Genomic DNA, 144,179 nt, shown 5'->3' on the forward strand with positions numbered 1-144,179 from the left:
TTGGATGATGTAGGTCTTTATACTCCTGAGGGGATTCCATGTAAACCTCTTTCTTTAAGTAACCATTGAGAAATGTATTTTTTACATCCATTTGATGGAATTCCAACCTTGAGCAATGATGGTTCTCACTGTTGCCATCTTTCAAATGGGTTAGAAGGTTTCTTCATAGTCTACTCCATAAGTTTGTGCATATCCTTTGGTAACAAGTCTTGCCTTGAATTTGCTTACACTTCCATCTGAGTTGTATTTGATCCTATAAACCAATTTGCATCCAATAACCTTCATGTCATCTTTGTATGGTGTGAGATCCCAAGTTTGATTCTGTTGAAGAGAACCAATCTCTTCATTCATAGCCACTTTTTTCTTATGGCTTTGTATAGCATCCTCAAACCTTTTTTATTCTTCCAATTTTGTCACGTGTCATATAACCATAAAAGAGTCATAGGAAGGTTATGTAATATCTTGTTGCTCCAATGCTTTGTGTTTGTGTTTGATTCCATAGATCTGTGTGTATAAGCTCCAAAGGCTTTTGATGAATATATTCTTCTTAATTGAAAGGATTTCTTGATGGCTTTGCTTTTTCACATAATCCAGACAACGATTGTGCTTTAAGAGTTGGCACTTTCTTTACGAAACCTTCGTAAAGCTATCTCTTTCAATCAAGAGATACTTATGTGACCAAGTCTCTTGTGCCAAAGCTCAACCTAGATGAGCTTCTTGTATATGCACATGCCTCTATTGACGCAGGCATAACATCCAAAATAAACATCCTTCTAACTTTTTTACCTCTTGCTAAAACCTTGAGTGTGTTATAATCTTGCACCACACCCCCATTTGGATTCATTGTTACTTGCAATTTTTGCTCCACAATCTGTCCAGCTAACACCAAGTTCTTTGTAATGCGTAAAACATAAAAAAACATTAATTAAATATTGAACTCCTCCTTCAAGAATCTACATACATTTGTTCTCTTAAGATTGGTTCTCTCTCTCGCAATTTGGTGTCTCTTATTCTTGTAGCATTTAAATAAATTTTTTGAAGAGCGTTGACGCCTTAAAGCACTTGAGAGTACCATAATTTCTACAAAACAACAATGCATACTTTTAACTATCAAAGTTTGATACTCTCTCTCTCTCTCTCTCTCTCTCTCTCTCTCTCTCTCTCTCTCTCTCTCTCTTACACATACAATGACATCAAAAGGATCATACTTTCTTTTGTTAAAGAGCAAAGATACAAAAGATAATATCACCATCAATAGAAAAAAATAATTACCGAAAGCATTTACATGTCTTATGGCTGTGCTGATACAAATAGGTAAGTAAACATAGCATTTACGTACACGTGTCTCTAGTGGACGATTCATTTTTATGATTACAGCCCCAAGTCTATTCAAAGGCACATTGAGACTTGTTATTTCTCTCCCTAGTTCCTCTACATGACCTTGTAACTTATCTTGCCTCTCTTTTATAATAGCAATTGTCTTATGACAACTAGTACTAAAAAGTCCCCCTTCCTCGATATAAACCAAATCATGTAGTTGTATACATGTCTTCAACAATCTCTTTGATGAGATGATTCTTGGTTATAATAGTAGCAAGTGAATCTCTCGTTGTACTACTTTCATCAGACAAGTGATTTTGCCGAGGTCACCTAGTATATAGATACACGAGAGTTCGTATTATTGTTGATCAAATGAACTAAGCTCTTTGAAGCTCCTTCATCATCTTTGCAATGCGCAAAATGCAATTTGTCAACCTTTTAACTTTTCTTACTCTTGAAAAAATGGTACATCTATATAGATGCACGCAAGATTGCTTGAGCATACAATGAATTCCTCTTACGATGCCTCATTCCATTACATTGAGACTTTGAAGCAATTCTACTAACATCCTTTACTTCTAAAGAACATTTGACAACACAATCCTCACTATGCATAATATTATAATAAGAACAATATTCTCCTATGTTTATTATTTTCAAAATATTCAAAAACTCTTAAAACTATTTTGTGTGTGTATGTAAAAGAACATTAAATTTATAAATAAGATATATAGAATATATATTTATACTTAAATGTATGAAATCTAATTATTTACTATAGAAGATTCATTTATAATAATGGATGCTCCTTGATTGAAAGCAAACCTTGAGCTCTACGAATAAAGTATTGGGGAAGAAGCTATGGCGAGCTTGTCCTCCAACGTGTCAACACCATCTCTGAGTTCCCAACCGTAGCCGCGGGGGTGAGGGGGAGGGGGGATTACTTTAAACTTAAACCACACAAGTGGACACACACACACACTCACACTTCATCTCTTTATCTCTCCGTATATATTTTAAATATTTTGATTTCCAAAAAAAATATTCTTATTCTTTCAAGTAAAAATGGAAATCAAAAGCAATGAAATCAATGGTTATATACCTCCCATGTTTTATCTTCTCCCAAATGTCCTATCCAACCCAATCTTCCTCTCTCACTCCTTCCTAGATGATAAGACCTCTTCAAACTTAGTTTTCAATGAAACCTTTCTAGTTTATGGTGCCCATTTTCTCTTTTTGCTAGGCTACTCCTTTAATATGTAAATCCATAGTTATTATCAAAGAGCTCTCTTCTCTAGAGATCTCCACCTCCTGGATTTTTTTCTTCTTCTCCATGTACCCTTTGCTACAATATCATTCAAGCCAATTCATCCTTGTTCTATTTGTGAACAAATCTCCCCTCTACATCCATCCTAGAAGCTAGAGAAGGTTTCTAACCCATCTCTCTCACATGATGTGGCACCCCCAATTCCATGCCTAGCAACGTAACATTCTAAATTGGATTGTGTTTCTAGATCTCACTTGACCCTTGTATCCTTGCCTCAAATCTCCTCTATCAACCCTTAAAAACTCCTAAGCTTCCACCGAAGCATGCTTAAAATTAAATGTGCAAGTTTCCTTAAAAGACTTCATAGGCATAAAGCATTAGACTGATATGCATTCTTTCAAGTAACAAATCGTTTACAAGAACCTCCCAAGATCTTTGTTTGATAAGGAATTTTTTTAAAAAAAAAAACATAGAAGAAAATTTCCTCTACTAAATGTTAAAACTCCCCAATAGCTTATTGTTTATTGTTTCTTACCCGTTCCTCCCTTCCCTCTGCTAATATATTAATGTTGAAGGTTTTATCCACGACGTGTAAAGAGAAGGTGAAACTAAACCTTATAAATATGACATCCTTAATAAGCTTAGCCTTCCTAATTTTAAAAAAGCGATAGCCTCCAAAAAAAAGGCCCTAGTATCCTTCAAAATGAAGCGGATGACCTTGATTTTACACTATAGAGATATCCATTGATGATTCCAAGGCTTGGAAATTTTAGTTAGTACAAGCATAGGCTATGTGCACATTACAAAAGGCAGTAGAGCTATGCCTTCTGTGACACTTTTGGTGTGTCATTCATGCCAAAAGATTACTATCTTGCCCAAGGACATCCACCTTATAGGAAGGATAAGCAATGAGAAAGATCATGTGCTATATGCACCATGGTCATGTGATCAACGGAGGAAATGGCTATCAAGAGATTCTTATGAATTACTAACAAATCTTGAGCAAGAAATCGTGGGACCTACGTGAACTAAAACTATCATAGAGGAGAAGGATACAGAATATTAGAATATTGTCTCACATAACATAATTTTTGTTGTTCTCTCTCTTCTCTGCCAGACAAAGAGATCAAACTCCATTAAGGAGCTTATTTTGAATAACATTGAAATCGGCAATTAAATAGTTGGTGCTCTGCAAATAATGGATGTAATAAGCAATCCTTATTGTCTACCTCAATCCTTGTATTGGCTCTGAAGAGAGTTGGCTCTGAAGAGAGTTTAAGGAAATAAAAGTTAAAATTCTTGTATATACCACAACTCCAAATCACTATTCTGTGATTTTATTTTATGACACCTAGTACAATTATTCATCTACCACCATGAGAGAGTAGCTTGTATGTTTCATTGTGTTCATAAGTATTCTCTCAATGGATAATTAAAATCTAATGACTACGTGGAGTCCGTTGACTGGACCACAAAGTACTATATTCTTTACCCAATATCTTATAAGTAAGATTGTTTGTTTTTAATTCTTGAATGCTCTCTCTTGGACTTATACAACTTATACAACTGAAGTCATTAACAAAGGGTGCATCTTTAGACACCTATAGTACCCCATGGGTGTGGGATCTGTCCAGCAAACAACTGATGGAATGAGTACTACAGAACGTGAGTGCTAGAGCTAAATTCATCAACTTCATCCTACTGGCCTTTCTATATTTCTTCCGCCCCTTATTAGATTTTAGGAAATGTCATTGGCTTAAATTATTAGCTCCTACTACAATTTTTTATGGAGCAACAAGGTGAATCACAAAGCTAGTCACTGGCTAGCTAGCCTTGGACAAGGTATGTCTCGCCAAGGCTTTTGGTGGTTTAGGAATTTTACAAATACAGATTCATGTTGAGGCAATTAGAGCTACTTTTCTTGTTAAGTGTATTCAACAAGACAAGGTTTTGGCTGAGATACTGATGGAATGCATTAAAGGGTGTGATACGCAGTCATGGTGAATGGCGTTGTCACTTTGGGGTTGACAAGATGGTTTCCACGACCCCAGTCGAACGTAGTCAAAATCATTGGCAACTCTCTACTCTCTGATCATGTTTAAGAATATACACCCCTCCTCTTGCATGTACTGACCTCAAAACAACTAGAAGGATCAACAACAAAGGGACTATTCACAACAACTAGAAGGATCAACAACAAAGGGACTATTCACTTAAGTGACCTATGGGATAGACCCTTACACGGTTCGAGCAAGATAAGCAACAAAGCAGCTGTCAGATTTGGTCTTAAACAGGTATCGCATAGAGTTTATTCATTGCTAAACTAGAGGAATTTAAGGTCGACACTGTTGTGACAGTGCAGGCATGGCCCAAAGACTGGTCTTGGCTAGGAACACGACCTTTCTTTAAACCCCAAACAAAGTCTATATACTAGGTATTGTTAAAAACAAATTTGAATGTGATTCACATAAACAAGAAATGGAACCTGAGTTGGTCTTCAGAGACTTATGGAAAAAGGTAGGCTGACAAATGGGAAATTACAGTATTAGAGAGGTGGTGTAAACTTTCTTATGAAAAGGTCATGGTGGGTGCTCTTCCCACTTCCCACAAATTGATAAAAAGAAACATGTCATCTGGGCAATGCTATAGATGCAGATCTACCACAAACAGGACTCTTGGCAATTATTTTGGATCTACCCTCCTAATGTGGAGTGACCTGGGGAGATTGGCCATCCATATCTTGGGTACCATAGTGACATGCACTAATTGGCTGTTTGGTGAATCACAAAACAGGCGATTGAGGAGAAAAATGTATTGCTAGAAATGTTAAGGTTCACTATAATATGAAGAATCTGGTGTTCTAAAAATGAGTTGATGTATACAAAGTTAGGTAGTCAATGTCTTATATTCTACAGATTAAAGTAAGATGTAAACTGAACTGTGAAATGGCCTATATATCCTAGTCGGTAGTCAATGTCTTATATTCTACAGATTAAAGTAAGATGTAAACTGAACTGTGAAATGGCCTATATATCCTAGTCGGTAACCATATCACAACCTCCACTGTAGAGTGCTAGCTTCCTCTTGAGCTAGGAAGCTAGCACTCTACAGTGGAGGTTGTGTTATGGTTACTCGCATTACATTGGGACGTGTGGTGTGCTGGTCATTCAGATCTGAGGAATTATACATACTATTAAAATAAATAGTTTGAGTTCATCTGGTTTGAGATATGGGACCATGTACCATACAGTTGGGTTCAATGGTTGTGTTTACTCATTTTCCACCATGGACCCTGATACATTAGTTCGAGACAGGGGCACATGTCATTGCACTTCATGTTGTGATCTGCAAATTTTTTGTGCAAGGTGATGAAGGGCCTTGATTTTTGCACGAGGTAATTCATAACTTGAAGATGTTGGTTATACATAATGATTTGGAGGATGGAGCTCTCTGCCTTGGAGCCAAAGGAGGGGAATGCCTTCATGTTTTGTAGGTCTAATGGCTATGGAGGGTATACAAGAAACAGTTTGAAAGCTCCAGGAAGAGAGTGGGAAGGACGAGGATTACACAGGAGGATGCAGAAGACAGTGAGTTAGAGGCAAGAACCACTAGCGTCCATGATAAAAGTAGCCAGCAAATTGGATAGTATCATGTCAAATGTGGTTACAAAGTGCCCCTATAATATGGTTATACTAAGGTTGGATTCTCGTTACGGTTACCTCACGAATTCTCAGTTTCACCACGTAAGGAGAAAACAATAGCTTTCTCCTCTCTCTCTCTCTCTCTCTCTCTCTCTCTCTCTGTAAGTGCGATTTGTTTGATTCTTCTTTGTGAATGAAGCTTTTTGGCTATGGCGGCAAAACCCAGGGGTTTGCACAGTGCACAGTGCACACTCATGACATGGCGTATGCGTATGTTCTCTTCTCGGTTTAGAGTAGAGTTGTAAAATACAAATTTATTTGTTTTTGTACCCTTCCATGTGCGTCTGCATGCATAGATCTTCTATTTAAAAAGATTTTATTTTATTAATTTAAGAAGAAGAAAAAAACAGGTGTGAGGCGAGGCGCTCATCAGAAATCATGCTCCAACAGCTCAAGCCTCTAGGAAAATGCATTTGGATATTATGTTCTTCTTCAAGACGCTGTAGATAATCTAGAAAAAGAACAACAAAAACATCGACACAAGCCACTGAGCTTCCGCATACCGTAATTAAAAGACAGCGTATCTTTCGACACCAAAATCGCTTAAGCTTCCAAAAATACAAGAGTGAAGCGACGACCGATTAATTATAGAGACTAGCGAATCGTCAAATAGACTGACTGTAAACAAGACGCAGAAGGACAACGTGGATAGAAAATAAAACACGAATCTAAAAATACAGGTTCAACAAAATATTCAAGATAATTCGCAGAATAAAGTTAAGCCCGAGCCCCACACCAATGTTTCAGCCGAAGAGACATCCGAAAAGTCCGAGAAGCCAACTCAAGCCATACCCAAGAAGCCAAGAAAAACCTCGATAATGTTTATGTACAATAAGCAATAAAATTTGTGCCTCTTTACATTCTCCAAATACATATGGAAATGCTGTCTTTGCCATGATTGAATCAATGTCCTTATATATGTACAAAAAAATTAAAATCCTCCACTCTAAATCTCAATGATATTATATATCATCTCTACTCAAGGCTCCTCCATTCCCCTTAGTTTCTCTTGTATGTGCAAAATCGGAATGATACATGAAGTCCTAATGTTTTAATAAAATCCTGAAAGTCCATGCTAAAGAGTGTTACTCTAGCTTTGATTGTTTCTACAACTATCTCAACAAACTTGATGTCCTAATCTGGACCAAGACGCTCATTGAGGAAGGATTTTGAGATTGATAAGCAAATGTACATGGTTGTTGCCTTCTTTACAATCACTGAAATAACACAATGAAAGGCAATGTCCATTGCACGTGTACTTTTTTTTTTTTTGATCCAAACGTCTTCATGTGCTGAAGCAAGCTAAATTAGATCTTCGTTCTATATGACTCTACTATTTGAGTATAAGTGCTTGTACCTCCATTCTTGGCTAGAGAAATTTGATAAACTTAGGAATTGAAGATGTCACCTCTCAGTGTTGTATAAAATTTGTTGTAAAAGTAGATACTCTTGCCTTTTGTTGTCTAATGATTGTAAATCTCTTCTCCAATCTCAGGCTATACTTTTAATATTCTTTTTATGCTTTATACAAGCTCTCATCACATACATACAAAGCAAAAGATATGTAAATTTAACTCAGCTTCATGTGAGAATTTGCCGCCATGGAAGTGAAATGAGCGCTAGACATCTTGAGGTACTTCTTCAATGAGAGAAATTAAAAATAATGAAAGATGAGAACAAATTGAGAGATTGTAACAATAAAAAATAATGTAGTAACTCACATTCAAAACTTACAGTTTATTGGAAATTTTTATTGGTGCAAACAACATTCTTGTTGCTCTAAACATGTAAAACTTTGACATATAGATTACTTGAGAAATATTCCATTTGCAATGAACACTTTGAATTTCCAACTATTGCTTTGATTTGAGTGCTTTTCCTTATTCAAACGATGCAATCCTTTTTGAGAAGGTACCTATTCAAACAATGCAATCCTTTTTGAGAAGGTAGCTTTTCAAGTCAAGATCATGTGTGTCAAATCATGTGTGTCATTGGTCCTTGCTTTCTGGATGTGCTAGCTCATCCATCGCATCATCACTACATTATCACATCGTGATGCTCCTCGATGTGGATGTGCTTGCTAGCTCATCCATCACATCATCACTACATTGTCACACCGTGATGCTCCTTTACCAATGAGGTGAAAGAAGAGCTCTTTTGGCCTAGATGGAAGCAAATCGAGAATTGTCTTTGTGGGAGAGTGTCAAGAACAGAGGAATAAATGAGCAAAAAGACGCTACCTCAAAAGAAAAACAGAGGAGGAAATAGTTTATGAATTACCAGAATGCTTAAAGACTACTACCGAGGACCGAAGATTGCTCAAAAGCATACCAAAGAAATGGAAATTGAGGGCAAGAACAAAAGGCATTCTGCATAAAAGGGGTAGCTAAAGAATAGAAGAAAGATGAAGGCAGGAAAAGCCCAAAGAAAAGACAAGTCAAATTAAAAAACCAACCCTAAAAAAGACAAATACGCTAGCTCATCCATCGCATCACCACTCCATTGTCACACCTGATGCTTGTTTACCAATGGGGTGAAGGAAGAGCTACTTTGGCATAGATGGAGGCAAATCGAGATTTGTCTTTATGGAGAGTGTCAAAAACGGAAGAATGAATGACCAGAGAAACCCTACCTCACAAGAAAACAAAGGGCCAACCCAGGAAATAGTTTATGAATTACCAGAATGCTTAAAGACTAGTGAGGACTGAAGATTGCTCAAAAGGGTAAGAAAGAAATGGAAAGACTTGGCACAACAAGGGCAAGAACAAAAGGTATTCAGCATAAAAGGGATAGCCCAAGAATAGAAGAAAGATGAAGGAAACGACAAGTCCAATTAAAAACCAACCTAGAAAAAGACGGGACAAAGGAGTCCCAAGAGGCCAGCCCAAAAAGAAGCAAAAACCAGGAACAAGAAAGATTGGGCCAAACAATCCCAGGACGTGCGAGACAGAAAGAGGACGACTAGCTATGAGTCCAGAAAAAGCGAGCAAAAAGCCAGGAGAAAAAATGCTGGTAGGAAAGCTAGGTCAGAAAGAGCAGGAGCCAAGAAAGCCCTTTGGAAGTAAAGGCTGGCACAAGAGCCAGAAAGAAGCCGGCAAGAGCCAAGAGAGCCCTGGAAGTAACGACTGGCAAAAGAAACAGGCAAGAAAGAGCAAGACCCAAGAGAGCCCTAGAATGGAAGGCTGGCGAAAGAGCCAGGAGAAAGAAGGCAACAGCCAAGAAAGCTTTGAAAATTGGAGAAAGAGCTAGAAGAAAGAGGAGGAGGGGAGCCAAGAAAGCCTTGCAAAAGAAGAGTGTTAGAGAGAGAGAGAGAGAGTGTGTGCGCGCGCGCGCGCGATAAAGAAGATCGGTGGCAGAGCCGGCCAAAAAAATGTAAATGTTGGTTCATAAAAATATGATCGCAAATACCTTCAATTTGAAGGCCTTGCCCTTGAATATATGTATATGTGTGTTTTCATCTCTAAAATTTAGAGAAATTCTAAAAAACAAGTGGCAAAAATCGTCAACACCAACCACAACACGGTTCCCTATTTTCACTCCCAAGAATCTCAAATTCAAGGAACAGTTGGTTCCAAAAATACACTCATTCATTTGAATTGGGTGTTTCGGCGAATACCTCAATCTCAAAATGCTCGCTCATATGACGTGACGTGTTGCCTTCAAAGGGAAAGTGGGTATTAATGAAGAAGGTAAAGTAAGAGAGCGAGAGGCCACAGCAACAGCAGCGTGCAGCAGCAGCAGGATCCGCCGACGATGATGGTAGCCGAGTTTCTGTTTCGAGTGAAAGGCCTGCAGCAGCAGCAGCAGCAACGTGGGGGGGTGTGTTGGTATTATAAAATTTTCAAATGCGTGGTGAAATAACTAACAGCCAGCTATTGGTCCTCTTACGCTTTTTGTTTGGAGGACAGTCTACCACAATAAATGGCGTTGTCCGGCACCGGTAGCTCTGTTTTGATGCTGTTTTCTGGGTTATACACGCGTATGTAAAGCTCCTGCCCTAGATACCAGTTGGGCAGCAGTTGGGAACGAAGGTTCCACATGCCCACGTTGTCAAGCTCTACAAGAACGGCTGTCCAAGAGTTGGGAAACACCTGTACCCACCACCACCACCACCACCACCACCTGCAATTCAACAAAATCAAAGCAGCAAGCACAAGCGCAGTTTAATGTGAATCGTGACGTCGTCTACCTGCGTTGTGGACCTTGCCACACCATCCACCCTGTTGTAAATCCCTCTTTCTGCTTCTGTCCACTCTCCTGAGCCAAAACTACCACCGCCACTACCACCACGGTCAGAAGCGTCACGAATTTTTGGTGCAGCAGAAGAAAGTAAGGAATAAGAGATTTTGTACCCAACGACAAAGAACGCGTAGCCATCCAAATGGTAGCTTTGGACAGCATCATTGTCATTCTGAAAGACGATCTCCATAAAACCTCGGTATCCTCCGCTAAGCACAGAGGTGAGATACGTAAGAGATGTGGAGCTGGCCGGGCCCGGCATGGTAGGGAAAGCGTCGAGGGTGTAGACTCCGGTTAGGCTGTAGTAGTCGGCAAGCTTGAGAGGAGTGGCAGGGGTGGCATACGACACCCCGTTGAGTCCATAGCGCAATCGTCCTTGGATATTCATGGGACCGTTCCCACGCAGCAGCAGCGACTGCGTTACATCGATCTGCCCGTAATGGAAAGACCCTTGAGGGTTGGGCCGGGCCGCACCTGCTGTCAAATTCCACCTGCACACGTACCCTCCCTCCTTATTAGTTGCACAATCCAAAAGAAAAGCCGCTACCCCCCTTAATTGCTGCCCTTCTTTACGTGCCGTGTGCGAGACTCACTAGCTTTTTAGCCGATCACGCTCTCCCTATTTATATCTAATCTATAATATAATGCTTACGTGATAAAAATGTTCTAACAAATGTAATGTTAATGCTAATTCATCTACACGTTTATAGAATATATATTTTTACTTATACTAGTATCAAATCCATAGCAAAAAAAACTATTTGTGTTTCAGCTCGGAAGGATTCAAGTCACCAGACTATCAGAGGAGGTCAGTTGTGCTATATAAGTGGAAGATCAGAAGTGTTGAATATCAAATCTGACTTGGGAGGACAGCTCTGGTCAGATTGGGGAGCGTTGAGGTGCCCCATTGTGTAGCTGAACCGTACCACCTTAAATAAAACCTTATCTATTTATATTTACCCTACCCGTTCAAACCTGTAAGCTTCTTTTTGAAAACAATTTTAGTCCTCCTCCAAAAATATAAGAAACATTCAATAATAAACCACCTTATTGTCAACTAACACTCCACACTAGCATGGAAAAGATGGTATATTACGTGTGTGACACGTGTCCTCGATAATTATTAGCGTAGCTCTCCAAATTTGCCAAAAGTTGTGTAAGCCCCAGTACTCACCTAGCCTCGTCTACTGCTAAGTGATATGCTCGAAAGAGAAAATCGAGAATCTTTACCAAGGTCGTGGTATGAACCGTTCCAAAAATAGAATAGAGGACAGTGTCTTACAGATTGCCATAAATGGGGTCCTCAATCAAAAGCCGCACAAGTGCTCCTTATGTGTTAAAATAAAGGGTCTTTTCTCGATATGGAACATAAACACCACAATCTCTTTTGGCCTGTGTCAATTATTAATGCAATGCATTTGGGACAGTAAAAGATTGCAGTCTTCTTGACTCGTTGAAAGACAGTCCACATAAGAAAATACAACTTGTGTGTTCACACAAATAACAAGATCTCCAACATGACAAAGAACTTAATGCAAAAGTGATAGAGAATGAATTGTTTACAAAGAACAGATGGAGCATTGAGTGTTCGAGTTTAGGATAAGGTTTGTGTGGATCCACCATGTGCCCAAAGACATACGCCTATGAGAGTGATCGAGCTAGGGACCAAAGAGCAACAAAGACTATTGTTAAACACAATTCGGTACTCTTGGATGCAAGGTGCTTGCGTTAGGGCATAATCAAAACAAAATCAGCTTGGAGCAAAAATGCAGCTTTAAAGCCGAGTATGGATATGTTTAGTGATTTTTATCATACTTTCTAATTGGGGGGGATGTTAGCTCCCAGAATGGAGCTGGACTCACACACACACACAATGCTCAAAGACAAGAACACAGAGGTGTGGAGTGTGAGAGAGATTGCCAAGCTCAAACGAGAGAGACGGAACTCTCTACAAGTACAAGAGAAAGTACAAATGAACAGCAACTGTAAACTCGGAATGAGGTTGCTCATATACTAGCTAACCCTAAGGTACCCGTTCACACTTGGATGGCCATGGAAAAAAACCCAGTGGGATAAAAGTATCCATGGCATAAGTACATGGCCTCAGTGTAGTATTACTATATACATATCAAAATCTCCTGAAGTACAAATGTGAGGTTTTACTGAGATTACACATCAGTCTCTGAAAGGAAAGTGACCCAAAGCTTTGCGGAATACCTCAAAATTTTCACGTGATAAGGCTTTAGTGGAAAGTGGTTAAAGATCCAATTAAGTACAACCTATTATGTTCTTTGTCATGGACAATGCATTTATCATCTGCAAATTCAACATTAAGACACCTCCGCTCTCTCCCCCTCCCCCCTTGCTAGAGTGGGCATAGGTAGCAGATTCTTTTGAATTCTTGAAACAAAAAGTACATTCTGAAGATAGATTCTCACCACTAACAATAGTGAGAACTATCTTACCAATATCTTTGACGGAGTAAGAGACATTGTTGGCACACGTAATAATGTGACCACCTTGCACAGTCTCCATATGTTTGACCAAACTTCTTTGAGAAGTTATGTGCTTGGAAGCATCACTTTCAAGAAACCAACTATCATAGACAGCTGCACTGAGACATGCATCCTATTCAAGATTATAACTGCAAACAACCAGTAGTGAGAAGTCTTCATGGACAATGACATTAACAAAGTCTTCTGTCTTAGAACTCTGACTGTCAGAAGCAGACTTGTTGGAACCCTTATTGGATTCCTTTTTCTTCTTTTCCTTGTTTTGAAGTTTGAAACAATTTTCAATTGCATGGCCGAGCTTCTTGCAATACCCGCAAGTCACCTTCTTTGGCTATTCGGAATCACCATTGGCCTCAAAAGTTTTGTTTAAATTAATCTTTCACTAAAATTTCTTACCCTTATTCTTGGCTACGAGAGCCTGATTACTACTAGAACTCTTAGAGGCATTCTTTCTGGACTGTTTCTTTTGTGACAGTAAGCTAACAAGCTCCTCGTAGGTAAAATAGGGGTTGCATTGCCTCTCAAAGAAAGTCGGAGAGAAGTATTCAAATCCAAATAAGATTCATGCAAGGAGTTGAGGGTGATGTTAACCATTTCCTTGTCAAGAATAATCTCATCAATGTTGAGAAGTTGTTCTCTTAAGTTCTGCAATTTGGTCAAGTATTTATTCATGGTTCCTTTCTCTTGCATTTTCTCATTATCAAGTTGTCTTTTGAGAAAAACAACTCGTGCATCATTTTTAGCTTGATACATAGTTTCTACAGTATTCCAAGAAGGCATGGATGTTTTAAAAGAGCAAATGTGCGGAACAATAGACCTTTTAAGTATCAAGTCAATCAATGCCAAAGCTCGAGTATCATGTGAATCTTATCTTCTTTGATCAATAGTAGTTTAAGAGACTTGAGATTGGGCCTATTGGCCCTGACCCCTTTAACGAGTAGCACGAGAAATTGTACCAGGACGAGGCTCATCAACACTGATATGACCCCATAAACCCTTAACAAACAAGAACATTTCTCACCATAAAATTCCATAGAGAGTAATTTGACCCATCTGATTTATTCTCTCTGGAAAGAATACCAACCAAATCATTTGGAGAGTTATTGTTCATACCTAATTGCTAGTGAATTTGAGAAGGTAAGATGTGAAAAGTAAGCTTGAAGTGAAGTCAACGGGATGATGTTGATCAATTAGAAAACTGCCGAAAATTAGTTGGAGTCTCGGATCGCTAATGGATCAGGAAATCCAACTTGGAAATCGAACAATCAAAGAAATAGAATCGGATGAGTGAAACCGGTCGATCAAAGAAGTGGAATCGGTTTATCAAAGAAAGTGGAATCGATCGATCTGAAAAGTGGAATCAGTCGATTTGAAAAACACAATCGGTCGAACCAAAAAAGTGAAATCGGTCGATTTGAAAAACGGAATCGGTCGACCCAAAAAAGTGGAATCGGACGATCATAGAAAGTCGAATCTACGAAGTAGGATCGCTTGTGACAATCCAACTTTTGAGATTGCTGATGACGATTACAAAACAGGAATCGATGATCTGAAAATGCTTGTTAAAGTGGGTGATTGCACCTAAAAACAATTGCTCATGAGAACGATTGGAGAATCGAGCAATTCAATCTGCCACGTGTCACCTGCTCGTGAACCGGTAGAGAAGTCAGATCGGATTCATTTGGAGGACTGTGGTGTAAAACGATTCAGCTATTGTAGACTGGGCTATCTACAACAACTGTTAGCTAAATCGTTTGTGAGCTACTACTGTTACAGTAGAGACCACTATTGATTGAAGAAGCAACAGCTTCCTTCACTATTGAGAGAGAAGCTGCGAAGGAAGCTGGAAGCTTTGAACAAGAAAGCTTCAAATAGCACCACAACGAAGAGTTGCAAACTGAGTTGTAACCGCCTAATGAAAACCAAAAAGCTAAGCTATGGAAAGCTTGAACATAGTAAAGATTAAACCAGAAAACAAGCTACGGAAAGCTTTGCTCTGCTTATACCACAGTTAGGTCATAGAATGGAGCTAGACTCACACACACACACACACACACACAATGCTCAAAGATAAGAACACAGAGGTGTAGAGTGAGAGAGAGATTGGCAAGCTCAAAGGAGAGGGATGAAGCTCTCTAAAAGTACAAAGAGGAAGTACAAATGAGCAACAACGATGAATGAGTTGCTTATATACTACCTAACCCTAAGGTGCCCGTTCATACCTAGATGGCCAAGGAGAAAAAACCCAATGTGATAAAAAGTGTCCACCCATGGCATAAGTACGTAACCTCACAATGTAGTACTACTATATATCTAACAAGAAACTTACATATAAATAAGCCCGAACACCTCATTCCTCATCACCTTCCACTTCAACACCCATAGCTAACAAGCTCAATCCTACAGTACCCTAATTGGAGGAAAACAGGTCGCCATCCCTTAGCAAAAAAAAAAAGGTGCAAAAAAGTGCAAAAAAGATACTTTTATTAAGAAATAACAAATACAAAATCAAAGCTGCAGAACCTGTGTAAGATAGCTGCAAACAATCGAGGGCATGGTGGTGCCAAGAAAGTGCAGTGGGAGTCAAGACAGAAGATAATGTGCCTTGCTTGTGCTAATGTAGACGAGCCCATGTGGCCATAAGAGTATGGGTATCTCCTCAATTAGTACAAATGCACTGGGTGTGCCCTCCAATCGCCTTTGTGGCTTAAGTTTCCAGATCTAGCAGGCGATGATGCTGGCCTTAATCTCCCAAGTGGTGTCAAGTCTCCCCAAGGGTGGTGTGTAGTGTGACCGAGGAATATCCTCAATCACCTTATAGGCAAATTGAGGAGACCCATTATCTAGATTACTTTGGCTCTATTGCATAGCATGCTTAGTCTAGACCACAAATTTCCTTTGAGGGCGGGGACCATGACACTGCCGTTATGATTGACACAGAATTGGCCTAGCATTGCACACCTCATCAACAGATTTCAGCCAACACAGTGTTGGAATTGAAGGAGAAGCGTTTGAGAAAGTCTCATGTTCCCAGTTTGTCAATGCACAGATATGACAAGGGAGGTAACTTTGCAAATTTCAACCACAACCATTTCTACTTGTCGTCCTACCAATAAAGCAAACACTCCACTTTGGAGAGTTCAATTTCAAGTTGTCTATGCAATCCAAACTTTGCTTTCATTGTGTTAATTAAATCAATTCTCGCAAGGCTTACTTGACATTGGTATTTTCATTGTTACCTCACATTAGTATCGTTAGCAAGGCTTAGACACTAGTTTTAAGCTTCAAAAATTTCTCCTACAAAGATTTTTTTCAAGTGTTTTGTGCAGCCTTTGTGTAGTCACGTTGCATTCTGAATATATACCTCGATGAATCCAGGAATATGCTCAAATTCACCTTTTAGGAACATGCATGTTATATACTCATGGTAATCAACCCACAAGACTATGTAACTATCAACTCCATTATGCATAGTATGGACTAGATACTACAACATCCCCACTAAGGTCATCAGTGCCCAATAGTGGGTGTAGAGCACTGTATCAAGATATGCTCTCACACACACACTCCACACGCGCGCGCGCACACACACACACACATAAGAGCATATATTCACACAAAGCCCTTCGTACTAAGTTTCTGTCAAACCTCCAGAGATGCAGGGCAGACTCAACCATAATGAAGCCTGGCACTAAGGGAAGTAGCAAATAGAAAGAATTAGTACAGCAAATTAGACTAGCACACTTTTAACATGAGAAGGCTCTCAGACTTCAGCCTTTGGAGATGGGCTGAGGGGGCCAAATTGCTTGACATCGAAACATGCCCACCATTCAAAACCCGATCCTGACGTTTACTCACAACCCAAGTAAATCTTAGATTATGCAAATGATGCAAGTCATGATGGCTCCACAAGTTTTCTACAAGGGAAGAGAATCTGCATGAATGTATGTAGCAGGGAGCCTGTATCTTGGAATACTTAACTATTAGCCTAATTAGACTCAAAATAAGCTTGAAAGATTATGCCACCAAACCACGAGACCATCAACACTATACTAGGGGCCAAAAATGGGTGACTCGCCAAATTTATCCAAATACAACGGATGACGATAAAAACAATGTAAACAAACCTTGCCAATGAAGATTTTCAGTTCCTGGATCAAGTAACCGTTCACCAGCAAGTGAATGATCATGAAAATCACAGGACTACTCTCAATTAAACATGACCACTCACACTCTCATAGTAGCGCCAGTCCACAAGCCCTCCTGTGCGTAAGGCACACAGCCCGCAGCGTTAGAGGGCCAGTTCTCTGCGTGTAAGCCTTCACAGGTGCCAAAAAAGGAAATTCTGGGCCACTAGTTTTTTCTGTTTGTAAGTCTTCATAGGAGACACCAAAAAGGAAATTCTGGGCCACTTGCTCAGCACCACCTAGCCGGTGAGAACTGCAAAAAGGTATGAATCATAACCGGTATGCAATGTCAGCTCCAACAGCAGATAAGAACTACCTGGGCAGTGCTGCAAACAGTCGTATGGTGTACGAACAGCTATTAAACAGCTTCCATGCAATCTGTACACTGCGTTGACAAGGAGTGCAGCAGCTAGGGCACTTCAACCAGTTGAAAAGGGTGCCAACCATATACAGATTGGAGTCATACAGGACTGTACGGAGTGGGAAGGAGTAAGAAGGTGGCCATATATGAGAGCTACCAACAGGCCATACAGGTGCATTGGAGGGAAAACAAAAAGAGCGAACGGCGAGCCCCACGGGAGCTGATCTATCCTTTCTTTCCTTTTCCCACCTACACACAAGGTGAAGCCAAGTGTATGGCACCCACCTGGCACTGGGCAGGGAGTGCCCATATACTTGGTGAGTGACCCATCAGGTGTTCAAACTTCACACCATCCTATTAATGAAGGGGCGGGTGTCCACACTCCATCCACCCTTATTATAAATTGTCTTCCCGTGGTTTGATGTAGTGTGTAGCTGGAGTATACACATAAGTAATTAACAAAAAAAATGGGTGTAGAATTATACGTACCACAAAATACGCCATGTCAGACCGAAACAAGTTCATGCACACGCGTCCATGGGGTTTTTAGGCATCCTGGCTTCCCTGACATATCAAATATCCCACGCCTATCAACATCTACGCTTTTCACCACATCAACCATCACAAAAGCCCTATTAAAGCTTCACAAAGGTAGAGCTAGAGATCACGAGGACCTGCGCACAGACCACATGGCACATGGATGGAGAGCCCTGACTTCTATCCTACCTCACCTCTTTAATAGGGCTCTTTGTGAAGGCCTCCCTCCCTAAAGTACCAGCCATACCATAGTCCCCTATTTACAATGTAGGGACCCCTCAGACTCCAATAACTACTAGAATATCATGATTGGTCACACATTGGCTAAACACGAGCAGTTTCGGAGGTGCAGGTTAGGTCATGGGCAGAGGGGCAAAGACTAGAGCCATAGGCCACACAGACTCCGTGAGGTATTTTACTTTACATTGAATCACATTTTCACCATTCCAGCAGTCATTGAGCAGGCAGGCAGCGGAGATTGAGTGTAGAGAACTTATATCTTTGTGGTTCGTGGAAAATAGCCATCTTTACACGAAACAGTTTGTACATAAAAGACTCTTGGCTACTATAATCAATAGAGATATAAAATGCTTTGTGAACTTCATGAAAGCCTTTGACTCTGTCCCACGGTCAAAGCTATTTACCCACCTACAGGAGTTGCACTAAGATGGTATGGGGAGTGATGGCATTATATAGGTTGGTGGTGAAACGTGTGAACATCTCGAGGCATGTCAGGTGAGATCTGCAGCACTATTGGGATCAAACAAGGCTTCCCACTCTCTCCTGGGCTATAGTATACGCATTGATGACATCTCAGATTTCATGAATCGTTTTGGAGGCACAAGGGTTGTGCCTTCCTCAAGCAACGATATCCATCCTTTTGTATGCAGATGATATCTTGCTTATATCAAGACTCAGCCGAGGGTTTACAGAGACAATTGAGTGAATGGGAGATTTTATTAGGGTTAGAGTTCATGTGGGAGACATACACAGAGAAACAAAGGAGAGAGAGAGAGAGAGTTGTGGGGACAAGTCAACTCATGATATGAGTGTGTGACTCCCCTATCACACATGTATATTGCACTAGTACACATAGTGCACTTAGTACATTAAAAGTACTAAGTGTACTATGTACTATAACTTATGGGCTTGTACACACCAAGGGTGGGCATAATGCCTTTACCCCAACAACCTCCCACTTAAAGGCAAAGTGCCCTTAAGTAAAGGAAAAGAAAAATCAGCATGTACATGATAATATACAAGGCCATATCAAGGCTGAAACTAGCCTCATCCAATGCCCATCAAGTGTCTGCAATGAGCAAACCGCTCCGGAGGCAAACTTTTTGTCAACAGATCAGCCGGGTTGTCATCCGTATGAATCTTAACAAGCTGAATTTGCTTGTTCTCTATCACCTCTCTGATGAAGTGATACTTCACATCCACATGCTTCGTCTTTGCATGAAAAACAGGGTTCTTTGCCAACTGGATGGCACTCTGACTGTCACAATGCAACAATGGAATATCCCCTGTATAGCCCAAATCAACCACTAACCGAGATAGCCATAATGCCTCCTTGCAAGCCTCTGTGGCTGCAATATACTCGGCCTCTGTAGTAGATAAGGCTGTGCACTTCTGCATCCTGGATATCCATGACACAGCACCTCCTGTGAATGTAAACACATAATCGGTAGTAGACTTCCGGTTATCAGGATGACCGGCATAATCCGAATCCGTGTAACCATGCACTAATGCATCCTGTTTGCCAAAGCATATGCACATATCCTGTGTGCCCTTCAGGTATCTCATGACACCTTGCACTGCTTCCCAATGCTTCTTGCCAGGGTTGGCCATGTATCTAGAAACCACTCCCATTGCAAATGCAATGTCCGGCCTAGTAGCAACCATGGCTGGCACGCTCCCAAAGAGCCTTGTCTGCCCTCTGTAAAGCCTCCTTATACCATGAGGGCTCCCCACAGTCAGTAAGCATTAAGTAGTCAACCCCTGGAACAAACCTGTCAGGGGCTTTGGAGGGTCTTGTGGACCTCCGTACCCAATGACCATCATTTGCAGGTTGCTGTCCAGCCTGCATATCACCCATTGGTGGCTCCTGTTCCATGCCATAAGGCTGAAATATCATGCCCGGTATTTCCTCTAACTGTGGCATATCCATAGGGATATTTTCTGCCATCTCTTGCTGTCCATTTGGACCATTTTCAGCACCATTTAAGGGCTGGTTTTGCTGCTGTAATGGCTGATTTACAGCCCTTGGTTGTTGTCCATGATGTCCATCATCATCAAAGATGACTCTGCCAGGCTCCTGCTGCCTTGCAGGCTCCTTATACATGCATGTTTCATCAAAAATGACATCATTGCTGTGTATGATCTTTCTATTCACGGGATCCCAAAGTCTATACTCATGTGTCCCAACCGGCTATGCCACATAGAGATTTCTGGCAGCTCGGTTGCATTTACATTAGCATGGTGACAAACACCAGCATGCATGAAGTAAAGAGTGTCCACCTTAGAGCCTCTGGCAACAACCAGTGAGCCCTTACTAATCTTCCACTTTCCACGACCAAATGTGGTAACATAATCAGCATCATCAAGCTGTCCAGTAGAAAGCAAGTTCTTCTTGATCTCACGCACATGCCTGACATCATGGAGCATAAGCTGTGAGCCATCTGAAAACACAAGCCTCACATCACCTCTGCCAAGAATCTTGCATGCATGGTTATCACCCAAATAAACTACTCCTTCATTGGCAGCAGTATACCTGACAAACAAGTCTCTGCAACCTGTGACATGAAAGGAGGCACCTGAATCAATGATCCATGAGTGCATACCATGACCATCTCCTGTAAGAAGTGAATGGGCATCAAGTGAAGACGTGAATAGGACCTCATCCTCACTGTCACCTGCATGTGACACATTGATTTCTTCAATCTTGACTCCACTTTTGTCCTTTGGCTTTACATCTTTGGCTTCATCTTTGTCTTTGTCTTTGCCTTTTCCCTTTTCCTTTTGATCATTTTTCCATTTGTAGCATTGCTTTTTGATGTGTCCCTTCTTGCCACAATAATGGCATTCCAAGTCCTTTTTGAAGCTGGGACTTGCTCCTTCCCCGTTCTTGGCTTTTACTCCTTTGCTGGGATCTCCCACGTGCATTTATTGCATTGGACTTTCCAACAGAATGGTTCTTCCTTTTCATCTCTTCTTGAAGAAGAGTACCCTCAACATCTGCATATGACAGCATAGCATTCGAATTGCTAGTGGCTGTCCTGAATGTGTCCCAACTCTCTGGCAAAGTGCATAAGAGAAAAGTGGCTTTGAACTCATCGTCCATTGCCAACTTTTGATTTATAACCTGGCTGACAATACCATTAAACTCATTTAGATGGGCTGCCATAGACGCCCCTTCCTTCATCTGAAGACCTATGAGTTTCTTCAACCAATACACTTTGCTTGAGGCACTTTGCTGGGCATACAAGTCCTGCAATCTTTGCCACATTCCCCAAGCTGTCTTCTCTTCACGAATGCTGAAAAGTAAAGTGTCTGACATAGACAACATGATGGTGGAACTTGCCAGCTCATCCATATCTTTCCACTCTTCAGCAGTAAGAGAAGCGGGCTTTACACCCCTTTCTTTGATAGGCTTGTGCTGCTTCTTCTGGAGCAACACATTATAGCACTGGGTTTGCCAAATATCATAGTTATGTGAGCCTTCAAGCTTCTTGATGTGAAGCAATGAAGAGCTCTCACCTGTGGTTGCCATAGCAATATGCAACCTGTCAATGCCTGACTCCCTGCAAAATGTGCAAACATTGCACCAAAAGCACACAAAGTGCTCACAGTTGTTCTCCCAAGCTTTATCTCCCACTGTGGAAGCACAAATGCAACTCTACTCCCACTGTATGTGATGAAATCACCAAAATCTGGTTGCTGCAGATTTAGGACAGCACCATTAATGTGCTCTGTTCCCCTTCCAAAGTACTGTACAATAGTACCAAGTGCTCACCAATGATGTACCAAACCTGTACCGGCAAGTACAGCAACTGAAATTGAGATTTTTGCTCACTCAAATCAATGTGCAGCCATGCCAAAACTTGTACAAAGCTGTACCAAATCTGTACCAGCAGGTACAGTAGCAATAAATGCTCTCCTGGCTGTCCAAATGAGTGAAAATCAGACTTTTACAGTCCCGAACACTGCATACAACAGTCCCAAACAGAAATTGGGCAAAAGCCCCTTGATTGCAAGCTGATTTCTGAGGATTCAAGGCATAAAAGTCTTGCCTGCTGCTTTGCCAAGCTTAACAAGCATAAAATCTTGAAAAGCCCCTTCATTTAAGATCAATTTTTGATCATACATGGTACATTAACGCACATGAAGGCATCCAGAGACTTCACAGTGCTTCCCCCTGGCCACATATACATGCAATACATGAAAGCCCCTTGATTTACAGGCACATTGAGTGCTTGTCAGGCATCAACACATTATCCACAGCATCAAATGCGATTGCCTGCATGCAAATCAATCCAATCGGCACAAAAGCCCCTTGATTTGCACTGCAATTTGCTGCAATTTTGCCCGAATGTGCGATTTCTCACATCATACAGCATGTATGAATGCTTAATTGCACAATTACATCAAAAGCCCCAAATTTTGACATCCAATTTTCTGCAAATTGATCCTGATTGTGACCAATGTCACCCAATTTTGCCAATTTTGCTCAAAAATTGAGCAATTCGGCACCTGACCTGCTCAGTTGATTGAATTGATAAGAAATTCCCAAAATTGAAGGCAAATATCTCTTAATTTTTGAATTTCTCTGAGATTTGCAGGCTGAATTTATTTGTTGTTGCAGGAGAAAGGGGGGGGGACACGTCTGATGCTGATGCGCCTGCTCGTTGCTGTGCGTGTACGGATGGCTGACTGCTGCTGCTTCTGTAGGCGCCTAAGATGCAGGCGCTTGGAGGTAGGCGCACGAAAGACAACCTGGATGAAGCCGACTGCAGAGGCGCCCGCACGTCGATCTCTATGCACGAAAAGCTCCACGCTCGCCTGCCTCCCCTTCGCACTACGGGTTTGCTTACGAGCTCGCCTTCACGGGGACACGTGTTCGTTCCACGCTCACGTATTGCTGCCCTCGCCGCCTCCGCCTAGTAGCACTACACGCCTTGTGGCCAGGCGTCTAACGCCTCGCTTATTCACGCGGACCACCACCACGTAGGCGTGTTCGATGGATGCCCGCCTGCCTTCGCCTAGTAGCGCTACGCTTTTTGGACCAACACCTCTTACTGTGCGATAGGCAAATCAGGATCCAACGTGCTGCGGGCGCTGCTGCTGCTGCTGCTGCTGTAGGACATGATTGGCAGGTACAGTAGCGCTTTAGGCTTGTACATCAGCAGAGATGCACAAAGAATGCGAGCAGAGTGTGCTGCACCGGAAAATGGCAAGCTCTAGGGCAAAGGGTGAGGATCAAGACAGCTACCTAAGCTCTGATACCAGTTGAATGGGAGATTTTATTAGGGTTAGAGTTCATGTGGGAGACATACACAGAGAAACAAGGGAGAGAGAGAGAGAGAGTTGTGGGGATAAGTCAACTCATGATATGAGTGTGTGACTCCCCTATCACACATGTATATTGCATTAGTACACATAGTGCACTTAGTACATTAAAAGTACTAAGTGTACTATGTACTATAACTTATGGGCTTGTACACACTACAAGGGTGGGCATAATGCCTTTACCCCAACATTGAGTGCACTCCAAACATTTTGCAAGGGGAGGGATCTCACGGTGAATCTTGTCAATTGGGTTTACAAAGACAATCGTGTGCACTCAAAACATTTCGCAAGGGGAGGGATCTCACAGTCTCATTATGCATCTAATTGTTATGCAGATCATGCTCTCGTTGCTAGCACACGCAATAATGAGGAACATATTTCCTTTGAGGAAGCAGAGGAAGATGATCAATGGATGCGTGCCATGCAAGATAAGTATGACTCAATTGTGGAGAATGACACTTGGTATTTGGTTGATTTGCCTCACGGCAAGAAAGCCATTGGTACATAGTAGGTTTACAAGCTCAAGTGTAAGGCAAATGGTGCATTGATCGCCACAAGGAGAGGCTTGTTGCAAGGGGTTATGCTCAACGGAAAGGGTATCGTTTATGATGAGACCTTTGCTCTCGCTTCTCTTATAATTGCCATGTAAGTACATCATGGTTGGAATGTGCATCAATTGGACATCAACACCGCCTTCTTGAATGGTGATTTGCACGAGAAGAGGTCTATTTGTCTCAGCCTCATGGTTTTGTTCAGTAGGGTCATGAAGCCAAAGTGTGCAAGTTAATGAAAGCCTTGCATGGCCTTAAGCAGGCACTCAAAGCATGGTACATGGAGATACATGCATACTTGGTTGCACATGGGTTTTGTAAAATGAACTAGACGTCTGTCATATCAAAGGCTAGTGCACTCACCCCATGAACTAGCCATCCAACAATCCTAAGTTCTCGACAACTATCCCATCAGAAGCTGAAACATTTGCCTCGATAGAACCTTGAAAACCCGCACACGTGATACATGAAGGCTAGGGTAAACACAAGCATGCAGCTACGGTAAGTGATAGGTTAAGGCCATGGCTAGAGAGAGAAAGAGAGAAAGAGAGAGAGAGAGAAGCGAACTGCAGAGAGACTCTCAGATTGCATGCCTCAAATCAGCTTTGATTAATGTCGTAAAACTTGAATCAAGTACATGCTTTTTGTAGGTTTAGAACCTTATCTTTTGACTCACACAAATCATATTTAACATGTAAATACATGACATGGCATACACTTATCTTATCTAGTTATAAGGGGTGTTCACACACACATACATGGATGAGGTTACACACACAGAGGGTGGACACACACACACTCCTCTAGTGTCCTAGAGTGATTATTCTTTACCTGGAGCTTGTGTTCCCATGCCAACCCATGGATAAAAAAACCCACACAATGTTGTGGCATCCATGTGTGCCACTCGGGACTGCAACCCTCTGAATCTCTATAAGGACATGTTCTTCATGTCCAAGTCCATAAACTTGGCCACTATATCAAACTCATCCTCCGCTTGGAGAAAATCATCTCGAAACACTATTTCGAACTCCACCCAAGTACTCCGTTTATTCCTGAGTTCTCTCCACCATGTCAAGGCTTTCCCCTTCAGGAGACCACTAATCATTTGAATCTTTTGGGCTTCCAGGAATGGGTGGAACTTGAAATGTACGCTCTAGCGGTTGAGCCAAGAGTCAACCACCTCTTAGATCCTCTCCTTTTTCTCACCTGCCAAAGCCTCGGGTGCAAAAGTCAACCACCTCCTCGGGTCCTCTCCCTTTTTCTCATAGTCCAACCTCCGCATCCTTTGTCTGGCTCCCTACCAAATGTTTGCGCAGCCACCTGCTGCGTCCCATGGATCGCCCTTCTACACACGCCTAGCAACAAGCAAGACAGCCCATGCTAGTCGCCCACATACACCATGAAAAAAATGCAACGCTGACAAATTAGAGAGAAACTAGGGTTTTCCTTCTTTCAAAACAAGGATTCCTGGGAGAATTCCACCCACACAAATGCATACAAATCTCCCTCTTCTCACATGAATCCTATCTTCTTGGAAAAACCTAAAAAAGCACCTAATTCTTGCATATCAAAACATAGAAATGGTGACTGAGAGATACCTGGCTTAGGTGACCTTCAAAAAACACAGATGACACTCAAACCTTGCTTTTTCTCGCCTCCGCGATTAGGTTAGCTCTGATACCAACTCCAAGGGACTCCTCCAAAGGATCACCTAATACACAAGCATAAACAAGATTAGTACAGACAAAGAAGGGTGCAAGTAAGCCCACCACCCAACCATAGGTTCGCGTCTCTGCACACCACCCCCAAACCAGGGGCTAAGGTTTCACTCCCAGGAGTCCATGCCAGTCAGCTATGGCGCCCCACCACTGCCTAGCCATACGGGCCCTCGGCAAGACTACCTGTTATCCATCATGTCCATGGCAGGAGTAAGCCTCTTCGTCCAGGTCCAATGAATCAATAATAACCCAAGACTCACTTATATAGCGCTTAGTGCTGCTATAAATAGCAATCTAGTCATAAATAGCCAATAACCTTGGATTTATTAAATCTGAACCTTAGCCACCTGAATCCACCTGCTTTTCATAATCCCGGACCTCCCCTAACCCTACTAGATTAGACCCTAACCCCAAGGGTTAGCATTAGATACGTAACAAGCGCTTTCAGATCTCTTGCACCATACGGCAAGGCTACCTCTGTTAGAAGTCATCTCCTGTCTATATTTATACACCAGGGCCTCTGTTGTGGGTGTGCCCGCCCTGTATAAGGTGTTTTATCATTTTTCCTCGCTCCCCGTATTTTTTCCCTATTTTTCCCATTTTTTCCATGGTGTGGATGGATGCCAGATGGTTGGCAGGAGCACCTAGTGGCTGGCCGACTGCATATTCAGCAATCGTGGAGGTACTGGTGGCTGGCCGACTTGCTCCTACAGTCGTGGAGGCCATTTACTGCTGGCCGACTGCTGTATGCAATCGTGGAGAGCTTTTACAGCAGGCCGACTGCATGCATGGGGCATATAAATAGGCCCCATGCCCCCCACCATTGTATCATTCAGTCATTTGAGGGATCTTGTGTATAGAGAAGAGTTTACACACCTATCTCTCTGTGTTTCTTGTGCTGTCTATTTTCTGCATTCTACTTGCTCGTCTACCCAAGTTTGGTTATCATTTCCACTGCATATTCTGACATGGTATCAGAGCCCTAGGCTCGTGATAGATCTTGGGAGTTTTCTGAGCAAGAGGGGGATCGTTAGGTTGCTGATTGGTGGACTGTTTTGGACGGTTTGGGAAGAGAAGGTGCAAGAGAAAGGCGGGCTAAGGTGCGGACAGCCACTTGCAGGTTTTACAGAATTTTTTTTTCTCACCCACCCACCCTTTCAGTTTACTCCCTGCGATGGCAGATTTACTAGAGATGGCTGAGAAGCACGTGAAGATTCCGACTCTCCCCACGTTCCCAGTGGACCGTCAGTTGGACGGGTCCAATTACGGCATTTGGAAGGTCATGATGGAGTCTATGTTGGAGTCATATGACCTTGCTGATTTCATCATCATCGGGGTATCACGGCCAGAAGCAAAGGAAGGGGACTTACTGTCGATGAGGAAGGACCGAGAGGCACAGGCACACGTGTGGGATCGTGTCAACGCCAGGGTCCGGTCATTTATTTTCCTCAATTGCACACCACAAGTGATCAATCATGTAAAGCACATGACGCTCGCAAGAGGCATATGGGAGCACTTGGCTTCTCTTTATAACAGGGTATCACCCATGAAACGGATCTCCTTGGAAGTGCAGATGCAGGTTATGAACCCTGCAAAGTCCTCGACGATGCGGGAACACATTAACAAGTTGCAGGCCCTTCAGCAGGAAGTCCTACAAGCTGGGAAAGAGATATCATCTGAAGACATGGCCATCACTTTGCCATCCCACTTGCCTGCTCAATATTCTGCTTTCTATTCCTCGTTGATTATGAGTGGCAGGCTCAGCACCATTACTTGGGAGGAGCTTGTGCCAATGGTCTTGGACCAGGAGGAACGTTTCACGAACCCTCCTCACAGCGGCGGTTCGAAGGCCTTAACTAGCCAACGGTCGAAAGACCGGAATAACGGCAAGGACAAAGGGAAGGCTTCACCGGAGAAGTCTTCTGAGAAGAAGCCTGACTTAAAACGAGAGAAGCTTAAGGCCGAAAGATTTTGCAATGATTGTGGCGAGAAAGGCCACTACTGGAGGAAGTGTCCTAGGCGGACAGGGAAGAGTGTTGATTCCTCAGCCTCAGCTGCAAAGACTTCGGCATTTGTGCACTTAGAGATGATGGGCTCCGACGCTTCATCATCTTCGAGCGAGGAGGTAGTTGGCTTCACCGCGAAGGATACCCGGGAATGGATTCTTGACAGTGGTGCTTCCAGGCACATGACTCCATCCCATGACTTCTTTCTGGATCTGAAACGGCAGTCAGGTCGCATCTTTATTGGCGACAACTCCACTATTCTGATACATAGTGAGGGCCGGATGGAGATTATTCCCGACGGCAAGGGGAGCAAGCATGCTTCCCGTGTTCTTTATGTCCCTGCTCTGGGTTTTCATCTTCTGTCAGTGCATGAAGTATGCAAGACTAGCTTTCGGGTGGAATTTGAGGAGCATTCAGTTGCTCTACGGGACCGTGAGACTGGCCAGGTTGTTTGGGAAGGCGGTGTGGAGAATGGTATCTACAAGCTCTCTGCACTCTCCTCGTTGACAGGTTCTCAGGTCGGAGATTTGTGGCACTTTCGTTTTGGCCACTTAAATGTGGATGCATTGAGGCGAGCTTTCCGAGACCAGATGGTGGTTGGCTTGCCAGATGTTGGTAGTAGGCAAGGGCGTTGCCGTTCTTGCATACGTGGTAAGCACCACAGGGAATCCTTTCCGAAGCACGCTTCCAGGCGGGCTTCGAAACCATTGGAGTTGATTCACACTGACTTGTGTGGACCTCAGCAGACACCATCTTTGGGAGGATCTCTCTACTTTATGCTGCTTGTTGATGATTGTACCAGATTCACGTGGGTCTACTTTCTTTCCCAGAAGGACCAAGCTTTTGCACGGTTCAAGGATTGGCACGTGATGGTGGAGAGAGAGTCTAGATTTCAGGTCAAGACTCTCAGAGCTGATAAAGGAGGTGAATTCTCCTCGACTCTATTTCTCAGATTTTGTGCAGATCATGGCATCAAAAGGGAACTGGCCAATATAGGATCGCCTTCGGAGAATGGAGTTGTCGAATGTAAGAACAAGACTGTGGTGGAGATGGCGAGGACCATGCTGGAGCATCGTGATCTTCCTCGTTCACTTTGGGGAGAGGCTGTGGCAACGGCTGTCCATACCCTCAACCGATCTCCGACGACTTCAGTACCCCATATGACTCCATTTGAGGCATACTTTGGCAGGAAACCTGATGTCTCGCACTTCCGTGTCTTTGGGAGTGACGCATATGTACATATCCCGAAGAAGCAGAGGGGGAAGCTTGACTCCAAGTCCCGCAAGCTTGTATTTGAGGGGTATAATTCTCTTTCCAAGGGATACAGATTGTATGATCCAGACAGGAACGAGATTGTAGTCAGCCGGGATGTGGTCTTTGACGAGCATGTTCCAGTATCCACTGTCGAGGATCCGCCACTTCTTGGAGATCCAGAGGAGTCTGATGATGATTCCCAGACCATCATTCTAGTTGATCAACCTCAGTCAGCACATGAGGTTGAGCCCGCAGCTGGAGTAGAGCCCCCGCGACCACACAGGAGGCTCCACGATCTGTTCGAGTACCTAGGTGGTTGTTAGACACCCTTCAGGAGTCAGGTGTCACGGAGCTACCCTCCGAGTGGACCACAGAGGACGGCCCTCGAAGATCACACAGAGTCCGAGATAAAAGCAATACAGCGGAGCTTCTTCAGGTGAACTATGCTTTGATGTCTCGTATTATGCAGGACAAAGAGCCCACTTCCGTAAAGGAAGCCCTTTCACAGGATACTTGGAGGAAAGCCATGCAGGTGAAACTTGATGCCATCGAGAAGAACAACACTTGGGAGTTGGTACCGAGGCCGTCGAAGCGGTCAGTCATTGGTGTCAAATGGGTCTTTAAGACCAAATATGCGTCTGATGGGTCGGTGGACAAACACAAAGCCAGACTTCTAGCTAAAGGTTATGCTCAGCGGCCAGGCATCGACTACGAGGATACCTTTGCACCGACAACACAGATGTCCACGATTCGGACCGTTCTTGCCCTTTTTCTTCTCAGAGGTGGCCTGTGTATCAAATGGATGTAAAATCTGCGTTCCTTAATGGTGACCTGCAAGAGGAGGTGTATGTTGAGCAACCTCCAGGCTTTATTGTTCCAGGATCTGAAGGGATGGTTTACAGGTTACGTAAGGCCTTGTATGGTCTTAAGCAGGCTCCCAGGGCTTGGAATCAGAAGATTGATTCCTTCTTTGTACGGATTGGATTTTAGGGATCGGTTGCAAATCCAAACCTGTATCTCTTTCGGGAACGCGGCATGGTCACGCTTATCATTCTTTATGTGGATGATCTCATTCTCACTGGCGGTCATGTGGAGCACATTAAAGTGACGAAGGCTGCCTTGTAAAAGGAGTTTGAGATGACCGACTTAGGCTTACTCCACTTCTTTTTGGGATTGGAGATCTAACAGACCCAAAGGGGATTTTTCGTCTCTCAGCAACGGTATGTTCATGAGCTGCTTGAGGCCTTTGGGATGGAGAACTGCAAGCCTATTACTTCGCCGATGGACCCGAACACAAAGTTAACCGTTACTGATCCTTGTGAGCCAGTTGATGCCTCGCAGTACCAGAAGTTGGTTGCTGAACACCAGATTGGGCTTGAGCTTCTCTGTGGGGCCATTGAGCTCTTTTATGCAGACGCCATTGAAGTCTCATTGGGAAGCAGGATTGAGGATCTTGCGGTATCTGCAGAGTACGAAGGCTCTAGGACTCTTTTACACAGGAGGGGATGGAGTCAGGCTCCACGGTTGGAGTGACTCAGATTGGGGAGGAGATCCAGACACGAGGAGATCTACTTCAGGATACAGTTTTACCCTCGGCTCAGGAGCAGTTTCTTGGAGCAGCAAGAGGCAGCCAACTATTGCCCTTTCTTCGATAGAGGCAAAGTACCGGGCTGCTTGTGGTGCTGCTTGTGAGGTTGTGTGGCTGTGGAGACTGCTAGGCGAGATTGGGTTTCCACAGCAGGAGCCCACAGTCATCCAGTGTGATAACCAGAGTTGTATAGCTATTGCTCAGAACCCGGTCTTCCATGCCCGAACCAAGCACATAGAGATACAGTATCACTTTGCACGTGAGAAGATCTTGGCTGGTGACATCTTGCTACTTTATTGTTCGACGGAGGACAATGCGGCGAACCTCTTCACGAGGTCTTTACCTCAGGCTACGCTCAGGCGACACTCCAGCTCCCTTGGGTTGATTTCAAGGCCAGGAGCTGAGAGGGGGTGTTAGAAGTCATCTCCTGTCTATATTTATACACCAGGGCCTCTGTTGTGGGTGTGCCCGCCCTGTATAAGGTGTTATATCATTTTTCCTCACTCCCTGTATTTTTTCCCTATTTTTTCCATTTTTTCCATGGTGTGGATGGATGCCAGATGGGCACCTAGTGGCTGGCCGACTGCATATTCAGCAGTCGTGGAGGTACTGGTGGCTGGCCGACTTGCTCCTACAATCGTGGAGGCCATTTACTGCTGGCTGACTGCTGTATGCAGTCGTGGTGTGACATGTGAGGGATGAGACCGTAGTAATCACAACCTTAGTCTGACTAAACTGCACTGCAGCTATATTAGATGAATGAATGATGTTACAATGATGATCCAAATGGATCTGTACTGCTGAATATGCTGCCTATATGCTGAATATGCGGGATGAACTGCTGTCCACTCTTTCCCTTGTCTCCTGGGAAGGAAACGATGAAGGGAGGCTTTGGAACAGAGGCTGAATGCTGATGGGATGATGAAACGCAGACCTGTTGGGCTGAACTGACTGCGTTTGCTGATGATGATGGCTGAACTGATGATGCGTTTGCTGATGTTGATGCGTTAACTGATGATGCTGCTGAGATGAGGGCTGATGCTGATGCGTTTGCTGTGACTGATGCTGATGATGATATGCTGAAACGCCAGATGGTCCAAAGGAGGATGCGCTTCACTGATGAGCTTGCTGATGACTGAATGCAGAGGCGCCTGAATATATAGGCCAACATGCTGCTGGTCGGCCAGCACTAATGCAGTCGGCCAGATGTCATGTCCACCACTTGCTGTCGGCTGCCCCATAAATGCCTGGAAAATGCCTATTAAATTGCATAAATGCCAGTAAAATACCTGATAATGTCTGATGATGCTAATGATGCCCTAGAATGATGCCATGTCACTGTACACCTAACTGGTGTGCACGTGACATTCCCCGCTGCTAAACTGTTGCTGGGTGGATACCTGGCAACCTTCGACTCTTCTGCGATCCTTCTCCTCCGAACCACTGTCCCCTTCTGTCTTCTGCTGGGACTGAGGCCGTCTGCAAGAGTGAAATCCTTTGAGCCAAGACTCTATGTACTGCGGGAACTGAATGGCAACTACCTAAGTCACCCCTGATCTGCCTGTGGAAACCTTTCACCTACCATCTCCGTCGTACCTGAAGCTCTGAACCTCCTGAGGCGATGTTGGAGCAAACTTCCGTCTTCTGTGGAAGAGAAACCCCTTGCTGCTGCCAGTTGAAGCCAAAACTTATGTGCTCCTTTGATGATGGATGTCCGCCAAAACTTATGTGCTCCTTTGATGATGGATGTCCTTCTTCCCTGAGAGTTCATGGGTAACATGTATGCAGGACTGACTGCTAAGATGACTGCTATGATGATGACTATGCAAGCCATGTGCAACCCTACATGCTGTGCAAGAATGCAGATGGATGGGTTACTGGTGCAGACCTAAGGGAAAATCCCTAAGGGTGGCTTGCAAAATTTTGAGAACTGGGTTTAACTGTGCGGAAGCGATAAAAATGATGACTGACTGAATGACTGATGAACTGAACATGTTCTAAGGCTGGTTACCGTGTAACGCTCTGATACCAATGTGACATGTGAGGGATGAGACCGTAGTAATCACAACCTTAGTCTGACTAAACTGCACTTAATGATGTTTAAGAGACAAACAGATATGTGTCAATGCAATGCAGCTATATTAGATGAATGAATGATGTTACAATGATGATCCAAATGGATCTGTACTGCTGAATATGCTGCCTATATGCTGAATATGCGGGATGAACTGCTGTCCACTCTTTCCCTTGTCTCCTGGGAAGGAAACGATGAAGGGAGGCTTTGGAACAGAGGCTGAATGCTGATGGGATGATGAAACGCAGACCTGTTGGGCTGAACTGACTGCGTTTGCTGATGATGATGGCTGAACTGATGATGCGTTTGCTGATGTTGATGCGTTAACTGATGATGCTGCTGAGATGAGGGCTGATGCTGATGCGTTTGCTGTGACTGATGCTGATGATGATATGCTGAAACGCCAGATGGTCCAAAGGAGGATGCGCTTCACTGATGAGCTTGCTGATGACTGAATGCAGAGGCGCTTGAATATATAGGCCAACATGCTGCTGGTCGGCCAGCACTAATGCAGTCGGCCAGATGTCATGTCCACCACTTGCTGTCGGCTGCCCCATAAATGCCTGGAAAATGCCTATTAAATTGCATAAATGCCAGTAAAATACCTGATAATGTCTGATGATGCTAATGATGCCCTAGAATGATGCCATGTCACTGTACACCTAACTAGTGTGCACGTGACACGTGGAGAGCTTTTACAACAGGCCGACTGCATATTTTTCCTCACTCCCTGTATTTTTTCCCTATTTTTCCCATTTTTTCCATGGTGTGGATGGATGCCAGATGGGCACCTAGTGGCTGGCCGACTGCATATTCAGCAGTCGTGGAGGTACTGGTGGCTGGCCGACTTGCTCCTACAGTCGTGGAGGCCATTTACTGCTGGCCGACTGCTGTATGCAGTCGTGGAGAGCTTTTACAGCAGGCCGACTGCATATTTTTCCTCACTCCCTGTATTTTTTCCCTATTTTTCCCATTTTTTCCATGGTGTGGATGGATGCCAGATGGGCACCTAGTGGCTGGCCGACTGCATATTCAGCAGTCGTGGAGGTACTGGTGGCTGGCCAACTTGCTCCTACAATCATGGAGGCCATTTACTGCTGGCCGACTGCTGTATGCAGTCGTGGAGAGCTTTTACAGCAGGCCGACTGCATGCATGGAGCATATAAATAGGCCCCATGCCCCCCACCATTGTATCATTCAGTCATTTGCGGGATCTTGTGTATAGAGAAGAGTTTACACACCTATCTCTCTGTGTTTCTTGTGCTGTCTATTTTCTGCATTCTACTTGCTCTTGTCTACCCAAGTTTGGTTATCATTTCCGCTGCATATTCTGACAACCTCTTAGCTCCCATGGTGTATCTCATTGTTGCAGAAACTATGAGTGTTTTGCTTCGTTCCAGACTCCACTGCAGTATCTGGATTGAGATTACCTTTGAGCGCACAGCAGGAGCTTCTCGACTTTGAGTCGGCGACGATATAGTGATGTTTCTTGAGGCATCCTACTCATTGTCTTTTCTAGTTTTGCATTGCCTTGGAAGAGTTTTGTCTAGCAACAGGGCTTTTATAAATTAGCATAAGTCTGTAGGCTTTAGGTAATAGGGTCACTAACTCCGAGAGGATTGATTGGGGCAGAGATGTTGGCTTCACATGGATTGAGAGAGGACACATTGCCATATATCTTGGATGCCACGTCAAGATAGACATTACACCCGGCCAACAGTTTTCCCTCTGCTCATAAGCGTAAAGAAAAAGCTCTTTCATTGGAGCTCTGATAAGCCTGATTTGGCATCTTGAGCCCTGGTGGTAAACCAAGTGTTGCTTTCCACAACTTGGTATGTCACTTCTTGCTCATGCTATGACCATGGATGCATCAGACACTTGCGCAGGGTGATCCGCAACTTCTTATTGTCTCATCACTTGATGGCACATCTGTTAGAAACATGGTGAGCTAGACTAAAGTTGGAAACTAAAGTGAGAGAAGACAAAGACACACTGAGATACTTCCATTGATGTGACCCCTTGAATATATAGGGGGAAAGTACAAGAGCTAAGCATGAGTGCATATGGGATAAATCCCTGAGTGCCACATGGCATACACTCAGATGACCAAGACTAAAAGTACTCCTAGTGAGCATTTAGTAAAAGTACTCCTAGTGAGCACTTAGTTCCAACACCCTCCTTAAGTGATACTAGGAGGACATGACTGACAAGATGACAGATGACAAAGATAGATAATAAGGCAAGATGAAGAGACTGATGACTGATGACTAGACAGACAGACAAGCCAAGATAAAATGACTAAGATTGAAAGACAGAAACATAAGACAAGATCCTAAGACACCCCTCCTCAAGTGATATCCTCATATGGGTCCACAAGGGTAGGGACAGAAATGGATCATAGACTTAGACATAGACAATCAGCCAGTAGATGAGGTCTCACAGACAAAGAGACTGTCAGATAGACATTAGAGAGTCTGGCAACTAGATGATAGATGGGGACATAGACAAAATGCCAAAGACATGTGGGTAACTAATCCACAAAAGATAGGCATATAGACAAGAGAATGACTGACTGTTGACAGACTGAGTGACAGACTAAGAGATGGACCTCAAAGATGGGCTCAAAGACAGATAGATCCACATGGCCTACATCATCGATGACGAGAGGTGGTTTTCAAAGACAGAGAGAGGACCATAAGATATGTGGTTGTTACATTAATGACTTGCTCAATATCTGAGCCATCTCCAGCACTATCTCCTGAAACCTTCTTTATGAAATCCCAAAGACCTTCTTTCATAAGATGATACTTGACTTTCATTTGCCAAGTATGAAAATTTTGCCCATTGAACTTATCAATGGATAGGAATGACTGAGTAGATGTAGCAGCCATTGGGAAGGTCTTACCACTCGTGAGATGTGGCAATGTCTAATCCCGTACAAAGATAGAGTGTAGACTGAAGAAGATAGATGAGAGGTTAACTTAGCATGAAAAGAGAGCATATGAATGACTGAGATAAAATGAAAGCATCATTCCTCCACTTTTGAAAACGCAGGTCTGCTGGACAGCATTTGGGGCCACTTCATTTTGCGACAGCCTTCCAAATGGTATGTCTAGCTAACCCGCAAGACTAATCGGCAAAATAGAATCGTAGTGAAGATTGAAGAGTTCTTTTACAGACCGGTTTGTAGAAGAACATTTCTTGTAGAGATCAATGTTCTCGCCCTCTTCGTTCTGCATCTCGAATCCATGTCAAAATCTCCGGCTCCTTCTCCACGATGGTGTTGCTTCGGGGGCTATGAGCTTGAGGCCGGGAGATCAAGAAGCGCATAGGGTTTCGATTAGATGGCTTTCTGCTGAAAAGATATGAATGCGGACACAAAATAGCAGAGATTAGGGTTTCTGCAGAAGAAAAAAGAGGTTGTCATGGTCTTGAGCCACGAATCGGATAAAGACCAGTGTAAAAGTGCTTGCGACCACAGCAAGGAATATCTTAGCCTTGGGCGGCTGTCGCTTGAACCAAAGAAAGTTGGCTCGTGGAAGCCACTCTGCCGCTTATTCAGGCTCGCGAGTCACAAGACGAAGGCGCTGCTGACAGATATGACGTAAGACGAAGGCGCTGCTGACTGATATGACGGCTGCAGAAGTAAAACGCTGGCACGCTGCTTGAGAGCTACGCAGAAGGGATGGAAGATGAGCTAGGGCTGAAAGGGAAGCTAGGTGGAGACCTGCTCTGATACCATGTTAGAAACATGGTGAGCTAGACTAAAGTGGGAAACTGAAGTGAGAGAAGACAAAGACACACTGAGATACTTCCATTGATGTGACCCCTTGAATATATAGGGGGAAAGTACAAGAGCTAAGCATGAGTGCATATGGGATAAATCCCTGAGTGCCACATGGCATACACTGAGATGACCAAGACTAAAAATACTCCTAGTGAGCATTTAGTAAAAGTACTCCTAGTGAGCACTTAGTTCCAACAACATCAAGTACCATGGCCAAACTATTATCCTTTTCTATATATATACACCTAGATGAATCCGCAAACATGCCCAAATTCACCTTTTAGGAACGTGCACGTTATATATACTCATGGTAGTCAACCCACAAGACTATATAACTATCAACTCCATTATGCATAGTATGGACTAGATACTACGACATCCCCACTAACGTCATCAATGCCCAATAGTGGGTGTAGAACGCTGAATCAAGATATGCTCTCACACACGCACTCCACACACACACGCGCGCGCACATAAGAGCATATATTCACACAAAGCCCTTCGTACTGAGTTTCTCTCAAACCTCCGGAGATGCACGACAAACTCAGCCATAATGAAGCCTAGCACTAAGGGAAGTAGCAAATAGAAAGAATTAGTACAGCAAATAAGTAGTTGATAGGGCAAATGCACCGCTAAAGATAGAAAGAATAAGCACAATATAAACTGGCCGTAACTCGGACGAAAACTTCACAATGTGAAATCTGCATGTCCGCTAATACGACTGAATTATATACCTAGATGAATCCAGGAACATGCCCAAATTCCTTTTCTAGCACAAAGGGGACAAACATCATTATTCCAAAGATCCAATGCAAAGCTCTACTTTGCAAGTTGGTGGTTAGAGTATTCCTTCCTGGTACTGAACCCTAGAAGGATTTCTTCATGTGCCATATTCTTAGATGCGTCCCTGAGAGTGGTGGTGATTGGAGTGGAGGCCACAATCACGAAAAATCGTGTTTCATCGTTTTGAAACTTACGAAACGTATCGAAGCAAAATGTTTCTAAGAAACCTCGAAACCTATTGGCCACGGAAGTTTTGGAAAAAAACAGATTTTTTAACTTTTGTATTTATTTGCCTTGAGTAGATCCTTTTGTAGTAGCAAATTGAGTGCCCATGGGTCCTCTCCTTCCTCCTTCCTCCTCTTCTTTTTCTTAGCCTTCTCTTCCTCCTCTTCTTCTTTTCTTTTCACCTCTTCTTCCTAATCCTAATTCCTATCTTCTTCGTCTCCTTAATCCCATAATTACCATCCCACACGCAACAAAAATAACAATACCTGGGATGTGTGGGATAACACCATATTCTCATGGTTTCTGAAAGACATATATATTATGGGTTGCCCACTAGTGGAGATCTATTTTTGGCAGCATGGACCCAACTCCATCCGAGACAATGTAATTATTGCTTATGGGAGTGTAGAGGATCTAGGTATTACTCGGGGAGCTATTGCATGGTTGACTCAATCTAGCCCATTGCTTTTTTTTGACGGCAGGGGAGCACTTCCTGTTGTACTTGTCCGTAGGGGCATAGCTTGAAGATATTTACTTCAGGATACACAATACACACCACCTTCATTGAATATGGCACCATCTGGGAGATTATATTGCTAGAATCCCCAGGTGGCATATCTAGAAGGCCAGGTGCTCAGAGGCCTTCAAAGGAATTCATGTTTATGACACCAAGTGTACTTGCAATACATGAAGTGACATTAGGCCCGCATATAAGGATCTTCTAGAGCTGTGCAGACAAAGTGTAGTAGATTTATGAAACAGTGGAACCATGGTATTTTCTTCTCCTCCACTCTTATGGGGCTTTTATGGTAGGATAGTGCCCCCAATTGGCTGAGATGTCCTTACCTTATAATCCTAAGGAACTCTCAAGGGCCATCTAAAATTTGAAGAGTTTTAAGAGCTCTTGTGAGTGAGTGAGTGAGTGAGTATGTGGGAGAAAGGAAGAGAGAGAGAGAGAGAGATTGATAAGTAAGGAAAATTAACGCTCATGTTTGGCAAAAGAAGCCTTACCTGATGGATTGAGCTTGATTGATAGACCACGATGGATCATACTGGTCATCCGGTGGAGGGGGGAGAAAGCCAGATGCAGGCCCCATGGAGTTACTATAGTGTAAAATAGCCACGCCAGTCACGTGAGACCAAATAGTCGTGTTCACAAATCGTGCACTTGCCACAATGTAATAGTCTGAGCTAGCATTTTGATCCATGGTGACCAAAAAAGAGTAGCTTTGCCCAACATGTATATCGAGGGAGCTATAGCTCTGCTGCGACACATAAGACCCTTCAGTTTCCACCAAAAGCAAATTGTGGTTTTGGATTCGAAAGTTGAGAGAAGTGGCCGTCCCTACGTTTGATACGCGGATTCTGTAAATTTTTCCTGGAAAAAAATAAGAGCAGCTAGATCACCCTGTTACTACGCAGGGGAAAAAAAAAACTTACATCCCTACGTACTTGCAAAGAAACTAAAACTTTTCTAAAATAGACAATGCCAGAACAGAGAGAATGAGACAATCGATTGGCTTTCCAAAGTTACAAGAAAAAATAGATAATCACCCTGCCTGTTTCCGCGCCTAAATTAAACCCAAGTGTGTCGGGTTTATTCGTCCTACTTAAATTAAATCCAAGTGTGTCGGGTTTAGCTTGGCCAAGTTCCTTATTTTCAAGGAAGCTTCGCCTGTGGTAGTTTTATGTCATGCACTTTTTGTGATTGCCTTTCTTTTTTGTGGAACTCGCACAACACGTATAGGAGCTCACAACTTCTAATGTTTGAATTTTAACTCGTGTGCCCACCATCTTACATCCAAAAAAAGCTGACATTTGCTTGCAGCATTCTTACGTTCTCACCACATTAACCTCCTATTTTAGAAGGGGAACTTGTTTCCATAAGGTTTGATTAAGAAAAAGCACCATCCTTGGTCAAAAAGCAAGAAAAACCAAAAAGTCAAACAAGGTTGACCGCAAGCCAAGGGCACCATTGGAAAGAGGAGACTAAAAGCTAAAAAGACCCTTTCTCAAAAAGCAAGTCTAAGGCCAAAAAGCAAGGCCTTAAAGCCAGAAAAGCAAAGTACCAAAAGTTGAGTAATATTTTATTAATAAAAGTACAAAGAGCAAAAGCAAAGGCAAAAAGGAAAAAGGCAGAGCAAAAGCATGGACAAGCTTTTGGCAAAAAGCAGAGCCCTTTTCAAGTATAGAAAGGCTTGAACCTCTCTTGTAGCATCATGGAGAGCTGCTTCTTCGCCATTAACACCTTCTCCAACTTGCTTTTCAGATTTACGATCAGCCCTATACTTGTATAGGCATATGCATGGGTGATACGAACGCATTTACGGAGCTGTCTGGACATGAACGGACAGAAATTTCAAAAACCCTAAAAATTGCTTTTTGGAGGTTTTTATCGCACAAAAACCGATAAAACATGTTTTATATCAGTTTTCTTGCCAGAAAGAGCTTTTCCATGGTTTTCTTCATCAACAAGATTGTAGGAGTTGGTGGAGATTACTCATGGGAACTTGGACTACTTAAACTTGGATTTGAACTTGGATATGAACTTGGACTTGGATATGAACTTGGACAAAGAACATAGAGCTTGGACATGGAGCATAGACATGGAGAACTTGGACATAGAGCTTGGGCATGGAACTTGGACATGAACATGGAACTAAGACATAAGCTTGGACATGGATCTGGACTTGGTTTTGGATTTGATTTGGACTTGGATTCATTGGATTTGGATTTGGTACTAGCCGAGTGAGAGATATTTGTGGATCATCCCCGTGGTGTGCTCGCAATCAGAGATCTTGTGCCTAGACATTGACATCGACTTGGATATCCTACATCGACATATCTATTTGTTTTGTATTCATTGATTATATTGATCCTGGCCAGTGTGCCCGTGGATTGTTTCTTAATAAATTCCTTAAAGGGGGCGAGGCCTATTCCCCGGCTCAATGTAGTGTACTGTGCAAGATCCCTATTCCCTCCTCTCTCTCCCCTCTCTCTATATCTATATCTCTTCGACACGTGGTTGAGTCTGTCACGGCACACCCTGCTGAGCTTACACCTGATGGATCTTACTCAAGTTTAGGACCATACGGCCACAGGAAGTGAAGTAGAGAGGGAAATTGAAGAGATGGACTATCAAGAAAAACCAACGGGCTAGCCTTAAGATTACCACCTCTCAAGCCAAAGAAGAGTCTTCCACCATCTATGGCCGCTCTGAAGAATGTGTGAGAATATGTGAATACAAAACGAAAGCAAGTAGATATCAAACAAGAGAAAGTAGACATCCAAAATTGATCCAACACTTGAGCCAAGAATTGAAATATTGAATGTATTAAATTGTATTCAATGAATTATGAGGGCACAATGGTCATGCTTATATACATCTCATGTAGAGCAATCAGTCAGCTAGTAGCATTGGAGGACAAATGTCCATGATACATAAAAATGCCTAAAATAGCCTAAGAAATATGGAAAGAATCCCTAAAATATCATATAAATATTTGGATAAAAAGGGGCGTAAAACGGAGTAAAAGAGCGTTGGAGATGACATGTCCAACACCTTCTCTTAGCTCCAGCACAGGGGTCCGACTCCCATACGGGTAAGGAGCTAATCAATAGTATCTCGAGGAAGAGGTTTAGTGAGAGAGAAGCAATGTTGTCCTGAGAAGGACCATAGTTGTCTTCGAAACTAGTCCCGCTTATGAGGTACGTAAAAAAACGGTACGGTATGAGACTATGCAAGCGAAACTATTGCGAAACTTTTGTTTTTTAAATGACCTTTTTTTTGTGACCTTTTTTATGTCCTTTTTTTCTTCGTGTTTTGTTTTACTGTTTTTTATGGCCGTTTGGACAATGGGGGCTTTCTACCTTGCCACCTTCTCTCAACTTTGCATCTCTAAATGTGTACAAATATCTATTTTTCAAGTGTTTTTTAAAGTCGACCGTACCTCTATCGAACTTATTTTTCCGAAATAAAAAGTCTCGTACTGGTATCGTTTTTTCGTACCTTCGTCTCATTTCGTATCTTCGTACCTGACAACTATAAGAAGGACAATACTCCATACTCCAATGTAATGATGCCTCGACGACCAGGTCACGAACAAAGTGAAAGAGGACCTTCATATGTTTGGTCCTACCATGGAAGGATGAAGTTTGAGCCAACGCCAAGGCACTCTGGCTGTCCGTAAAAATACGGATCGGAGAATCCGAGAGTACATCAAGATTGCTCAACATCTGGTACAACCATAACAGCTCACAACAAGTATCCAGATGAGCAGGGTACTCAGCCGCAATAGAAGATAATGAAACTGTATTCTGCTTCTTAGGTCTCCTCCAGGAATAAGACCGGAACCAAGAGTGAAGCAATAACCAGAAGTGGATCATTGAGTATCCTCATCACATACCCAATCAACATCAGAGTATCCAACAAGCTCAGTGCCTCCTCTGAAAGAGAGACCATAGTTCAAGGTACTCGATAAGTATCGGAGAACCCTCAAAGCGTCCTGTTTGAGAATGTTGAGGCGGCGAAAGAAAACTAGCTAAGAACATTGACACTATAAGAACTGTCGGGCCTGGTGTAAGTCAAATAAATAAGAGGACCAACAAGTCTCCAGTAATGTGTACTGTCCTCGAAGAGGGGAGAGGGATCATCACGGGAGAGCTTGGAGTTAGGATCCATCAGACAAGAAATTGGACGGCACTCGGTCATCCCAAATGTCTCTAAGAAACATCTGTGCTAGCTGTAAAACACTCCATCAGAAGATTGATAGACCTCCATCCCAAGAAAGTGGTGGAGAAGTCCTAAATTAGTCATCTCAAAGGTGAGAGCTAAATTTGACCGGAGCTGTTCAATCTTGGCAAGATGTGAGCCAGTGATGATCAATAAATCATCAACATATAAGACAATCAAGCAGAGCAATTACCTGAGCAAAGACATAGAGATTTATGTTTGCAAAGTATCTCTAGAATCCAAGGGAAAGAAAGAATGCATCAATCTTATCATACCACTCCTTGGGTGCCTGTTTCAAACCATAAAGGGCTTTGGCTTTGTACAATATGTACACCTTACCCTCACATCAGAGAACGTGAAAACCTTGAGGTTGTTCAACACGCACCTCCTCATGTAAGTCACCATTAAGAAAGGCAGACTTGACATCCATTTGGTAAGTCAGCTAGTGCTCATGAGAAAAAAGGGTAAGAACTGTTCGGATGGTGGTGTATCCGGCTGGAGAAAAAGTTTTCTCATGATCCACACCCTCAATCTAAGAGTACCCCTTCGCAACCAATCTAGCTTTGTGTTTGTCTAGAGATCCATCAGCATGAAACTTGGTCTTAAAGACCCACTTGACCCCAATAACCTATCGATGTTGCAGAGGCTAGTCCACAAGCTCCCATGTACGATTCCTCTCAATGGAATCGATCTCAGCCTGCATGGTTGTCCGCCACTCAGGAAGAGCAAGAGCCTCTTTAGCTATAGTAGGATCATATGATTGTATCGTTGTATTCATCAGGGCGAGGTTACAAGAATGATGAAATGCTCGTGTCAAAGATTGTGCTGAAGAATCAGCAAGTTGATGAAGTTCCATATCTGAGAGATGAAAATCATGTCCAGTGATTTCCAACCATTGTGGAATCTTGGGGGCAATCCCCTGTTGCACAGAAGGTAGTGGGGGTGGAGAGACAGGAAGTAAAAAAGTTAATGGTGGAGAAGCTAGTGGTGGAGTTGGGTGGCCAAGGAAGAAGGAGGGACCTCGATGGTAAGCTCAGGATGAGAGCGAGAATCATGTGATAAGGGTTCAACAAAGTGAACATCAAGAGAAATCACCAACGATCACGACTCTTGATCCCATAATCTGTAAGCTTTGGAATGAGAGCTATATCCAAGAAATTTGCACTTCTTGGACTTGGGATCAAATTTGGATCTTTCAGGGATATGAACATAGGCCTCAACCAAAAAACCATGAAATGAGAGATGGAAGGTTTATGTCTAGTAAAAGCCTCCTATGGAGTCATATGAGAAACCGTCTTGTAGGAGAACAGTTGATGATGTAATCAGCAGTGCTCGCAGCTTCTCCCAAGAAAGAGGGAGGAAGATCAGAAGAAGAAAGCACAGTACGGGCCATCTCCTGAACAGTCCTCTTCTTGCGTTCAACCACACCATTATGCTAAGGAGTGTGAGGTGTGAAAAATTGACAACTTATATCTTTCTGTGAACAAAAATTATATAAGGCTTTGGAGATGAATTCTCCTCCATTGTCGGAACAGACTTGTCGAACCATCTATGTGGTCGCAGTCTCGACCAAAGTCACCCACTCCTGGAAGCAAGAGAAAGCTTGAGATTTTTCCACCAAGAGATAAACCCAAACTTTGCGTGAGTAATCATCACTAATACACATAAACTACCTGGCTCCTCCTTGGGTAGTAGTCCGCATGGGGCCGCACAAGTTCATATGAATGAGCTCCAAAATATGAGAAGCCTGATAAGTAGCCTCGCGAAAGAAGGCATCTTGGTGTTGCTTGCCATGTAGACAAGCCACACAAGTGGAGCGGCAGGGTTTCAGTGGGAATACCCTCAACTATTTGCTAAGAAGACAGCAGCTGGCAGAGAAGTATAATTCAGATGCCCGTAGCGAGCGTGCTACAAATCCGTATCCACATGAGCTACGAAGGCCTAATAGCTGTGAAGAAGTTGCAACAGATGAGATTTGGACTGAGTCAAAGAGCCTCCAAAGTCCTTCAATCGATAAAGACCATCTTCCTCAATACCTGTGGCAACAATCTGCAAGGTACTGATGTCGATGATCTCAAGGACAAAATCGTCGAAGTAGACACCTGTAACATGCAACGGAATTATGCGTTATGAAGGATCCTGTCACACAAGTCTCACTTCGCCTTCTTTATCCTGGGTTTCGCAAGTCTTTAGCAATCCACTTTTATCACTTCATACTTTAAGAGATGAGAGAGAGAGAGAGAGAGAGAGAGAGAGAGAGAGAGAGAGAGAGATCTGTACACCTTATTGGGTCCCAAATTACCCACTAAAGGGCCCCCTTCTATTGCTAGGAGTATTTGCTTTATTATCTTTGAAGAGAATGAATGAGGATTGACTTTGGGACTGTAGATGAGCCAAACGCAAGACCTTTGAAAGACCAAGAGTCGGGCTAAACTGTACACGGCTCTAGAAGCACCAATGATGACCGATCTCAAGCCTATGCACTCTTCCAATGGAATGTAGGAAGGCTGCAAATCTGAGGCTAAAAGAAGGGGCTGGTTGGGACTGTTCTAGACTGTGAATATATGCTGAAAATGAATGAATGAATGCGTTTTACCTTCACCGGTAGGGCTGTAGCAAAACGATGATGTGAGTGAATGCTGAAAAGTGTATGTATGCTGAAAAATGGAAGGTATTGATGCGCTTCTACTAGCTGAATGTTGTGGATGCTGTGTTTTGTTGATGTAGAGCTGAATGCTTCATGCATAGATGCTCCTTGTGCTGAAGGGAAACGCTGGACTCCAATGACTATTTATATGCCTGTCATGATGTCACCCCTTCTCTGGCAGACGTCTAGAATGACGTCATGATTGAATACATGTGGAAGGGCTCCATGGAAGGATTGGTATCCTAGTGTGAGTTCCTGGCATGATTTATGAGCTCATGGAAGGGTGGTAACCTGGTGAGTGACTCTAGATTCATGGAAGGGTGGTTACCCTGGTGAGTACTTTTTGGTCCTGTGTGGACGCCGCCTGTGAACGGGCTAGTTGGATGTACAAGATGTAAGTTGGGAGATTTCATCCACTATGTTTGTGCACCAACATATGTATGTGAGTTGCACATGCATGGATGACTTGTTTTTTATGCCTAGACACTGCTTGGTATTTTGGCTGTGAATGTCCACGGGCACCGGGACACGTGGACAACCCGTGGATACACGTGTGCACACCTGTTTGGGACTCATATGGTTTCCTTATGTGTTTGGCAGGTGGTAAGTGTGCACACTTAACCCAATTTATTCATTATTTCATGTTACTAAGGTTTATTGGGTGCAGGGTTCACATTCACTTAAAGTGTGGGCAGACACACTTTGTTAGGGTCCAGGGATGCCTTGGAATGCTCGTATGGAGCCCAAGAAGGACTATTGAGTCCAAGGAGTTGTATTGGTGCAGTGTTGAACCAAGAAGGCCATGCAGTGGCATATGAGAGCCGTCGGTTGCAACATGCCGAACTCCAAATGCAGGTTTACGAGAAAGAGTTATTGGCAGTGATTCATGCTCTCACAATGTGGAAGCATTATCTTTTGGGAGCTGAATTTACCGTTAAGACTGATCTCATCAGAGTCTACGGTATTTTCTTACACAAACTAAGCTATCTGAGAAACATATGAGATGGGCAAACTTCCTATCTATGTTTCATTTTCAGATTTTACGTACTCCTGCTAAGAAGAATGTAGTGGCCGATGCACTATCCCGAAGGCCTCAAGTAAGTAGGACTTATCAGATATGCGAAATTCTTATCATACAGATGATGATTTTCAGCATATATGGGCTGGTTTTCAGCAGGGTATAACAGCCCCGAATTACTCCATACGTGATGGGTATTTGATGTTTCATAATCGCTTATGTGTACATAAGGATTTGAGGCAGAAAGTGATCGATGAATGCCATGCACCACCTTATGCAGGGCATAGAGGAATCCTTGCCACTACACAAGCTTTGGAGAGATACTTTTTATGGCCAAGAATGCGTAAAGACATAGATGACTATGTGTGCCAATGCATGGTTTGCCAGAAAGTTAAGTTTGACAGGCATAAGACTCCGGGGTTGCTCCAACCGTTGCCGATTCCGAATCAGCCTTAGGAGAGTATTGCCATAAATGCTATGTGGCTAATCGCAAATTAGATTGGGAGAACTATTTGTCACTGGTAGAGTTTGCTTACAACAATACAGTGCATACTTCTACGGGCAAGGCGCCCTTTGAGGTTGTTTATGGCAAGATTATTTAGCCACCTATCCTTCGCACGAAGGATGAGATATTTGCAGCAAATGAGTATGTAAGGGATTTGGATATGGCCTTTGCATAGGTCCAGACAGCCATACAGAGATCCCAGGATAAGCATAAGAAAGCTGCAGATAAGCATAGAAAGCAATTGGATTTGAAGGATGGAGATTGGGTTTTATTAAAATTCCAAAAGGCTCGCCTTCGCAAGCAGACTAGGAAAGATGGTAACTATCCGAAGCTATCTTGCAGGCACTATGTAGTATGGACCATTTCCGATCTTGGAAAAGATAAATGAGGTAGCTTACACGCTGGTGTTGCCAGATCATTGGCGGATTCATAATGCTTTCCATGTCAGTCTCTTGAAGAGATATATTGGTCCTGAGGCCAATTGTGAGAGATGGGCACCCGGGCACTCCCAAATAGCTCCACGAGTTGCTATTCTGGGTGTGGGAGGGCCAAAGTGGGCAAGCCCTGACTTGTAGAGCACTCATTTGAAAAACGTGGGCTGTTAGGAGCTGTTTGAACAGGAAAAACAGCAAGTTTTACTCATTTGCATGAGCTACAGGTGGAGTACATGCCAAGAGCAAGAGTCCCAAGGTTGGCTGGCTGCTATTTCTTTCTCTCTCTCTCTCTCTCTACAGGGCTGGCCGACTGCATCTACAGAGGTGCAGGCTGTTAGATTTGTTTCCAGAAGCTGGTGCATGGCTGTTGGGACTGTTTTTGTGCTACTCTGCTAAGAATAGGGCTTGGACGGAGTGAACAGAGACTCAACAGGAGCTGGCCGACTGTTATAAGGGCCATTATTGGCTGTTTTTACAGGTTTGCAGGAGGTTTCTCGCATTGAAACTTGAGCAAACATGTCCCTAGACAAGTATCAAGCCTGGGGATGTGATCTGGTGGAACCTGTGGGTGGGTGGCCAGTGAGCCAAAACCATGGCTGGTTACTGTTTTGCAGGTTTGGGACAGCACTTTGTTAGAGGATTGGTGACCGCTCTATCAAAGTATAGGAGTGGTTGGTGATCACTCTACCCTGGTTGGTGACCGAGGGTATTTCTACAAGAGCGGTTGGTGATCACTCAACCTTGGTTGGTGACCGAGGGTGTTGCAACAACAAGACTGGTTGGTGACCGAGGGTGTTGCAACAGGACTAGTTGGTGACCGAGGAGTTGCAGGTAATGTGTTTACCTATGTTTTTCACAGTTGGATAAATATGTGTCGGCTGGATGAGTGTGTACTCTCCGGGCACCCACAACTTGTACGTATAAATACTTCTGTTGGTAATAAAGATACCTCAAGGGGGGGCTGGCCCAACTTCAGTCCCTAGTGATGTGTCATGTGCAAGTTGGTTTATGTTTGCAGGATGTACATGCTCATGTAATGTTTCACAATGATGGTAATCATGGATATGCCACGAATGGTTGATGTATGTATGTTGTTTTGGTAGTGAATCGGTTCCGTATACACGTGCCCATTTTGTGACACATGAGCTGGTCGGTTGACTGAAAGCTAGCCAACTGCATCATTACTTGCATAAAATGGATAATGTTGCTAATAGTATGGTAAAAATGCCAGATAAATGCTATAAAATATGAAAAAATACTCGATGATATTATGAGTATTCTGCAATTAAGGGACTTTGACTAACTGATTGACTCTCTAAGGCTAAGGAACGACCTACGTACCTCGTGCCTGACATATCCTGGACTGAGGATTACAACAGGGCCACGACATACGACAAATATCAAATCCTAAAGGATTCTACTGCTGTATAGTGTTGCATTGATGATGAGCCATCTTGTCATGATGCACTACAGTTTAGAGTGCATGTGACATTCCCTTCTGCTTAGCTTGGCGGCAGGTTCATGGCTTCCAAGTAGTCCACCAACAAATGGGAGTACTCTTGAAAGAACTCTTCGTCTAGCCAAACTGCTTCGTGGGTACCTCAATCTCGGAACTTTGTATAGAACTGACAGAGTCTTCGACTGGAACCATGCTTCTAACGATGAAGAAAGATCTGTGCAGTCTCAATGTCTTTTGATTCGTTTACCATGTCTAGTTGTTGTTCATCTGAAACATCAAACACTTCTAGTCCAACATATGGTTTTAGCCAAGAAACATGGAAAACATCATGCATCGTCCAACTGTTAGGCAACTTCAACTTCATGGAGACATCACATATATTTTTAACTATGGGAAATGGTCCAAAATTACGAAAGAAAGCTTGGGACATCGTTTACCCACTTGTTTCAATCTCTATTTCATGATGCACAAATAGATCCAGTCTTCTTCCTTAAAGTGGACATCTCGTCTAAACTTATTTGCCTGTTTGCTATAAGTTTCCTGGGCTTTAGTCAAGCGGTCTTTAATTGACTCAATGATTTCAGAAAATGCTTTCGTCGTTTTGCTAGCCTCAAGAGATGGAGACACCATTCTCGTCAAAAGAGAAGAGAAACGACGACCAAAGACTGCCTCATGCAGAGGCAGTCCAACACTAGATGAATGAGTATCGTTCACCAATGGAAGATAATGCTCCCATTGGGACTGCTGGTCATGACAATATGACTTGAGAATATCAAAGGCCAACTGGTTATAGATTTCTGTTTGGCCGTCAGTCTGTGGATGGAATGCACTAGACAACTGTGACTCGGTTTCAAAGTTCTCGAATAATGCCCTCCAAAAATATAAGGTGAACTTGGAATCCCTGTCTGATTTAATGGTGTTAGGCAAACCACGAATGGGATACATTGAATGCCGTCCAAAAATATAAAATGAACTTGGAATCCCTGTCTGATTTAATGGTGCTAGGCAAACCACAAATGGGATACATTGACTTGAGAGAAAGGCGGGCTACGTCTTCAGTTGTGGCCGTATGCTTGCATGGGATGAGCATGCAAAACTTACTAAAGCGATCCACAATGGTAAAACACTGAGTGTTACGAGATCTGGTGGATGCTGGTAGAGGCCCTACAAAGTCCATAGAAATATCGATGAAAGGTCCATCGGGGATAGGCAAAGGTTGAAGTAACCTAGCCTTTTTCATATGTGGAACCTTAACTTTTTGACAAATCTTATAGGCTTGAACATGTGAATAAACATCACACCTCATTTTCGGCCAATAAAAGGACCATTCCAATTTCTCGAGGGTACTGTTGATACCTCTATGTCCTCCAACTAAGGAGTCATGGACATCATGAAGAAGAGCCACTCGCCTTTCTCGAATGACACAGAGGCAGTTCTTGTAGAACAACGAACCGTTCTGCATTGAGTAATGGCCAGGCTCAGAGGTGAGGGCCAAACTGTATTGAGTACTAAACTCATGAGAATCGACATACATATCTTTCATGCTATCTAAGTCTTTCCCAGTGATTTCGAGAATGGTAGACTCCTACATGGTCTGGATGTTGTCCTTTCGACTAAGAGCATCTGCGACGACTCGGTTATGCTGACCAGGGATGTACTCGATCATTCCTCCAAATTGTTGGAAGATCTGACTCCATCTGGCTTGCCGATCACTCCACTGGACACTTGGCATGGTTTAAAGCCACTTAAGTGCTTGGTGGTTTGTTTTGACTGTGAAAACTTGTCCATAAAGGAAAGGCTTCCAATGTTCGAGCGTTGTGATCACGCCCAAAAGCTCTTTGTCATAAACCGAATAATTCTTTTCAATGACATCCAACTTTCTATTGTAGTAGGCCACATGTCTATTGTCCTGCTGAAGAACTACACCTATGGCTACATTGCTGGCATCGGTAATGCCCTCGAAAGGTTCATCCCAAGATGCTAACTTCAAAACAAGCGCTTTTGAGACTGCTTTCTGGAGTGCATGGAATGCATTAAGCGCCTTGCTTGTAATTATGACTTTTCATCTACAAGTCTTCACCCCTTGAGCAAGTGGGTGAGAGGTGTTGCAAGGTTGGAAAACTAGTGAACATGAGTGTTGTAAGCTTGGCAAAGACCTACGAAAGAACGGATCTCTTGGGCGATATGGGGGATGTCCCAATCCAAGATCTCTTGAACCTTTGAGGGGTCCACTCAAATCCCAGAGGAACCGATGATATAGCCCAAGTATTGAACCTCTGTAACACCGAAGATAGACTTTTTGGCATTTATGTAGAGTCCATTATCGCGCAAAAGTTGCAAGACTTTCTCCACATCTCTCTCATGCTGCTCCGCAATGACTGAGAATATAAGTATGTCATTAAGAAATATGAAAACACGCTTACCAATGAGGACTGCAAAAATCTTGGACATCATTTTATTCAAGGTTGCTGGTGCATTGGTAAGCCCAAAGGGCATCACTACGATTTCGTAGTGACCACGCTCTGTCCGGAAAGCTGTTTTTGGAATGTCAGCTTCGAAAATGTAAACCTAATCGTAACTACTCTTGAGGTCGATCTTAGTGAAAAATTTTGCACTGTCTAAACACTCCAAAATGTACTCAATCCTTGGCGCACGATGAGAATTAGGAGTTAGGGTTTCATGTGGAAGACATACACAGAGAGAAGAAGGAGAGAGAGAGAGAGAGAGAGAGAGTTGTGGGGATAAGTCAACTCATCAAGTGTGAGTGTGTGACTCCCCTATCACACATGTATATTTGCACTAGTACACATAGTGCACTTAGTACATTAAAAGTACTAAGTGTACTATGTACTATAACTTATGGGCTTGTACACACTATAAGGGTGGGCATAATGCCTTTACCCCAACAACCTCCCACTTAAAGGCAAAGTGCCCTTAAATGAAGGAAAAGAAAAATCAGCATGTACATGATAATATACAAGGCCATATCAAGGCTGAAACTGGCCTCATCCAATGCCCATCAAGTGTCTGCAATGATCAAACTGCTCTGGAGGCAAACTCTTTGTCAACAGATTAGCCGGGTTGTCATCCGTATGAATCTTGACAAGCTGAATTTGCTTGTTCTCTATCACCTCTCTGATGAAGTGATACTTCACATCCACATGCTTCGTCTTTGCATGAAAGACAGGGTTCTTTGCCAACTGGATGGCACTCTGACTATCACAATGCAACAATGGAATATCCCCTGTATAACCCAAATCAACCACTAACCGAGATAGCCATAATGCCTCCTTGCAAGCCTCTGTGGCTGCAATATACTCGGCCTCTGTAGTAGATAAGGCAGTGCACTTCTGCATCTTGGATATCCATGACACAGCACCTCCTGTGAATGTAAACACATAACCGGTAGTAGACTTCCGGTTATCTGGATGACCGGCATAATCCGAATCCGTGTAACCATGCACTAATGCATCCTGTTTGCCAAAGCAAATGCACTATCCTGTGTGCCCTTCAGGTATCTCATGACACCTTTCACTGCTTCCCAATGCTTCTTGCCAGGGTTGGCCATGTATCTAGAAACCACTCCCACTGCAAATGCAATGTCCGGCCTAGTAGCAACCATGGCATACATGAGACTGCCACAAGCTGAAGCATACGGAATCTTGGCCATATCAGCCCTGTCACTATCCGACTGTGGGCTGTCCATAGCACTGAGTTTCACATATGGAGGCAAAGGAGTACTAGTCTTCTTCCCCCCATCCATATTGAACCTCCGCAAAACTTTGCCAATGTATTCCTTCTGAGACAAATACAACACATGCTGATTTCTGTCCCGAAGTATCTGCATACCCAAAATGTGATTTGCATCACCCAAATCCTTCATATCAAAGGTCTGATGCAGCCTCTTCTTCAAGGCATCCATCTCTTTACGAGATTTCCCGGCAATCAACATATCATCAACATACAAGATGAGAATCAATAGACTGCCATCCAAAGCTTTCTTGGTGTATAAGCAGTGATCTATGTCACTTCTCCTGAAATCCTGTGATTTCATGAATGTATCAAATTTATGATACCATTCCCTTGGTGCCTGTTTAAGCCCATAAAGACTCTTTTTTCAGCTTGCATACAAGCTTCTCCTTTCCATTCACTGCATAACCCTCTAGCTGTTGCATATATATCTCCTCATCGAGATCACCGTGAAGAAAAGCAGTCTTCACATCCATCTGAATCAAATCCAGATCATCATGAGCAACCAAAGCTAATACAGCTCTAAGTGTGGTCATTTTGACCACTAGAGAGAAGATCTCATCAAAGTCCACACCATATTCCTGCTTGAAGCCCTTTGCCACTAACCTGGCTTTGTATCTTGGCTTTGCATCAGGTGCAACTTTGAGCCTGTAAACCCACTTGCATGGCAAAACCTTCTTGCCTGTAGGCAAATGCACCAACTTCCATGTTCCATTTTTGTGCAGAGAATCCATCTCTGACTTCATAGCACGCTCCCAAAGAGCCTTGTCTGCCCTCTGTAAAGCCTCCTTATAACATGAGGGCTCCCCACAGTCAGTAAGCATCAAGTAGTCAACCCCTGGAACAAACCTGTTAGGGGCTCTGGAGGGTCTTGTGGACCTCCGTACCCAATGACCATCATTTGCAGGTTGCTGTCCAGCCTGCATATCACCTATTGGTGGCTCCTGTTCCATGCCATAAGGTTGAAATATCATGCCCGGTATCTCCTCTAACTGTGGTATATCCGTAGGGATATCTTCTGCCATCTCTGGCTGTCCATTTGGACCATTTTCAGCACCATTTAAGGGCTGGTTTTGATGCTGTAATGGTTGATTTACAGTTCTTGGTTGTTGTCCATGATGTCCATCATCATCAAAGATGACTCTGCCAGGCTCCTTATACATGCATGTTTCATCAAAAATGATATCATTGCTGCGTATAATCTTTCTATTCACTGGATCCCAAAGTCTATACCCCATTTCACCTTTGTCACCATATCCTAGGAATATGCATTTGTGAGACTTAAGACCAAGTTTGGTGCGCATTTCCCTGCGTATGTGCACGTACGCAACGCAACCAAACACTCTCAAGTGCTTGTATGACGGAGGCTTCCCTGTCCATACTTCCTCTGGCACTTTCACACCAAGCCTCGTGTTAGGTGACCTGTTTATAAGATGAACGGCTGTCATAACAGCTTCAGCCCAAAAACCATGAGGTAATGCAGCATGTGACAACATAGAACGGACCTTCTTCTGAATGGTCCTGTTCATCCTCTCTGCTGTCCCGTTTTGTGGAGGATCATAAGGAGTAGAGAGATCCCTCTTTATGCCTTTAGCATCACAAAAGTCCTGAAACTGTTTGGACATGTACTCTCCACCATTGTCCGAACGCAAAGCCTTCAGTGTTTTGCCAGTTTGATTCTCAACAAGAGCAACAAACTTCTCAAACACTGGGAATGTATCACTCTTCAAACGAAGAGGATAAACCCACACCTTGCGTGTGGCATCATCAATAAAAGACACAAAGTATTTTTGCCCCTCCCAAAGAAAGCTGAGGCATCTCACATACATCTGTATGCACAAGCTCTAACTAAGCATCTTTCTGTCCAAGAGCTTTCTTGTGGGAGCACTGGAGTTGCCTGCCATATATACAATGCTCACAAAACTGAAAACTTGAAAACTTTAGAGAAGGCAAGTAACCAAAACGAGACAATTGCTCCATTCCTTTGACACTCATGTGTCCCAACCGGCTATGCCACATAGAGATTTCCGGCAGCTCGGTTGCATTTACATTAGCATGGTGACAAACACCAGCATGCATGAAGTAAAGGGTGTCCACCTTAGAGCCTCTGGCAACAACCAGTGAGCCCTTACTAATCTTCCACTTTCCACGACCAAATGTGGTAACATAATCAGCATCATCAAGCTGTCCTCTGCCAAGAATCTTGCATGCATGGTTGTCACCCAAATAAACTACTCCTTCATTGCCAGCAGTATACCTGACAAACAAGTCTCTGCAACCTGTGACATGAAAGGAGGCACCTGAATCAATGATCCATGAGTGCATACCATGACCATCTCCTGCAAGAAGTGAATGGGCATCAAGTGAAGACCTGAATAGGACCTCATCCTCACTATCACCTGCATGTGACACATTGATTTCTTCAATCTTGACTCCACTTTTGCCCTTTGGCTTTGCATCTTTGGCTTCATCTTTGTCTTTGTCTTTTCCTTTGCCCTTTTCCTTTTGATCATTCTTCCATTTGTAGCATTGCTTTTTGATGTGTCCCTTCTTGCCACAATAATGGCATTCCAAGTCCTTTTTGGAGCGGGACTTGCTCCTTCCCCGTTCTTGGCTTTTACCCCTTTGTTGGGATCTCCCACGTGCATTCATTGCATTGGACTTTCCAACAGAGTTGTTTTTCCTGTTCATCTCTTCTTGAAGAAGAGCACCCTCAACATCTGCATATGACAGCATAGCATTCGAATTGCTAGTGGCTGTCCTGAATGTGTCCCAACTCTCTGGCAAAGTGCATAAGAGAAAAGTGGCTTTGAACTCATCGTCCATTGCCAACTTTTGATTGATTACCTGGCTGACAACACCATTAAACTCATTTAGATGGGTTGCCATAGACGCCCCTTCCTTCATTTGAAGACTTATGAGTTTCTTCAACCAATACACTTTGCTTGAGGCACTTTGCTGGGCATACAAGTCCTGCAATCTTTGCCACATTCCCCAAGCTGTCTTCTCTTCACGAATGCTGAAAAGTAAAGAGTCTGACACAGACAACATGATAGTAGATCTTGCCAGCTCATCCATATCTTCCCATTCTTCAGCAGTAAGAGAAGCGGGCATTACACCCCTTTCTTTGATGGGCTTGTGCTGCTTCTTCTGGAGCAACACATTATAGCACTAGGTTTGCCAAATATCATAGTTATGTGAGCCTTCAAGCTTCTTGATGTGAAGCAATGAAGAGCTCTCACCTGTGGTTGCCATAGCAATATGCAACCTGTCAATGCCTGACTCCCTGCAAGATGTGCAAACACTGCACCAAAAGCACACAAAGTGCTCACAGTTGTTCTCCCAAAGTTTATCTCCCACTGCGGAAGCACAAATGCAACTCTACTCCCTCTAAATGTGATGAAATCACCAAAATCTGGTTGCTGCAGATTTAGGACAGCACCTTAAATGTGCTCTGTTCGCCTTCCAAAGTACTGTACAACAGTACCAAGTGCTCACCAATGATGTACCAAATCTGTACCGACAAGTACAACAACGAAAATGAGATTTTTGCTCACTCAAATCAATGTGCAGCCATGCCAAAACTTGTACAAAGCTGTACCAAATCTGTACCAGCAGGTACAGTAGCAATAAATGCTCTCCTGGCTGTCCAAATGAGTGAAAATCAAACTTTTACAGTCCCCACCACTGCATACAACAGTCCCGGACTGAAATTGAGCAAAAGCCCCTTGACTGCAAGTGGATTTCTGAGGATTCAAAGCATAAAAGTCTTGCTTGCTGCTTTGCCAAGCTCAACAAGCATAAAATCTTGAAAAGCCCCTTGATTTAAGATCAATTTCTGATCATACATGGTACATTAACGCACATGAAGGCATTCAGAGTCTTCACAATGCTTCCCCTTGGCCACATATACATCCAATACATAAAAGCCCCTTGATTTACAGGCACATTGAGTGCTTGACAGGCATCAACAAATTGCCCAAAGCATCAAATGCGAGTGCCTGCATGCAAATCAACCCAATCGGCACAAAAGCCCTTTGATCTGCATTGCAATTTCCTACAATTTAGGCGCGAATGTGAGATTGCTCACATCATACAGCATGTATGAATGCCCAATTGCACAATTACATCAAAAGCCCCAAATTTTGACATCCAATTTTCTGCAAATTGATCCTGAATGTGACCAATGTCACCCAATTTTGCCAATTTTGCTCAAAATTTGAGCAATTTGGCACCTGTACCTGCTCAATTGATGATTGTACCTGCTCAATTGCAAATCCCAAAAAAAATTGAAGCATGTACCTCTGAAATTTCTGATTAATGTTGCAGAAAGGGAGGAGTCGTGCTGATGATGCTGCTGCTGTGCAGGTTCTTGGAGGTGATCCTTGGAGAGCTTTGATGGCTGCTCCAATCAAGCTACTACCTTCCAAGCTAGAAGCAAAAGGAAGGTCTCGAGACCCCAAGCGCCGCGGTCGACGTAGTCTCCATTGAACACGAAGGGGGGCCCGCCATGTCGAGGAGATGGACGAGATCATGGAATTGGCCATGCAAGTCGCCCACCAAGACCACAGAGCGGGTGGGCTCCACGGCCACGTGCAGGCAGTTGGGCTCGCGATGCAGGAGCTTGGAAGCCGAAACGACAAGCGAAACGATTACAGCCACGGGCAGCACAGAAGCCAGCTGCGATGCAGGCAACACTCGCGAGGCCGAGTCCAGTCTATCTGTGAAGGCCCGTTTGTTGCCGCCGACTCAATGTTGCCGCCGCCTATGCCTAGTGGTGGCGGGTTGTGCTCGCCCAGCGATAACACGCCCAGCGCACCTCAATGTTGCCGCCGCCTTCGCCTTTTCACCAGCAGCTCGAGCGAAGCTCCGCCAGCTTGTTTGTTGCTGCTGCCTCTCACTGTCTTGCAGCGCCAACACGACAGCAAGCTCTTTGCAGTGCCCAACACGACAGCCTGTTTGTTTGCAGCGCATGTGCTCCTTGCTGAGCACCAGAAAGCTCCTCTGCTCGTGCCAAGCTCAAGGCTCCATAGCCGAGCTTCTTCTTGGCGATGAAGATGACTCCGTACACCCGCACACACACGGACACAACCGTGGCTCTGATACCAGTTGAGAATTAAGAGTTAGGGTTTCATGTGGGAGACATACACAGAGAGAAGAAGGAGAGAGAGAGAGAGAGAGAGAGAGTTGTGGGGATAAGTCAACTCATCAAGTGTGAGTGTGTGACTCCCCTATCACACATGTATATTTGCACTAGTACACATAGTGCACTTAGTACAATAAAGTACGAAGTGTACTATGTACTATAACTTATGGGCTTGTACACACTATAAGGGTGGGCATAATGCCTTTACCCCAACACAGGAAACTTATTCTTAATGGCGAGTTTGTTTAATGCCCTGTAGTCTTCTACACAAAGGCGCGCAGACTTGTCCTTCTTTTGGATAAATACGATGGGTACAGCAAATGGTGAGAAAGATGGCCGAACAAATCTGGCTCGGAGGAGCAATGATAATTGCTTGTCAAGCTATGGTACGATATTAGTACGTTTTTAAAAAAAATACTTCCTAAACTTAAAAATTGTAGACAAGAAGTTACAAAATAGTAGAACCATGAACATAATGTCATCATGCCATTAGAGTACAAAATTGCTACAAAAGGATAGGCCAAAAACTCATGGCATGGGCGACCGCCAACATGCGTACATACATGATACTACATACTACAATACATCATCGATGGGCTAGAAGGAGATAGATGCCCAATGCCTAGAGAGCTATATAACATATCAAAAGTCTACATCATCACCAACATCTGCATGATCATCAACATGATCACTACTAGAGTGTCCATCAAGAGAGTTCTCTGAAGAGGACTCTTCGAAGGTGGACGAGACACTCTGGGGATCATTCTCGCTAAGTAGGTTGCCATCATCATCAAACAAGGAGGCAGTGGGGTATCATCATGAGGGGACAATGGAATATCATCATGAAGGCGGGGATTGGAGCTCGAGGATCCCCGCCTCACATATGTGCGAAGGCCACCCTTTGCCGATGTCGAAGGCGGAGGCCTATGAACTCCAACTGCTCGGCCCCGTCCATGCTGACTCCTGGTGCTGCGAGTATCTGCTGCCACAAGCTCACTATAGAGCTCCATGAAGATTGCCTCCTCCTCCTCATCAGGTTGTTGATTGACACTTGCAAAGTTTTCACTCGTCAACGTGAAAGCGTCAACATTGACCTACACATTAAGGCACAAAAGTTAGAGTCTGTACAATGTACACAAAACTTAAAAGTTATGAGTCATGACAAGTTAGAGTCTAGACTTGTCACTTACTTGCTTGGGACTACCCATACTAAGAATGCCCTGCATCATGCGCAAGTTAGTGCCGCAGTAGACCAACCGCTCCAACTGTCGTGTGCTCAGTCGATTGCGTATCCTCGTGTGTATGAGAGAATAGGAACTCCAGTTCCTCTCACATGCACCCGTAGAACAATCCTGGGTTAGGACCCTTAAGGCTATGGGTTGTTGATTGACACTTGCAAAGTTTTCACTCGTCAACGTGAAAGTGTCAACATTGACCTACACATTAAGGCACAAAAGTTAGAGTCTGTACAGTGTACACAAAACTTAAAAGTTATGAGTCATGACAAGTTAGAGTCTAGACTTGTCACTTACCTGCTTGGGACTACCCATACTAAGAATGCCCTGCATCATGCGCAAGTTAGTGCCGCAGTAGACCAACGCTCCAACTGTCATGTGCTCAGTCGATTGCGTATCCTCGTGTGTATGAGAGAATAGGAACTCCAGTTCCTCTCACATGCACCCGTAGAACAATCCTGGGCTAGGACCCTTAAGGCTATGGGTTGGAGATGCTCTAGTCCATACCCGAAATTGTCCCACCAAAAAAGGGACTTCACAAGTGACTCCCTCCTCCAGCAAGTGGGAGACGAAAAGGAGGTTTGACCTCTCTGATCAACATAGCACCCCAACTCCTCTAGAAAGGCATTGTGCTCATCAACTGGCACAGCTCGAAGCATATATGCATCCCGATCTTGTCAAAGCTCCCTATCGGTGCAAACTACTCGAGACTTGTAGGCTGGATGTACCAATGCTGCAAACCCGTGGATTGGTTTGTGCATCCACCTCCATCTCTTCTGTGCAATCTCCATGATTTGTGCTCGCTCGTCAAATGTAAAGTCTGTGCAAGCCTCCAACTCCACAAGGGCAGCTCTAAAGAAGTGGACAAGAAGGCCCATGGTGGACCCCTCGCAATCTGTCATCCGCAAGAGCCTACAGAATGGAGTCATAGCAATGACAATTGCTCGGACTCTAGTCCAAAATCTCTCCTCTAGGCAAAAGCGTTGCATGGCTTTGGCCTCTTCAGTGACGTGCTCATCCCATTTGTTCCACATGGTGGAAACAACTGTCTGGCGAAGGGCGGGCCTCACATCGTATAGACGCTCCAAAACCAGCCACATGTAGGCAAAGCGGGTGGCCGATGGCTTCTTCAAGTCAAGCCTGCTATGCTCACGAAACATAGCAAGCACCTTCACCTTTAGCATGAAGAAGTTGACAATAGATGTAGCTTGTTGCACAATCCTCTTCACCCACCCGAGCTTCGCCACATCCTCCATGAGTAAGTCAATGCAATGACTCGCACATGGAGTCCACACAATGGTGGGGAATTCCTCCTCAAGCAAGCGGCCCATGCGTCTGCGTCGACAATTTGATGTATTGTCGGTGATGACTTGCACCACGTTTTGAGCCCCAACCTACATGGTAGATAAATCATATGAGTTGAGGGCTTTGCACAAATGACAAAATCAGCCACACTTAAGTAAAATAATGCTTACCTCTATGATCGCTTGCCTAATATGGCGGTAGATGAAACTCCCGGTAGTCTTTCTCCCCCTTCTCCCGGTGTCAACCGCACGCAAGAAGTATGTGCCAAGCGGGCAAGACACAAGGATGTTGATAATGCCACGCTTCCTTTGATCACTCCATCCATCTGTGAGAATAGAACATCCATACTTCCTCCATGCGGCTCGAATCGGGTCAAGGGCTCGATCAATTCTCTCCTTCTCTTCATCAATCTTCCTCGTGCACATAGCCGTGTAAGAGACCCCCGTCCACCCCTCACATGGACCCGCATTCACAATCGTCGTCACCATCTTCTTCCATTGCTCCTTTTGGAGTACATTGAAGGCAAGATTGCATTCAATAATGGTGCGAGCAATCTCTATCTCCGCAAGGCGTTGCCGCTCCTTAAGGAATGCAACCGAACCTCTCACACTACCCGTGACTTGGTGGAGAGAGGGTTGCACCCCTTCACGCTCCACCACCCTTTGCCTTTTGCCCGGTGCGGAGGCGGACCGTGCATCCGTGGAAGTGGCAGTGGAGGATACACCAATGAAAGAGCCGGTGGCCACTTCATCATGTGCCGATGGTGGTGCTGGTGGTGGTGCCGGTGCGTGTGTTGATGATGCTCCTCTACTTGAATTTGAGCCGCCGCTCATCTTCCACGAAACGTCATCGGGAAACGGAATCTCCTTGCATGGGGCAACTTGTCCCCCAATCTTTAAAAGGTGCTGGAGAAGCCTTGTTGTTCCACTGGTGTATGACTTGCCGCAATATCGGCATGTCCAATGATGGGAGTTGGACTTCTTGGTGTCCTTCTCCACATTGAGGCAATGCAAATCAAAAGCCTCATGCTTCTCCCGAGGCATGATGGATAAGAGAAGGGCTAAAGCGTGGAGTAGAGGAGAGAGCGTAGAGAAGATGAAGTATGGGAAGAGCTTGGAGGAAGAGAACTTGGAGTAGAGGCTCAAGTGGGATGGAAGGAGCTTGGAGGAGGGTGGAGGAGGGTGGAGGAGAGGCTTGGAGTAGAGGCTTGGTCCTTGAGGCTTGGAGTAGATGGAGGGTGGTGGAAGAGAGGCTTGGAGTAGATGGAGGAGAGGCTTGGTCCTTGAGGCTTTTATAGAAGGACTCAGGAGAGATGAAAGGAAAACGGGCAGAAAACGGGTAGAAAACGGCTACTTCCAACGGGCAGAAACAGGCAAAATTCGTACCTGATCGTACGGATACGTACGGTACCGTACAGTACGATTCGTACGTACGGCCAGATCCGTACGACGTACGGAACTAAGCATGGGCTCAGGAAAACCTTTATATATAGTAAAAGTGTCCTGCTCCCAATCGGGAATAGGCTCTTACTGACGAAACCACTGGATTCCTAAGATCATGTCACACCCCAGAAGAGGCAAGACAATGAAATCTCGTTGGAATGAGGCCTTTTGAACTACAAAGGCAAACTGTTGTGCCTTTTGAGATATGTGGGTGTGGAGACCAGGTGTGAACCCGTCCACATCCAAATGATATGGCACTAATGTACAGCTCATTTTGGTAGCTAACTGGGAAGAGATGGCGTCCTCAGAACTACCCATGTCAAATAGGACTACAAACTGGCGGCCCTTGCCAGAGCCATAAGTTCGGATGAGGCTTTTCTGGGCACCATCGCTCTCACCCTCCTGCTTAGCATCAAATACCACCGATGGCATAGGATGCATAGAAGGTAAAAGCTGAACTGCGTTTGTGGTAGTAGGCAGGGTTGGAGAAGCAAGAGATGCTGTGGCAATTGTGGAAGAAGGTGGTTTGGAGGCTTGCTCCGTTTGCCATTTTTGGCAATCCTTCTTACCATGCCCAATGGTATGACAAAAAAAACATATATTGTAAGCCCAACGGAGCATGTAGTAACAGATGCAACCACGTGTATGAGAGATAAAGATAAAGAGAGAGAAGGGGGAGAGAAAGATGGGAATAGGGGATTCACACAGTACACCACGCTGAACGGGGAACAGGCCCCGCCCCCTCTTCAGGAATTTATTTCAGGCACAATCCACAAGCTTTTCCAAGCCAGGACCAATACAACAAATGAATACAATATCAAACTAAGGTGTCGATGACGAGATCGGACCGATGTCAATGTCGAGGCACAAGATAACTGATACCGAGCTCACCTCGAAGATGACCCACAAGAAACTTACACTGGGCTAGTACCAAAATCCAAAGAATCCAACTGATGTTCTCAAGTATCCACAAAAAGCTCTTTCTTCCCAATCCAATCTTTTCACTAATAAAGGAGGAGGTGGCAGTTCTTCAAACGGAAGCAACCCCCCTCCCAAAGAAGGCAGCTGAAAGGAGGTGCTGATGGAAGAGTTCAAACAACAGCCAATAGTTGGTGGTGGAGGAGTAAACGGGCAGAAAATCTAGCAAAAACAGGAGGTAAAAAACCCCGTCTTTGGAGCGGTGGAGGTGCCGACGACAGGCGGCGAAAAACTGGCTCTGGGGTGGCAGCGATGCCGGCAGCAGGCGGCTCTGGGCGACGACGGGCGGGCGGCTCTGGGCAGTGGCGACGTAGGCGGCTCTGGGCGGCGGCACTTCTTCACAGGGGGTGGAGCAACGGTAGTTGGTGCTACTAAAGGGGCTGCTGGTAGAGGGGAGGTAGAAAGATGATGTAGAAGATAAAACTCTTACTTTTCCCAAGGGAGTTCTTCCACCTCCTTCTTCTAAGAGCCTCCAAGTGTTTTTCTATGATCCACCAAGAGGATGCTTGGTTCTTTAAATACTTGAGGGCATGCCTGCTTTTACCATGCTTTGCTTTTGTTTTTATCACTTGGTTTTTGCTTTTGTTTTAATTAATAATTAAAGTTCTTGATTTTATTTTCATGGCCTTGCTTTTTGACCCTGGAGCTGTTTTTTGAAAAAGCGGCTTATAGCTTTTTGATTCAGTTACGAGCTCTTTCCAACGATGCCCTCAAGTTTTTGGTCAACAAAGTTTGACTTTTGCTTTTTCTTGCTTTTTGACCCAAACAAGTGAATTTTCCAATTCCAACTTTAGGAACCCTGTTTCCATGTGTCCATCATCCTGTCCATGTGTCCGAGCATGAGTTTTATTATGAGAATAGAGCACGGAGGACCAAATAGTTACCTCTTATATCACAGTTGTCCTCAACTGTGGCAAAGATATATATGGATGGTACTAGCCCATCTAGTGCTCTTGTGCATCTGGTCTTCCCTGATATATGTGGTGCCGTATGCTCCTCTGGCAACATCTTTGTGCCTTTCTTTGACCGATGTCCTTGTTCTTGATGGTACCTATTCTTCATAACCTGTAACAAGGATTAGAAAATAAATGTATACTCACCTTCTGCAAAAACTAGACACAAGCTGGTTAACAAACAAATATGCATCATTCGTGTCTACTGGGTATTCCAAGTATTGGCCACGTAATCTGGAACCCAGTGGACTATCGCATGCAAGCATTGTCCAAGCATCAAAAACAGCACACAAAGTCAAAGAAATCCAGACATACATCAGTATGCAATGCACAAATATTGATCCTCCTGTTCATGGATTGTTCTATTTGGTTTCATCGAAACCGTGCTGAGCCATCCTTTTCTAGATCCATCCTGACCCCTTCCTTGGATACTATATGGCCCAATTAGTGAATCTCTGACAAAAAGAACTCACTCTTCTTGCCATTCACATACAACTTGTTCTTCTGCAATTCTTGGAACACCATATCCAAGTGCTTTTGATGCTCTTCTTCATTCTTTGAATGTACAATAATGTCAACAAAGAAAGTGGCTGCAACCTTTCTATGTGCTCGAAATATTCTTTCCATCATTCGGTTGAAGGTATAGCCGGAGCATTGGTAAGACTTGGTGATATCTACTCTTCAAGTCAAACCTGCTGAAAATAGTGGCTCCATCCAATCTATCCAAAATATCATCAATCCTAGGAATAGGAAACCTATTCTTTACAGTGATCTTATTAAGAGCCTTGTAATCAATGCACATACGGTAAGAACCATCCTTTTTCTGAACTAATAAAACTGGGGAGCGAAAAGGTGATGAGCTAGGTCGAATCAAACCCTTTTCCAAAAGCTCTGTCACTTGCTTTATAATCTCTTCTTGTTGAGTCTGACTTACTCGATAAGGAGGTCTATTAGGAGGTGAACTTCCGAGCATGATATCAATCTTATGATCTTCCAGTCTCTTTGGAGGTAGCTCTCCTAGAAGAGTATCTGCGAAACTTAAGAAGTCTTTCCTTTCATGATCAAGAGTTGAAAGTGATTCATCACCCTCAGATTCCTTTGGATCTCTTACAAATATCAAGTACGAGGAAATAGATTGCTTTATTGCTTTAGGAACTTGTACATGACTAATGAGTGGAATGAAGTTTCCCTCAACTCCTACATCAAAAGTTACATTTTTGCCTTTAAAAGGAAACCTAATCTTATTTCCAACCCAATCAATGGCCGGATCTATCTTCTTATGCCAAGGCATACCCAAAATTACATCACAATGTCCAATTTTACCAACGACAAAGTTCTCATGATCCACATAATCCCCAATTTGTAAGCGGAGCTTTCCCAGGAGTCACTTCGGCTGACATTCCTTCAAAAGCGGCACCTGCTGTAAATAGAAGTTCCGAACCTATCCGAAGGGAGGTTCATGGCTTCAACCACTTGTGGATGGATATAGCGGTGGGTAGCACCACTATCGAAATGGATAAGTACAAGTTGGTTTGCCACTTTGCCCCAAGCTTTGAAGAGTTGCCTCTTCTCTGGTGGAGTATCATCTTGATGTTGAAGTTCTTTAGGTAAAGCATTACTTTGGGGCAATTTGGCTTCTTGGCTTGGTTTATCAGGACATTTTGCAGCCATATGTCCTTTCTTTCCACATTGGAAACATTTACCTTCTTTGACATAATCCTCAAGTTGCTTGCGAGATAGCTTCTTTTGGTACAATGGGAGTTTTTCCTCATTTTTATTTTTCTTTTCCTGTGGGTCATTTCTTGCTTGAGATCCCCCTTTGAATTCCTTCTTTTGGAACGAGTCGCGAGTCTCACTCTTTGATGTGCCCACCATCCAAGGCATATATAGAGCTTCAGCTTGTAAGGCTTTGTCTTGGGCTTCTTCGAAGGTTTTGGGTCCCATCATATAGACTGCTTGATAAAGCTTTGGTTGCAATCCATTTACAAACTTTTGCATTTCCATCAATGGTAGAATAGGAGTATATGACGTAAACTTCAATGAGACGGCTGAAAAATTATTAAGATATGTTGCCACACTTTCTCTCGCTTTTTGCTTTACCTCATCCCATTCCTTCTGTACATCTGCCTCAAAGGTAGCAAGAACAAACTTCTTGTTAAACATGGTTTTGAAATTAGCCCCTTCCTGGACCACCTTTAGCCACCAATTCAAGGCGGCATCTTTCAAGTGCATACGAACCGTGCGTAGTTTGGACTTTTCAGAGAAGTCCTCTCCTCCAAAGGCGGTGTCAAACTGTTTGATGAAGGATAGAGCTTTCTGAGTGTCCCGCTTTCCATAAAAAGTATCAAACTTTACACTTTTCTCTCCGGGCTTGACGTCTGCTTTGCCGGTTGAAGGCTCCTTTGCCTTCTTCTCTTTTGCTTGATCCGAAGAAGCTATATCTGATAAAGCGGGTCTAGGGGAAGCTTCTCTCCGTCCTCCATAAGTGATGGATCAGGTGACTCTAGGTTCTTCTCTAAAGGAAACCCCTTTACCTCATAGGTAGTCTGATCTTTGATAAAATCTTCGAACATCTAGGCTCTTCTGTAGTCTTGTTCCTTCTTGGCTCTCCAAGCTAGGAACTCTTCATCTTGAAGATACCTTTTGAACTTTTGAAATTCTTGATATTCGGTTGATGTCATGATTGCAGTCTCATGAGAGACAGACTGGCGGCCTTGGATCTCTTCTGGATGTCCTGGGTTGTCTTCAAAGTTGTTCCCTTCTTGAGGCCCTTGGTCTCCCTCAACTCTCGACATGGTTCTGTTACTCCAGAAAAGATTTCTTCAAGAGAAATCATGCTCTGATACCACTGTAAGCCCAACGAATGCGTTTTACCTTCACCGGTAGGGCTGTAGCAAAATGATGATGTGAGTGAATGCTGAAAACTGTACGTATGCTGAAAACGCAAGGTACTGATATACTTCTACTGGCTGAATGATGTGGATGCTGCGTTTTGTTGATGTAGGGCTGAATGCTTCATGCATAGATGCTCCTTGTGCTGAAGGAATACTGGACTCCAATGATTATGATATGAATGAATGATTATGCAAGGCTGAGCTATTTATATGCCTCTCATGAGCTGGTCGGCTGGCTGAAAGCTGACCGACCATCATGTCTTGCATAAAATGGATAATGTTGCTAATAGTATGGTAAAAATGCCAGATAAATGCTATAACATATGGGAAAAATACTCGATGATATTCTGAGTATTCTACAATGATCTAGATGGTCTATATGTATATGAGATGAATGATATGCATAATGCAGTCATGATCTAATGCAAACCCTAAGGCTTCTATGACTTCTATATGAATGAATGATTCTCTCCAAGTGGGTTAAGGGACTTTGACTGACTGACTGACTGACTGACTCTCTAAGGCTGAGGAATGACCTACGTAGCTCGTGCTTGACATATCCTAGACTGAGGCAATGGGGTCGCAACGTACGACAAATATTAAATCCTAAAGGGTTCTACTACTGTATAGTGCTGTACTAATGATGAGCCATCTTGTCACCATACACTACAGTGCATAGTGCATGTGACAACATCATATCCTTTCTCCGCAATCCGAAAAACTGAGAGGAGATTGCTCGAGAGCTTATGAACATGAAGCACATTTTGAATGGTAGAAGGCTGGCCCAGGGAAGAGTTAAGTCGCACATTACCAACACAAGAGGCCTCCAAGTTGATAGCATCACCAATGGGCACTATCGAAGAGCTGAGACGAATGTCATGAAGAATGGTCCTGTCACAAGTCATGTGAGTAGTACACCTGCTATCAACCACCCAATTCGAAGACATGAGGTGGAGGGAACAGAGAGTCAGAGGGAGGCTACGCAATACCGATGAAGATAGTCTCCTTGGTGGAAGAGGATTTTTGAGTTTGGTTGGTAGATGAAGAGGTTTGATTGGGGGTTTCTTAGCAGAACCACCTTCTTTTTCTTCTTGCGACAATCAAGCTAAATGTGACCTTTGAGACCACAATAATGACAAGTAAGCTCCTTGTGAGAGGGATTGTTGGCAGATTTGTGGTCACCTTTGTTGCTCATGGAAACCTTGGACTTCTATTTGCTCTGCCCTTAGTCTGAAGAAGGGTCTCGGAAGTACCTTGGCTGGTCTTCTTTCTCATAGCCCTATGCTAAAGCATACCAACAATGGTCTATAGATCAGGTGTAGAAGGAAGAAGTAATATAGTATCACAAAAAGCAAAGAAAGTCTCAGGGAATTTGGCAAGGAGCCGATTGACAAAGTCCTCGTCGGTAGCTTTGCTCCCCCAAAGAGACCAACTAGTTTTGAATGGTTATGAACTCCATAACAGAATCCATGATGTTAGCAATATCGGCGATCTTCAAGTTGGAGAGCTGATTCTGCAAGGCTACCTTCTGAGCAAAGTTCTCACGCCGGTGATATCTCCTCTGGATAGTATCCCACAATTCTTATGCAGTTTTCTCATCATTGTCATGAAATCGACGAGTAATAGAGGGTTTTATGTTGAAGAAGCTAAAGGCATGTGCCCTTGCATCTTGTTAGCCCAGGCATCAATCTCAACCTTAGGAGAATTAGGCCAAAAAGGACAAAAAGCCATTTTTTATGGTCGGTTTGTGCTGGCCGACAGAAAATCCATGCACTATATAAACGTGCCCATCAACATATGCACAAACCCAACGTAATCATCTACATACACTAACTCGACGCATCCAACACATCAGCAGCACATCATTCAACGTCAACCATCGTGATCATCAACCTGCGAACAGCAGCGTTCAGTAGCCAACGCTCTACTCCAACACAACTTCATCATTGCATATGGATCAACGTCAACCAACGCCACAGCAACCAGACGTCGCTCTACTATCTGTGCAACATACCTTTGCATTTTCCGGCTGAATATCAACACATCAAAACACCATCGATCAGCTCAACCAACACTCCATCGGGTCAACGGCTCTACCTCTGCAGCAGCCAGCTGAACCTTCATCAACGCAAGGCAACCTGCATTATCATTCAAGAGCGGCGTTCCCGCCTCTTGCTTCATCATCATCATTGGCTCTACCACTAGCGTTTCTGCTCCCTCAGTATTCAGGAGCACACCTGTCATGTGCACAGTGTGTATCTACCGTGTGCTATACGCACGCAAGACTAGCTTCGAGGTTTGGGGAAGCTTGGAGCTAGGCAGGCTGATTGGCGAGTTGAGTTAGGGATAGACTAACGGGCGGGCACCCAAGTATGGACGGGCGGGCACCCAAGTGTGGACGCCCGATGATCGGCCAAGAGCCTATAAAAGGGTGGCCAAGGTTAGTCATAGTCATATAGAGTCTCGCGTGATTTGTGAGAGCTCTATGGTCTGGAACCTGGATCTAGTGCAGACGTGCACCTGCTTTACGCAGCCGAGGCCGGCAGCAATCTCAAGGCCCACGAGGGTAGCTTCGTGGCGGTATGGGACGTCGCGAGGTGGAGATTGGTCGGTACGTCAACCTAGTTAGTTCAGCTTGTGGCTCGATGGGGACGGCCAAGACTGTGGGCTTGCCCACGACTGTCATGGTTGGGAGGTGAGTCAGGCCTGCACCCCCATGTTGTTTGTTTGTTTGCAGGTTTCAAGTCTCGTACCAGGAGCGTTCAACGAGGAGATCTGGTGGGGATTTGACAGTGGTATCGAAGCCTGCCTCGTGAACGAGCAAGTCGGTAGGTAGAGAAGATAAGGTTGAAGAAAGGTATGTGTTCAAAAAGCTTGCTGTTTTGTCTGTGCATACTGTTGTTTTTCAGATTCAGTTTGTTGCTTTTTCATCATAGGAACCCGTGATGATGGCGATTGTGGTCTAGAAAGGGTTGTTTGCTTTGCAAAGAAGAGGAAAGATGTTTTTGAACTGTGTAAACAGTTTCTGGTGAGAGAAAACAGAAAAAAAAGCATGTTCGCTTTTGTACGAGAAAGAGAGAGAGAGAGCAAGAGAAGTGATCGATTGACTATGCGGGGCCGCATGTTCGTGCTGGTCGTGGGCTACCGGAACTTGTAGGCAAAGGCGTGTAGGCGGCCAGGCTGGTGGGTGCCTAGGCCTATGCAGCCAGGCAGCCAAGCCTACGCAGGCGGCCAAGCCCAGGCGTAGGCTGGCGCAGGCCAGTGCAGGCCACCTGTGCGAACTCAGGCGCCGACAAGAAAGCAAGCGACAGTATTACAGCTACGCAATTAGCACGGCAGTTTATCGAGCAATTGTTTAGACTGTACGGTTTACCGCAAGACATAGTCAGTGATAGGGACTCTAAGTTTACGAGTGATTTTTGGAAACTTGTTTTTGAGAAGTTGGAAACAACTTTGAATTTGAGTTCCTCAGATCATCCTCAATCTGATGGCCAGACTGAAAGAGTGAATCAGATTTTGGAAGATATGCTTCGAGCATATGTATCCAAAAGACAGAGTTCATGGGAGGATTATCTTCCTATGTTAGAATTTGCATATAACAGTACTAAGCATACGAGTACAGGTTTTAGTCCTTTCATGCTTATGTATGGTTTTCAACCTCGATCACCTGTGTTACAGTAGGATTCTCAGGACTTCAGCATGATGCAGCACGTAATTTTTTGTAAGATATGCAGGAAATGTTACAAGTTGCGAAGGAATCTATTAGAAGTACTCAAGACCGAGATAGATTGTATTCTAATAGACATCGTTCACCCAGAGAGTTCTCTGAAGGAACGATGGTGTATTTGCGAGTTCCGAAAGATTCCGAGACTTTACGGACAGGTTGATCTCCGAAATTATCCCCTAGATACTGTGGACCATTTCGTATTACACGAAGGATTGGTTCAATTGCATATGAATTGGATTTGCCTTCTCATGTGAAAGTTCATCCTGTATTTCATGTCAGTAGACTTAAGAAAGTACTGGGTAGAACAGACCAGTTAGTTACTCCTCAAGAAATTATAGATGTCGAGGACATGACATTTGTTCCGCACGAATCTGAAAAGATTCTTGGATTTCGTGAAAGAAGATTGCGTAATGTGCTTATCACGGAATACAAGATCAAGTGGAAGGATCGTGTTGAGGAGGATGCTACATGGGAGACATTGACTACTCTTCAGAGAGATTACCCTGGCTTTTTAGTGAGCTCTTAGAGGAAGGGAAGTATGTCATGTGCACAATGTGTATCTACCGTGTGCTATACGCACGCAAGACTAGCTTCGAGGTTTGGGGAAGCTTGGAGCTAGGTAGGCTGATTGGCGAGCTAAGTTAGGGATAGACTAACGGGCGAGCACCCAAGTATGGAGGGGCGGGCGCCCAAGTGTGGACGCCCGATGACCGGCCAAGAGCCTATAAAAGGGTGGCCAAGGTTAGTCATTAGTCATATAGAGTCTCGCGTGATTTGTGAGAGCTCTATGGTCTGGAACCTGGATCTAGTGCAGACGTGCACCTGCTTTACGCAGCCGAGGCCGGCGGCAATCTCGAGGCCCGCGAGGGTAGCTTTGTGGCGGTATGGGACGTCGCGAGGTGGAGATTGGTCGGTACGTCAACCTAGTTAGCTCAACTCATGGCTCGGTGGGGACAGCCAAGACTGTGGGCTTGCCCACGGCTGTCATGGTTGGGAGGTGAGTCAGGCCTGCACCCCCATGTTGTTTGTTTGTTTGCAGGTTTCGAGTCTAGTACCAGGAGCGTTCAACGAGGAGATCCGGTGGGGATTTTGTTAGAAAAAGTGATCTATGTCATATCATAGACAAGGTCAAAGGGATGTGGATGAATGTGGTAAAGGCTAGGAGTTATCCCACATGCAAAGGCAAAGCCCATATGGTACTTGGACCTATATAAAGGGTCACTTCAATGGAATGAAATACAAGCACAACATCTCAAGTCTTTTTATGAGTACAAGTTTCCATCTTGTAACCTAACTGAACTTGAGTCTATTGCACTGTTTTCCACACTCACATTATGGAGTTTTGTTTAGTGTTTAATCCACCATGATTTCTAACATGGTATCAGAGCTTAGGTTTAGCGTTTAGATTAGTGGTGGATCTAGGATTAGGAGGTTCTTAGTCATTAGGAGGTGTGATTAGTGTTAGACTTACCAAGTGATTAGGGCATCTCTTAACTTCTTTAGTTTGCTTGAGAACAAGATTGCATTAGTCTCCTTTTAGGGTTTCCATTTTTTTCCCTCTTGTATTAGTGAGATAGCCAAGTTAGGCATTAGGTAATGGTGGGTTTGTGAGATTTTTTCAAGGGCGGCTTAGATTATTTTCTCTCATTCACTAGCTCAATGCTCCAACATCCCAAGGGTAATAGGACTTCCAAAAGCAAAACAAAGAGAGAAGAAGGATTCTGATCAGTAGTCTTGTCAAAATGGAGAGAGAGAAATAGAAGGGTGGCCATAGCATAGAGAGGTGAAGTTTGGGCCATTGCCAAAGGAACTGAGAAGCATTAGTGTAGCTATCATAGAATTTAGCAAAGCAAAGCATTCATCTCAACACATAGCTCTCTTCAATCTTTTCTTACTTAGGGCATCTACTGGAGAGCAGCAGCAGTCGCCTACAGTTTTGTTCACAACCATTGCAAACAACAAGCATAGTAGCTCTCAGCATAAACCACTGCCACAAGTAATAGCTTACACGACAGCAGGCTACAAGCGTTCCATCGCCAACACATAGAGACAAAGAGGAGAGTAGAGAGGCAGTGTGATAAATGTTGTGATCATTAGCAACAGTATCAAGCTTGGCAACATTTTGAGCTCAGTGGACCAGCCACCATAAGCATTCTTCTTCAGCTTAAAAAAGGGTGTAATTTTGCAAGTAGTAGTGCGAGTTCTTCTACGCAGCACACACAGTAGCTTGCGACTCTTAAGGCGTATCAGTCGACTATGAGCAGAAGCAGCGTAGATCAACCACAATAGTCGGTGCGGCAGTGAACGATGGTTTGTAGCGCGCTCCAGCAAAACAGCTCGATTAAGATGTCAGTAGTAGCAACCTACAGCAGTAGGAATTGAGCAGGCAACTGTGGGCGATCGTGAAGCTTGGCGAGATGGCTCGGTGACGAGACGAGTAGAAAAGCAGCTCGGCGCGACGAAGGTGGAGATCCGTTCGGTGCGCCGAGAACTGGCAGACAAGGGCGACGTGCAAACGGTGCACTATTTTTCTGATTTGGTTAAAATATTGCAAAATCCTTTGATATTAAGGTGTTAAAGGCCATGATGTAAAATCGACCTCCATAAGAGTCTGTTCACATGGGGGATGATAAAAGTTATTTGATGTGTCCATTGTGGTGGATATTTTCACTTTGGGTTTCTTTAGCATGGACATCAACACGGGCTTCATCAACATTTGGATTATCACCAACATCAACTCAGGCATCATCAAAGATTGTGTTTTGGGTTTCTTGCCTCAAGGATGGGAATGCACGCACGACCAATCTATGTGCAATGTCAGGACGAAGAAGATGCTATGCAAAAATAAAGATGCAGATGAAGACGCAAAAATGGATGAAGACAAAGACGAAGATGTCAATGAAGATGAACAAGATGCTGTCTATGTTGATTATTATGTCATGGCTCACATGTCATAATGACGAATGAATTATGCCCTCTCTTACCCAAATGTTTATGTATGGACACCTCTTATGATGATGAAGAGGTACCTGATGATGAATGGGCTTTCTAAAGCCATGATGATGCACTCCTTTACTCAAGATGTATGTTCACCTCTGACCACCGATGATGTAGGTCATGTGATATGATGTATGCTCACAGTTCTCCTACGTTGGCCATGTAGCCCACAAGGGGGGATTGATGGGAGTTGGGTCTCCATGCTCAACACATGATGGTGCACATGAGGCACAATGTTCATGGATATGGAGTATTGGAGAGACACATGATGGTGCACATGAGGCACAATGTTCATGGATATGATGATGATGATGCTATGATGATGATGGGGTATGGGAGAGGAATGTTTTCATGTAGGAATGTTTTTCATGTCATTTTCTTTTCGCAATGTAGAAGCTATGCTCCCTATGAGCGATGCTAATTTCTTTTATGTACTGTAGAGCTATACTCCTTATGAGTTAAGCTTTTCCTTTCATGTAATGTTAGAAGCAAGGAAGGGCATTATGATATGCCATGATCAAGGAAGGGTGTTAGAAAAAGTGATCTATGTCATATCATAGACAAGGTCAAAGGGATGTGGATGAATGTGGTAAAGGCTAGGAGTTATCCCACATGCAAAGGCAAAGCCCATATGGTACTTGGACCTATATAAAGGGTCACTTCAAAGGAATGAAATACAAGCACAACATCTCAAGTCTTTTTATGAGTACAAGTTTCCATCTTGTAACCTAACTGAACTTGAGTCTATTGCACTGTTTTCCACACTCACATTATGGAGTTTTGTTTAGTGTTTAATCCACCATGATTTCTAACAATTTGACAACACCTGCATCTATTGCAGTCTTGCGGTTGCAACAGCCTTCTACCCTACTTCACTCGGAGTGCTACCGTTGTCCTCGACGCAAGCCTTCGTCATCGACCGAGCCTTACATCGACTTCGTCTTTGCTTCTTTGCCAGTCTACTACTCAGAGTCACCTCACATCAGAGGGCCTCTTGTATTGAATTACTTCACCATTATACATACACTCATTCATCCATTTCATGCTGTGTTGATTTGCTCTTATCTCTCGCACAGCTGGTCCTTTTGCCCTCGCACGGTATCAGAGCTGTTGTGAGCAAAGGGAACGAAGACCTCGAGAGCACATAGCATGGATCGCCTACCCATGATTCCGGAGGACCAGCCTTTGTCACCAGATGTTGATTCTCCTTACTCAGATGACGACCAGCCTATCTACACCTACTCACCCTCTACACCTTTGGCATCTCGTCCTTCCTCTCTGAGCTTATCAGACTTTGCTTCCAGAGGGGATACATGCCTACAGCCAGTGTGCCAGTACTGGACCCAATATCCAACCTCATCTAGAGAGCCCTATTGTGGAGTCTAGCCGACATCCTGGACTTCAATTTGGTCTTTTCTCTCAGGGAGAACAGGTACCACCATGGTCGTTCGGAGATCCATCATCATCAACTTAGCCAAAGACTGAGTCACGTTCGTATGTGTACCTTTGAGTGCTTATGGGCCTGACACTACCTGACTGTCCACTTCTGCAGCACAAGTTCAGCATACAGTACCAACTTCTACCCTTGATCCCTGGAGTAATGTGAACCCGAATAGAGGAGGGTCTAGGAGCAGACTATGCCAACCCGAATAGAGGAGGGTCTAGGAGCAGACTACTAGTGTACAAGGAAGCAACACTATTTTCTCTTCTGGTTTACCTTCTATTCTTGCTCCTAATGTGTTTTGGAATACTGCTTAACCACAAGCACAAAATCCTCCCACCCAACTCATATTCCTTCATGCTAGTGTTGGCATGTAGCCATTACCAACCACACCTCCACAGGGACCTGCATATGGGTTTTACCCAACACAGGGATCTCTCGGGCCTCGGCACTAGGCACTGCGTCGCCACCTAGCATTCCAGGGATCAAGTAGTTTACCAACCCATCACAGGCACTACACCAGTACCAGCTTATGTGCTTACTCAAGGATTTGTGCCTCAGCCAAGCATTCCACCTACGCCTAAGTGCCCAGCCTTATATCCTATCTCCACTAGATTCAACCAACAAACTTACACAGGAAGAGGACTCACCGCCACATGAAGAGCGAGCCTACCGACAAGTGCTTGGGAAACTTCTATGGCTCACTAACTCTAGACATGACATTTCTGATTGCACATCCATCTTAAGTCAGTATTTCAATGCTCCAAAGGAGCTACATTGGAGTTCAGCAATGAGGGTTGTTTGCTATCTGGCGGGTACCTATATGTTCAGACTTTACTTCAATCATGGGTTCACCCTGTGTGGTTGCACAGACACCGATTGGGCTGATGATATCAATTTCTAGCGTTCTCATGGTGGTTATTTGTACTCACTTGGATAAAGCCCTTTCTCTTGGTCTAGCAAGAAGCAAGATACCATTGCAGGCTCTTCAGCTATGGCCGAGTACCCGGCCCTCTATGACGCCACCACTGAGGCTTTATATCTCTGTCAGCTTCTTGAGGAGATGCGCGTTCCCATGGACCTTCGTCGACTGTCACGGTGCGATTTCCCTTGTCGGCAATCCTATTTTTTCTAACCGTACCAAGCATACCGGCGCTCATTTTCATTTTACCAGGGAACAAGTTGAGCTTGGTACCATTAGGCTCCAGTACATTCCTACTGGCAGACAACCATGTCGTTATTCTTACAAAGTCTGTCAATCGGCCCATCCTCGAGCGTCTTCGCGAGCGGATCGACATCAGTCCTCCACCGTCACCCTCAACATCTTGAGAGGGGGACCATCCTCACTATTTGGATTAATTATCATTGTTGTAAAGGGCGCATGAGTAAGTGAAAACCCCTTGAGGAAACTGCTTATGTGAAAACCTGCTACATAGCATTTACCATCTTGCATACCCTTTGCATCACATTCTATTTTTTGTGTTTGGGATGCATGCATGAATGAAAACCCCAAAAGGCATTCATGCATGGGAAAACCCTTTGCACTGTGTGGCATTGATCTAGTACAGCCCAAACTCAAACGACTCTGCAAAAGACAAAGAGCACATGATCTACACCCGCAACAATCAACTTTACCTAAATATATCATCATGTTCCTCTTCACCCAATTACCATCGTTCTCATCTTCTTTCATGGTCCCTTTTTGGCCTAAGAGGGGGTGTGTGAAAACCAGCCCAAAAGGGCGCCCAAAATATTACCTAAAAAGCCTTTTTTTGTCGGGTTGTGCTGATCCATGCACTATATAAACATGCCCATCAACATCTGCACAAACCCAACGTAATCATCTACATACACCAACTCGACGCGTCCAACGCATCAACGCAGCACATCATTCGGTGTCAACCATCGTGATCATCAACCTGCTAACAGCAGCATTCAGCAGCAGCCGGCGCTCTGCTCCAACACAACTCCATCATTGCATATTGATCAACGTCAACCAACGCCACATCAACCAGTCGTCACTCTACAATCCATGCAACACACCTCTGCATTTGCCGGTTGAATATCAACGCATCAACACACCGTCAATTGGCTCAACCAACACTCCATCAGCTCGACGGCTCTACCTTGCAGCAGCAGCAGCTGACTAAACCTTCATCGGTGCAAGGCAACCTGCATTATCATTCAGGGGCGACGTTTCCGCTTCTTGCTTCATCATCATCGGCTCTACCACTGCAGCGTTTCAGCTCCCTCAGTATTCCGCAGCACACCTGCATCTACTGCAGTCTTGCGTTTGCAGCCTTCTAGCTCTACTTCATTCAGAGTGCCACCGTTGTCCATCTACTGCAGTCTTGCGGTTGCAGCCTTCTAGCTCTACTTCATTATGAGTGCCACCGTTGTCCTCGACGCACGCCTTCGTCATCGACCAAGCCTCACACCGACTTCGTCTTTGCTTCTTCGTCAGTCTACTACTCAAAGTCACCTCACATCAACAGCGCCTATTGTACTAGATTACTTCCCCATTATACATACACTCATTCATCCATTTCATGCTGTGTTGATTTGCTCTGATCTCTCGCACATCTGGTCCTTTCGTCCTTTTGCCCTCACAGTGTCGCTTAATGGTCATCTTACGGAAGTCTTCGATCTGAAAAGATCTATCTAGAAGGGTTTCCTCCTTGCCCCTCTGCTCTTTGCAATCACCGGCAGAGGACGCCCTTGGGTGGCTCGTCCTCTCATAAACTTATGCTCATGTTTGTGCATGCTGCTTGATAGTATGGAGTCTGATATTAGACTCCATTTGTCACCTTGCTCGCCCTCAAAGAGTATATTGAATAGGGTTTTTGGTTGGAAGTTATGCTTCTTCGTACAAAAAGGCATGATGTAATGGAAGATTATCCTTTTTGCTTTGTAGCTCTCATTATATAATATAATATATGTGACCTTTTTTCCAAAAAAAAACTGAAGAAGTTGGTGGGACCATTTATATTAGACCCTTTCTAATTTCTAAAGCATGGGACGATGGATCCCTTCTACGTACCTACATGATTGGCTTTTCGTTCAAGAGTTGAGCTCATGCATTTTTGCAAGCACCTCATTTTCACCTCAATTTTTAAAGCCATTTCCAAAATTCTTAGAAAAATGGACCTGCCTATGAAGGGCTCCTCTCTCCTTATTATAAACAATAAATTTACCTAACAAAGTGATTAACAATCATTTTTAATAATCCTAAGAAGACAAAAATATACAATTAAGTCCATTAAATCCGTCTCAAACTATGCTACCCATCATACCCATGATGGGTACTCTGTTATTAGCACATCCTGCTCCTCCCCGTAGCCACATCAACGAGGTGTAGCTATTTGAAAGGTTCATGTCCTTAATCGTGAAGGAAAAAAATTCTCCTGAGAAATGTCCGCTTTGCCCTCAACAAATCAAATCAGCATTCACCTTTTGTGAAATTTCACCTTTTGTAAGGTCTTTGGGGGAGGGAGATAGGCTAGGCGTCATTAACTTCATTGCACCACACCCTAAGAGATTGATATTCGTGATTTTGATGCAGTGATTAAAATTGTAGGTGATATATGTGACGCAAAATCTTTGCTTTTGGCAGCAAGAAGTGAAGCTCACGGATGGGTAGGGCTCTCTCTCTCTCTCTCTCTCTCTCTCTCTCGCTCTCAGGGAACAGAGCCAATCCTGCTTACCCGGATCTACATTGAACGTTTGCCATAAGATTCCTCTTGGAACTGAGCTATCGTACGGATAGGGACCCTTGCCATTGATGAGCACACCGTTAGGAATGCCTAAGAGTTGGCCCTTGTCCAAAGTAGCTCGAAGCACCTGCAACATCAAGCAGGCCACCATATATTCCATATATCCACTTAACTTTCTATAGAAACGGCACAATAATATGTAGTGTTGTCTCACCTTGTGATCTGCATTGTACCAGTCACCTATCAACATTGTGATATCACCATCCGGAAGCCCGAACGGAACAGGAATGACTGCTCGATTGGTGATTGTGAAACCCCCATACCCACCAGCTGCTCTTTGAAGCCCTAGAGAGGGGAAATAAAAATAACTTCCTATCTGATCTTTCACTTGGAAGCTATATGTCCAGTTCCAGGTAGGAGGGATGGCACAGTTTGTCCCTGATACACCATCCTGCCATGTTGTTCTCCTTTGCTGTATACCATTCCTGCAAAATGCCCAATGCAAATCGTTTTGGCAAAATCATGATCAAAAGCCCCTACACTATAAGAGCGACTACAGCAAGCTACGAGAGAGAGAGAGAGAGAGAGAGAGAGAGAACGAGAACCAAAAAGAGAAGAGAAGCGGTTGGTTATATATTTAACAGTGTTCAGTGCAAACCAATGGGTCAGACTGGCAGATTCTCTTTTTTTTTAACTTTCATCATACAAATAAAGTTGCGAGCATCATTTATCATTTTAGTAATGATTGAGCTGTAAATTTCATTTATAAAGAAACCCAATAGTCGTAAAGAAAAATGTTTGTTATGACTGGTTACTCACCAAGTAATGAGAAGATCCTCATCTAGACTGTTGAGGACGTTAACCATAACGTTGTCGTTCGTGGTCGAATTAATAATTGGTCCTGGGAACTGCCCGTTGATTGCAATCACCTATACATATATAGGTGTCACAACCAAAAATAATAATAATAATCATTCCAGCACACGAGTGCTTGCGATGAAAGTTGAAATGAAAGCATTTAAATAATTATATATAAATAGTGTTGTGTGGAAAAGTCAAAGAACCTAAGAAGTACGGCACAGTGGCATTAGAAAGCAGCAGTAGTTAATTATTTAGCTCTTAGGCAAATTGCAAAGAAGGAAAGACAAGTACAAAACATATGTGTATTATGTATGGAGAGGATTACTTACTTGTTGCTTAACGCCCAACGGAGCTACCGTGATGTAGGACACCTCCCATTCCATGTTCAAAAAGGGGTCCAGCCCCTGTGCTCCTCCTGGGAATCGGATGATAATTAGCAGCATCCCCACCAAATGCGACAGCGATCTCATTTCGACACGACGACGAGAGCTCCTTGGCGCTCTTGTAGGCTCGGCTACATGAACTGAGCTGGTGAGAAGACCCGCGTGACCGCTCAGCCGTTACACAGTCTCTGAGTAGGAGAGTTCGTTGCCGGGTTCACACGCAGCACTGCGGCAGCAGGACAATAGATCGATGCTGTGAGTGTTCTCGAACAGAGAACTGTAGCTTGAGCCCTGTAATACGTAGTAGTAGTAGTAGTAGTAGTAGTAGTAGTAGACGGGACACAACAGTTGGTGTGAGTGAAGAGGGAGGTTGGATGCTAGGCTAGGCTTTTGCCTACAAGAGAGAGAGAGAGAGAGAGAGAGAGAGAGGCAGAAGCGCTCGTCTTGCTCACTTCGAAAGCCCAACGACAGAGAGGAGGGGGGGGGGGGGGTGTGCTTCTTATAGTACACAGTACAACTCCACTAATAATCATAATTATTATTCGTAACAAACTTATAATTCCCATGCTTCCGTTACCATCACTTTCCTCGTGCTTTATATTCTTTTTATTGCTTGAAAAAGTGACATGACTAGCCGTTTTTTTTTAGGAAAAACAAAAATAGATTGGAATATTTACAAGCAATCTAAGGCTAGAGTCCGGCCAAGTGAAAATTCCTTTCACAAACACGATGTTTTTATCTTTTCCTCCCTCAGTGGACCAAGAGGTTATTGTCGTACTAGATGTCAAGTGGACCAAGAGGTTATTGAAGCACTTTTTCTACTAGATGTCGAGAGTTCAAATTTTGATGGGGCCATTATTTTTTGAAGAACAAGCTTTTATGATGCTTTGGAAACTCTCCATATGCAAATAAAAACCCCTCTTGATGTAGGCATCATACAACTAATCCAAATAAAAGGGGAGATAAATCTAACTTAAGACCTTGAATATCATTGTTTGGAAGTCGTGGGTTGCAAAGGACAATGTTAGGAGACACTCTTGGCCAAAAACAAAGGGGGTTTGTTTATAAAAGAAGGCACGTGCATCTTGAATGCCATTATTGCATTGTGGGTATATAATACATTGATACCAAGGTGGGTATATAATATACCAAAGACATGACTTTAACTTGCTTTTAAATGATTTCAAAAATGCTTATATAATATACCAAAGACATGACTTTAAGTTGCTTTTAAATGATTTCGAAAATGCTTATGACAAATTAGAATTGCATTCCATTCATGGCCTTTCATTCTTCAATTTCATACAACAAGAGAATATGTCCTACCTTTATGACATGGTTTAAGACCCTTTTGGGCATGCCTCGACCATGGTGCTAGTCCCTCAAACAATTTTCCCTATATACATCTATCAAGCAAGGATTCCCTCTACATTCTCTAATGTTTTCCATTGCCACATTTAGACCAGCTTGGCTCGTGTTTTTTTTTATTATACACATGCTCTTTTTTAGTAGATGGCACTTTAATAGTTTATTGAAATAATGACATTTAATCCATCTCTCACTTTTGGAAATGCCTAAAATTCTTCTGCTAAGCTTCTTGTTCCTGTATTTATCATGAAAAAACAAGATTTAGAACTCAGATAAACCTCTCCTATGCTTTATTCTTAAGCAATCTTTATGGGAATCCCCATGGGATATGAAGTGATACACTAAAAATTGCTTGGACAAGGTTAAGGATAAGATTGATAGAAGGAAAGGAACATAACACAAGTTTCCAAAGAAATCTTAGTGCTAAAACATTTTCTCATAATCACAATAATTACCTTCCTTTCCTACTAAGGACCCTCCCAATCTTATCCAAAGGTGTTCAAGTCGCTTTGCAAAAACTTTGCATGGAGTGGGGATCCCATTTTAAAGAAAAATCCTAAGTGAAATGGAATACATGCTTTTCTTCAAAGGAAGTGGGAGGATCAAGTATTCCTAATGGCTAACAAGTCAGCGTCCAAAAAATTTATTAGAGCATTCAAAACCCCATTAAATTTTGGACTATCCTTGTAGAATACTTATCTATTTAAAGTGGCCTATTACCAAGTTTGGGATCCTCTTTTGTCGTTCTCTTTCACCATGTGCCAATACATGTTATACATAGCACTCCATCCTAACCTTCTAGAATGCATAGTTTCCTTAAACATCTCATTATAGAAAGAGTTCTCTCACGAGAGGCAATCATGTCTTCAATGGTTCTATACAGTTTTCATTCATATGGAAAAATACATTCCTCTTAACCAAATGAAACATGTTAATTTGCTCAAGAAGGGGCATCACCACCTAAAACATACTTTGGGATTATTGAAATTCTAAATGGATGTCTTGGTAAGAGATCTAATCAATACATCAATTAAAAACTTCTCTCCATACCTTATTCCACCCTTAAGAACCTTGGTCTTCACCTTTGGCTTAACAATAGGTGGAATACTCTTCTTGGCTCCGACAATTTTCAGAGATATCAGATGTGTGTGAAGCTTGTATGATGGATAAGAAGCATTGGCATGCAATTTCACTCGAAAGCAAGAAGTGCCTTTAAAAAAAAGAACATACATTTTCATAAGAAAGCAAGAAGTGCCTTTAAAAAAAGGACATGCCTTCTATGGCTCATGCTTTGTAATGCTTTTTTTGTAGAGAAAAAAGGAAAGAGAATGCCTTCCCTACCAATCCTTACGAATTAAATTCAGTCGAATTAAATAATTCAGTCGAATTAAATTCAATCGAATTAAATAATTCAGTTGAATTAAATAATTCAGTCGAATTAAATTCAATCGAATTTAATAATTCAGTTGAATTAAATAATTCAATCGAATAAAAAATTCATTCGAATTTAAATTCATTCGAATTTAAATTCAGTGAAATTAAATAATTCAGTCGAATTAATTAAATCACTTGAATTTAAATTCATTCGAATTTGAATTTAAATTCAGTGGAATTAAATAATTCAGTCGAATTAATTAAATCTAGTCGAATTAATTAAACTCAGTTGAATTAAAATTCAATCAAATTAAATTCAGTCGAATTTAAATTTAACTTCAGTCGAATTAAATTCAGTCGAATTAAATTTAAATTCAGTCGAATTAAATTTAAATTCAATCGAATTAAATTCAATCAAATTAAATTTAAATTCAATCGAATTAAATTTAAATTCAATCAAATTAAAATTAAATTCAGTCGAATTAAATTTAAATTCGATCGAATTAAATTCAGTCAAATTAAATTTAAATTCAGTCGAATTAAATTCAGTCGAATTAAAATTCAATCAAATTAAATTCAATCGAATTAAATTTAGTCGAATTAAAATTCAGTTGAATTAAAATTCAATCAAATTAAATTCAGTCGAATTAAATTCAGTCAAATTTAAATTTAAATTCAATCGAATTTAAATTTAAATTCAATCGAATTTAAATTTAAATTCAATCAAATTAAATTCAGTCGAATTCGAATTTAAATTTAGTCGAACTCGAATTGAATTTAAATTCGACTGAATTTAGTCGAATTGAATTTAAATTCGATTGAATTTAGTCGAATTGAATTTAAATTCGACTGAATTTAGTCGAATGGAAATTCGAGTTCGACTGAATTTAGTCGAATTTAAATTCGACTGAATTTAAATTCGACTGAATTTAGTCGAATTGAAATTCGAGTTTGACTGAATTTAAATTCGACTGAATTTAGTCGAATTGAATTTAATTCGATTGAATTTAAATTCGACTGAATTCAGTCGAATTGAATTCGATTGAATTTAAATTCAACTAAATTTAGTCGAATTAAATTTAATTCTATTGAATTTAATTCGACTGAATTTAACGACTTCGACTTCGACTGAATTTAAATTCGACTAAATTTAACGACTTCGACTTCGACTGAATTTAAATTCGACTGAATTTAACGACTTCGACTTCGACTGAATTTAAATTCAACCGAAGTCGTTAAATTCAGTCGAATTCGACTTCGACTGAATTTAAATTCAGTTAAATTTAAATTCAATCGAAGTCGTTAAATTTAGTCGAATTTAAATTCAAAATTCGACTGAATTTTAATTCGACTTCGACTGAATTTAAATTCAGTCGAATTAAATTTAGTCGACTTAAGACTGAATTTAAATTCAGTCGACTTAAGACTGAATTTAAATTCAGTCGAATTAAATTCAGATTAAATTTAGTCGAATTAAATTCAGTCGACCATGAAATTTAAATTCAGTCGAAGTCGTTAAATTCAGTCGAATTCGACTTCGACTGAATTTAAATTCAGTCAAATTTAAATTCAGTCGAAGTCGTTAAATTTAGTCGAATTTAAATTCAGTCGAATTTAAATTCGAAATTCGGCTGAATTTTAATTCGACTTCGACTGAATTTAAATTCAGTCGAATTAAATTCAGTCGACTTAAGACTGAATTTAAATTCAGTCGACTTAAGACTAAATTTAAATTCAGTCGAATTAAATTCAGATTAAATTCAGTCGAATTAAATTCAATCGAATTAAATTCAGTCGACCATGAATGATCAGTCAAATCAAAATTCAGTCAAATTAAATTCAGTCGAATCAAAATTCAGTCAAATTAAATTCAGTCGACCATGAATGATCAGTCGAATTAAATTCAATCGACCATGAATGATCCATTGAATTAAATTCAGTCGACCATGAATGATCAGTCGAATTAAATTCAGTCGACCATGAATGATCACTAATCATCTATAGCCATAGCATGAACATCATCATCATCCTCGGTAGAATAATATGGATTGAACCCATACTTGCATGCATACCACTCCTCCCAAAAGTGTTGGTATGTGCAAAGGGTCCAATCGATCAATGAAATCCAAGTAGGCCACATAGCTCCTTGTTTGATCCCATACAAGGAATGGAGAGATGCACACATGTAAGTAGTTGTGTGCTTCATCAGAATAACATGATAATGTTGCCTGCTCATTTGAGCTAAACATATGATAATCATGATATGTATATAGCTTGCCTGTGAGGCATACATACACAATGTTGCACCTTGGTGCCATACAGACATCCAAAATGCCCAAAGTATGAGGCGTGTGTGTGAACAAAACCAATAAGGCCTAAGGTGTGTACATGAACTCACAAAATCCCCCAAATGTGCGACACAAGCCCAAAAGTGTAAGTGTCCACTAGTAGGAGGAAGGTGTAGACATGATCTAGGCAAAAAAAAAGGGACTAGTGGACAAAGGCCAAGGTATCTAAGCCTAAGTGTGGATGACCAAAGTATGAGAATAGATGTGAATCCACCCAAATAGGCAAACCTTATGTGCAAACCCTTTAGGGTTTTTTTAAAACATCTTCTCATCTATGGTGCTACCCCTTTAGCTCGTGGGCGGCCAATTCCTCCACACTACCCTACCATGTTTCTTCCTTCTTGCACAACTCTTTCCTATTCGTGAGAATCAAGGGCAACTCTTCACCACCGCGAATCAAGGGCAATCTAGCTCCTTAAGTGCTTGCATAGTGATAATGGAGGAGAGTACACTTCTCATGCCTTTTAGAAGTTCTATGAGATGCGTGGTATCAAGAGGGAGTTGACTACTCCTGATAATCCTTCTCAGAATGGTGTTGCTGATGAGAAGATGAATCGGACCATACAGGAAAGAAATCTTAGCATGCTTTCTAATGCCAGTCTTCCATATGGCTTTTGGGCTGAGGCTATTAAGACAGCAGTGCATCTTATTAACAGATCGCCTAGTAAGGCGTTGGATGGGAAGGTGCCTGAAGAGGCTTGGTCAAGTTGGGCAAGCCACCCTCTTATGAGCATCTACACATGTTTGGCTGTGAGGCCTATGTTCATGTACCTAAGAAAAAACGTAACAAGCTTGATCCCAAGTCAAGGAAATGCATATTTCTTGGGTATGGTGATTCAGGAGAGATGGGATACCGGTTATGGGATCTAGAGGCTAGGAAGATAGTACACAGCCATGATGTTGTCTTCAATGAAGACAAGATGCACAAAAAGTAAATGAAGACCGTTGAGATATGCAAAGTGGTGTTTTAGGAGGATGGACAGCCACCATATGCACCACATGCAGGGCGTGTTCCACACGATGCGGGGCATGGACAGCCCATAGATCGTGAAGTGGGAGAGGCACAGCCAAGTGTGCAGCCTCTGATTATGCAGGAAGATCAATTTGGACAGCCAGTTGCTCCTGTTGAGCCAGTGTTGAGACGTTCCACTAGTGTCTCTCATCCTCCACAAAGATATACTCTGTCTCTTGATTATGTCATGTTGACAGACTGTGGTGAGCCTTCATGCTATGCACATGCTATGTCTAGGGATGATAGGCATAAGTGGGAGAAGGCCATGAAGTCAGAGATGGATTCTTTGATGAAGAATGCAACTTGGGATCTGGTTTCTTTGCCCAAAGGCGAGCATGCATTGCCATGTAAATGGGTCTACAAGTTGAAGATGTCTCCAGCAGATGCATTGCCTAAGTATAAGGCAAGATTGGTAGCCAAGGGCTTTAAGCAGGAGAAGGGCATTGATTTTGATGAGATCTTTTCACCTGTGGTGAAAATGACTACCCTTCATACAGTGCTTGCATTGGTTGCCAGAGAGGACATGGAGCTTGTCCAGATGGATGTTAAGATAGCCTTTTGGCATGCTTATCTTCATGAGGACATCTATATGCAATAGCCAGAGGGGTTTGTTGTGCAAGGCAAGGAATTGAAGGTTTGTAAGCTTCAGAAGAGTCTCTATGGACTGAAGCAGGCTCCAAGGGAGTGGTACGATAAGTTTGATGCCTTTATGCGATCCCAAGGATACACAAGGAGTGAGATAGATCATTGCCTCTACACTAAGAAGGCATTGGATGGTAGTCTTCTGATTTTGAACTTATATGTGGATGACATGCTTATTGCTGGGAAGTCTGCTCACATGATGTGGATGCTTTGAAGAAAAGGTTGCATGAGACCTTTGACATGAAGGATTTTGGTGATGCCAGTCATATACTTGGCATGAGGATTGTTAGGGACAGAAGTAAGAAAGTCCTATATCTGTCTCAAAAGGAGTACATTGGCAAGGTACTTCAGCATTTCAATATGGAGAGGGGGAAGCCCATAAGTACTCCGTTGTTGCAGCCATATGTGAAACTCAGCCAAGAGGACATCCCCATGTCAGATGAGCAGAGGGCTGAAATGGCAAAGATAACTTATGCATCTGCAGAGTTGGTAGCTTGATGTATGCTATGGTAGCTACACGTCCAGACATTGCTTTTGCAGTGGGATGGTTAGCAGGTATATGGAAAACCCTGGCAAGAAGCATTGGGAGGCAGTTGCGATACTTGAATGGTACAAAGGATTTGTGCATTTACTTTAGGAGGAAGCAGACATATGTTCTTGGTTATGTAGATGCAGACTTTGCACGGAATGTAGACAATAAAAAGTCTACGATAGGATATGTTTTCACATTCACTGGAGGTGCAGTTTCATGGGTCTGTGTTGATCTCAAAAAGATTAATGTAGCTACTAGGAAGGACCATTACCCACTGCCTTATACGGAACACGCTTTAGAGAGAGTAGCTAGTGAAGAAGCTTACAGCTTCTTAGACAGATTTTCAGGTTACAATCAGCTATCTATAGCACCCGATGACCAGTATAAAATGGCCTTCAATACAATGTGGGGGATGTTTGCTTACAAAGTTATGCCTTTCGGTCTCACCAATTCCCCAGCAACGTTCCAATGGGGTTAATGTGCACAGCCTTCAAAGACTACTTGCAAAAGTGGTCGGAGGTATTCATTGATGGCATGTATGGCTTTGTCTACCACCACAGAGGCAGAGTATGTTGCAGCCACTGAGGCATGCAAGGAAGCAATATGGCTTGCTCGTTTAGTGGGAGATTTGGGCATTACAGGAGAGGTTCCAGTTTTGCATAGTGATAGAGTGCCATCCACCAGTTGGCATGGAATCCTGTCTTTGATGTTAAGATAAAGCATATTGAGGTGAAGTATCACTTCATCAAGGAAGTGCTTGAGGAGGACAAGCGTATCCGGCTTGTCAAGATTCATACACATGATAACCTTGCAGATCTTTTCACAAAGAGTCTATCCTCCAAGTGGTTTGCGCATTGCTGTTGATGGGCATCGGATGACATTACGATGTCCATTTTCAGCCACATGGCTGATTGTTCTCCCTTAAAGGCACATTGGCTGATTGTTCTCCCTTAAAGGCACATTGGCCTTTAAGTGGGAGGTTGTTGGGGTAAAGGCCAATGGCCTACCCAATGTACTTGTACCATGGTTATTCTTTATTTGTGGGTACATAGAGAATAAGGGTGTGGTGATGACCATTGCACTGAATTTAATTCGACTGAAATAATTCGACTGAATTTAATTCGACTGAATTTAAAATTCGACTGAATATTTAATTCGAATGAATTTATAATTCGACTGAATTTAATTCAATTCGACTAAATTTAATTCGACTGAATTTATAATTCGACTGAATATTTAATTCAATTCGATTGAATTAAATTCGACTGAATTTATAAATTTGACTGAATTTATAATTTGACTGAATATTTAATTCAACTGAATATTTAGTTCAATTCGATTGAATTTAATTCAAGAATTTAATTTTGACTGAATTTAATTCAATTTGACTAAATTTAATTCAATTCGACTGAATTTAAACTCGACTGAATTTAATTCAATTCGACTAAATTTAATTCAATTCGACTGAATTTAATTCAATTCGATTGAATTTAATTAAATTCGACTGAATTTAAATTTGACTGAATTTAAATTCGACTGAATTTAATGAATTTAAATTCGACTGAATTTAATGAATTTAAATTCGACTGAATTTAATGAATTTAAATTCGATTGAATTTAATGAATTTAAATTCGACTGAATTTAATTCGATTCGATTGAATTTAATTCGATTCGACTGAATTTAATTCAATTCGACTGAATTTAAATTCAACTGAATTTGAATTTAATGAATTTGAATTCGATTGAATTTAATGAATTTAAATTCGATTGAATTTAATTCGATTCGACTGAATTTAATTCGATTCGACTGAATTTAATTCAATTCGACTGAATTTAAATTCAACTGAATTTGAATTCGACTGAATTTAATTCAATTCAACTGAATTTAAATTCGACTAAATTTAATTCAATTCGACTGAATTTAAATTCGATTGAATTTAATTCAATTCGACTGAATTTAATTCAATTCGACTGAATTAGAATTCGACTGAATTTAATTTAATTCGACTGAATTTAATTAAATTCGACTGAATTTAAAGTCGACTGAAATGCATTTTGTGAGTTATGGCATGAGGACGTGTATCGAGCACGCTTTCACTTTCATTCGCTATCACAGTGGTGCTCACATGGGCCTTGATAGCTTCTACAACTCACCCATGACATCGACTAGCCATCATCTCATTGATTCTCATTTACTTAGGCTGACTCATTCATTGTATTATAATGGAGATAATGAGGATGATGATGTATTGTACACACACACACACACACACACACACACACACACACACACACACGATGATATTGATGTATCGCACACACATACACGTGATGACACTGATACATAAGCACATGATGCCATTGACACATATGCACATGATGATGATGTATGTGATAGTGATAGTGAGAGTGATGTGTGTGAGTTAGATCATGTGGGCAGCATGATCTCGAGGGTAGGATGGCAGAGCAAGCATATCGAGCATCGACACTTCTATATCATCTTTCCTACGGATTATGAGGATATTCTAGTTGATCGTGGTGCTTATCAATCTCCTCCTTTATTGAGTATTTAAGATTCATTTGATAAGGATGATGTTTTACAGGCCTTGACCCTTCAATGATATAATTTGTGTGTTGATCACCTCTAGACAGTAAATTCGTATCCTTAGACGTCTGGGCAAAACAGTCCCTGTAGTCCTTTAGAAGTGCTACCAACTCCTCCTCTTCAGCTAAAATTAAGTACATAGAAAAAAAAATTGACTTGGGATCCCCACCAAGTTTTATAATGTCCACTTCCTTAACCGCTTCTAGCTCATTATAAGAGATTCCTTTTTGGTCTCCCTTTAAGCATTCTACTCTCAAGTGGACCATTGGCTTCTCATGTATGTCAAATGCTTTGAAGTGATTAGGAATCTTCCTTAAGTTGAGTTGCTCATCAACTTCATCCTTCTTAGCCATCACTCTTTTAGCTTCCCTTTTACTTCAACCAATGATGTATTCTCCTTCATCTCTTTGACCTTGTTATTTTTGGTTTTGCCTTAGGTTTAGGTTTCCCTATTAGTAATCGTGGTTCTTGGACCATTACCCGACTTAATTTCTCCCCCCAATTCTTAGGGAATTCCTCATGGATTTATGTGACACTGACGTATCTAAGCCATTGAGCACCCATTGGTTTTCTTCTAAGAATGTCATTACGCTTAGCTAGGTAACACTTCTTCTTCATCAATCTCCAGAATCTTAGTCTCATGGCCTTGTCAAAGGGATATCTAAAGAATCACTATTTGAATCCAAAATGACCTCTCTTCTAAGCTCAAACAGTGAATGGCCTTGTCATACGTGCAATTGTGTGGCAATTTCTATGTTGCCAAGATTTGTCTTTGCATGTTTAGTTTCCACCTTACCCATGACATCTATCGTAGCTAGTAGGTGCATCCAATTTTTAAAGAAATCATCACTTGGGAGTGGAGCATATAAGATGTCTTCCCCTTATTGAGCTTCTAGTTTTTAAGTGGATCCACATAACTGCACTGACATGGTCCTTTCTATGGTATCCAAATAATTATTTCCAAAAACCCCACCATCCATGGGGTGAATTTTCATGTCCATAAATCCACCTCAAGGATCGAGGAATCCTTGTGTATATATATATGGCCTGAGGCTCAATCATATACTAACTTGGCAATCCTCACAAAAGGTGTACCTAGTATAACATCATATGATTTTGTATGGCATGAGAAATTCATGACCATAAACATATAGTAACCAAACAAGAAGATCTTCATTTTTAAGTCCCACAACACACTCTTCATAGGTTACAACGTGGTTTCATCTACCATCTTCACAATCAGATTTGTACATTCCAAGACTCATTTTCCCCACTTTTTCCAACACTAGTAAGTGATTGGGCTCGCCCTAACTCCATCATCTAGGATTATAATTGCATGATAACCCTATGCACCACCAATAGTGTTGTATTAGTGTCATCACTTTCATAATAATGACCCAAACGGTTTACAAAGGTATTTGAATAGGTTTAGGTAAAACCTCTTCACCTTTTACTAGTTCCAAATTCTTTCCATGCAAGGGTAACTCTTCTTTAGGTAGATGATTTACATGCATTAAACCATCCACCCAATCCTTCAAATCAGCCCATAATTGTAGATTTCCCCTTGACCATGATCCTATTACCATTTTATTTTGGTAGAAAGAAATGCCATGAGCTCTACCACATCTCTAGGTGAATGATCAGGGCTTCATCTTAGATTATATGATCCTTGGTTCATGATTATTGAATCCCTAGGAGGGTATTCCCTCCTTCAATAAACATCCTTGAAAATAGATCATCCTTCATATCGATTTATGAGTAAGTGGCATTGTTAATATGCTCTAGCATTGGTTCTAGAACCTTCAATTGCTTTGTTTCCCAAGCAATTTGTGTCCACGAATACATTGTCTCAATAGCCTCAGTAGCTCTTAGCATTATTTAAACTTCCTTTTTCCTACACTAAGACTTGTGCAACTTCAAGCTTTTCTCTACCTCAAACTAAGCATTTGGATACTCACCCCACAGGCCCTTTGGTGTCCCTATGGTTCTTAACTAGCACTCCCTGTGCTGTTTTGTCCTTCTTCCACAATGACTATTTGTCTTGGCTATATTTGGTCAATGCCATTTAAATTGTTTCTTCATTTGGACCCATCCTATATAATCACTAAAGATTCACCTTGTCCAACCTTTTTGACCCTTTGTTTAATGTCATTTCAATTGTTTCTTCATCAGACCCATCCTATGTAGTCATTGAAGATTCACCTTGTCCAACCTTTTGACCCTTATTCTTCTTTTCTATTTGTGGGTTTTTATATTTTAGCAATAATCATGATTGTGCATGCATTAAGACATTAAGCAACAGCAACCATCCCTAGTCACATGCCGATTAATCTGAGTCTTACAATCGGGTTGGTGGATGCAAATGGTTCTTTGGTGTTTTGAAGACATGGTCAATACCACATTTCACACACATTAGGCCAAGAATTAAGTTTTCTTGTACTAAGTGCTGACCCAAGGTGGCTAGTCTGTGAGGACATGACGGCTTGATGACCTTGTACGGGTAAGTGCCTTTGGCTTTACCATGGAAGGAAAGGTGGGATAGTGGTCAATCATCACTAAAACTAGAAGATAAGGCCGACTTCAACTCCTTGAATATTATTTTCACAATTGAGTACTCTCGATGTGCTAGGGAGCCTGATGGAACCCAGTCGATACTTTACCATGTCAAGTAGCAAGAGATAGAATCTATGAGATACTATATCAACAGAGTGAGATAAGAATCCACAAGAGACTATAACAGAGTGAGATAAGAATCCATCAAAGATTATATCAACAGAGTGAGAGTTGAGTATGATTCTTAGTTTTAATCTTGAATGCATGCTTGATTCACATAAATGTGGTTACTATGTGCTACCATGGTGTTAGGTAGGTCCCAAGCATTCATGTTGGTGGAGGATACATGGGCACGTGGGCAGGGTAAGTTGGTGGAGGACATATAGGAAAGTGGGCAGGGTAAGTGGATCCATGCAACTTACTTTGATGGGCTTATATATTTTGGGAGACTCACACTACGTGTGAGAGCTTTAGCTTTTGTAATCTTTCTAAGTGGTCATTCGTGGGTATGTTGTCTCTTGCACATTATTAAGATTTTGTTGTTTTAAGTGTGATGCTTAGTGTTAATCTTGAGCACAACTTTTTTAGTAGTTAGTTCCACTCAACAAGTATGCTTATAAAGGAATGCTAATGACTCAAAACCAATCAATGATTGGGTTGTTGAGCATGAGATAATCTTAATGCTTATAATTTTAATATGGCATCAAAGCACCCTTCATGGAGATGCTACTCCTCTTATGAGTTGAGAGAGGGAATTATCTTGTGGGTGTGGTTATTTTCTTCTTATTGAAGGTTAGGCACTTTAATCTTTGATTACAAGTCACATTCTTCACCAATAATCTCTAATTTGAGTAGCACCATGAGTGGTCGATAATACATTCACTAATGTGTTAAAGTCCTATATCAGACAAGAGGGATTTTTACCCATTGGTGGGTGGTAGCTTCTAAATCTTGTTTTTTCCCTTCATTTTTTGAGATTAGTGCTTCTAAATATTTTTGAATTCTATAAGTGGCACATTATGTGTGAGAGAGTGGAATTAATGTTTGAGTAACATTGAGAGGCATCTTATACTCTCTTTTTGTGAGAGGCATCTTACACTCTCTATTTTTGTGAGAGGAGAAGAAGTGAGAAGAGGGTAAAGATAATGTCCCTCCATCAACCATTGGAGGAGAGAGCCTTATTGAGAAATTTGAGGGAAACTCTCTCAAGTTCATCAAAGAAAGGATTGAGCAAAGCGTGGTGGTCACCTAGAGATCCAATCTCAATGAATATGTGAATACTCTACTGCACAATGTGTGAGTAGAGAGGAGCAGAGAGTAATAAGTCACTTGCTGCTTCATTCACTTGCATTTTTTGGCTCAAGTCAACCTCAAATTGTAGAGGGATTTCATCTTCTATGTGGAGAAGATCTTATGAAGTTCTCAAGCCTAATTAATTGGAAATCATGTCTAATCAAGAATTTAGTAAACTAATTACTATCTAAGTTATCCTCAAATCTTAGGGAAATTCATCTTCTATGTATGGATAAGATTTCATGAAGTTCTAAAGCCTAAATTAATTAGTTATCTCTGATCAAGTAATTAGTGATCTAACCCCACTGTCTAAGGGACTCGGCAAAAAATAGAGGTCTATTCACAACTAGTAATGTTGGGCAACATACAAGATCATTCTCATAGATAATGAGCTCTATGGAAAGCCTTGATATTCTCTACATAATGCTAGTGTAAAGAGGTGGCACAATAAATTGTGCACCATTTAGTTCATGAGAGCTTATTGAAGCACATTGGTTCTAAGTGCACAATAAATTGTGCACCATTTAGTTCATGAGAGCTTATTAAAGCACATTGGTTCTAAGTGCAAATTTGCAGAGAGTGAACAGAGGCATGCACCAACAAATTTGGCTTGCATTTGACATCTTCTTCAGAGCTTAAGGGTTTATAAGAAAGCCCTCCAGGAGACTTCTCTACCTAGTGTTTGATAGCTTCAAAGGTAAGGCATCCCATGTGATTTGTCTAAAAATCTCTATGTGGGCAACAAAAATGGTCCTTTCTAGGGTGAAGGCCTGTCTATAAATTTTGGTGAGCATACTTGGAGCATCTGAAGGCTAGCCTACCATAGAATGAGTCACTTAAAGGTTACAATTTTGGGAAGAAATCCTTGCTTTTGTGCAGGTTAGCTTTGTCTCTCTTGTATATGAAGGAGGAGGCTAGCTTTTACAAGTTTGGTTGTAGTGGATAAAGTAAACTTAGTCATTGGGCTATTCTTGTCTCAAAGTGAAAAAATCTAGGTGATCAATTTGGTGATTTTTATTACCTTTGTATAATTATAAGCCTTGTTGATGAAAGGAAACCTCACTTAGTGTGTGGTGAGTTGTACAACCTATAGTATTTCCGTCTAACACATCACCTACAATGTAAACTTGGTCCACTTGTTGCATTATCACTTTCAAGTCCTCAAGCAATAATTATTTACTCATCCTTGGCCGGATCGCACATAACTCCATCTAGGTTGCATAAAGATACTTTGGTCCACTATAAAAATCAATATGATTTTTTGAGCCTTCCATGGATGAATGAACATATAGTCCATTTCCAAGGTTCCTTCCTTGATGATGGTTTCACCTCAAACTTAACACCTTGGATTTTTTTTTAAAAATGTTGATTGGAATTAGAATCATACTTGGTCATAATGGATTATATTGACGATTAAAAGAACAAGCACACTTTGCTTTTAGTTTTTTTAGAGACACTTCAACTGTAATGCATCTAAACAGTAATGTTAACTTCAACAATAATGTTAGCTTCGAACATCTGTAATGCATCCAAAGAGAAGTGTTAGATTAAAAAATTATCAAGGTACTAGTTACACATCTAAACATCTAAAATTTTATAAGAAAAAAATTCCTAGCATAATATTCAACTTATTATAAATCTAATATTCTAAAATAATTATATTGCATAAGTTTGCTAATTGTGGTCATGTGTTAGATAGATACCTCCTGTAGTAGCTGAGAGAAAAATTCTTTGGTAGATGTTGCATGGATAAATGGCTTCTTGTACCCAAGTTACAGGTCATAATGCATTGCTTGCATATCTTGTAACTTAGCATCTGATTTGATATGTGTCAACATCAAAAGTTATTCAAAGGCCAAGTTTATCATCGAAGCATTTTTTTTCAAGGTCGATGCGATGTATATTGGTTGTAATGTATGGGATTGTTGCCCAACCCTTAGATTAATCCATCACCAGAATCTAAGCCACCAACTAATTGTGTCTTTATCAAAGTTTGTTCCATGGCTTCTACCTCTTTTTGATTTGAACATTGTAACTCCTTGCACCATGAGAAGGGCATAGGAACTACTCTTATCGTGGGGCTTTTCCTCACTGTCCTCAAGAGCACGTGGAAGCTCAATCGAGAACCAATATGTCATGATCTAACACACAAAGCATAGTCAGAGTGTGTCACTCACCTCATGAATGCATGCAGGTCACTGATCCTTGTAGGTAACATCACGAAAGAAGCACTCAAGAGCTCGACGTCCTTGCCACCACCTATCGCATACCAATGGAAGCTCAACCCTTCTCACAACTCAATGTCACACACTCACTTTCTCACATACATGCAAGCAAGCACACATAAGAGCTCAAACAAGCAAGAGGCAAGCAAGAAAGTAATAGTATAGGAGAGTGGAGAAGAATAGCACACTATTCAATTAGCATAAGAGAATACAAGACCATGAGAGGTTGGCTTTGCTTTTGCCTTATCTCCTTTGTTTCTAGGGTTTACACCATTTGGGTAGACAAACTTAAAAATAAGGTTCTCGGGCTCTCTAGCCCACCTATTCAATTAGCATAAGAGAATACAAGACCATGAGAGGTTGGCTTTGCTTTTGCCTTATCTCCTTTGTTTCTAGGGTTTACACCATTTGGGTAGACAAACTTAAAAATAAGGTTCTCGGGCTCTCTAGCCCACCTATGCTAGTGTAAATTCTCATCCAAAGGTAGTAGCCTAAACTCCTTGATCCCATGGTATGACTTTCATAGACAAGAAATGAGCACACATGCAAAATATAAAATATATGGCTTTTAAGTGAATTTGGTCCATTCCAATGCATGTTGCCCAAAGAAGTTGAAAATGATATGGTGGCTGGCATTGATGCCATAGAGGTATCTGGCAAGGGTTAATATGTCCCCTTCCTAATGCAGATTTCATCATGGGAATATGTCGGTGAAGATGAGCTGCTGAAGCCTGCGAGATGTAAGGTAACAGCAGCATATAGCTAAGTCTTATGATAATTGCATGAAAAACGAATGTTCCTTGTAAAAAATAACATGAAACGTGAATTTGAAAAACCGATATGCATGTGTGTTCATTTGTTGGTTATGACTAGGTGAACGTAACTTATGCTATGAGGAAGAAAGATAAGGCCAATTTAACTTAGAGTTTAGTAATAAGCCTATCTACACCTGAACTGATCATAGTGGTTACATGAGATTCATTTTTAATTTGTAAAATTCATAGATAAGGGTTTATCAAAATACCCCTTGAATGCATGTGATATATAGGTTTTTCGTAGTGTGAATCCCCTAAGCAAGTTTAAGGAGCTCTAATGCAAAAATAATAGTTCTAATTAAGCAACTAATTAGCTTCAAAGAAATCTAATTTATATGTCAAGTGAGATATTAAGCCTAGGATCATACCCTTGGCTTTGTTCAAATTAGATATCAATTGAAATTAGAGGTCTATCCAATTAGATCAAACTGAATGAAACAAGGCATTATTAAGAGATTAGGCAAAGCCTCGAGTTAGTTCACTCTATGGAAAACAATCCATATATCAAGCGCATTTAATGAGTTTTTAAAAATCCATTATTTATGAATTTTCCTATACAAACTTATAGTTTTTTCATAATACATTTAAAAACCCCTTTGTGTAAGTACATTTCTATGAATTTATTCCAAAAATGTGAATTCAAAAGCCCATTCTAATAAACTCACATAAAACATTACACATTTTAAAACTCCCAAGGGAAAAGCTTAAATATTCAAACAAATATAAAACTTAATGGCACATTAGCAAAATGCAAGTAGTTGGTAGAAAATCTTTTTTTAAAAGAATTGTTATTTTCTAGAGTTTCTTAAAGGAGCCTCTTTTTCCACATGTTTCTCTTTTGCCTTACCTCTCTATGCATGGCTCATGTATGCAACTCTATCTGGAAAAGGTTTCTATATTTGACACACTCTATGCTTATCCGTATTTGCACCTTGTAGAAATACACATGACTTTGGGAAAATAAACATATAATCCTAAGACCAAAGGGTGAGAGAATTAACATAAGTAGCAACATTTAACATGCTTGAAAGAACATTTAACATGCTTGAGTAAAATACTTGAAAGAACATTTAACATGCTTGAGTAAAATACTTGAAAGAACTTGAATGTCGTTTATACATGCGCTTGTTATTTTTCATGTACAATTGCGATTTTCTCTCTCAAATCGTCAATCAAAATCATTGCTACAATATTAGAAGGAAAAGGCTAATTTCCAAATTATATAATTTTTAGAGAGAAAGCACACCAACTCTCCCACACCAAAGATTCTTGTATATGGACTAATAAAATTGATATCAGTGCATAGGCTAAGCGGGTAGTCTCCGTGTTGATCCATCATTTTAGATACTCTATCTTTAGTTAAGCAACTAATGGCTTACACTAATTGTATTTTTTTGTTGTTATGTGCATAAATTCACACAATGATATGGTGGAATGAATTCAAAGAGTAAAAACAAGCAGGATGGTCTTCACAAAGATCTGCCACTTTTACATGTTTATTTGAATGCACAACTTTATTTTCGATTAAAAAGTTAAAGTTCTTTTTTTCATTATTATACTTTTTTAAACTTAAGTAGTGCAATTTCTAAGCCCCTATGATTTCACGGAAAAATGGGTTGTTTTAATCCATTGAGTCAAGCTCACCACTTGGTGGGTGTTGGCTTTGTATCCTTTCATTTGTTTTACTCCCTTAAGTTGTATGAATAAATCTCAAAACCATTCTTCTCACAAATCCACTACATAGAAGGTCAAAACTCAATATTTGAATGCTACCCATGTCATAGCTAGTATTCTTTGCATAAACACTTTAACCTTAATTTCATTTGAACATGATATCATCTCAAAATCCAAGTTTTTGCACACAGGCTTATGGTTTAAGGTGCGCATTTGCAATGGATGGCGCCTATTCGCCCAGGGTTGAGATCACACGTGCGCAAACCAAAGCAGGGTGGTTGAGATCAAGTTGAGACCTGGGTTTGAACCCCATCCCCAATCAATTCATCCCTTCATTACCCACCACCATCACTAGTTTTATTCCCTTAGTTGCAATGGAAAATGAAACGACGTTTATGAATCTTTAATGGGAAGTGACAATGTCTACCAATGACACAAAAGAGTCCCTTGGTTACACCTAATCCTTTGGCAAAAAAAAAAAAGAGTCCCTTCTTTTTTTTCCTTTGAGTAACCTCTAAAAATTTTTAAGCCTTCCTCCCCAAATAAATTGCATTACACATTTTCTAGAGAAGATACAATAAGATAATTTCACAAAAGACTCTTGCCCTCAGTTGAACCTGATCCTTCTAAAAATTTGTTAAGCCTTCTTACCCTAACAATTTTCATTCCACATTTTAAAAAAAAATATGTAAAAAGGTAATTTCAATCATATCATATATCAAGATACAAATGGAGGACTATAGATTTCATGCACTTGGGAGAAAATTGTGGTTTACCTTGTGAAGAGAGCTGGTTCTTGATCAGTCAAGGGTAAATTCATATAGTGTAGCTATGTAAAACTTAAATGAACATTATGAAAGCATATGAGTAGTGCATTAGGATAAACAAAGATTGTAAACATGTAATTTTAGAATTTGTAAAAGAATCTTCCAAAGTGTTGTTGGCCAAAACTATAAACTTTAACTTGTTTAACGTTGCTTTTCTTCTCGCCCCCATCATGGATCCTCCTTTGGGAAGCTAGGTTAAATCTTTAAGTTTAAGATTTAAAATAATTTTCTAGGTGATAAATAATGGCAATTGAGTTAGTTCTAATGGTAGGGATGTAGGGGTTCTTTCCCCTCATGGCTAACACAATGCGTATCAATTTAAAGCTAGTATGTTTGTTGGTTGAAATGCCTTGTAAAATGTATACTAAATACTTTCAAATAATAAATGAAAATGCATGTAATTTTTTCTTTGGAATATTTGTTCTTATTGTAAAAATACAGTTGATTTAAATAGGTGTCTATAGTCATAGGTTGAAAATCACATGTAAGTTTAAATTTATGTATGTGTTCATTTATGGCACTATGAAAGTGGATGCTTTTAAGTTTCTAGTAATATGCCATTTGACATTGTCCTCATGTTCTAAAATAGTATTTCTACTCTAACTAGGTACGTAGTAGTGTGATAATATGTGCTAGGCATAGAAGGAGCATAAGGAATTTGCAAGAGTTGGACAACCAAGATCTTTTCAGAAAGTAAGTAGCATGGAGTTGTGAATGAGGCTATTTATGATAGAGACTTGGACAAAAGTCATAGCTTTGTAATTATTAGCATGAGCTCTATTGAGTATGCAAATGCCACCAATCAAACATTTGATGGAGTTGATTATGTTTGGAGAAGGATGACCTAACGACTTGTACTTCTAGCAAGACTAGATAGATGTTTGGAGGTGAATTTTTTTGACAAGGAACTCTTAACACTTTGGCTAGAAAATTGAAGTGATAAATTACAATTATTAGAAAAGCGATATTGGGCGCTCTAACAAGCTAACCAATTTTTCTACATAATCAAGGACTTTTACATAGTAAGATACATTGTCTCTAAGTAAAATAGTAAAATACTTTTACATCATCTAAGTAGTTAAAAATATCCTTTCTAATAATCCTATCTAGTAATAATCTACTTTCACATCATCTAAGTAGTTAAAAATAAGCTTTTCCTTTCTAATAATCCTATCTAGTAATCCACTCCTTTATATAGTTAAAAATAAAGCTTTTTCCTATTTAGTAATCTTCTCCTTTATGTAGTTGTTCCTTCTCAATTTAGGAATCCAGCTTTGATCTAGGAAATTTCAAGAAGTGTTTCATTTTCCATATGGGGAATATACTAGGGAATGTGGTTATGGCCTAGGAAATTCCAAGAAGTAATATATTTCCTATATAGACATGGAACTATTCACACAGGCAGCCAAAGGGCAATTGGTTGACCACCATATAGTTCATGATTGTGCATGTAACATTATTGCCTATCGTCCACCTATCCACACCAGTGATAGTTGAACCATTGTGGCAAAGTGTTCATTAGAAATAACACCCACTCGTTTCCATATTTATATGGTTGAAAGAGCCTTAGATTCATCTAAATCAATCAAATCGACTTCGCATCTCCATGTGTGAAAGATAGCCTTTTCTCAAAAATGCTTTGAAAAAAGTTACAAAACTGACCACCTCACCATCTACGTGAAAGTGCAGGAAAACGGTTCACGACGTGAACTGTTTCTTGCTATCTCACGTGTTAAGTTCCCGCATCGACAGAGGGGAGTATGGGTGCAAATTAGCTATCAATATGCTCCAAAATGGTTATGCTAGTCATAATAAGGAGTGTAATGCAAGATCAAAACACAACCAATGGCTCCTTATTTTTCTGATTTTTGTGGATTTTTTTTGAAAAAACAAACAAACAGAGTATCACCCTGCTCGTTCACGTTCACGAATTTGGTGATACAAATATCAAAATTGAAAGGAAAAAACGATGTAGCTTTCTTCTAAGGTCACCCCAGTACTCATGTTCACGAATTTGGTGATACAAATATCAAAATTGAAAGGAAAAAACGATGTAGCTTTCCTCTAAAGTCACCCCAGTACTCACCCACACAACAAAAACAACCAATTTCTCACAAACCTTCACTTCCGTTATCTCACAGCATGAACCACTTCCACAATCAGTGCCAAAAATCACGGGATTACCTTGCTAAAAATAGGTCACCTTATCCTAACATTTCTGACACAACGGGTCCTATAGAATTTTTGTCCGTGAACTAGCAGAGAATACTTCAAGACATGAAACACTACCTGTTTCATGGTGTGAACCAATTAGATCTCACGACGTGAACGATTTCTTGATATCTCATGACGTGAAATGTATAGCTTTTCACCTCACGACATGAACCAGTAACTACTTCACGACGTGAATTGTTTTCTACAGTTTCACGGTGTACCTAGATCTAGTTCACGAACCTAGTATTGTCAGATTAAGGTTAGGAAAGTGCCTTAATTGAGTAATTTGAGACAAATCAACTTAGATCAAGGCAACACGGCTTGAAAATCCGAGGTAACCCTCGAGCACGTGAGAGTGCAGAAACTAGTTCACAACTTGAACTTACTACCATTTCACGACGTGAACCATTTAGGGTTTCACGACGTGAACGATTCCCTGACATCTCATGGCATGAACTGCTTGCTATCTACAGTCTCATGGCCAAAAAACTCAAATCAACAAAACCCTACCAAAATTCAATTGGAGCAGCAAATTAGCTTATCAAATCATATTCACATGCACTTGAGGTCTGGCAAACTCATCGAAGATGACCTTACTTCCGACGGTAGTGCATCGAACCACCCAGGATATTCCTATCAAAAGAGTGTGGGTTCAGGCCACTCAGCAAGCACTCAATTGAGTGTCTTGAGGAATCTGACCACCATTAATACAAGTTGTGAAGAATCCATGGAAGAAGGGCAATGATTCTCTAGGTTTGGAGAAGAGGAAAAACCACCTTCCCCTACAAGATCCAATGGTATCATTGATATAGCCCGGGGATTTTTTAGGTCTCCAAACCAATAACGATGAGGAAGAGCAATTTGTGGGTACAGGCCCGTCAACCAGCGCTAGACTAGGTCCAAGGCAAGAATTACCAACCCAACCTTCAAGTTCTAGGCTGTCTAACACGGGAACTCCTAGGATGAGAAGAGACTTAGAAAGCGTGGCTAGGACAAGTCAAGTATTCTTCCCAACCTCAAAGGAAGTAGAATTAGATTTGAAAAGGGCTGAAGTAGAGCGACAACTGTGAGAATTGAGCTTAAGGAAAGAAGAGCTCGATACTCAAAGAGCTAGGGCCGAACAAAAGGAAATGGAAAATGTGAATCCATTTCAATCACGTGGCAAGGAACCATAAATGGTCATGGGAAGGACTGAGGGAGGCATCCCAAATTTAGAGCCAATTAATGAAGAGCCAAGAGCAGAGAAAGGGTTGGATACCCAGAACAAAGGGGATAACCTACCTAGGGAAACTGTGGAAGTAGAGGACCGCATGTACACCAAGAAAGACATTGAGAAAATGATCAATCATCCCACATTCTTATAGGACATGGAGCTCTTAATTCTACAAAGACGAATGGAGGTGGCTAATAATGAACCAGGCTAGAATGAGGTGGCCAAACCTACCCATAGACTCGAAATGCCTAGAAAAGCCAATGTTAGAAGAGGACGAGGTCTAGGTAGGGGGAAATAGCTAGTTAAAGACCAATGGTGGGACCAAATGTAGATCTTAATGTGGCCACAAGGACATATTTGTTGAATATGGCTGCGAAAATGGGACAAGGAATGGTTAGGGAACTAGGCACTGCTCTAGAATCCAGACCATCCTAAATGAAGCCACACATCATTTCAAAGCTCATACAAAAGTTCTTAGGGGATGGGGACCCGATTCAACATGTTGAGATCTTTGAGTCCACATGCGAGACCTGTGGGCCAATAAATGATGTAACCATGATTCATGCCTTCTCAAACTGACCCAAGAAGGAAAGGCTCATCAATGGTTTCAAACCCTTAATCAAGAAGATAAGATCAATTTCACTCAGCTTAAGAATGTGTTCGTGCCAAGCTTTGCCCGAAGTGGTGACAGATGGAGTCCTATGGCACAATTGCATAATATCAAACAGAAAGAAAATGAGTCTATGCGAGACTATGAATCCCAACCAAAGCACTTGAATTCAAGATGTAAACTACATAAGAGGCCAACTGATGATCAATTATTGCCCTACTTCTGGAGAGGAGTCCGAGATCACAAAATGCACAATGATCTAGTGTTAGCCCGACCGACTACTATGGATGCATGTTGTAAGTTGGTAATCGAATATGAAGACAATATGCTTGAATTGCCACAACTTGAAGATCTCAAGGTAGCTTCAGCAGCAATGACTTCACAGGTTTTGAGTCACCAAGACACATGAACTCGAAGTAAGCAAGTTGGGAACATGATTGTGGATGAACTCAGTAATGCCATACTGGACAAATTGAAGGTGAAGGATGGAAGAGAAGCATGAGGGCATGGGTATACTCATCTCTACCCTCGTAGAGAACTGGTATGGTGTTATATGTGTAGAATGAATCACACCACCACTAAATGCCCTTAATTAAAAGTAAGGCCATTACTCTATTGCGCTCATTGTGTAAAATTAGGCAACCATGACACTTCCATGTGCCGATATTCGAGATTTCAAACTATAGCACAACTGTCGGCACCTAGAGTACCACTGGCCTTACCAGCACCACTCATGCAAATCACGGTAGTTTACAAGACAACCAAACCCATCCTATTTACCTAGGGGGATGTTTCAAATATATAGGACACGTCACCTTTGCCACCACTTGTTCTACTGCCACAACCACCACAAGCTAAAATCAATCAAGTGCTGATTGAGGAGCCATCAGAGGAGGGTGAAATGGTGTGTGAGGTAGAAATCAATATTGAGTACTACGAGGAAGCTGCGAAGATTGCACCTGAATTTTATGTCTTATAAAATAACACACCAGTACCAGTGTTCCAAACCATGGTACAGTGGAAAGGTAAGGACATAAACACAAATATGAGGAGGGGACCACTACAATGTTTTGGTTGTAGTGGACCTCATCAAATAGTAAAACGTCCTAACAAGAATGTGGTTCATGTGCATCAAACTGAGAAAATGGTTGCACCACCTAACAATATGCCAATGCTTACTTGTACTAAATGTGGGGTTGGTCATTTGATCAAAGATTGCCCATATCACACAAGTGGTCCTGCTTCCACTCCTAATAACTAGGCCACTATCAGGACCATAAGTGTGCAGCCTGGAAACATCACGCCACTGAATGTCCTGACACAAGCCCAAGCCCAACTAGGGGACAAAGGGAAGAACCCAACGGATGCCACCATTTCTAGAACTGGCAGGAGAAGGAGAGTGAAAAAAGTGGGTAAAGGTGACACCAGGGTCACAATTCAAGATGGATCTAAAGAAGATACTATCAATACCGGATCCACCCAATCAAAGGAAGAGAGTGATCAAGCGCCAAAATCAGACGAGCTTGCCTAGGAGACGCAAAGAGAAAAACCAGCAACCCCTAAGGAGATTGGTGAATACCCAAATGCTGAAGAGGAGATAAGAAAGCTTGAAGAAGCTAGGGTCCGAGTAGAAGAGTGTCAATGACTTCATGAAGCCAAATTACGGGCTAATCGGGCCAAGGATACAATGTATCCAATAAACAAACCGATAAGAGAAAAGAGAATCAAACATGCCTACTCTAATTCCAGAAGAGTTTGAAGAAGGATCTCAAGGAAACCTTATGTCAAGAATGTTTGAGGAGGTTGAGTAGGATATGTCCATTCATTCATTCCCTAGGGGTGGATATGAGACGCACACATGGAAGGAAGCCTCACTTGCCAGAGAGCCCAGAGACACAGGCAGTCGCACAACTCTATTGTCCACCCCTGTACAAATGCCATTGGGACAACTCTTACGTAGTTCACTGACATTGTGGGCAGACATAAAAGAATGGGTAGAGGGAGGACTAAAGCCAATGACCACTACAGAGGATATCCAGTCACCTCTAGCAGAAAGAAACTTTAAACACGTAGGGGAAAGAACTCCTAGATTCGTCAAGATACCGGTCAGTCAATTGGGGTGGTATTATGAAAGTGACAACACTAATGCTACAATCCCAATTCATCATAACAGATACCAAGCATTAGCTATATCGTTAAAATGGCAGACATAACATCTTCGAGAACCATGGGGCTTTTGGAGAATGTGCGACTTAAACTCTTTATATTCCGCTACCATCATACATTTGTTGTAATGGACTTTCTGTGCCAACCAAACTCATATGACATAATCTTGGGAAGACCCTTTATGAGGGAATCCAAATTGGTGCACGATTGGGCATTAGACCATGTGTATGTTCAAAGGGACTCACAAATCCTAAAGATAGATCTGCGAACATGGAAAGCATACCCCATGGAAGGGCAACTGTTTGGTAATGATTTGGTCACAACCGATCGAACCACATCTGTACAAGTATGCCAGCCCACGGTGGAATTTTTGAGGAAGAGGAAGCGAAAATGTATGCATCACTACCTCCTCCAGATTTTAATGAAAACTGGATGCATGTGCTAGCCACAATAGATGTTATGTAGCCCCGAGGGACCCAATACGTTGAATCTAGTAATGCTCCCACAACATTTGTCTATATGGTCAATGTGCAACTAATTGAAGAGGAATCGGAGGAGGAAACTTCCAATATAGCAGGAACTCGATCACAAGGCCGTACCAGTGCCCGACGCTTTAGAAGATAGTGAAAGCAAAAACGGTATATCGCTCGACAAAATGCCCTACTACGAAGGAAACTCACGGATGCCCAATGGTTGAGATACCTTGAAGCTACTAAGGTGCACAATGAGTTTTCTAAGAATTGGGGTGAGGAGTTGAGCAAGATGTCCCTTAAAGGAAAACACAAGGAGGAAGTCACCCTTCAAGAACCGAAAATGCCTAAGCTTATAAAAGTTAGGCATAAAAAACAAAACAAGGCTTTGGCGGAAGTCGAGCGCGAGGCTAAGAAGATGATGGCTCAAACAAAAATAAAGGACGAGAATAAACCATACATACTCTCAGTGCTAGACCATTTCAAGACACACAATTGATGAACGAAAAGTAGTCCAATTGACAGCCAAAAGAGTTAAAGAAGATGGTTTATCCACATCATAAGGTCAAGGAAATTGATATTGCAGAGCTAAGGGAGGAAACCAAACCTGTGTATATCACTAAGGACTTGACTCTAGCTGAGGAAAAAGAACTCATTGCTCTCCTTAAGGAGTTTAAGGATTGTTTCTCCTGGAACTATAAAGAGATAAAGGGTGTACCACACCTAAAGTGGTACAACACACGATCCCAATCATGGAAGGATCAAGGTCAACCAAGCAAAAACCATTCTAGATATATCCTAAATATGCAACAATTGTAAAGGAGGAAATTGATAAACTCATTGACGGATTTTATCTATGAGATAGAACACACCGATTGGCTATCACCAATCGTGATAGTGCCGAAGAAGAATGGAAAACTTAGGGTCTGTGCCGATCTCAAAAAGGTCAATGCAGCTACTAGGAAGAACCATCACCCACTGCCCTATACGAAACACGTTTTGGAAAGAGTAGTTGGTGAAGAAGCTTATAGCTTCTTAGACAGATTTTCAAGTTATAATCAGGTGTCTATAGCACTCGAAGACGTTGTAAAACGGCCTTCAATACAATGTGGGGGAATTTTTCTTACAAAGTTATGCCTTTTGGTCTCACCAATACCCCAACAACATTTCAACAATTGATGTGCACAGCCTTTAAAGACTACTTACAAAAGTGGTTAGAGGTATTCACTGATGATCTGGGTGCACACTTATGATGGTCGGACCATTTGGTTTGCTTGAGAAAGGTGTTTGAGCAATGTCGATTGTATCGTATATCCTGAAACCCTTTGAAATGCCAATTTTGGATCAAACACGATGTGATCTTGGGACACATTGTCTCTAAGAATGAAAATAAAGTCAAATTGATCTTGGAACTGCCGCCGCCCACTAATTACAAAGGTGTACAGAGGTTTATGGGCCACTTTGGGTATTATCGCCGTTTCATAGTATTTTATGCTGAAATTGTCTTTTGAATGGACTGAAGAATGCCAAGAAGCATATGATAAATTGAAGCAAGCACGGGCTAGTGCACCAATTCTAAGACCACCCAACTAGGATCTTATATTCCATGTACACATCGATGCATCAAACTTCACTATAGGATGCGTATTGGCACAATCTAGTGAGTTCAAATTGGACTACCCAATCTACTTCGCTAGTTGCCAATTGAATGATGCAGAGGTAAATTATACCACCATAGAACAAGAGGGTTTGGCCATGGTTTATGCTTTCAAGAAGTATCAACATTACTTATTGGCCAACAAATTTGCATTCTTTGTGGACCATCAGGCTTTATTATACTTGGTGAATAAGCCTTGCACCATGGGAAGAATCACACGCTGGTTGTTATTACTACTAGAATTTGACTTCACGGTCATGGTGAGAAAGGAAACACAGCATGTGTTGGCCATCATATGTCGAGAATTCCAAATGGGGAATCGACAATGGCATTGTTGATGATAACCTCCCAGATGCTTGTTTGTTCAAACTAGACATGGTGCCTGAATGGAGTGAAGAAATATCAAATTATCTAGCTTATGGTTTTTCGCGCAAAAGAACGAACTTTGAACAAAGATAAAATGCGTATGCTTATTTAGTTGGCTGCACCTTATCAATTGATTTGTTGGTGAATTATACAAGCTAGATAAGGATTGTGTCTTAAGGAGATGTGTGTAGGAAGATAAATTTGTCACAATATTAGATGAAGCACACTCAAGAATAGTTGGAAGACACTTTGCTGGGGAAATTACAACTCACAAGGTGCTTCAAGTAGGACTATGGTAGCCTACGTTATTCAGGGACGCCATGGAGTTTGTAAAAAGATGCGAAGAGTGTCAACGATTTGCTATTCCGCAACAAAGAGATAGGATGCCACGTACCCCTGTGACTGCGAGACAGCCTTTTGAGAAATGGGGAATTGATTTTGTTGGACCCATTAGTCCAGCTATGCATCCATCACACAAGCCCAATATGTGATCGTTGGACACAGACTATTTCATAAAATGGGCAGAGGCAAGAGCCTCTAAGCGAGTTGATGCACGAACAACGGCTAAGTTCTTATATGAACAAAACATTTCGAGATTCAGATGCCCATTGGAATTAGTCCAGTGATCACAGTTCACATTTATTAATGAGGTGATCGATTACTTACTTGCTAGATTCCTTGTAGTCCACCCAAAGTCATCCCCTTATTATCCACAGGAAAATGGTCAAGCAGAGAGTACAAATAAGATTTTGTGTACTATATTGACAAAAACATTAGAAGCAAGTCACACGGATTGGGAACATAAGCTAATTGCAGCTCTATGGGCATATTGAATATCGAATAAGGTAGCGGACAGGATATACTCCCTTCCCTCTAGCTTATGGCACTGAGGCTGTAATGCCTATGGAATCCTTAGTTCCAAGCTTGCGAATTGCGGTACAAGAACGATTAACTGTTCTGAGAATGCATTAGCCGAAAGGTTGGTTGACTTAGAGAAACTTGATGAAACCCGACTAATTGCATCACATGGTCTTATGGTCAAAAAACTGCGAAGGAAGCGTTGGTTTGACAATAACCTGAAACAAAAAGAACTGAAAATGGGGGACCTTGTCCTCGTGTATGGTGTCGAAAGCACCCAAAAAAAAAAGAAACTTAAGTATAGAGGATTATGCCTGCAGGATCTATGGAGGAAGAAATGATCCTTGGACGATCCTGGATTTGCTCTAGTAATTGTAATATCCAATGAGAAAAGAGAGCTGCACAACTCAACAAGGGCAACAATATCATTACCATCCCCTTATGGAGCCCAAAAACTAGGGGAAGCAGGCTGGTATAGAAACACCAATGCCAAAGAAAGTAGCTCATGTACCAGAGAAAGCTATGCAAAAAAAACAGCCAAAGTCACCAGTAATTCAGAAGTGGGTGCCTAAGAATCAACTCCGAGCCCAGATATACTATGATGCAAAAGGAGTAATTGGCCAAAAGTTTGAGCTACAGACAAGGGACAAAGATGGCCTTCCAATGTTAACCAACAGTATTCCAAATGAAGCCACCATCTACAAGGCACTAAAAAGCAATGGATTTGAAGGGATTTGCTAGCTGCACAAGGCTATTACCAAGGCAATACAACAATATAGGTGCCAAAATCCCACCCAAAGTTCAATACTGCAAATACCTTCAGAAACACATGGAGGGACGGTAAGAGCAACCAAGACCAATTCCCAGCTACCTAAAACAAATGCTAGGAAAGCACAAAAATTGGTTTGGAGAAAGAAACCGATTCAACATAGTGAACTGAAGATAGCACTACCGCCAACTGCACCCACCAAAATAAAAGAGCTGGACAAAGTTAAGGAGAAAAGAAGAGAAAAAGTGCAACCAAATGAGACGGAGACAAACCCCAATCAACAAGATTGAGTAGAGGCACTCTTCAGTTGGATGGAGGAAAAGATCTAACACTCTCACACAGAGCTGAAACAATTACAACAACAAATATCCACAAGTGCCAAAGTACCACCTTGGTTTATGTGGGAATAAACAAAAAAAATAAGAACAAAAAGGTATCCATTACTCAAAAATGGATACAAGGTAAAAATGTTTAATCTTCATGCCATGAAACATGATCATTCGTTTCATGTGTATTCAACCAATGTTTGACTGCATGATTGAGTGTTTGAGCATGAAGAAACATAGGATATCAACCTTGCACGCACCTAATAGAAAACAGTTCACATTGTGAAACAGTCTAAAACACACACACACACACACACACACACACTCATTTTCAAAAAAAGAAAAAGAAAAGAGGCAACGACCACATGCTCTTACCAGTCACTATGATTGACTTTCTATTACAGATGTCAACCTTCGTTTCCTTTGAACTGGAAGTCAAGGAGACTCCGGCAGTCACACGAGCTAGTGCAACTAGGTCACCTATAAAAGTAGGAAGAAGAGACCATCACGTGGCCCAAAACTGAGCTATTTGGGACAGTATGCACAAATGTTCCATGGATCAATCACTAGCAAGGATGTTCATACTACCCATGGGAAGATAGCTCTGTAGTACCACAACCTGAAATGTTGGCAGATCTTGGAAGAATCTGAAGCCATGGACAAGCTAGAGAAGGTAGGCCTGGGTGGTCGGATGGCAGAGTGTCTCCCCCGTACCATCAATCTAGAATTGTGTGTAGAGTATCTAAAGTCCTATGACAAGGCCACTAAGAGAGGGAATGTTACCAAAGCAAATGGAACCATCGAACAAGTCCTACTCTCAGAGGAATTGATTCGGGAAGCCTTACAGTTACCACCACCAATAAAGATCCACTCTCACAAATTTGAGAAGATGCCTTTGGATGCAATGCTAAAGAAAATCTCTTACAATTCCCCAACGGGGCTAAATATGAAAATATCAGGGATGAGGTGACAAAGAAAGCTTGCAAAGACATGTCTCTCATTATGCAGGTAAAACCAGTTGACCATCAACAGATGATTGGGCCTGGTATATTCATAAGGAGATGGAAAACTACTTAAAGGCACACCAGTCAAAGGTTTGCAATCCTTACTTACCAAGGTGTTGAATCATGTAGCACAACTCCCTATTCCATATCCAGTGCACGAAGAACAAGAACAACAAGCAGCACAGGTAGAACCACCAGCACTCACCTCTAGAGAGTTGCAAGAAGGGCAAGAATTATTAAAAGACACAAAGGAAATCATGAAGGAGCTCAAGAAGAGTAGAAAAAGAAAATCAACAGGAAGATGCAGGGTATTATACCTGGTGTCTGGAGGAGTCACAACACCTAGAAGTAGAACCAGCCTAGAAAATAGCGTCCTATTAGGCAGTGGTGGAGCAATTGGAAGCCAAATGCTTAAGTTTATCAGAAACTCCAATAAGCATAGCAGCAAAAATACATCACAAACCCCCCCTAGCCTAGCACATATCATTTTCAGAAACCTCTTCCCACTTCGAAATTCCATTATATCAAATCCGAATGCATCAACTGAGTTTGGTACAGAGAAAGCCATAGGAAAAGAGGTATTGCAAGAGGAAGGGCAACAAAGACACGAAGAGGTAACCTCAGCACCTATAGAAGTCCTTAGAGAAAGATTGGGAGCAGACAAGAGAGAGAATTGAAGAAGCAGCCACTGAAATGATGTAGAATCAAGAGCACCTTCTCAAGAGGAATCACTGCACTCTTTTGTAGTCCCTATGACCTCACGGGAGCCTAGCAACCCTGGTGACTAAGTATTCGAGTGATAACAAAGATGCTAGCTTTAGTGAGGCCTATCATTTCAAAGCCTCATATGGACCAAGAAGTTGGAGCACTTGGCTCCCCTACAACCACTCAAAGGAGTTTTGTAGACATGATTAGAGATATTATCACAAGAGGTCCAACTGATGATTGGGATCTAGAGAATCATCAAACCACCCAGTAAGAGACCACCAGGGCTGGTAAGGCAAAAAATGGAGCCATCCATTCCTGATATGGACCCTAACTGTGAACTGAAAGTGCCAACCCTAAAGGGAAGGAAGTAATCCTTCCTAGAACGACAGCGTAGTGTAGTTGCATTGGCAACTTTTGGCTCAACAAGCTCTTAAAACACGAATCTTAGAGTGTTTGGAACTGCTTGGAGGCTACCACATCTTCGGGCTTTATAGTGTTAGACCCCGATAGCGCGGTTGCATTAGCAAATTTTGGCTCAATGAGCTCTCAAAAGATGAATCTTAGAGTGTTCAAAACTACCTGGAGGCCTACCACATCTTCAGGCTTTATAGCATTAGACCTTGATACAAGTAGTGCAAGGGGTTCCGAGTTCAATTTTGCCACCGAGACTATAACAACAACCAAGGCCACTAGGGCCAAAGAGACAACCCAAGCCACTAGTTACACTACAGTAGGAACCTTACAGTAAAAGGAGCAGGAAGCTCAAAATAGACCTGCCACTGGGAGGAGCATACAACCCAGCCTTACATGCCTATCCTCCACAATACCCCAACTTGCCTCCTCAACAAGGGTAAGGGCAATACCTAGTATATGCTTTGATGCCACCAACCTACCAGTACCCTTACTATCCCTCTCAGCCATTACCTCAACCTCCACCTCCACCTACACCACTACTGAAGATATATTGAGGATAGCAGCCCAAATAGGAAGGGGGTAGAAGTAGGGCTCACAACTTCACCACCAACTGTAGTGGCGGGGCCAAGCCCTAGATAACAAAATACTATCAATGCAAATCGCAAAGCTAATGCCAAACTTCAATAGGACTAGAGATCGCACTACACACTTAGAAGTGTTTGATCAAACATGCGACACATGTGGTCGACCTTGATAAACTGGTGGGTAAGGGTGAGTGCCTTTGGCCTCACCATGGAAGGGAAGGCATAATAGTGGTTTCGATCCACTGAACTAAATGACAAATTTGATTTTGACACCCTGAAGACTGCCTTCATGATTGGGTGTTCTCGTTAGGAAACACAATGGAACCCAATCGATTAACTCTACCATGTTAAGCAGTAAGAGAAAGAATCAATTAGAGCCTACATATACATAAACATAGTGAGATACCTCCACTCTAGATGTGCTAACACTGACAAATTCTCTGATGAATAGCTAACTAGAAGATTCTTGAAAGGTGTTGCATGTTTTTTTCGCACCCATACGCATTGTTCACATCATTATTGCATGTTTGAATGATGTACGTGTCTTCTACTATCATTATTATCTATACCGCATGTGAACTTAAGTGTATAGCACTTTATTTGCATATTTTTAAAAGCTCTCACGCTTGGCTAGCTCCGAGAAAGATGTTTCATCGATGTTTTGCAGCATATAAAGATGGCCAAGCTCGAAGGCGAAACAACATGGACATCTATATGCCGAAAGGTCCAAGCCCAAAATAATGTGAAGCCTACCCGGATGGAATGTTGCAAAGGCCGTGTGAAAGGGACCTTAGCCCATCTAATGAAAATAATATTAAAAAAAACCTTTGAAAATAAAAAACGACTATCTTGAGAGAAATGAAAAGGCGCCAACTCGGCATCAGAGCGAATGGCCATGCACGTTCGTGTGTGTAGAAGACAACAGGGTTGCACCATTTCAAAAACTTGCCAACCCTTCAAAGGTTGAGAGCATAGCAGCCAACAGAAGAATCACCCTGAGCAGAGCATAGAAGAAGCACGTTCACAACAGCAAGATCACACATAAGAACCAGTCGTGTGGGGAGCACCATAGTCGTTAGTAGAGGTTGAAGAGATTCACGTAGAAACCGTCAACAAGAAGAATCGCCGCCGCCAACAACCTATGTAGAAGAACCTGTTGAAGACCGCTTTGAAGCCGTTAGAAGAACTGTTGTCCCGGCAATAGAACTGTCAGCACATTTGTGTAGAAGAAGCCTTCATAGCCGTGAACAAGAAGAACCATAGTCGCCAGCCCTTGATCGTGTTGCAGACTGCATGAAAACCTGCTGATCGATTGCACACTCGTGTAGAAGCAAATAGCAAGGCCGGCCTTGAAGTTGTGAGCACCACATACAAAAAAAAGAAGAAGAAACGGGGCGGTCTTGCTGTTTCCTTCCATACACAAATAAAAAGAAGCGTTTGCTGTTCCTTGTCGTTTGCTGTTCCTGGCCGCCATTGAGTCAGAGTAGCAAGAGTAGTGGGAACAGGCGGCTGTAGATGAGGCGGGTGGACAAGGCATAGACGGCTATGTTGTTGTTGATGCTAGCGCACCTTGGACGGAGAGAGAAGCGACTATGTTGTTGATGCCAGCACAACCACCTGCACAGAGAACACAAAGAGAGAGGAGCCGTTTGCTGTCTATGCATCTAAGGTATCGGTAACGTTGTTATCTTCTACGCACATCTACGACATCAGCAACGTTGGCATCTATCAGGAGATAAGGCTTTCTTTCTCTGTCTATTGCTAAGAACATTTTGAGCTTTGCTAGTATTTGAAATAAAGTGCTACACAACTAATTTTCACATTATCCATTGTCTTGCTCATCTATCTAAGCTGTGATATACACACTATCGATATATGCTTTAATAACAAATCTCGTCTCTGCAACATAATACATTTTAAAACTGTGATTTTGTGATACATATATAAGTGATTCGTCATCTCATTATACAAAGGGATTAGTGCATGCTTTGTGACACACCCAACATATTCCATTACTGTCAGTGACTTAGCCGCACTATATTATCACTCCCTAGCATTTTTTTCTTGGGGTTCCTTGCTCTTTCCTTCTTCTAGAGGTGTTTGGCTGTGGGGTTTCCCTTTTTCCTTACTCCCAAATATTTCTGAGACAAAAGGAATCCTTGATTTAACCTTGCATAATGCCTTGTATAAAGAAAACATAAAACCTTTGTGCCATTTATAGGAATGCCATAGATTATTTTGACGATAACTTCTTCAAGGAAGGAACCTCCCTAAAGGAAGACATGGCCCAACACCGCACCTACATATTCACTAAGGGCCTCTTTGCATGCAAAATCTCTAAAAAGATTACCTGTAGAATCCTGCACACACATGTTCTAATCTACGCACGCATGTTCTCATACTTATCTAAAGTTACGCATGCATTTTCGAATACGTGCATGCACATTAGAATGTGTGCATACACGTTCTAATCTATGCACATATGTTCACACTCTACATGCACATTCTAATATATGCATGTATATATTCACTCTTTGCATACACGTTCACTTTGCAATCATCTAAATCTTTGGATGATTTGTTCATGCATTAGAATTTCGAGGATAACTTGTTGAAATTAGAGCAATGTGATGAGCTATGGTGGATCAAATACTAGAATCAACATCATTGACAAAGTGATTAGCAAATAATTAAGACGTGATTAGTAAGTAATTAATAAATAATTAAGATATGATTAGTGAGTAATTAACAAATAGCTTAATGTAGGCATGGATAATAAAAAACCAGCAAATTCTCATTAGGCCAATGCCTCAATTTATAGTGTTTACATCCAAGCATCTAATCCCACTGATTTCTCCTTGATTCACTCCACCTCTCCCAGAATATCTCCACCTCTTTTGCTTGATTCTCTCCACCTCTTCACTTTTCCCAGAATATCTCCACACTTCCTAAATCTTCTCATGCTACCCTTTATTCTCTCCCAGTAGATTCTTCTCACCTTTTCACAGGTTCTTTCACATTTACACATCCTCTTTTACAGCCTCTAACCGAGGGCTTGTTCCCGCACACACCCTATTCACTTGTATATTTCAACACCTCCCCTCAAGTGAATACTCCTAGAACACCTGGACCCTATACCAAGTTTCCATCTTACTTGATAGTCCGCGCGACTAGTGTCTAGCACTCCTCCCCTCAAGTTAACTTAGCACACATGGACCCTGTACCAAGTTTCTCTCTTACTTGATAGCCCGCGACCAGTGCCTCAAGTCCCTAAACTCATAGTCCTTGACTCTCTCTCTCTCTATGTGTCCAAGGCTTACTATAGTTGCCCGCGACCTTGACTAAAGTGCTCACACATACATCTACCACGTGGCCTACATCATCGGTGGCTCAGAGGTGGTTTTACTTTGTTGGGGCAGGTTACATTGGGTTGTGGGGTCTCTCTCTCTCTCTCTCTCTCTCTCTCTCTCTCTCTCTCTCTGAGATTTTCACATGGCTCCTCACTCTTTGGAGCCTTACATCTTCTCTTGTCTTCAATCTTCTTGTCGTGGCACTTGAAAACCCCTGGAGCTATGAGGAATTAGAGCAATTTGATTTGATGAAATAACTTTCATTCCAAGTACATTGTAACTTCCAATCTAAATCCCAGAAAGGGATTGTACATTGGTACTTGATTAATATCCAGGGAAGAGAGAGAGAGAGAGAGAGAGAGAGAGAGAGAGAGAGAGAGAGTACGTGTGTGTGAGAGAGAGGGTGCATGTGCACGTGTATGTATGTGCATGCGTGTGTATACGTGTGTGTGTGTGAGAGAGAGAGAGAGAGAGAGAGAGAGAGAGAGAGAGAGAGAGATTACATGTAAGATGCATTTAGCATACATCACCATGCATCCCCACCATTAAAATTTGATGTGTGTGGTTTCACCCTTTGGTTTAGCCTGAGACCCCCTTACACAATTCCTTGCTATATGCTCAAACCACATTTGAAACATGCTCCAGGAAAAGGCCCAAATTCACTTTCAATTTTCCTAGCTCACCAAGATCCACCTCGATAGTTTTGGGAGTCTCTATTGAAATTTAAATGATTAATTAGCTATTGTAATGATGATATGATGTAATGCTTTTTGATTAATACACACACACACACATTGGTCCCAAAAAAAATATTTGATGTGTGTGTGTGTGTGTGTGTGTGTATAAATCTATTTATGTGTGAAAGAGAGAGAGAGAGAGAGAGAGTGTGTGTGTGTGTGTGAGAGAGAGAGAGAGAGAGAGAGAGAGAGAGAGAGAGAGTATATGAGTGCATATGCATGCATGTGTGTAAGAAAGAGAGAGAGAGTTTCTATGTGTGGGAGAGTGTGTGTGAGGAGAGAGGGGGGGTGTGTTGTATGTGTGTGTGTGTGTGTGTGTGTGTGAGAGAGAGAGAGAGAGAGAGAGAGAGAGAGAGAGTTTCTATGTGAGAGAGTATGAAACAAATACATGTTAGTTTCTACCTACGTGATAGGAGATTGATTGAATATCTACTAGGTTATTGGGATTACTATAAGGCCAACTGTCCCGACAGTATCTGGAAGCCAACTTTCTTCCATGCTTATAAATAAAGATAGAGTCTGATTCCTTTACTCATAAAGGGTACTAAGGTAACAAACCTAATATATATAAAGGGTCCAAGATCCCTTTACCGCATAAATCATAAGATAGTTTGGGTGACATCTATAACACATGGTAGATCCTATGACACTTGCAAGACACACACGGGCTAACTCTTTGTATGTCTGTTTGGATGGATGGAGGTAACATGATCTATTCTCTCAAAGTATTTTCGTGGTTTACGATCTACAACAAGAAATTCTGTTTCACCTAATGGAGTCACTAGCTCCACGTATCTGTAACATGATTATTATAAACAAATCCATTGTTATATAATCATGTTTAATGTTTTTACTAGTCAAGTTGGATAAGGTTCTTGGAGTTTCTCTGACTGCTGATGTAAAAGACTGAAAACACACATATGTATACATATTTATACACACATACACGTGCACGCGCGCACACACACACACACATGCATATACATGTGTGTGTGTGTGTGTGTGTGTGTAATATATATCTATATTATATATTATGCGCAAGTTTTTGGGAGGGAAAGCGACACGTAAGAGGGCAAAGTGTTGGGCTAGAAGGACGTGTGATGGGGGAAGGGAGGAGCCAAATATTGGGACAAGGAGAGAGAGAAAGAGAGAGGTGTTAAGATACGAAAATTTAAATAAATTATATAGTAAAAAAATATAAAGATATATAATATATAAGTATAAAATATATAGAATACAAATATATATAATAACAATATGTAAACAATACTAATGTATTAAACCTATACTAATATAATATTACATATATGTATAAAATAGTACATAAGTATAAATAAGAAAATTAAAGACATATACATAGTAAATATATAATAATATATTTAAAATATGATAATTACAAAGATATAAAAATAATACAATGTAATATATAAATATACAATACAATATAATATAAATATATAGCTAATAAATAAAAATATATAAATATATAAAAATATAAGAGTATATATAGTAAATATATAATAATAGAATGTAATAATGATATATAAATCAATATACATATACATGTAGTAAATATATAACAATATAATATTAATACTATTAAATATAAACACATTCATACACATAATATAGTCATGTACATACATGTAGAGGAGGCGTGTGTGTGAGAGAGGGTGTTTCTATATGTGTGTGAGTGTACGTGTGTGAGAGAAAGTTGTGTCTATGCAAGTGATAGAGACATAGAGAGAATGCATGTGAGATAGACACATATTTGTCTTTGTACACACATGCACACACTCACTCGTCTGTGTAGACACATGCACACTCACTCACACACGCTTGCGCACACATACACGCTTGTGATGCACATATGCATACAAGCATTACTTGTGCTCATTGAACGTGATACACGTATGGCAGCTAGGCAAAGGCAGACAGCAGACCAATACTTGTCCACGTGGCATGAGCCTATTAGGCAGCAAAGGAATAATATATGGCTTGAAAAAAATAAAATGGGCTAACAAATTTTGTTTTCAGTTATGACCCACCAATTCAGCTGGATCTTTTACCAGGTATACAGATCGCTGGCTAGGTTTTCTTCAAGTTCTCTCGTTTATGTGCACATGAACCGTTCTATATCTCTTAAGTTCTTCTGCTTTAGCGCTCTTCTTTGCATTTTTGGACATGGCTCTTGCTGGGTTCTCCTCAGTTTTCTCCTGATTAAGCTCGATTTTCTCCTGATTTATCAATTCTCTTCAGTTAAGCTTATCTCAAAGACAGCTTCATTGATCCCAACACGCATTCGAGCACAATTTCTGGTTTGGTTCTTTGCTGTTTTCAGTTTTGACAAGCATATTTGTCCTCTTTTAGCACGAATTTGGGGGTTTTTTCGTGTTTGGTTCTTTGATTTCTTCTGTTTCTGAGCGCGTGTGGGCCTTTTTTCTGGTTGGCTTCTGTTTTAGCAGGCTTTTGAGAATTTTTGTCCGTTACTTCTGTTGGGCCCTAGAAATTAAGGTTAATTTGAATCTGTGGTATGTGAGCTACTATACATTCTTGTCTGAAGCTTTGAGCTACTCTCTGTGCAATATTGGTTTTCCTTCCTTTTCATGTATCATTTCCATTGAAAATGGGTTAGCAATTCAGTTTCTCAGTGCGTTGTCTGACCTTCTGCTTGGCATTACATGCGTTTTGATTCGAGCAGATTAAGGACACCCTCTCCCTGGTGGTGGGACGGCTAAGGCGGCCATGGCTTCTGCTGCAGCCTTTCAAAGCCCTCGATTATTGGGTTCCGTGTCCTTGACCAGTACAAGACACCATGATTTTTCTCTCGGGGGTTTTGTGGGAATGGGTGTGTCGGCTTCTTGTTCAGTGCCTGTTCGCTCCTTCATTAAGGTTGAACACAATGGAAGCCATCCGATTTTCTCTCAGGTCACCGACATCAGCTGGAAATGCAAGGACTTCTGTTCCTGTCAAATCCAGCCCTTTGAGGTCATCTATACATGGAGTAGCTTTGTTGGCTCAAGGTCCCTCTTTGCCAACATTAGAAAAGCTCAGGAACAAGAGATGTGCATCACCAGTGTGCATGGCTGCTGCAACCGACACGGACGGAGGAGACGCCTTTACTGTGTGAGTAGCATGTTCGAATTGTGTATTAATTGCTGTTGTTAAATGCTCTGTATGCAGAGGAGGTGGCTTTTGGCAGTATCCTCCTTGGGCTTGAATGGTTGAACCTCGAGGCATGTCACGGTTTCACTGTGATTCTTGCAGGGCCATAACTGAGAACTCTGAAGGTTTTTTGGCAAGGCATCCGGCTTTGGTAACTGGATTTTTCTTCTTCATGTGGTAAGTTCTTTAGCTACTGTGCTTCCTTCAAAGGATCTTGGTGTAGCAAGACATTTTCACTTGGTCCAAAGGTAGTAAACTTTTGTGCACAGCAGCTTTATGCATGTTGATTTTGATGGTACCCATGCTCTAGCTGCTTATGCCTCTCCAGATGTTGCAACTACTTTTTTAGGTATTTTCTCAATGTGATATTCAACATACTCAACAAGAAGATATACAACTACTTTCCCTACCCATAGTAAGTGTCGTGTCCAGCTCTGCAGGACCTTTTCAGTGATATTTTAGTTCAAATTAGGTTCTTGACTTGACTTTTTTCCTTCACCTTGCAGTTTTGTATCTCTTATCCACTTGGTGGTGGGTGTCACTTATTGTGCGGTCTCGTGGGTTTTCGGCATGCCGAAACGGGCTGTAGGTATCTCAGCTTATGAAAGAGAGAAGAATTGTCCATATATTCTTGCTTAAGGACTAGGACTGATACAGATTATCTTGCTTTAACTGGTTGTGGCAAGCATCAAAGAGCAAGTTGAGCACAGCAGTTGGGTTCATTGGAGTTCATGTTGTTTTGGATAGCCTCTCAATAAGGAACTTTTTGGACTGCTAGTTCCAGTGGCATTCTGCCATGCTTTAGGTCATGTGATGACAAATGTATCCTTTGCAGCTGTGGCTGTTTCATTCACACATACCATAAAAGGCAAGTCCATAATTTTTAGGTGCTAATTATCGTATGGCTTGTCTTTCTTATCGAATTGATGCAACGTTTGTTTTATGATATCATAACCTTGTTGTTGGTACAAAGTTGTTTATATAGTTTGAAAATCAAATTCTAAACGTGAGTTTTGTAACCAGCTTTGGAACCATTCTTCAATGCCGCTGCTTCACAGTTTGTGCTTGGCCAACAGATCCCTTTAACACTGTGGCTGTCTCTGGCTCCTGTTGTGATTGGTACGTTGGATTATTGTGAATTAGAGTCACCGCTGGCTGTCTCATTTCTTAAATCAAGGCATATGAAGCTAGTTTTAAAGTTCATGGTGCAGTGTTTACATGGTAAGTTGTTCTTAAGGTGTAGAAGTTGTCCTTTGCAGGTGTCTCAATGGCTTCGATGACGGAGCTATCTTTCAATTGGCTTGGCAATGACTTCTAACATTGCATTTACATATTGAAGTGTATATTCTAAGAAGGCAATGGTAGGTTTATGGTATGGGATGTGTAACACAATGCACTCTTTTTTGACACTGATTTTGTGGCTACTAAACTTTAAATGCCCATGATCTTTACGGTGTCATTGCTTGCAGACTGGGATGGACAGCACAAATCTTTATGCATACATCTCAATCATCGCTCTGCTTTTCTGTATTCCACCAGCTATCGTGGTTGGTATTTGGTTAAGGCAGTACTGTTGAAGAGGTTTTGACTCTAATATGGTGGGGTTTAATACATGTTGACGGTATCTGCTTACTCTCAGTGCAACACGTTATAATTTCAGATGGAGGGTCCTGCCCTTATGCAGCATGGCTTTGCCGATGCCATCGCAAAGGTTGGCATGATCAAATTCTTGTCTGACCTTTTTTGGGTTGGAATGTTCTACCATCTCTATAATCAGGTATTGTGATGCAGTCATGGTAATGTCGGCTTTGTGAGATTTGTGTAAAGAGTAAACAGTTATGATGTCATTTGATGATTCTGCTCTGTTTATAGCTGGCAACCAACACTTTGGAAAGAGTTGCCCCTCTCACCCATGCTGTTGGGAATGTCTTGAAGAGGGTGTTTGTTATTGGGTTCTCAATCATTGTATTTGGTATGATTTCGTTACCCCTTCAAATGTGTTTTAAGCTGTGCCTGTGAGGGGGACTTATCACGACCAATGGTGAGACTTGGTTGTGCAATCTTACCCGTCCAGGCTCTCTGTGCAACACGCAGGGATTTGTGTATGAGCGTTAGTTGCTGATCAATTTGCATGTCTTTGAGTGACCTTTTCAAACATGCATATGAATCTTGAGTACGGGTTTTGTTTGACGCCTGCTCACTTTTGCTAAAGAAACCCTCGATTATTGCAGGCAACAAGATCTCCACTCAAACTGGTATTGGCACAACTATAGCCACTGCAGGTGTTGCAATTTATTCCTTCATCAAGGCCCAGATGGAAGAAGCAAAGAAGGCAAGTTGACTAACCTTTGGCATGCACTATCCTGTTTCTTATTAATGTTGTTTGCTGTCATTTGCATCACCAATGCTCTTTGAAACTTACAAAATTATGGACTGCGATGTCATCTTGCAGAAGGCTCCTCCCCCTGTGAAAACTGCATAGCTTCTTTGGGGTGGTTCTGCTTAGCCAGTTAATTTTTTGTCGACATGACACCCAAGGGAAATATCATTTGAAAATCCCGTGTGTTTAGCATTACGCTATTAAGAGCTCTCTCTCTCTCTCTCTCTCTCTCTCTCTCTCTCCCGTTTTTGCCAAGGTTATGCAACTGTAAGTGTCAAAGGATGCTTGTACTTTTTAGGAGCTCTTTTTGGCAAATAAAAGTATTTGGAGAGCTCGAGACCCAATTCTGAAAAGGAGGAAGTGAGGTGTCTGAAACAGTATCTACTGATTCTGTGATTTTGACGAAGTTGTTTTGGTAGACAGGCTTGACTAACTGGAGCATGTAATACATGTGATTGTCCCATTGGTATCTTTACATGTGCAGAAGTGATAGTGTCCAAACTTTCACTAAGTAAATCAGTCGTCTTTCTATAGTGTTATAATTCCTCTCTGCCCCAGACACCATTTTGAAGGCATAATGCACAGGTTGGAACCATCCTTCATGTCAGTCTTGCATTAAAGAAAGTGCTTTTAATGGCCACATCGCAATAGATAAGGGGTATAAGAAAAGATGAACATGAGATGGGACTGAAAATCCTAGTAGTTAGAGTTTTCTCAAACACAGAGGCATAGAGGGTGGGACCTAAAATCCTATCCCTCTTCTTTTGGAAATGAAGAAAGTGAAGGACTAGGTGAAGGACTCCAAATCCTATCCCTCCTCTTTTGGAAATGAAGAAAGTGAAGGACTCAAAATCCTTCGGGTGGGACTTAAAATTCTATCCTTCCTCTTTTGGAAATGAAGAAAGCTAAGGACTAGGTGAAGGACTCAAAATCCTTCGGATGGGACTCAAAATCCTATCCCTCTATCTAGTATCTAGTTACAAGTATCTACCCACTTGGTATTACCCATTTAATTTTTAGAATGAATGTAAACATTTCATCTAAAAATAGATGAATAGAAAGCTCCTTTCTCTTGTTTCTATTCTTGTCAATCCACTGAGAAATTAAATTGAGGATGTCCAAAAACCAAAATAATGGGGAAGCTAAGATAGAGCACACATGGACTATGGAAGAGCAGGAATAGGTTCAGAAGAAAATCCCTATGGCATCCATAAGTCTTGCATTCTTGGAAGAAGTTGAAAGACTTCTTATTTTCACCAATAGGACCCAAAATCCCTATTCGATAGATTTGTATGCTTGTTCTCTCGAATCAAAGGAGCATTGAAAATTTTCCTTTGATTCGAGAGATAAGCGAGCCCTATTGGTGTCTCCCAAACTCTCAAGAGGAACTGAAATCCTTGAAGAATTCTAGACTCTCTAGTATCCAATCTGGAAAATTAGATTCCAAATCCTTGGATTTTTGACTATTGAGACTATAATTCCTCATTGTTTGGAGGTTCAAAGCGAGGTAGTAAGTCTCAAATAAGAAGAACCGTTTTTTAATCCTCTCTCTTCCTTAACTAACGCTGGACGACAAATCCTCAGATCCTCAGATATTGGAGCAAGACTCAAAAACCCAAGCAATAGTCTTACAAACAAAATATATAAGGGGTATAAGAAAAGATGAACATGAGATGGGACTGAAAATCCTAGTAGTCAGAGTTTTCTCAAACACAGAGGCACAAAGGGTGGGACCTAAAATCCTATCCCTCTTCTTTTGGAAATGAAGAAAGTGAAGGACTAGGTGGACTCAAAATCCTATCCCTCCTCTTTTGGAAATGAAGAAAGTGAAGGACTCAAAATCCTTCAAGTGGGACTTAAAATTCTATCCTTCCTCTTTTGGAAATGAAGAAAGTAAAGGACTAGGTGAAGGACTTAAAATCCTTCGGATGGGACTCAAAATCCTATCCCTCTATCTAGTATCTAGTTACAAGTATCTACCCTCTTGTAATTACCCATTTAATTTTTAGAATGAATGTAAACATTTCATCTAAAAATAGATGAATAGAATGCTCCTATCTCTTGTTTCTATTCTTGTCAATCCACTGAGAAATTAAAGTTAGGATCAAGCTCTACTCGGGTTTGGTCTACGCCCTGAAATTACATGTCGACTCCCAAAACAACATATAAGGGACATTTCATTTAGGGATGATTGATTGTGGGCGAGGAGGGATTCAAACCCCCAACACCGTGGTTCGTAGCCACGTGCTCTAATCCCCTAAGCTATAGGCCCTGCCTTCATTGGATTCGTTCTAGGAACCACTTTTCTAAAATAGACTGGAATAGAACCAATTTTTTTTCTCTCTCCATCTATTATGGGTTGGTGAAGATGGGTAAGCTTAGGATTCTCCCTCAGACAAAAGAAAGGTAGGGCACTTTCTTCTCACTTAGTGAAGAGGAAAGAAAGGATGTGCTAGATGGGGTTGTCGATAGAGATGACCGTTACAAGAATGAATAGCATTCAATATTTTCTTTTATCTATTTTATTTCATCCTGGCGTCAAGCTATATTTTTGGCAGAGCCCCCCCTGCAGTATCATTACCACTGTAGAATTTCACCACCAAGTTCAAGATGGATCGGTGTGGTTCCTCCACGCTTGAGACATCAGAATATCAACTCGTGAACGAGGAGTAGCATAGAATGGGGAAGAATTTATTAGTTCTTATGAGGCTACGACTCTAGTCTAGAAGGCACACCAAAGGGAAAGGTCAACCTTCTAGGTAGAGAGCAATCCCCTGACCCTCTTCTCCGTCTATCCAAGGGATGGATGGAGAAGCGGGATGGAACTCTTTCTTAGATTCTTAGATCAGTTTCGAGGCTAATGCTGTGAGCAAGCAATCGAATAATAGGTGAAATTGGCCAATCAATTTGATCAGGTTCTGCATCATAAACAAAGTTTAAACCTCTCGGTTTGTTAGGATGCCTCAATTGCATACATTACTGCACCTCCACTTGGCACCTATCGTGGTGATAAATGGCTTGTCTTGCTGCCGTGACCTTATCTCGGGTTCTTGAATCAGAGACTTATGTCATTTTAAGCTTCACGGGGACGGAGAATCCGTTGTTGCCCCATATTTTTCTACGTCTAGAGTCTCCCGAGTAAGTACGAGTAGGAAAGCACTCATCTTGAGGTGGGCTTCCTACTTAGATGCTTTCAGAAGTTATCTTCTCTGCACTTGACTACCCAACGTTTATCGTGGGCACGATAACTAGTACACCAGAGGTGCATCCTTCCCGTTCCTCTCATACTAGGGAAAGGTCCACTCAATTCTCTAATGCTCGAACCAGATATGGACCAAACTGTCTCACGATGTTCTGAACCCAATTCATGTATTGCTTTAATGGGCGAACATCCCAACCCTTGGGACATAATACTGCCCTAGGTGGTGAAGAGCCGACATCGAGGTGCCAAACCTTCCCATCAATGTGAACTCTTGGGGAAGATTAGCTTGTTATCCCTAGAGTAACTTTTATCCATTGAGCGATGGTCCTTCCACTTGGCACCATTGGATCACTAAGGCCGACTTTCATCCCTGCTCGACTGGTAGGTCTTGCAGTCAAGCCCCCTTTTGCCTTTGCACTTGAAGGCTTATTTCTGCCAGCCTGAGGAAACCTTTGCATGCCTCCATTACCCTTTAGGAGGCCTACGCCCCATAGAAACTGTCTACCTGGGACTGTTCCTTGGCCTGTAATTCTAGAATTCTAGCTCTTCTAGAGTGATATCTCATTGATGGCTCAGGCCCCCCCAGAAAGGGACCCTTTGCATTCCACCTAAGTTGCGCAAGAAGAGCCCAAAGCTAATCCAGGGAAGAGTGAAGCTTCATAGGATCTTTCAATCTAGGTGCGAGTAGTCCACATCTTCACAAACATGTCTATTTCACTGAGTCTTTTAGATAGTGCCCAGATCATTATGCCTTTCGTGCAGGTCGAAACTTACCCGACAAGGAATTTTGCTACCTTAGGACCATTATAGTTATGGCCTCGTTCACCGAGGCTTCGATCGCCGGCTTACCCGTTCATCAAGTCACTGACTCCCTTAACCTTCCGGCACTAGGTAGGCGTTAGCCCCCATACATGGTCTTATGACTTTGTAGAGACGTGTTTTTGGTAAACAGTCACCTCCTGGGCCTGGTCACTAACGACCTCCTTTGTGATGAGGAGGCACCCCTTCTCCCAAAGTTATGGGGCCATTTTGCCAAGTTTCTTAGAGAAAGTTGTCTCGCGCCCCTAAGTATTCTCTACCTACCCACCTATGTCGATTTCAGGTACAGGTACCCACTTGTCAAGGTTGTTCGAGCTTTTCTTGGGAGTATGGTGTAGGGTTACTTCGGCGTTGTAGTGCCTAGTGCTCGAACATTGGATCAAGGCATTTTCTCTACCCCTTATTACCCTTAATGGGTCCATTAACTTTGTGCCCTTAAACCGATAACCATCTGTTGGCTAACCTAGCCTCCTCTGTCCCTTAGGACCAACAAGGGGCAGTACATGAATATTAACCCTTTGTCCATCGACTATGCCTTTCGGCCTATCTTAGGCCGCCTTGACTCACCCTCCGTGTGGACAAACCTTGTGGAGGAACCCTTAGGTTTTCGGGGCATTAGATTCTCACCAGTGTTTGCGTTACTCAAGCTGACATTCTCGCTTCTGCTTTGTCCACACCTACTTACACTAGTGCTTCTACCTGGGACGGAACGCTCCCCTACCAATGTGTCTTGACATCCCATAGCTTCGGTAGACTGCTTAGTCCCGTTCATCTTCGGTGCAAGAGCGCTTGATCAGTGAGCTATTACGCACTCTTTCAAGGGTGGTTGCTTCTAGGCAAACCTCCTGGTGGCTGTCTTTGCACTCTTACCTAAGCCGCCATTTAGGGGCCTTAGTTGGTGATCTCGGTTGTTCCCCTCTCGAGACGATGAAGCTTATCCCCCATTGTCTCACTAGTTGATCCTTTTTCCCTCCTCATTTAGAGGTCACATCTAGTATTCAGAGTTTGCCTCGATTTGGTATTGCTCTTGCAGCCCGCACCGGAACAATGCTTTATCCCTAGATAGTCTAGTCAATTACTGTGCCTTAACGCATTTCGGGGGGGGGGGGGACCACAACTAGCTTAGGGTTCGAGTGGTGTTTCACCCCTAACCACAACTCATCCCGCTGATTTTTCAACATTAGTCGGTTTCATACCCTCACTTAGCTTCACCCAAGCTTCATCCTGGTCATGGATATCTAGATCACCTAGGTTTGGGTTTATAAGCCGTGACAATTTGCCCCAGCAAGACTCGTTTTCGCTATGGCTCCAGGGGGTCTCCCCTTAATCGGGTCACTACCTATAAGTCACGAGCTCATTCTTCAACAGGCACGTGGTCAAGGATCCGATTCTCCTCCCACTGCTTGGGAGCTCATGGTTTCATGTTCTATTTCACTCCCTGATGGGGGTTCCCCTCATAGTACTGCTTCGCTCTATAGGTCACTTAGGAGTATTTAGTCTTGCAAGGTGGTCCTTGCTGTGATTCACATGGGATTTCGCGTGCCCCATGCTACTCGGGTTGGAGCGTAAGCCTGCCATACTTCCTGGCTACTGGATTCTCACCATCTGGGGTGCAGTACTCAACTGCTTTGCCTAGCAAAACAAAGCCTTCAACACTCTCCCCCACAACCATGTTTTCACGGTTTAGGCTATTCCCATTTCTCGCCGTCGTTACTAGAGGAATCGCTTTTTCTTTTTCGTCCTCTGGCTATTAAGATGTTTCAGTTCATCGAGTTGTCTCTTGTCTGCCCATAAATTCAGCGCAGTTCAAAAGGTTAACCTTCGGGGGTGCTAGCAGCGGAAGTAGCACTTCTTGCTGCGTGGGGCAGAGCCTCTCACTCGGGGCCTCGCCCCCACGGATATCCGGACAAGAGACTAATCCCTCGGCTCTTCCAAAACCGAACCCGGAAAAAACTTCCCTTGCCTAGAAAGCACGGGCGATTCCTCCAGGATATTTCTACTCTAACGTAGTCAAGGTCATCACTGACCAAACTGATCCGACCGAACTTGTAAGTCACTTGGTCAGATCAAGGAAGAAACTTGCACTTGGATCATAGAGACCAATGCTTTCTTCCTCATCGTCGAGAGACACAGCCGTTGATTCTTTTCCATAGAACATTTACTATCCGGGATTTACTTCGTCTATCGTACCAACCACAACAGAATTGAGTCTCATTTTAAGGATCCATCAGTCCAGCCTAACCCCATCCAGTCCCATGGGTTAGCCAACCGCCCAACCACTGTAGTGATGGGATCCATTTAGGAATTTGGTTAGGTTTTGTCCCGGGTACCAGGGAAAAGAGTTCCCAAGCCCCCTAGCCGGATTGTCATGCAAACTTCAAGCTAGTCACACCACTTACACACCCAATATGAAATTGCCTGTTTCACAGATTCAACTATCTTTTAAAACAATCTTTTAATGAAACCATAGAATCACTGATCATAATCCTCCAAAGTATTCGGTTGAATTCTAATTTTCAATCATTCCTTCATCGGTTGAATTCTAATTTCCAATCATTCCTTCATTCCGTGTGTTGTAACGCTTTCCGCGCAACTAAACACCCAGAAAAGAAAATGTCATCGGTTGAATTCTAATTTTCAAACAATCATTCCTTCATCGGTATACCTATGGTCACCACCTGTCCACTCAGGGGCCTTTTTAATAGTTCCTAGCTCATAGTACCTGGCAATATATTCACTTATAAAAATCCAGATGGAATCTCCATTGAAGATTAGTAAGATCAACCAACAGATCCATATAAAAGAGCCATGGACTCATCCATTGAGGACCAGCAAGGTCAATCAACCAGATCCATGCCCGGTTTTAGAAAACAACTCTTACTTCTTGTTCCAATATCTTCCTCGACGCACGTGTGGGTATCTTCGGAGAGCACCGTATGGTCAGCACCCTCTAGGATCCTTCGTAGGTCACCTAATGCTTCACTCATAGGCCGCTTCCTTGGTCCCTCATCCACCGTACTGGGAGCTCACCATTTAAATCGAACCGAGGTTGGTCAAGACCTCAGTCGACCTTGCTATGTGAGACGTCCTCCGTTGACTCTCCGTCAGCTGTTGCAACTTTATCAGTTAGGTCTCCACGACCTCATTCACAAGACAGTCAAAATGTTTCCCCAGCATTCTTGACATGAAATAGTCATTTAAAAACAAGTCATAAATACAGTTTCTATAATGAACTCTCATCTTTCCACATTGTTCCACATCAGTCCACTTTATTTAATCCACGTCTAATTCATATGTATTCCCATTCTCATCCAATCACATCATTTTTCATTTCATCACATCTTTCCTCATTTATCCTCATCACATCTCATCCACTTGCATCTACCCATATCCACATCTCATCACATCACATTCATTCACATCTCATCCATTCATATCTACCCCGATTCACATCACATCACATCACATCTAATTCACATCACATCTCATCCATTCACATCAAATCTCATCCATTCACATCTATCCCGATTCACATCAGATCACATCACATCCATTCACATCACATCTCATCCATTCACATCTATCCCAATTTACATCATATCACATCACATCCATTCCACATCACATCTCATTCATTCACATCTATCCGATTCACATCACATCCATTTCACATCATATCTCATTCATTCACATCTATCCGATTCACATCACATCCATTTCACATCACATCTCATTCATTCACATCTATCCGATTCACATCATATCACATCACATCACATCCCATCCATTCATTCACATCCATCACATCACATCACATCACATCCATTCGCATCTATTATATTCTTTTACATCACATCCATTTACATCCATCACATCACATTCATTCATATCCATCACTCATTCTCATCACCATCCCATCACATACATTCTATCCACATTACATCACATCACATCTATCCACATCATATCTCATTCATCCCATCCACATTACATCACATCCACATCATATTTCATTCGTCCCATCCACATTACATCACATCCACATCATCATATCTCATTCATACACATCTCATCTCATTCATCCACATCACTCACATCTCATTCATACACATCTCATCCACATCCATCCAATCACTCACATGTATGACTACTCAAATCTATTCATACATTCACATCTATCACTTCACATCCATATATATTCACGTCACATCACATCTCTTTTACATCACATCACATCTCATCCATATCCATATCCACATCACAGTCATATCCACATCTCTTTACATTACACCATATCTTATCCACATCTACATCACATTCACATCCACATCCCCTTACATCACATCACATCTCATTCACATCCACATCCATTCTTTCACATACACATTCACATTCATTTACATCACATTCTTTTACATACACATCCATTTACATCACATTCTTTCACATACACATCCACATCCACATCCACATCCATTTACATCACATTCTTTCACATACACATCCACATCCATTTACTTCTCATCTCACCCTTTCACATATCCTCTCATCTCATCATTCACATCCACATCCTATCACATCCTATTTACATCTTATCACAGCCATTCCACATCCTATTCCCATTTAGTAGCTCTTTCTACTTCGATACCGATAATGAGACTTTTTCTAAATTTTTGCCAATTGCTTAGCCTAGATAAAGGTTCTTTTTCTCGACGACTATTTTCATATTCTTTCTCAATTCCTCAATTGAATTATATTCGATATTCCTCTTTTGAATAAAAGAATTCATGGGATTTACATCTTATCATATCCATTCCACATCCTATTCCCATTTAGTAGCTCTTTCTACTTCGATACCGATAAATGGGACTTTTTCTAAATTTTTGCCAATTACTTAGCCTAGATAAAGGTTCTTTTTCTCAACGACTATTTTCATATTCTTTCTCAATTTCTCAATTGAATTATATTCGATATTCCTCTTTTGAATAAAAGAATTCATGGGATTTACAAAAATCAATTCTACCCATATTTTCACTTTTGATAAATAATACTAACAATTTCTCTTTTCTCATTTAATTTCTTGGACCTCAAATATCATGGGAATCCCTCTATTTGCATTGCATTCCAATGTCATGAAAATTTCTCTTTTATCATTAAATATTTCTCATAAAAAAAATTCATAAAATATCCATTAATTTAATATGCTAGGAATTTCACTTTTTTTATTTAAATGATTAAATTTCAAATGTCATAGGAATTTCTCTTTTATCATTTAAATATTTCTCATAGATAATATAAATTTATCTAAAATTCATCTTTGAATTTAAATAAAATATCCATTAATTCTAATATGCTAGAAATTTTTCTTTTTTCATTTAAATGATTGAATTTCAAATGTCATAGGAATTACTCTTTAATCATTTAAATATTTCTCATAGATAAAATAAATTTATCTAAAATTTATCTTTAAATTTAAATAAAATATCTATTAATTTCAATATGCTAGGAATTTCTCTTTTTCCATTTAAATTATTGAATTCCAAATGTCATAGGAATTTCTCTTTTATCATTTAAATAATTCTCATGCATAAAATAAATTTATCTAAAATTCATCTTCGAATTTAAATAAAATATCCGTCAATTCCAATATGCTAGGAATTTCTCTTTTTTCATTTAAATGATTGAATTTCAATGTCATAGGAATTTCTCTTTTATCATTTAAATAATTCTCATGCATAAAATAATTTTACCTAAAATTTATCTTTGAATTTAAATAAAATATCCATTAATTTTAATATGTTAGAAATTTCTCTTTTTCCATTTAAATGATTGAATTCCAATGTCATAGGAATTCCTCTTTTATCATTTAGATATAATTATCATAATTTTTACTTTTCTTAAATTTTTTTAGTTACACATAAACTTAAAAATTAGTTTTCTATTGAATAGAACAAAAACCATTCTTTTAGCCTAGGATATCCAATCCTAGAATATGGTAGAAGTTCCTCTTTTCACGTTATGCATAAGAATGAATCATGTATCAATTTCTTAAAAATTTTGCCATAGCTCCGTTGTTGCTATTACTGGTAATTTTTCATTTTTATGAAAAGAATAAGACATAGTAATGTAATTATGATAGTATAACTATCTTTTACCCTTAAATCTAATTTATGGATTTATCTCATAATATTATCATATTTTACAAGCATATAAGTATAAAAATTATTTTCTTAAATCTCTAGCTTCACAAGCCTAGAGTTTGATTTATGAATTGAGAATTTCTCCATGAGAAGTACTATTTGAATAGAGAATTGGTCATAGAAATGACCATTCTTTGGGGAGAGAGAGAGAGAGAGATAAACATAAAAGCATTCTAATTTAAGCATAAATGTAAACTTTATGTGATTAATCACTAAAATTCATTAGAGAGCTTCATTTGCATTCAAGAACCATTCAATTGAATACTTCTCCTCAAGCTTGAGAGGGGTTGAGAAGTGAAAAACATTTAGAAGATTAAGAAAAAGATCATAAAATCACACTTTACCTCTTGTTTTTCTTGATTCTTTAGTCATTGGAGAGGCTCCCAACCAATCAATTGGTTAGTATGTTGAGGAAGGCTCCAAAGAAGGTTGAAGAGAGAGAGAGAAGCTCCAATCTCTCCAAATTGTAGAGGATTTTTAGAGGATAAATAGAAAATATCATTATTTTAGTATAATACTGGCATGGTATAGTTCACATATTTTTTTACAAAGGACTAAGGATATATTTATAGGTGAGGGAGGCCTCTAACCAAGTCCAACTAGGTTCTAGAATTTTCCAAGTTCAGTTTGGTTGAATTTGGACAAGATTTGGACCCCTTTTGATTTGGTTTGATCCAGGAGAGAGGAGAGATAAAAATATCACAATTTTTTTGAGTTAAAAACTCCACCACATGTGTGAAATAGGCGCCTCCTTGAAGTGCCCCCTTCTCCTTACCAAGGTGTCAAAAATGTATCATTATACCCAAAATATCTCATTTTTTTAAGTAATATCTCAGTTTTTTACTAATAAACCTTGTACTCAGTCAACTCTTCATCTTATGTAAGAATTTACTCATTTTTGGGTATTTTTCTTTTATAAATTGGATTTATCTCCTTCCCACACTTGGATTAATCCAATTGGTCCATAAGAACCTTAATATTGGACCATAATCCAAAAATTTCTGAAAATCTAGACCCTTAGGCTAAGGTCCTTTATACATATTTTTAATTAATTCCAAATGCACATTGGAAAGTTCTTTTTGAATTTCTATTTCAGGGGAAACCATTTTAGACACTAGGAGGATTTTTATATAAAAAAATATCTCAGTTTTGGATTACCTCTCTCTAGACATTTTCTCTCTCCAAGCCAAAATAGGATAAAACAGGATCTTTCTTTTATTTCAGAGGGGGAAATAATTATAAGATTAGAAGGGGAGGTTCTTACACCTTCACACCTCAAAAGCTGGAGGGAGGAATCTTACACACATGATTCACCGATTGTGCAGGCCCCCGTCAATCCCTTTGAGTTTCATTCTTGTGCAAAAGTACTCCCCATGCGGGATACTTAACGTGTTAGCTACAACACACTGCACAGGGTTGATACGCACAACGCTTAGTATTCATCGTTTACGGCTAGGACTACTAGGGTATTTCATCCCATTCGCTCTCTTAGCTTTTGTCTCTCAGTGGTCAGTGTCGGCCCCACCAGAGTGTCTTTGCCTTTGGTGTTCTTTTTTATCTCTACTCATTTCACCGCTCCACAAAAAATTCCCTCTGCCCCTACCGTACTCTACCTTAGTAGTTTCCATCGCTTGTCCAGGGGGTAAGCCGCCCTGGGATTTGATAGCGGACTTAAGGAGCCACCTATAGACGCTTTATGCCCAATCATTTTGGATAACGCTTGCAGCCTCTGTCTTACCGGGCTGCTGGCACAGAGTTAGCCGACACTTATTCCTCAGATACCATCATTGCTTCTTCTCCAAGAAAAGTAGTTTACAACCCGTGGGACTTTTACCTCCACGTGGCATTGCTCAGTCAGGCTTTCACCTATTGCAAAAGATTCTCCATTGCTGCCTCACGTAGGAGTCTAGGCCGTGTCTCAATCCCAGTGTGGTTGATCATCCTCTCTACCAGTACTGATCGCCACCTTGGTAAGCCACCGCCCCACCAACTAGCTGATCAGACGCAAGCCCCTCCTTGGGCAGATCCCTCCCTTTTGCTCCTTAGACTATGGGGTATTAGCAATTGTTTCTAGATGTTTTCCCCCTCCCAAGAGCATGTTCTTGCGTGTTACTCACCCATCCGCCACTAGAAACACCACGAGGATGCTTCCCGGCTGACTTGCATGTGTTAGGCATGTTGCTAGCGTTCATCCTGAGCCATGATCAAACTCTCCATGATATTCGTAGTTGCATCACTTATAGCTTATTTCTACATAGATGAAGCTGATTTGAAATTGCCATAGATGAACTTGATTGAGAATAGTCCCCTATCTCCACGCACAACTTGGGTTTATCCATTTCGTATTAGCTTGAAGCTCACCCATAGTGTATCAGCCCCCTACTGCTTTATGTCAATCCCACAAGCCTCTTCCAATCCATCGAGAGGGGGACATGAATAGAAATGTTTGGATTAAGTTTAGAGAAATCAGGCTCGAATTGGTGACTCACACCATGCCACGGTGACATTCTACTGATGGGTTCCCTACCTAGCTATTCCTCCATCAAATGATCACTCACCCCCGCGACGGAATTAAGAATTAACCAACTCGGATGGTTGAGAAATTGTTAGACTATCCTATGCGGTTGATTAATCTAATTAATCCTAATATGGCTGATTAATCTGATTAATCTTGATGCGGCTCATCCCCATCGTTTGCCCATCCAATTAGATAACTCGTTCTTATTTCTTGGAATAGAAAAAGTTATGAGAAAAGGTAGATAGGGTATGTACAAGTCTCCTCAACAATAACGGTTTGAGATTTTTGATCCAATTTCAATTTTGGACACAAATATGTATAGAAATCACTATACTTATTTGAAGTACTTACTCCATCGTATCTTGAATCTTTCAAGATTATCCATATAATAAATGTGAGAAATAGATAGTATCTATCACATATGAATAAGATGAAGAAAGAAAATAAGGTAGAAAGGGTGGGAAAAAGAAGAGTAGGAAGTCCATATTCTCTATCTAAAGTTCTGTTCTAGCATTTGATCCACCATAGCTCATCACATTGCTTCAAATTTAACAACCATAGTATCACTGATTTGGTAGAAATCAGTAGATTAGACTACTTCTTCAAATCATTAAAGAACCAGCATCTCAAGTTATGAACCTTTTATGAGATGATTTGACTTATGAATTCTAAGTTCACTCTTTCTATGCAATCTATGTCATTCAGTAAAGAGGGGTAGTAGCATCACCTTGGAAGTGCTAATGTTACTAACAATACCAATTTCTATGCATTGCTTGAGTGTGATAGAAGTTTGATCGAAATTAGTTCTATATTAGCCAAAATTATTAATGGGGGTGGTGGAGTAAGAAAAGAACAAAAAGAAAAATCTGGTGACTTCTACTACTATATTAGCTAAAATGATTAATGGGGGATTGACTTCTATATTAGCCAAAATGGTTAATGGGGGTGGTGGAGTAAGAAAAGAACAAGCAAATGTCCTACTACTTTCTTCAATCCAAAAGATCTTTATCTGTTGAAAAAGATGGGAAGAAAAGAACACCTGATTCTTACTATTTAGGTTTGAACAAATATATTTCAACAGGTTTGACAAGAGAAGAAAATCAAGTTCGTTATAGTGCAATGAATCCTCTAGTTTCAGATAGATGGAAGGTATGCATAGTGAGGGATTTACTCCTTGGGAAGGATATCTAGAGATGAGACTGAGGGGATTCAGATATTATGGAGGGATAGGTATTTAGAAGATTCAAATAGGTTTTTCAAATTCTATAAACATGTCAGACTTTATAAAAATAAAAGTGACTGTTACCAAAATGATTTTGATTTGTTATTCTTTAGAAAAATCCATAACAAGCAAGATCTGTATCAACTACAAACAACAAGATTGAGAGAGGCCTTTTCCAATTTGTCTTCATTTCCATCTTATAAAAATACAATGTCATCTCGTGATGGTATATCCGGGTTAGATTGTCACGAAATTGGGAAAAACTCTCCTATTCTACACACATTCACCAATAAGAAATGAATTAATAAATCAACTCACTGGATTTTTTTAATAATTGAGGAATTGAATCCGATTTCTAATGGGGCAATAATTATTAATATTAATAGTAGTGAGAAATCTGGGAAAGGACTTCCATTGAAAATGAAAGAGAATCTATCAGTTACTAGGATATTTGGAAAGAAACTAGGGTTTCCATGTAGCAAATACTTTGACCTCGATAAAATTCTTCTAAGATATTTTAAAATATTTTTAGGTATACGTAGAGAAGTAACTAATAGAAGTGAAGGATTAGTAACACCACTCAAAATAACGAGAAGTATCCTCATCGATTTCTCAATGTTTTTTTCTTTTTACAAAATGATTGTTACCGAGGTTACTCGCCCCAAGAAGTTTTGATACATACGGTTGATTATTGCATCGAGAAATTGAACGATATAGATCTTTTGATGCTCGATCCCTTATCGAGTTTACTCGATATTGACATTGACGAATAGATATATTTGCTAAAAATAATTCTCAAGAGAAAAAAGAGTTTATTCATTGAGTCCATATTGTTAATTTATAAAAAATCGATAGGCTCTTTAATCTCACTAGAACTCGGTGAATCCGCCTCTTGTTGGATTACCCCGCATCAAATCTATCCGAATGGGATTTTCAAGTGATTCTCTTTCCACTACAGGGAGGCAAAATTGGAATTTGCTTCTAGATAGTTTGAGTTGGGAGAGGTTCAAATAAAGATATTGGGTGAGAGTATTTCAAGATACATTTTCGATGAAGTGAATACAACATTTGGCTAATGTTTTTTTAAGAGGAGGTTCGTTTTTGGAACAGCTGGCGGGGAGACGTCAAGGGACGTCGCTCACAGAGCAAAGCCTGCCGAGGTCTTGATCAACCTCGGTACGATTAAAATGGTGTGCTTTCGGTTAAAATAACGCGCTTCCGGTATGATGGGCAAGGACCAACGAAGCGGTCCCTAAGTGAAGTGCTAGGACACCTAAGGAGGATCCTAGAGGGTTCTGACCAGGCGATGCACGGGCTCGCGGTTGCTAGGACACCCATGCGTATGCGAGGAAGATTTCGGATGGACTAAAATGAAAGATTTTTGGTAACCAAATCTTGATACTGGATCTCGTTGGTTGGCCAGCTGGTCTTCAATGGAGAGTCCAGAGGATATTATGGTAATACAATGGACTTGGAATTTCGAAAAATGATGATCAAAAATATCATGACTTTTATTGAAGGATTGTTTCAAAGCCAGTCGAATCTGTTATAAATGGTAATTTCATATTGGGTGTGTACGTGGTATGCCTACCTTAATTTTTGCATGAATCACCAGCTAGGGGCATGGGGAACTCTTTTCCTCGGTACCCGGGCAAAAACACAACCAAATCTTTATATAGGAATTCCACCAATACAGTGGTCGGGTGGTTGGCTAACCCATGGGCTGGATGGGCTGCATCGGAGGATTCTTGAGAAACAACTAGATACGATTAGTTACGTTAATTAGTCTAAATCCCGAGAAGACCTTGTTCTCTGGTGGGAGGGGATCAGCGGGGCTGTGCCTCGTAAAAATGAGGAAAAAAACGGTGATTCCATGGACCAAGTGCAAGTCTCTTCTTGATCTGACTATATGACTTCAGGTTCGATCAGATCATTTTAACTAGTTAAAACTTTGACTTGTTAGAGTAATTCTCCCCATTAGAAGATTTTTCCCATGGCGGAATCGCCCATGCCTTCCGGGTGAGGGGAGTCTTTCGGGCTTGGTCTCGGAGGGACCGCCTGGGCTAGCCTCTCGTCTCGAACATCCACAGGCGAGGCCCCGAGTGTGGATCCCCACCCTGCGTGGGAGGTCGACGCCACTTCCGCCCGTCGGCAGGTGCACCGCGAAGGGGGCAGGGACCCCACAACTGGTATTAGAGCTTTGTTGAAAGCTAATAGGATAAACAAATTCTCATAAAAAATTGATAACAAAAAACTCAGAAAAAGCATTTTTCATAATGTATTTTCATTCCGCAAGTCTCATTAATAAAAAATTCTTAATCAAAGAAATTATTTTTTAAGACGGAAGTTCCATACTTATTTAGTATTCCTTACCTCACCCAGTCACAAGACATGACTACGTTCGCCTTCGAACATCTCATCTCTTCCGCTGCAACTCGAACAAGCCGAGTCAGACTCGCACACCATTTTGAGGATTTATATTTTCCTGACCCAGTGGAGAGACGATAGCATAAGTGGTTTGCAGGGCAGTATGTCCATGCCTCTTGCGATCGGCGTGCAATGGTGAGGTGGCAGAACCTCTCATTGGCCATGATTCTGATAAAGCTGAAAGTGGTACATGGTGTCGTTCTATATCATTCAATGCCTCGGAATTTCAGACTTTCATGCCAAATCTACAGACTCCTTAGTCACTTTATTCCTAATAAGGAGAAGATAATAGGTCCCTTGGCAATAAGTGAACGTTTGTATCAGGGCATGGCTATGGCCCAGTACTGTCGTCTTATGCGTCTCCCGAGGAGATTTTGATTTCTGGATCTAAGCTACTCTATGTACATATTACAACTTTTATATAAATAAAGAAATGTTTTCTGGAGAAAAATTCCCTGTTGTATAAGTGATTTTTTATGGATGAACTGATTAAAAAAAATCTGTTATCGTACATATGTCATAGATCTCCAATAAGATCATTTATCTTGTTTAAGAAATTGTTTTTTGAATCCCTTAAGTCTTAGGAACTCGTGGATGTTATAAAAAATAATAATAATATATCATTTTTGGTAGAATCATGAGACAAGGAAACCGTGGACCCTCTCTCTGAAGATGATGAGCTTGACCCTCGACGTTCACAAGGCTCTTCATAGAACTTAACCAGGACCCTTCAAAGGAGAAGGGGAGAACTTCGGCAAGGCTGTGGAGAAATGGGTGGAAGCATTGCATTCTTTGAAGCAGTAGGAACTTTCTTGGATCTCAGCATAGCCTATCACCCCGAAACTGATGGCCAGACAAAAAGGGTGAATCAGGTAATAGAAGACATCCTTCAGTCATGCTACGGTAGGGAACCCAAGAAGTGGTTAAGTCATTTGCAAAATTTCGAGTCCATTGTATTACAATAATATCATCTGGACTCTCCGTTGAAGACCAGCTGGCCAACCAACGAGATCCAGTATCAAAATTTGGTTCCCAAAAATCTTTCCTTTTAGTAAACCTTCCTCGCGTACTACGCATGGGTGTCCTAGCATTCGCGAGCTCGTGCATCGCCTAGTCAGAACCCTGTAGGATCCTCCTTAGGTGTCCTAGCACTTCACTCAGGGACCGCTTCGTCGGTCCTCGCCCATCGTATCGGTAGCGCATCATTTTAACCGTACCGAGGGCTGGTCAAGACCTTGGCAGGCTTTGTTGTGAGCGAGGTCCCTTGACGTCTCCCCGCCAGCTGTTCCAATGAACCTCCTCTTAGAAAAACATAAGCCAAATGCTTCCTCCAGCATTCTGGCGGTCCTTTGAATTTTAAAAAATAGAGGTTCCAATGAAAGTAAAATTCCAATTTAAGATTGGTTCCAAAAACCCTTTTTCCATAATTCCCAGTTTCATAATGAGGATCCTTGATCTCTCATCAAGGTAATCTACCCATCATTCAGTCCGATTGTCCAACTAGATTCTTGGTGAGTTCGGTCAGGAAAAACTAGTTTAGTTCCGATAGTCTATTATTTGTGAGATTAGAAACTGGAATTGGTCACGAAGTTTTTACTTAATTCAGATCGAGAGATGGACAAGTAGGTTTACTGTCTGTCCCTCTCGTAGTCTAACCAAATTCATTCGGTTTAGTTTTACAAGGATTCCCTTCAGATAAACATCTAGTTTTGGGTAAATATACATTTAGTGATTTTACCAATTAAAATATCCAAAGATATTCTTTATGCCACATAATTTCTCGACCTTAATTCATTAGGTAGAATTATGGTGGAAATTCATCTTTTGACACTAAGATATAATTCAAATCCCTCTTTTCTTGAATATCATAAAATTTCTTCTTTTAACTAAATACCAATACATATTTTTTTAATAAACTTAAAATCCCTCTTTTTCGCATTTAATGAGTGCAATCCAATTATCATGGGAATTCCTCTTTTACCATAAATTAAATCTATCTATAGTTCTTCTTAAAAATTACATAAAAATATCCATTAAATCCATTAAGCTAAAAATTTCACTTTTCTCATTTAAATATTTGAATTCCAATATGGTGGGAATTCCTCTTTCCTCATTGAAATTTATCTATACAAGAAGATAAATTTAACTAAATTTTCTCTTAAAATTTAAATAAAAATCTCCATTAACTCCTTTACACTAGGAATTACACTTTCCTCATCTAAATATTTGAATTCCAATATGGTGGGAATTCCTCCTTTTGGTGATTAGTCATGAAGACTACAAAAATAATTGATTAAAGTAGGAAAATTTGAAGTGGGAAGAGTTATAACAATTAGCGATATGTACAGGTTAATTGATTAATTGGTAACCTAGACTTAGTATTTCCCAAAGAATATATATATATACATATATATATATATATATATATATATGGATAAATTCTATACATGAATATCTTTTCTTCATTATCGATAGTCTATGTTTGTATCATACAGAGACCCTCAACTTTCATTTAAATAGTAGTAACAATAAGATCTGTGCGATCTATAAAAAAGATATAATATCTTATGCTCATTTCATTGTTCTAATTGTTCCAACATGCATAATTGGGAGATTTAACCATATTCGTCACACAAAAATAGACTCAACTGACAAGCAAAACGTTTCATATATCATTGATTAAGACATAATAGAAGAATTGTATCACAATACTAGACTAGACATCTTTATTTATCATAAGCAAATGATGTTTTACACTGATAGATAGAGATTTGTCGAAACGGTAGATAAGGGGTGGGGGCGGGGAGTGGTAGATGTCTCAATAGTACATCTAATGTGGAAAAATACTTTTTTTTCCTTGTACTTCAAGATAGGAAAGCCCCTCCTCTCAATATATTGAAGGGAGTGTCACATTCGTAATTACTTAGACTAAAATCTCACACATAGAATTTGGGATTCACTATATCACTATTAGTTGTTACTTTTTTCTCTACTCAAAATAACAGGATTTGAACCCGTGACCTCCATCACCCCAAGATGACGCATTACCAAACTATGCTATATTTTGTTACCTCCATACGAGTATAGCATCAAATATCGATACGGATTCAATCCTACATTAAGAAAATGCTTTTTTTAAAACTCTTACTCTCTATTCGCATATATATCATGTTCATTTAAATTGACCTATTATTCAAGACTATGAGAAACTAAAGTTGGGTGAATGGTAAGCCGCTATAGTGAGGAATAACCACATCCATCATAGTAGAATGTGTAGGATCTCGCATATCTTAATCTAAGCTTAGCCAATCACCTCATAATCAAGAAATGAAGAACCTATTCATTTAAACAAATAGCATTATACTAACCATGTTTTTGCAGTCACATTATTTGCAATCATAATATTTGTAGTCACATTCATTTATCACCTGAAGTTAACATTTAACTTTGTACCTCAGCACACTCAATTGTATCATCATGATTGGTCCTCTTTGTATCCCATTGCTCACCCAAGAAATGGGTCATCTAATTCTCATTTAGACTTTTTCTAGCATAGGTGAATTTGGTTTTCTTCACCTCTTCACATGTTGCAAAGAAATATATAAAACAATCATATGGGAAAGACCAACTCCAATGAATATCTTTGGATCATGTGGATAGCTTCATTGCGGCTTGTACATTAGTTTGCAAGCTTAACCTTGTAAGCTATAATGAGCTTGAAGGTGGGTACTGACCCTCCCAGAATAGACAAAGATATGAGTGGAATATATTGCAAGGTACCATAATTAGTTCTTCTTATATATAGAACATATAACGAATCATAAAAGAATATTTGTTGGGCAGCACAGCCAAGCTGCTTGAATTCTTATTGTTATGTAACAATGCACCAATCTCAATATGGAAAACTCTGATTTTTCCACTTAGATACTTCACAGACTGCCATTCTTCCAAATTTAAGGGATACAGAGCTGAAAAACAACTATGTTTTCAGAGTCAAAATATTAAAAAAATAATTCCTGACTAAAAGAACATACCATAAAATTACTATTTGGCTTGTGCCTTTGAATTTGGTTCTCAGGTTGCAATCAGATTTTCTTATGCATATACACATGTTGAATAAGAACTTTCATTGTCATAGTTGTACCAATAGTTTGTCATCTAAACTCTAGTATTCTAACTTTCCAATGTTAAGTGCCAGTAGGTCTTACTAATGGTGGTTTACAATGCCAGTCAATGATGACAGATGCGAGACATTTACAATTCACTTAGGATAGAGGGGTGACCATATGTGGGCTGGCCTTGTGGCTGGTCTAGGAAGCCACCTATGCCTTTTACAATATCAAGGCTATATAACAAATCCAAAAATTCCAAAAGATTCAAATTTTGGGGGACGACCCGGGAAAAGAACCCTTGACTCAACATAAAATAGAATTTAGAAATAAAGGGAGAATCTCTCCTCGATGACCAATATGCTGATGAATATCTTGCTGATGTAGCTCGTAATGTCAATGTAGCTCTTAATCTTCTTTATGTTGATGTAGATCTTGATGTTGATGTATCCCTTAGTCTTCTTTATCCTTGAACTCATTGTGTAATGAAGTCCATGTAGGCAAAAATGGATCATATTCTTAATGTGTTCATAAAGCTTAACATGATGATGATGATGCATATCCCTTTCAGATGAGAATGCATTGAATCTGCTTAAGGGGGTCTTAGCCTTATCTCAATGGCTAGTGTCTTGCCCTTGCACAACTGATTTATGAGCATGATAAATTAATCACATGAAGTACTCAAGCTCAAAAATCCTATTGTCCCAAACAATGCTAATATAGATTTATACCCGATTTTGGATTACCAAATTGACCACTCAAATCAAGGGGCAAATTTGATTTGATGCTTTACAGAGGTTTAGCAACACTTGAATGTGAGCTATGAACCATTAATGGTGAGTAAAAATAATTTTCTGTTTGTTGAGCAGAAAATACCTCGACTTGGAGAGCACTGTTGGAGGGGCAAATCAAGGGGCTTTTTCAATATGAACCTTTGACAAGCTGTAGAGCAAGTCCCCAATGGTAGGGTGGTTGAACCCTTAATGGTTCAAGAATACAATGATTAGTGTCGATTAATCACACTTATTAGTAGAGGCAATTTACTATTTGTAGTGCAAAAGAAGGGGCAACTTGGAGCTTTCAATTAAGGCACCAAATGATAGGGATTTTGCAAAGTAAGCACAAACCCAGTAATAGCAGCTCCAATTGATGAGTTTTAAATTTATACATACATGATTAGCAACACTTAATAAAGATTAATCTTATCTTTACCAAAAGTGCTTCTTTTTGAGTGTCCACGCTGCTGGAGGCAGCTTCCATAGATGTTTATTCTCGAAGCTGATGTTGTGGACGGATTCACCATTATCAAAAACCCCCAAGGTAGCGTGAAATTAGGCCGAAACGTCATGATTAGTGTGCCATTGCATTTTCCCCCAAAAAAACACAGGTTCTATTTGTCGGTGAATTTGGTGTCCTCCTTATGTATTTTGATCAATTGATCCAGCCCCCACGTGTGCGCCTTTAAGCTAGGCAAGAGCCCCAAGTGATGGCTTGAGCTTTGGTTAGGTCTGTAAGGAGCAATCAATCCTCCACTAGCTATGGGTAGTGAGGGAGAACACCTACAAGCTTCTTATCTAGGGTTTTTGTAACTAGCAACTAATCAAAACCTATGAGAATGGTGCTGAGAAATGATTAGACATAGATTAAGTCATGATTTGGCAATGAAGAAAAAGGTTGTGATACCATGTTGGCAATCATAAGATCAACCATAAAGCTATGGAGGATGAAATCTCTCCATGGTTGAGGAGGAAGAAGAAGAGAGAGCAAGTTGGTCACAACACAAGGTGATTATATTATGAATGATATGATATGAGATAAATGAACCACCAAGTACAATCCCCTTTTATAGGCATCGAACCCTATCTTTTGACTCTAACTAAGAGTTTGTTCAAACCTAGAATGTTTACACTAAGTTGGCTATAAACCTTATGACTGGATGCATGTATTCCCAAACTCACATGGTATTTTGGCGTGTTTCTAACACATTAGAGAAACACCAAAGATTCAAAAACTAGCAATATGTAAGAAATCAAAATACAAAAAACAACCAAAACTTTAAAAGAAAAACAGAATGAAAAGTGCTTCTTACTTCTAAACAATTGTGAAGCAAAAATCTTCAGACC

At 41.5% G+C, this 144,179-nt stretch overlaps 3 protein-coding genes and 2 pseudogenes across 6 annotated transcripts; 1 reads left to right on the top strand and 4 right to left on the bottom strand.

Moving 5' to 3' along the window:
• Positions 1-9,655: 9,655 nt before the first annotated feature.
• On the bottom strand, positions 9,656-79,763 carry LOC147623072 (monocopper oxidase-like protein SKU5). 3 transcript variants are annotated; one of them, XM_086821124.1, is made up of 9 exons: positions 79,246-79,763; positions 78,875-78,984; positions 78,270-78,540; positions 78,047-78,182; positions 38,691-39,057; positions 10,641-11,018; positions 10,478-10,556; positions 10,177-10,379; positions 9,656-10,077 (listed from the first exon to the last, which is right to left on the bottom strand). In XM_086821124.1, exons 1-9 carry the CDS (start codon positions 79,384-79,386, stop codon positions 9,966-9,968), a joined length of 1,797 nt encoding a protein of 598 aa, XP_086677250.1. In that variant the 5' UTR covers positions 79,387-79,763; the 3' UTR covers positions 9,656-9,965. The 3 variants fall into 3 exon arrangements, with proteins under 3 accessions (XP_086677250.1, XP_086677249.1, XP_086677247.1); XM_086821123.1 differs by having other exon boundaries at positions 10,478-10,568; positions 79,246-79,762; XM_086821121.1 differs by having other exon boundaries at positions 10,478-11,018.
• On the bottom strand, positions 16,076-18,106 carry LOC147623073 (uncharacterized). Its single transcript, XM_086821126.1, has 2 exons — positions 17,544-18,106; positions 16,076-17,480 (listed from the first exon to the last, which is right to left on the bottom strand). The coding sequence occupies exons 1-2, from the start codon at positions 17,672-17,674 to the stop codon at positions 17,276-17,278; spliced, it is 336 nt and encodes a 111-aa protein (XP_086677252.1). The 5' UTR covers positions 17,675-18,106; the 3' UTR covers positions 16,076-17,275.
• Positions 57,763-58,794, bottom strand: LOC147623074 (uncharacterized). Its single transcript, XM_086821125.1, has 2 exons — positions 58,561-58,794; positions 57,763-58,464 (listed from the first exon to the last, which is right to left on the bottom strand). The coding sequence occupies exons 1-2, from the start codon at positions 58,597-58,599 to the stop codon at positions 58,021-58,023; spliced, it is 483 nt and encodes a 160-aa protein (XP_086677251.1). The 5' UTR covers positions 58,600-58,794; the 3' UTR covers positions 57,763-58,020.
• Positions 79,764-118,092: 38,329 nt separating the features above from the next.
• On the top strand, positions 118,093-122,030 carry LOC147623075 (triose phosphate/phosphate translocator, chloroplastic-like; annotated as a pseudogene). Its single transcript, XR_015269324.1, has 14 exons — positions 118,093-118,332; positions 118,480-118,545; positions 118,716-119,140; positions 119,282-119,356; positions 119,529-119,594; positions 119,686-119,764; positions 119,927-120,047; positions 120,203-120,298; positions 120,439-120,540; positions 120,649-120,726; positions 120,840-120,956; positions 121,052-121,151; positions 121,411-121,511; positions 121,632-122,030. The product of XR_015269324.1 is annotated as a triose phosphate/phosphate translocator, chloroplastic-like (transcript).
• Positions 122,031-124,703: 2,673 nt separating this feature from the next.
• Positions 124,704-127,376, bottom strand: LOC147623076 (25S ribosomal RNA; annotated as a pseudogene).
• Positions 127,377-144,179: the final 16,803 nt, after the last annotated feature.

This window comes from Cibotium barometz, chromosome 27 (genome assembly GCF_041138505.1).
Source record: "Cibotium barometz isolate CiBa-2024 chromosome 27, ASM4113850v1, whole genome shotgun sequence".
Taxonomy (NCBI): Eukaryota; Viridiplantae; Streptophyta; class Polypodiopsida; order Cyatheales; family Cibotiaceae; genus Cibotium; species Cibotium barometz.

Coding starts and splice junctions, on each gene's coding strand:
- LOC147623073 (XM_086821126.1), bottom strand. CDS start 17,674: ATGGTTGGCACCCTTTTCAACTGGTTGAAGTGCCCTAGCTGCTGCACT. Junction 17,481..17,543: donor CTGTTTGCAGCACTGCCCAG/GTAGTTCTTATC, acceptor ACCTTTTTGCAG/TTCTCACCGGCTAGGTGGTG.
- LOC147623074 (XM_086821125.1), bottom strand. CDS start 58,599: ATGATGCAGGGCATTCTTAGTATGGGTAGTCCCAAGCAA. Junction 58,465..58,560: donor GTATGGGTAGTCCCAAGCAA/GTAAGTGACAAG, acceptor CTTAATGTGTAG/GTCAATGTTGACGCTTTCAC.
- LOC147623072 (XM_086821121.1), bottom strand. CDS start 79,386: ATGAGATCGCTGTCGCATTTGGTGGGGATGCTGCTAATTATCATCCGA. Junction 78,985..79,245: donor CGTTGGGCGTTAAGCAACAA/GTAAGTAATCCT, acceptor ATATATGTATAG/GTGATTGCAATCAACGGGCA. Junction 11,019..38,690: donor AATCAAGCTCAATCCATCAG/GTAAGGCTTCTT, acceptor GTACGTGTGCAG/GTGGAATTTGACAGCAGGTG.